Below are 125,000 nucleotides of genomic sequence, written 5' to 3'. Positions count from 1 at the left end.
AAGCTCCTTGGGTGCTACCATAGTGTTACATTAGAACTGCCCTTCCAAGAAGGCTTTTATCTGTGGTCATTGGCCACAGATAAAAATACATCAAATCATGTTATATCTACGGTAGCTTTGATTGGACTGATCATGTCAACATCATACTTTCAAAATCTTAGCTAGCAAACTATCAGTCATTATCATGAAAATATCAATCATTCCCGTATGAAGAGAAATTATGAAGAGAAATTATAGATAAAATTGATCTGTGCTCATGGGCCATTGGATATAAACATTACACAACAAGTTGGAAATCGCAAACTCAACAATGAGAGGTTTGGAAGGAATCAGTGGCTAACTGCAAGCCTTGCAAAGCTATCACTAGCCTGCTATTCAGTGGAGTGGGTGTGTGGTCCACGTCTGGGTTTATCAAAGGTCTCTGTTCCAAGCTTACAATAACAAACATTCAACATTGGCCATGCTGTCAATCCAGCATGACTTCTGCCGCGTTCAAAACACAACTGGAAACTCGGAACTGGAAAAAAACAAGCTCCGACTGGGAAGATACGTTTTAAACGGTCATCCATCTGGAAATTCCAAGTGGGGAACTCTGGCCTCATTCTAGAACTCCGACCTGAAGATCACTGATGTCATGATTCCAAGTGGGGAACTCTGGCCTCATTCTAGAACTCCGACCTGAAGATCACTGATGTCATGATTCCAAGTGGGGAACTCTGGCCTCTTTCTAGAACTCCGACCTGAAGATCACTGATGTCATGATTCCAAGTGGGGAACTCGGGCCTCTTTCTAGAACACTGATGTCATGATTCCAAGACCTGGCTTCTTTCTAAACTGTAATACTTAGATGTCATGATTCCAAGATCTGGCACTTTCTAGAACTGATGATCACTGATGTCATGATTCCAAGTGGGGAACTCTGGCTTCTTTCAACTCTGACCTGAAGATCACTGATGTCATGATTCCAAGTGGGGAACTTGGCCTCTTTCTAGAAAAAATTATGATTCCGACCTGAAGATCACTGATGTCATCCAAGTGGGGAACTCTGGGCCTCTTTCTATTCACTGATGTGATTCCAAGTGGAACTCCTCTTTCTAGTGAACTCCACCTGAAGATCACTGATGTCATTGGGGAACTCTGGCCTCTTTCTAGAACTCCGACCTGAAGATCACTGATGTCAATGATTCCAAGTGGGGAACTCTGGCCTCTTTCTAGAACTCCGAACTAAAGATCACTGATGTCATGATTCAACCTTATGTGACTGTACACTTAAAAATGGCTGAACAAATAGTTGACTATGTCCGTCCTAGCTCGCTCATTATTGCCTCAATCGAAATTACAGATTGTCTTTTTTTTTGCGCTCGTCCTCCTCTTATGCCATAGTTTACACATCTCAATTGTCATTAGAAACGACATTTGTTTAAAGCTTCTTTGGGTTGGTTGTCCCTACTACGGGATGGTTGAACTAATGTAGGCTAATGCGATTAGCATGAGGTTGTAAGTAACAAGAACATTTTCCAGGACACAGACATATCTGATATTGGCAGAAAGCTTAAATTCTTGTTAATCTACCTGCACTGTCCAATTTACAGTGTCACAGGCCGGCTCATAGCCTGAGGCAAAAATGAGGGGACGCGAACAACAGGTATCGGCCAATCTAAAAGGTTCTTTATTATAAACCAAACTATTAACTTTAAATTAAGAAAAAGGAATGAAGTGTGGAAGTATCATAATGTAAGGTGTATGTAAAGTGCAGGGATGCGTGAATTTGTGTGTAAATGACTGAGTGAAAACTACGCAAAACTACAAAGGAACAAACAAAACAGGATCATACCTGGAGGAGCAGAGAGAGAGAGAGACAAGAGTGATTAGTGAAACAGCAGTTTAAATACCCTGAGCCCAGGTGACTCCAATCACTAACGACCCCCCTCTGCCTGCAGGAGGAACCGTGACAACAGTAAAATAATGCCATGCTATTGTTTGAGGAGAGTGCATAATTTTGAACACGAAAGGTTATTCATAAACACACTAGGCACATTTGGGCAGTCTCGATACAACATTTTTTACCAGAAATGCAATGGTTCATTGGATCAGTCTGAAACTTTGCACATACATTGCTGTCATCTAGTGGCCAAAATCTAAATTACACCTGGGCTGGAATAATACATTATGGCCTTTCTCTTGCATTTGAAAGATGGTACAAAACAAAACAAAAGAACGGTTGTTTTTTTCTGTGTAAAGAACGGTTATTGTCATTTTAGGCTAAAATTTAAAACAAATACGCCCCTTTTTTTCAATTTTCACCTACAATAACATACCCAAATCTAACTGCCTGCAGCTCAGGACCTGAAGCAAGGATATACGCATATTCTTGGTACCATTTGAAAGGAAACACTTTGAAGTTTATGTAAATGTGAAGGGAATGTAGAAGAATATAACACAGTCGATCTGGTAAAAGATCATACAAAGAAAAAAACAACTGTTCGTTTGTATTTTATTGTACCATCCTTGAAATGCAAGAGAAATGAGTGATACTGTATGTGTGCAGATGAGGATGTGCAAGTAGAAATACTGGTGTGCAAGACAGCAGAAAAACAAAAACAAATCTGGGGATGAGGTAGTTGGTTGGATGGGCTATTGTCAGATGGGCTGTGTACAGCTGCAGCGATCGGTAAGCTGCTCTGACAGCTGATGCTTAAAGTTAGTGAAGGAGATATAAGTCTCCAACTTCAGTGATTTTTTAAATCCGTTCTAGTCATTGGCAGCAGAGAACTGGAAGGAAAGGCGGTCAAAGCAAGTGTTGGCTTTGGGGATGACCAGTGAAATATACCTGCTGGAGCGCGTGCTACGGATGGGTGTTGCTATAGTGACCAGTGAACTGAGATAAGGCGGAGCTTTACCTATCGAAGACTTATAGATGACCTGGAGCAGGTGGGTTTGGCGATGAATATGTAGCGAGGACCAGCCAACGAGAGCATACAGGTCGCAGTGGTGGGTAGCATATGGGGCATTGGTGACAAAACAGATGGCACTCTGATAGACTGCATCCAATATGCTGAGTAGAGTGTTGGAGGCTATTTTGTAAATTACATTGCCGAAGTCAATCGGTAGGACAGTGAGTTTTATGAGGGTATGTTTGGCAGCATGAGTGAAAGAGGCTTTGTTGCAAAATAGGAAGCCGATTCTAGATTTGGATCGGAGATGCTTAATGTGAGTCTGGAAGGAGAGTTTACAGTCTAACCAGACACCTAAGTATTTGTAGTTGTCCACGTATTCTAAGTCAGAACCGTCCAGAGTAGTGATGTTAGTCGGCGGGCAGGTGTGTGGACAGCGATCGTTTGAAGAGCATGCATTTAGTTTTACTAGCATTTAGGAGCAGTTGGAGGCCACGGAAGGAGTGTTGTATAGCGTTGAAGCTCATTTGGAGGTTTGTTAACACAGATATGTCTATGTCCTGGGAAATGTTCTTGTTACGTACAACCTTATGCTAATCTCATTAGCCTACATTAGTTCAACCTCATGCTAATCTCATTAGTCTACATTAGTTCAACCTCATGTTAATCTCATTAGCCTACATTAGTTCAACCTCATGTTAATCTCATTAGCCTACATTACTTCAACCTCATGCTAATCTCATTAGCCTACATTAGTTCAACCTCATGCTAATCTCATTAGCCTACATTAGATCAACCTCATGCTAATCTCATTAGCCTACATTAGTTCAACCTCATGCTAATCTCATTAGCCTACATTAGTTCAACCTCATGCTAATCTCATTAGCCTACATTAGTTCAACCTCATGCTAATCTCATTAGCCTACATTAGTTCAACCTCATGCTAATCTCATTAGCCTACATTAGTTCAACCTCATGCTAATCTCATTAGCCTACATTAGTTCAACCTCATGCTAATCTCATTAGCCTACATTAGTTCAACTCATGCCTCATTAGCCTACATTTGTTCAACCTGCCTACATTAGTTCAACCTCATGCTAATCTCATTACAATGAGGTCATTAGTTCAGATGGTGAATGAGGTCTACCTCATGGTGAATGAGGTCTCATAATCTCATTAGCCTACATTAGTTCAACCTCATGAGATGGTGAATCTCATTAGCACGTTGATGATGGTGAATGAGGTTCAACACTCATGAGATGGTGAATGAGGTCATTAGCACGTTACAGATGGTGAATTCAACCTCATGCTAATCTCATTAGCCTACAGATGGTGAATGAGGTTCAACCTCATGAGATGGTGAATGAGGTCATTAGCCTACATTGATGAGATTCAACCTCATGCTAAGATCTCATTAGCCTACATTAGTTCAACCTTGATGAGATGGTGAATCTCAGTTAGACACGTATGAGATGGTGAATTAGTTCAACCTCATGAGATAATGAGGTCATTAGACCTACCTGGTGAATTCAACCTCATGAGATAATGAGGTCATTAGCACTATGAGATGGTGAATGAGGTTCAACCTCATGAGATAGTCTCATTAGACACTACATTGAATTCAAGACACGTTGAGATGGTGAATGAGGTCAGTTAGACCGTGGAAGGGACAGGTCAGATCACGTTGAAGAGATGATTTATTAACACGTTGATGAGATGGTGAATGAGGAGTTTTTGAATGATGGACACGTGAATGAGGTTTAGACACGTTGAAGATGGTGAATGAGGTCTTCCTGGAGATGGTACCGTCACGTGTGAGGTTTGAGGTTAGTACAACCCTCTTCCTGGAGATCTGCTTCTACACCTGCATGAGATGGTGAATGAGGTCTGACACGTTGAGATGGTTTTAGGCTTAGTTAGACACGTTGATGAGTTTCTGTGAATGAGGTTAGCACTTTGAGATATCAGCTGATGTAGAAGGGCTATATAAATACATTTGATTTGATTTGATTTGAAATATGAAATGTATTTTACACGTTTTGGTGAATGAGGTTAACCGTTTATGAGATGGTGAATGAGGTAGGCAAGAGATGGTGAGTTAGTTAGAACAAGATGGTGAATGAGGTCAGTTAGATTTGAGAATGCCGGCCTACACGTTGATGAGATGGTGAATGAGGTCAGTTAGACACGTTGATGAGATGGTGAATGAGGTCGACACGTTGATGAGATGGTGAATGAGGTCAGTTAGACACAGAGATGGTGAATGAGGTCAGCCTTATGGGACTCCCAATGAGATGGTGAATGAGGTCAGTTAGACACGTTGTGATGAGATGCTAATGAAGAACGCCACTGAAGATGGTGAGGTCAATAAGATGGTGAATGAGGTTAAGACACGTTGATGAGATGGTGAATGAGGTCAGTTAGACACGTTGATGAGATGGTGAATGAGGTCAGTTAGACACGTTGATGAGATGGTGAATGAGGTCAGTTAGACACGTTGATGAGATGGTGAATGAGGTCAGTTAGACACGTTGATGAGATGGTGAATGAGGTCAGTTAGACACGTTGATGAGATGGTGAATGAGGTCAGTTAGACACGTTGATGAGATGGTGAATGAGGTCTGTTAGTTAGACACGTTGATGAGATGGTGAATGAGGTCAGTTAGACACGTTGATGAGATGGTGAATGAGGTTAGTTAGACACGTTGATGAGATGGTGAATGAGGTCAGTTAGACACGTTGATGAGATGGTGAATGAGGTCAGTTAGACACGTTGATGAGATGGTGAATGAGGTCAGTTAGACACGTTGATGAGATGGTGAATGAGGTCAGTTAGACACGTTGATGAGATGGTGAATGAGGTCAGTTAGACACGTTGATGAGATGGTGAATGAGGTTAGTTAGACACGTTGATGAGATGGTGAATGAGGTCAGTTAGACACGTTGATGAGATGGTGAATGAGGTTAGTTAGACACGTTGATGAGATGGTGAATGAGGTCAGTTAGACACGTTGATGAGATGGTGAATGAGGTCAGTTAGACACGTTGATGAGATGGTGAATGAGGTCAGTTAGACACGTTGATGAGATGGTGAATGAGGTCAGTTAGACACGTTGATGAGATGGTGAATGAGGTCAGTTAGACACGTTGATGAGATGGTGAATGAGGTTAGTTAGACACGTTGATGAGATGGTGAATGAGGTCAGTTAGACACGTTGATGAGATGGTGAATGAGGTCAGTTAGACACGTTGATGAGATGGTGAATGAGGTCAGTTAGACACGTTGATGAGATGGTGAATGAGGTCAGTTAGACACGTTGATGAGATGGTGAATGAGGTCAGTTAGACACGTTGATGAGATGGTGAATGAGGTTAATGAGATGGTGAATGAGGTTAATGAGATGGTGAATGAGGTCAGTTAGACACGTTGATGAGATGGTGAATGAGGTCAGTTAGACACGTTGATGAGATGGTGAATGAGGTTAGTTAGACACGTTGATGAGATGGTGAATGAGGTCAGTTAGACACGTTGATGAGATGGTGAATGAGGTCAGTTAGACACGTTGATGAGATGGTGAATGAGGTCAGTTAGACACGTTGATGAGATGGTGAATGAGGTCAGTTAGACACGTTGATGAGATGGTGAATGAGGTCAGTTAGACACGTTGATGAGATGGTGAATGAGGTCAGTTAGACACGTTGATGAGATGGTGAATGAGGTCAGTTAGACACGTTGATGAGATGGTGAATGAGGTTAATGAGATGGTGAATGAGGTCAGTTAGACACGTTGATGAGATGGTGAATGAGGTCAGTTAGACACGTTGATGAGATGGTGAATGAGGTCAGTTAGACACGTTGATGAGATGGTGAATGAGGTTAGTTAGACACGTTGATGAGATGGTGAATGAGGTCAGTTAGACACGTTGATGAGATGGTGAATGAGGTTAGTTAGACACGTTGATGAGATGGTGAATGAGGTCAGTTAGACACGTTGATGAGATGGTGAATGAGGTCAGTTAGACACGTTGATGAGATGGTGAATGAGGTCAGTTAGACACGTTGATGAGATGGTGAATGAGGTTAATGAGATGGTGAATGAGGTTAGTTAGACACGTTGATGAGATGGTGAATGAGGTCAGTTAGACACGTTGATGAGATGGTGAATGAGGTCAGTTAGACACGTTGATGAGATGGTGAATGAGGTCAGTTAGACACGTTGATGAGATGGTGAATGAGGTCAGTTAGACACGTTGATGAGATGGTGAATGAGGTTAGTTAGACACGTTGATGAGATGGTGAATGAGGTTAGTTAGACACGTTGATGAGATGGTGAATGAGGTTAGTTAGACACGTTGATGAGATGGTGAATGAGGTCAGTTAGACACGTTGATGAGATGGTGAATGAGGTTAGTTAGACACGTTGATGAGATGGTGAATGAGGTCAGTTAGACACGTTGATGAGATGGTGAATGAGGTCAGTTAGACACGTTGATGAGATGGTGAGATGGTGAATGAGAGATGGTGAATGAGGTTAGACACGTTGATGAGATGGTGAATGAGGTTGATGAGATGGTGAATGAGGTCAGATTAGACACGTTGAGATGAATGATGGTGAATTGAGAGATGGTGAATGAGGTAGACACGTTGATGAGATGGTGAATGAGGTTAGTTAGACACGTTGATGAGATGGTGAATGAGGTCAGTTAGACACGTTGATGAGATGGTGAATGAGGTCAGTTAGACACGTTGATGAGATGGTGAATGAGGTCAGTTAGACACGTTGATGAGATGGTGAATGAGGTTAGTTAGACACGTTGATGAGATGGAAATGAGGTGACAGGTGATAAAAATGATCTCTCCACGTCATGAGATGGTGAATGACGCCCTGGTGAATGAGGTAACGTTGATGAGATGGTGAGTGAGGTCAGTTAGACACGTTGATGAGATGGTGAATGCCCTTTAACCTCTCACCCTCTCCCCAGGGTCAGTTAGCCCACGTTGATGAGATGGTGAATGAGGTAGTTAACGCCACGTTGACCTGAGATGGTGAATGAGGTCCCCGTTGGAGATGCCCAATGAGGTCGTTACGCACGTTGATGAGAGGTGATCTTAACGCCCTTTAAGATGGTCTCAGGTCTCCCCAGGAGCCCACGTTGATGAGATGGTGAATGCCCTCACGTTGATGAATGAGGTCTGATTTAACATTTAAACAACAGCATGAGATGGTGAATGAGGTCAAGCCTCTGCAAACACCTCCAAACTCATGTACAAGCAGAGGCTCAGAGGCAAGGTTAGCAACCGTTGAACGCAGAGCAGAGGTGATGAGATGCCACAAGATGTTGTTAATTCATAATATATTTCATATAATATATTTATTATTCGTTATGGAGGCCTTGGGATCAGATAAAACACAAGGCATTAGTCACTGTTGATGAGATGGTGAATGAGGTCTCTGAAGCGTTGATGAGATGGTGAATGAGGTTCCTGTCCTGACACGTCAGATGAGATGGTGAAGAGGTATCCTCCACTGTTTGGTAATGAGGTTAGTCCTACTGATGAGATGGTGAATGATCTTAGACTTTTGAGATGGTGAATGAGGTCCAGTTAACTTGATGAGTACCTATTGAATGAGGTCCTGTGATGGTGAATGAGGTCCAGTTACACTCAGCCTGACAGTAAGATATCTCTCTGAGATGGTTCCCTCATGTGTTTGGTAACCCTTCCAGTCCTACCACTCAGCCTGACAGTAAGATATCTCTCTGAGAGAGGTTCCCTCATGTGTTTGGTAACCCTTCCAGTCCTACCACTCAGCCTGACAGTAAGATATCTCTCTGAATGAGGTCAGGTTCCCTCATGTGTTTGGATAACCCTTCCAGTCCTACCACTCAGCCTGACAGTAAGATATCTCTCTGAGAGATGGTTCCTCATGTGTTTGGTAACCCTTCCAGTCAGCCTGACAGTTCCCTCATGTGTTTGGTAACCCTTCCAGTCCTACCACTCAGCCTGACAGTAAGATATCTCTCTGAGACGAGCAGGTTCCCTCAGTCCTACCATGTGTTTGGTAACCCTTCCAGTCCTGACCACTCAGCCTGACAGTAAGATATCTCTCTGAGAGAGGAGGTTCCCTCATGTGTTTGGTAACCCTTCCAGTCCTACCACTCAGCCTGACAGTAAGATATCTCTCTGAGACGGGAGGTTCCCTCATGTGTTTGGTAACCCTTCAGTAAGATATCTCTCTGAGACGAGTGTGTTTGGTAATGACTTCCAGCCTGACAGTAAGATATCTCTCTGAGACGAGGAGGTTCCCTCATGTGTTTGGTAACCCTTCCTGTCCTGACACTCAGCCTGACAGTAAGATATCTTCCAGTCCTCTGAGACGAAGATATCTCTCTGAGTTCCCTCATGTGTTTGGTAACCCTTCCAGTCCTACCACTCAGCCTGACAGTAAGATATCTCTCTGAGAGGTTCCCTCATGTGTTTGGTAACCCTTCCAGTCCTACCACTCAGCCTGACAGTAAGATATCTCTCTGAGAGGAGGTTCCCTCATGTGTTTGGTAACCCTTCCAGTCCTACCACTCAGCCTGACAGTAAGATATCTCTCTGAGAGGAGGTTCCCTCATGTGTTTGGTAACCCTTCCAGTCCTACCACTCAGCCTGACAGTAAGATATCTCTCTGAGACGAGGAGGTTCCCTCATGTGTTTGGTAACCCTTCCAGTCCTACCACTCAGCCTGACAGTAAGATATCTCTGAGAGGGAGGTTCCCTCATGTGTTTGGTAACCCTTCCAGTCCTACCAGATGGAGGTCAGCCTGACAGTAAGATATCTCTCTGAGACGAGGAGGTTCCCTCATGTGTTTGGTAACCCTTCCAGTCCTACCACTCAGCCTGACAGTAAGATATCTCTCTGAGACGAGGAGGTTCCCTCATGTGTTTGGTAACCCTTCCAGTCCTACCACTCAGCCTGACAGTAAGATATCTCTCTGAGACCCTCAGTGTTTGAGGTTCCCTCATGTGTTTGGTAACCCTTCCTGTCCTGACACTCAGCCTGACAGTAAGATATCTCTCTGAGAGGTTCCCTCATGTGTTTGGTAACCCTTCCAGTCCTACCACTCAGCCTGACAGTAAGATATCTCTCTGAGACGAGGAGGTTCCCTCATGTGTTTGGTAACCCTTCCAGTGTCCTGACACTCAGCCTGACAGTAAGATATCTCTCTGAGAGGAGGTTCCCTCATGTGTTTGGTAACCCTTCCAGTCCTACCACTCAGCCTGACAGTAAGATATCTCTCTGAGAGGAGGTTCCCTCATGTGTTTGGTAACCCTTCCAGTCCTACCACTCAGCCTGACAGTAAGATATCTCTCTGAGACGAGAGGTTCCCTCATGTGTTTGGTAACCCTTCCAGTCCTACCACTCAGCCTGACAGTAAGATATCTCTCTGAGAGGAGGTTCCCTCATGTGTTTGGTAACCCTTCCAGTCCTACCACTCAGCCTGACAGTAAGATATCTCTCTGAGACGAGGTTCCCTCATGTGTTTGGTAACCCTTCCAGTCCTACCACTCAGCCTGACAGTAAGATATCTCTCTGAGACGAGGAGGTTCCCTCATGTGTTTGGTAACCCTTCCAGTCCTACCACTCAGCCTGACAGTAAGATATCTCTCTGAGAGGAGGTTCCCTCATGTGTTTGGTAACCCTTCCAGTCCTACCACTCAGCCTGACAGTAAGATATCTCTCTGAGACGAGGAGGTTCCCTCATGTGTTTGGTAACCCTTCCAGTCCTACCACTCAGCCTGACAGTAAGATATCTCTCTGAGACGAGGAGGTTCCCTCATGTGTTTGGTAACCCTTCCAGTCCTACCACTCAGCCTGACAGTAAGATATCTCTCTGAGACGAGGTTCCCTCATGTGTTTGGTAACCCTTCCAGTCCTACCACTCAGCCTGACAGTAAGATATCTCTCTGAGACGAGGAGGTTCCCTCATGTGTTTGGTAACCCTTCCAGTCCTACCACTCAGCCTGACAGTAAGATATCTCTCTGAGACGAGGAGGTTCCCTCATGTGTTTGGTAACCCTTCCAGCGGCTCCGCCGTTAGTCGTATGTGACCGGTGGTGACCGACAGGTCGACACAGGCACGCCACTTAACTAGTTTCGTGGGTCCGTGTGTGTTGCAGGAAGTCTTGAGGGGTTCCGTTGGGCACGAGGAGTAATGGGAGCTACTGTCAGGAGCACAGCAAGAGACAAAGGTGATTTCAGTTAATGTACATAACCTTTAACATTAAACAGTATCAATGTTTGTCTGGTTTTACTTCCTGGAGGGATGGGGCATGTTCTGAGGAACAATAAAACAGAAACAGGGAGGTTGCAGTAGTTTACAAATGAAAAGTGTCACCCTTTAATTCATAAAACACAATAAAAATAAATATTGCTTTAAAGCTAGAATCTGCAGTTGAAAAACGATAACAAAGTAGACAAAGCCACCATTGTTTTGGTAAAGAGCTGAGGGAAGAGAGCCTAGAGAAATGTAATGATATCAGAATTATAGTTTTAACAAGGCTCGAGACCATATATATGTATATATACAGTTGAAGTCGGAAGTTTACATACACCTGAGCCAAATACATTTAAACTCAGTTTTTCGCAATTCCTGACATTTAATTCTATTAAAAATTCCCTCTCTTAGGTCAGTTAGGATCACCACTTCATTTTAAGAATGTGAAATGTCAGAATAATAGTAGAGAGAATGATTTATTTCAGATTTGATTTCTTTCACCACATTCCCAGTGGGTCAGAAGTGTACATACACTCAATTAGTATTTGGTAGCATTGCCCTGAATTTTTAAAACTTGGGTCAAACATTTCAGGTAGCCTTACACAAGCTTCCCATAATAAGTTGGGTGAATTTTGGCCCATTCCTCCTGACAGAGCTGGTGTAACTGAGTCAGGTTTGTAGGCCTCCTTGTTGGCACTGCTTTTTCAGTTCTGCCACAAATGTTCTATAGGATTGAGGTCAAGGCTTTGTGATGGCCACTCCAATACCTGGACTTTGTTGTCCTTAAGCCATTTTGCCACAACTCTGGAATTATGCTTGGGGTCATTGTCGATTTGGAAGACCCATTTGCGACCAAGCTTTAACTTCCTGACTGATGTCTTGAGATGTTGCTCCAATATATCCACATCATTTTCCTACCTCATGATACCATCTATTTTGTGAAGTGCACCAGTCCCTCCTGCAGCAAAGCACCTCCCACAACATGATGCTGCCACCCCCGTGCTTCAAGGTTGGGATGGTGTTCTTCGGCTTGCAAGCCTCCCCTTTTCCCCCCAAACATAACGATGGTCATTATGGCTAACAGTTCTATTTTTGTTTCATCAGACCAGAGGACATTTCTCCAAAAAGTACGATATATTTCCCCATGTCTGGTTGAAAACCATAGCCTGGCTTTTTTATGGCGGTTTTGGAGCAGTGGCTTCTTCCTTGCTGAGCGGCTTATCAGGTTATGTCGATATAGGACTCGTTTTTACTGTGGATATAGATACTTTTGTACCTGTTTCCTCCAGCATCTTCACAAGGTCTTTTGGTGTTGTTCTGGGATTGATTTACACTTTTCGCACCAAAGTACGTTAATCTCTAGGAGACAGAACACGTCTCCTTCCTGAGTGGTATGACGGCTGCGTGGTCCCATGGTGTTTATACTTGCTTACTATTGTTTGTACAGATGAACGTGATACCTTCAGGTGTTTGGAAATTGCTCCCAAGGATGAACCAGTCTTGTGGAGGTCTACAATTTTTTTTCTGAGGTCTTGACTGATTTCTTTTGATTTTCCCATGAAGTCAATCCATTAATGTCAAGAAAAGAGACACTGAGTTTGAAGGTAGGCCTTGACATACATCCACAAGTACACCTCCAATTGACTCAAATTATTTGAATTAGCCTATCAAACGCTTCTAAAGTCATGACATCATTTTCTGGAATTTTCCAAGCTGTTTAAAGGCACAGTCAACTTAGTGTATGTAAATTTCTGACCCACTGGAATTGTGATACATTGAATTATAAGTGAAATAATCTGTCTGTAAACAATTGTTGGAAAAATGACTTGTGTCATGAACAAAGTAGATGTCCTAACCGACTTGCCAAAACTATAGTTTGTTAACAAGAAATGTGTGGAGTGGTAGAAAAACGAGTTTTAATGACTCCAACCTAAGTGTATGTAAACTTCCGACTTCCAACTGTATATATATATATCTTTCACATTTATGTTGTTTACAGACATTGGAGTAAACAAAGCATATATTTTGGCCTCTGATGGAGCATGACAGTTGAACTACAATCATGTAAAAGTGCTATTCTTTAAGCATCAATGAGTATATATCATACATTTATGTCCAAAAATGGACGTAGCAACTAAGAATTTAGCTTCAATATTCTGTTGTCTTTCAGCTGGCCATTTAACAGTTTATGACCTTTCAATATATATATATATATATAAATAAACTGTTTCCTCCTTGGTTGTGGGTTCACGTCAAATAAGAGGGGAATTCAAGGTGTACTTCGAAACACTCATTATATAGGTATGACCATGACAGGGTTAAGTGTTTGTATACAATAGTGAATTAGAACAAATTGGCACCGGAATGATTGAAGCCACTTTACACTTCGCGTTGGGAATATTTACTTTGTTCAATTTGTTGTCGGACAGAACCATATAATTCACAATCCATGTTAGCTATTGTATGGTTTTTAATTACTAGTGCTGAGCGATTAACCTACATTTAGGGTTTAAAATAGATATTTTTTTACTATAATCAACCAACGTCGGTTCAATTATTAGAATTCTATTTCCTTCCGTTTCTTCTTCTGTGAGCTCAATATGCACATTGCAGTTTCTGTAGAGATAAATCAGATCCAGCCCGAACTGTGTGATGTGGTAGGGAGTTGTAGTTTCCAACAGGCCAATACTCTACATAGTTTAACGCAGAAATCGCAGAATACAATGACCATAATCCATTGCGTGCCTACTTGTCCGCCTGTCACATAAGAGAATGCAGTTTCTTCGGGAGGAATCTCTACCTGAAAATACATTGATATAAGTGATTGATAGTTGATATTCAGGAGTCATAAAAGTGTGCCTTAATTACTTTGAAGATCTACTTAAATCGTGATTTTGTCAGAAAGCATGGGCAGCAGTGCTACAGAGATGAGATGACTTAGAATGAAATAAAGTAATTAAATAAAACATTTAATATACACAAAAACTGAAATATTTTATTAAAATAATGTGAATAAATTATGATTAATGGGTGATAAGCAGTAATGAGCAGTCCCCTACCATCATGGAATGATGGCAATTATTAACTGCTATATTATGTTACAGCATTCAACCCACATAATGCATAGTGCATTTAACATAAAATAAAAAAAACTTTTCCCGAAACCGAAAACGGATTATATTTTAATTATCGAACGTAAACAGGCCTAAAAAAAAAAAAAAAAAAAATAAATCACTAATCGTTCAGCCCTATGAATAATTAATAGAGACGTTAAGAGTTATTGGTTCTCTTTGCCTTGCTTCAAAACACTGAAACAACATTTTGTAACAGTTCAACAGAGCACCAATCCCACCAAGGCTGTAGAAAAGTCTGTCTCTGTGCATAACCTTATGCTCTGCATCTCTGTAGAACTCTGGTTACTGAAGGGGACTACGTTTTTTGAGTAAGGACAAGAAAGGTCTCCACGAGTATAGAGTTCCCATAGGGAAGAATGGAGAGCGGGGTCACCTGGCACGACATGGGTGGAACTTTACATGCAATATTGTGGACCAAAGCCTGAACCAAAGTAGGTGGACGTGCTGTAAGATGGGATCCAGTGAAGGACACATTCATAAAGGGGGAAAGGTCAGAGTTTAAGAAAGAGCAGGAAGAGAAACGGTCACCTTTCTGAGCTTCTCTTATTCTTTAATGATTCACTGAATCTAAAACACAGATAAAAAAATATTGAAAACCAAATACTCAAATGCTATATACAGCACAAGGCAATAAAATAAGCAATAACATGTTAATTTACTGCAAAGTTAGTCCATGATGATTTGTACATCAGCTGACGAGATTCCAGGAGTCTGACCTAGTGCTGTTCAGCAGACAAACCATTACATCTGTCTGGTTCCCTGTGGAGAAGCATGGCAATCAGTCAGACCAGGGTGTCAGTAGCAGTCAGACCAGGGTGTCAGTAGCAGTCAGACCAGGGTGTCAGTAGCAGTCAGACCAGGGTGTCAGTAGCAGTCAGACCAGGGTGTCAGTAGCAGTCAGACCAGTCAGACCAGGGTGTCAGTAGCAGTCAGACCAGGGTGTCAGTAGCAGTCAGACCAGGGTGTCAGTAGCAGTCAGACCAGTCAGACCAGGGTGTCAGTAGCAGTCAGACCAGGGTGTCAGTAGCAGTCAGACCAGGGTATCAGTAGCAGTCAGACGAGGGTGTCAGTAGCAGTCAGACCAGTCAGACCAGGGTGTCAGTAGCAGTCAGACCAGGGTGTCAGTAGCAGTCAGACCAGTCAGACCAGGGTGTCAGTAGCAGTCAGACCAGGGTGTCAGTAGCAGTCAGACCAGGGTGTCAGTAGCAGTCAGACCAGGGTGTCAGTAGCAGTCAGACCAGGGTGTCAGTAGCAGTCAGACCAGGGTGTCAGTAGCAGTCAGACCAGGGTGTCAGTAGCAGTCAGATGATCAGGAGAAAGTAGAGGGGACCGAAAGGGAACATGAAAAGTGCAATTGTCCAAAACATCCCCAAGGAAATCAAAATAATTCCACATCCATAAAATGATACTTGTCATGGTTGGTCTGCGTGAAGCCTGCATCCATCCCAAATGGCACCCTATATCCTACATAGTACACTACTTTGGACCATAGCCCTATGGGTCCTGGTCCAAAGTAGTGCACTATGTAGCGTACCATTTTTGACGCAGTCTATATCATCACCCTGCTCATTACGTCTTCATGAAGGGCTCTTCTGGGGCACACTTGATCTCCCAATATGAGTTGGAGGGTATTTCTCTTTTCCATTTTATTAGCAGCTAAGCTCTTTACACTTGTAGCATATTGCAGCAGGTTTCAAGCTTATGCTTTATTGTCTTACATTATTGAAAATCTAGGCCCTCAGAGCCATTTCCCCCAGGTCGAGCTTTGTGTGAGAACACATGGATTTCTCTTGCTAGTACACTGGGCTGTACTGGGGGAGGACAGGGGATATTGTAAGGGTAATACTCATTAATCCATCCTGGTTGACTTTCCTCAAAACTTTAGCCCTCCCCTATTGCATCTGTTGAGCCATGATGTTGATACCCTGACATCTATGCATATACTATACATCATGGCATTATGACTGCCAATGACTTCATATCATATGAGGTGGACTGGAAACTATCAGAAAGTTCTAGAAGGATAGGATACAGAGAGAACATGCTAACGTTCTAGAAGGATAGGATACGGAGCATGCTAACGTTCTAGAAGGATAGGATACAGAGAGCATGCTAACGTTCCAAAGGACAGGATACAGAGAGAGCATGATAACGTTCCAAAGGCCAGGATACAGAGAGAGCATGCTAACGTTCTAGAAGGATAGGATACAGAGAGCATGCTAACGTTCTAGAAGGATAGGATACAGAGAGAGCATGCTAACGTTCTAGAAGGATAGGATACTGAGCATGCTAACGTTCTAGAAGGATAGGATACAGAGAGAGCATGCTAACGTTCTAGAAGGATAGGATACTGAGCATGCTAACGTTCTAGAAGGATAGGATACAGAGAGAGCATGCTAACGTTCTAGAAGGATAGGATACCGAGCATGCTAACGTTCTAGGAGGATAGGATACAGAGAGCATGCTAACGTTCTAGAAGGATAGGATACAGAGAGCATGCTAACATTCTAGAAGGACAGGATACAGAGAGAGCATGCTAACGTTCTAGAAGGATAGCATACAGAGAGAGCATGCTAACGTTCTAGAAGGATAGGATACAGAGAGAGCATGCTAACGTTCTAGAAGGATAGGATACAGAGAGAGCATGCTAACGTTCTAGAAGGATAGGATACGGAGCATGCTAACGTTCTAGAAGGATAGGATACAGAGAGCATGCTAACGTTACAAAGGATAGGATACAGAGAGAGCATGCTAACGTTCCAAAGGACAGGATACAGAGAGAGCATGCTAACGTTCTAGAATGATAGGATACAGAGAGAGCATGCTAACGTTCTAGAAGGACAGGATACAGAGAGCATGCTAACGTTCTAGAAGGACAGGATACAGAGAGAGCATGCTAACGTTCCAAAGGACAGGATACAGAGAGAGCATGCTAACGTTACAAAGGATAGGATACAGAGAGAGCATGCTAACGTTCCAAAGGACAGGATACAGAGAGAGCATGCTAACGTTCTAGAAGGACAGGATACAGAGAGAGCATGCTAACGTTCCAAAGGACAGGATACAGAGAGAGCATGCTAACGTTCTAGAAGGACAGGATACAGAGAGAGCATGCTAACGTTCCAAAGGACAGGATACAGAGAGAGCATGCTAACGTTCCAAAGGACAGGATACAGAGAGAACATGCTAACGTTCTAGAAGGATAGGATACAGAGAGAGCATGCTAACGTTCTAGAAGGACAGGATACAGAGAGAGCATGCTAACGTTCCAAAGGACAGGATACGGAGAGAGCATGCTAACGTTCTAGAAGGATAGGATACAGAGAGAGCATGCTAACGTTCCAAAGGACAGGATACAGAGAGAGCATGCTAACGTTCCAAAGGACAGGATACAGAGAGAACATACTAACGTTCCAAAGGACAGGATACAGAGAGAGCATGCTAACATTCTAGAATGATAGGATACAGAGAGAACATGCTAACGTTCTAAAGGACAGGATACAGAGAGAGCATGCTAACATTCTAGAATGATAGGATACAGAGAGAACATGCTAACGTTCTAAAGGATAGGATACAGAGAGAGCATGCTAACGTTACAAAGGACAGGATATAGAGAGAGCATGCTAACGTTCCAAAGGACAGGATACAGAGAGAGCATGCTAACGTTACAAAGGACAGGATACAGAGAGCATGCTAACGTTCCAAAGGACAGGATACAGAGAGAACATGCTAACGTTCCAAAGGACAGGATACGGAGAGAGCATGCTAACGTTCCAAAGGACAGGATACAGAGAGAACATGCTAACGTTCCAAAGGACAGGATACGGAGAGAGCATGCTAACGTTCCAAAGGACAGGATACAGAGAGAGCATGCTAACGTTCCAAAGGATAGGATACAGAGCATGCTAACGTTCCAAAGGACAGGATACAGAGAGAGCATGCTAACGTTCCAAAGGACAGGATACAGAGAGAACATGCTAACGTTCTAGAAGGATAGGATACAGAGAGAGCATGCTAACGTTCCAAAAGACAGGATACAGAGAGAGCATGCTAACGTTCTAGAAGGATAGGATACAGAGAGCATGCTAACGTTCTAGAAGGATAGGATGCAGAGAGCATGCTAACGTTCTAGAAGGATAGGATACAGAAAGAGCATGCTAACGTTCCAAAGGACAGGATACAGAGAGAGCATGCTAACGTTCCAAAGGACAGGATACAGAGAGAGCATGCTAACGTTCTAGAAGGATAGGATACAGAGAGAGCATGCTAACGTTCCAAAGGACAGGATACAGAGAGAGCATGCTAACGTTCTAAAGGACCGGATACAGAGAGAGCATGCTAACGTTCCAAAGGACAGGATGCAGAGAGAGCATGCTAATGTTCCAAAGGACAGGATACAGAGAGAGCATGCTAACGTTCCAAAGGACAGGATACGGAGAGAGCATGCTAACGTTCTAGAAGGATAGGATACAGAGAGAGCATGCTAACGTTCTAGAAGGATAGGATACAGAGAGAGCATGCTAACGTTCCAAAGGACAGGATACAGAGAGAGCATGCTAACGTTCTAGAAGGATAGGATACAGAGAGAGCATGCTAACGTTCTAGAAGGATAGGATACAGAGAGAGCATGCTAACGTTCCAAAGGACAGGATACAGAGAGAGCATGCTAACGTTCCAAAGGACAGGATACAGACCTGAGAGCATGAGAGCATGCTAACGTTCCAAAGGACAGGATACAGAGAGAGCATGCTAACAGGATACAGAGAGCATGCTAACGTTCTAGAAGGATAGGATACAGAGAGAGCATGCTAACGTTCCAAAGGACAGGATACAGAGAGAGCATGCTAACGTTCTAGAAGGATAGGATACAGAGAGAGCATGCTAACGTTCTAGAAGGATAGGATACAGAGAGAGCATGCTAACGTTCCAAAGGACAGGATACAGAGAGAGCATGCTAACGTTCTAGAAGGATAGGATACAGAGAGCATGCTAACGTTCCAAAGGACAGGATGCAGAGAGAGCATGCTAACGTTCCAAAGGACAGGATACAGAGAGAGCATGCTAACGTTCCAAAGGACAGGATACAGAGAGAGCATGCTAACGTTCCAAAGGACAGGATACAGAGAGAGCATGCTAACGTTCCAAAGGACAGGATACAGAGAGAGCATGCTAACGTTCCAAAGGATAGGATACAGAGAGAGCATGCTAACGTTCCAAAGGACAGGATACAGAGAGAGCATGCTAACGTTCCAAAGGACAGGATACAGAGAGAGCATGCTAACGTTCCAAAGGACAGGATACAGAGAGAACATGCTAACGTTCTAGAAGGATAGGATACAGAGAGAGCATGCTAACGTTCCAAAGACAGGATACAGAGAGAGCATGCTAACGTTCTAGAAGGATAGGATACAGAGAGCATGCTAACGTTCTAGAAGGATAGGATGCAGAGAGCATGCTAACGTTCTAGAAGGATAGGATACAGAAAGAGCATGCTAACGTTCCAAAGGACAGGATACAGAGAGAGCATGCTAACGTTCCAAAGGACCGGATACAGAGAGAGCATGCTAACGTTCTAAAGGACCGGATACAGAGAGAGCATGCTAACGTTCCAAAGGACAGGATGCAGAGAGAGCATGCTAACGTTCCAAAGGACAGGATACAGAGAGAGCATGCTAACGTTCTAGAAGGATAGGATACAGAGAGAGCATGCTAACGTTCTAGAAGGATAGGATACAGAGAGAGCATGCTAACGTTCTAAAGGACAGGATACAGAGAGAGCATGCTAACGTTCCAAAGGACGTTCCAAAGGATACAGAGAGAGCATGCTAACGTTCCAAAGGATAGGATACAGAGAGAGCATGCTAACGTTCCAAAGGACAGGATACAGAGAGAGCATGCTAACGTTCCAAAGGATAGGATACAGAGAGAGCATGCTAACGTTCCAAAGGACAGGATACAGAGAGAGCATGCTAACGTTCCAAAGGACAGGATACAGAGAGAGCATGCTAACGTTCCAAAGGACAGGATACAGAGAGAACATGCTAACGTTCTAGAAGGATAGGATACAGAGAGAGCATGCTAACGTTCCAAAGGACAGGATACAGAGAGTTCCAAAGGACATGCTAACGTTCTAGAAGGATAGGATACAGAGAGCATGCTAACGTTCTAGAAGGATAGGATGCAGAGAGCATGCTAACGTTCTAGAAGGATAGGATACAGAAAGAGCATGCTAACGTTCCAAAGGACAGGATACAGAGAGAGCATGCTAACGTTCCAAAGGACAGGATACAGAGAGAGCATGCTAACGTTCCAAAGGACAGGATACAGAGATAGCATGCTAACGTTCCAAAGGACAGGATACAGAGAGAGCATGCTAACGTTCCAAAGGACAGGATACAGAGAGAGCATGCTAACGTTCCAAAGGACAGGATACGGAGAGAGCATGCTAACGTTCTAGAAGGATAGGATACAGAGAGAGCATGCTAACGTTCCAAAGGACAGGATACAGAGAGAGCATGCTAACGTTCTAGAAGGATAGGATACAGAGAGAGCATGCTAACGTTCTAGAAGGATAGGATACAGAGAGAGCATGCTAACGTTCCAAAGGACAGGATACAGAGAGAGCATGCTAACGTTCTAGAAGGATAGGATACAGAGAGCATGCTAACGTTCCAAAGGACAGGATGCAGAGAGAGCATGCTAACGTTCCAAAGGACAGGATACAGAGAGAGATACAGCTAACGTTCCCAGAGCATGCTAACGTTCCAAAGGACAGGATACAGAGAGAGCATGCTAACGTTCTAAAGGACAGGATACAGAGAGAGCATGCTAACGTTCCAAAGGACAGGATACAGAGAGAGCATGCTAACGTTCCAAAGGATAGGATACAGAGAGAGCATGCTAACGTTCCAAAGGACAGGATACAGAGAGAGCATGCTAACGTTCCAAAGGACAGGATACAGAGAGAGCATGCTAACGTTCCAAAGGACAGGATACAGAGAGAACATGCTAACGTTCTAGAAGGATAGGATACAGAGAGAGCATGCTAACGTTCCAAAAGACAGGATACAGAGAGAGCATGCTAACGTTCTAGAAGGATAGGATACAGAGAGCATGCTAACGTTCTAGAAGGATAGGATGCAGAGAGCATGCTAACGTTCTAGAAGGATAGGATACAGAAAGAGCATGCTAACGTTCCAAAGGACAGGATACAGAGAGAGCATGCTAACGTTCCAAAGGACCGGATACAGAGAGAGCATGCTAACGTTCTAAAGGACCGGATACAGAGAGAGCATGCTAACGTTCCAAAGGACAGGATGCAGAGAGAGCATGCTAACGTTCCAAAGGACAGGATACAGAGAGAGCATGCTAACGTTCTAGAAGGATAGGATACAGAGAGAGCATGCTAACGTTCTAGAAGGATAGGATACAGAGAGAGCATGCTAACGTTCTAAAGGACAGGATACAGAGAGAGCATGCTAACGTTCTAGAAGGATAGGATAGAGCATGCTAACGTTCTAGAAGGATAGGATACAGAGAGAGCATGCTAACGTTCCAAAGGACAGGATTCAGAGAGAGCATGCTAACGTTCCAAAGGACAGGATACAGAGAGAGCATGCTAACGTTCCAAAGGACAGGATGCAGAGAGAGCATGCTAACGTTCCAAAGGACAGGATACAGAGAGAGCATGCTAACGTTCCAAAGGACAGGATACAGAGAGAGCATGCTAACGTTCCAAAGGACAGGATACAGAGAGAGCATGCTAACGTTCTAGAAGGATAGGATACAGAGAGAGCATGCTAACGTTCCAAAGGACAGGATACAGAGAGAGCATGCTAACGTTCTAGAAGGATAGGATACAGAGAGAGCATGCTAACGTTCTAGAAGGATAGGATACAGAGAGAGCATGCTAACGTTCCAAAGGACAGGATACAGAGAGAGCATGCTAACGTTCTAGAAGGATAGGATACAGAGAGCATGCTAACGTTCCAAAGGACAGGATGCAGAGAGAGCATGCTAACGTTCCAAAGGACAGGATACAGAGAGAGCATGCTAACGTTCCAAAGGACAGGATACAGAGAGAGCATGCTAACGTTCTAAAGGACAGGATACAGAGAGAGCATGCTAACGTTCCAAAGGACAGGATACAGATGCTAACGTTCCAAAGGATAGGAGAGAGAGAGCATGCTAACGTTCCAAAGGACAGGATACAGAGAGAGCATGCTAACGTTCCAATACAGGACAGGATACAGAGAGAGCATGCTAACGTTCCAAAGGACAGGATACAGAGAGAGCATGCTAACGTTCTAGAAGGATAGGATACAGAGAGAGCATGCTAACGTTCTAAAGGACAGGATACAGAGAGAGCATGCTAACGTTCTAGAAGGATAGGATAGAGCATGCTAACGTTCTAGAAGGATAGGATACAGAGAGAGCATGCTAACGTTCCAAAGGACAGGATACAGAGAGAGCATGCTAACGTTCCAAAGGACAGGATACAGAGAGAGCATGCTAACGTTCCAAAGGACAGGATACAGAGAGAGCATGCTAACGTTCCAAAGGACAGGATACAGAGAGAGCATGCTAACGTTCCAAAGGACAGGATACAGAGAGAGCATGCTAACGTTCCAAAGGACAGGATACAGAGAGAACATGCTAACGTTCTAGAAGGATAGGATACAGAGAGAGCATGCTAACGTTCCAAAAGACAGGATACAGAGAGAGCATGCTAACGTTCTAGAAGGATAGGATACAGAGAGCATGCTAACGTTCTAGAAGGATAGGATGCAGAGAGCATGCTAACGTTCTAGAAGGATAGGATACAGAAAGAGCATGCTAACGTTCCAAAGGACAGGATACAGAGAGAGCATGCTAACGTTCCAAAGGACAGGATACAGAGAGAGCATGCTAACGTTCTAGAAGGATAGGATACAGAGAGAGCATGCTAACGTTCCAAAGGACAGGATACAGAGAGAGCATGCTAACGTTCTAAAGGACCGGATACAGAGAGAGCATGCTAACGTTCTAGAAGGATAGGATACAGAGAGAGCATGCTAACGTTCCAAAGGACAGGATACAGAGAGAGCATGCTAACGTTCTAAAGGACCGGATACAGAGAGAGCATGCTAACGTTCCAAAGGACAGGATGCAGAGAGAGCATGCTAACGTTCCAAAGGACAGGATACAGAGAGAGCATGCTAACGTTCCAAAGGACAGGATACAGAGAGAGCATGCTAACGTTCTAGAAGGATAGGATACAGAGAGAGCATGCTAACGTTCTAGAAGGATAGGATACAGAGAGAGCATGCTAACGTTCTAGAAGGATAGGATACAGAGAGAGCATGCTAACGTTCCAAAGGACAGGATACAGAGAGAGCATGCTAACGTTCTAGAAGGATAGGATACAGAGAGAGCATGCTAACGTTCTAGAAGGATAGGATACAGAGAGAGCATGCTAACGTTCCAAAGGACAGGATACAGAGAGAGCATGCTAACGTTCTAGAAGGATAGGATACAGAGAGAGCATGCTAACGTTCCAAAGGACAGGATACAGAGAGAGCATGCTAACGTTCTAGAAGGATAGGATACAGAGAGAGCATGCTAACGTTCTAGAAGGATAGGATACAGAGAGAGCATGCTAACGTTCTAGAAGGATAGGATACAGAGAGAGCATGCTAATGTTCTAGAAGGATAGGATAGAGAGAGCATGCTAACGTTCCAAAGGACAGGAGGATTCAGAGAGAGCATGCTAACGTTCTAGAAGGATAGGATACAGAGAGAGCATGCTAACGTTCCAAAGGACAGGATTCAGAGAGAGCATGCTAACGTTCCAAAGGACAGGATGCAGAGAGAGCATGCTAACGTTCCAAAGGACAGGATACAGAGAGAGCATGCTAACGTTCCAAAGGACAGGATACAGAGAGAGCATGCTAACGTTCCAAAGGACAGGATACAGAGAGAGCATGCTAACGTTCCAAAAGGACAGGATACAGAGAGAGCATGCTAACGTTCCAAAGGACAGGATACAGAGAGAGCATGCTAACGTTCCAAAGGACAGGATACAGAGAGAGCATGCTAACGTTCCAAAGGACAGGATGGATGCAGAGAGAGCATGCTAACGTTCTAGAAGGATAGGATACAGAGAGAGCATGCTAACGTTCCAAAGGACAGGATGCAGAGAGAGCATTCTAACGTTCCAAAGGACAGGATTCAGAGAGAGCATGCTAACGTTCCAAAGGACAGGATACAGAGAGAGCATGCTAACGTTCCAAAGGACAGGATACAGAGAGAGCATGCTAACGTTCCAAAGGACAGGATACAGAGAGAGCATGCTAACGTTCCAAAGGACAGGATACAGAGAGAACATGCTAACGTTCTAGAAGGATAGGATACAGAGAGAGCATGCTAACGTTCCAAAGGACAGGATACAGAGAGAGCATGCTAACGTTCCAAAGGACAGGATACAGAGAGAGCATGCTAACGTTCCAAAGGACAGGATGCAGAGAGAGCATGCTAACGTTCTAGAAGGATAGGATACAGAGAGAGCATGCTAACGTTCCAAAGGACAGGATACAGAGAGAGCATGCTAACGTTCTAGAAGGATAGGATACAGAGAGAGCATGCTAACGTTCCAAAGGACAGGATACAGAGAGAGCATGCTAACGTTCCAAAGGACAGGATACAGAGAGAGCATGCTAACGTTCCAAAGGACAGGATACAGAGAGAGCATGCTAACGTTCTAGAAGGATAGGATACAGAGAGAGCATGCTAACGTTCCAAAGGACAGGATACAGAGAGAGCATGCTAACGTTCTAGAAGGATAGGATACAGAGAGAGCATGCTAACGTTCTAGAAGGATAGGATACAGAGAGAGCATGCTAACGTTCCAAAGGACAGGATACAGAGAGAGCATGCTAACGTTCTAGAAGGATAGGATACAGAGAGAGCATGCTTACGTTCCAAAGGACAGGATACAGAGAGAGCATGCTAACGTTCTAGAAGGATAGGATACAGAGAGAGCATGCTAACGTTCTAGAAGGATAGGATACAGAGAGAGCATGCTAACGTTCTAGAAGGATAGGATACAGAGAGAGCATGCTAACGTTCTAGAAGGATAGGATACAGAGAGAGCATGCTAACGTTCTAGAAGGATAGGATACAGAGAGAGCATGCTAACGTTCCAAAGGACAGGATTCAGAGAGAGCATGCTAACGTTCTAGAAGGACAGGATACAGAGAGAGCATGCTAACGTTCCAAAGGACAGGATGCAGAGAGAGCATGCTAACGTTCCAAAGGACAGGATTCAGAGAGAGCATGCTAACGTTCCAAAGGACAGGATACAGAGAGAGCATGCTAACGTTCCAAAGGACAGGATACAGAGAGAGCATGCTAACGTTCCAAAGGACAGGATACAGAGAGAGCATGCTAACGTTCCAAAGGACAGGATTCAGAGAGAGCATGCTAACGTTCTAGAAGGACAGGATACAGAGAGAGCATGCTAACGTTCCAAAGGACAGGATGCAGAGAGAGCATGCTAACGTTCCAAAGGACAGGATACAGAGAGAGCATGCTAACGTTCCAAAGGACAGGATTCAGAGAGAGCATGCTAACGTTCCAAAGGACAGGATGCAGAGAGAGCATGCTAACGTTCCAAAGGACAGGATGCAGAGAGAGCATGCTAACGTTCCAAAGGACAGGATTCAGAGAGAGCATGCTAACGTTCCAAAGGACAGGATACAGAGAGAGCATGCTAACGTTCCAAAGGACAGGATACAGAGAGAGCATGCTAACGTTCCAAAGGACAGGATACAGAGAGAGCATGCTAACGTTCCAAAGGACAGGATTCAGAGAGAGCATGCTAACGTTCTAGAAGGATAGGATACAGAGAGAGCATGCTAACGTTCCAAAGGACAGGATGCAGAGAGAGCATTCTAACGTTCCAAAGGACAGGATTCAGAGAGAGCATGCTAACGTTCCAAAGGACAGGATACAGAGAGAGCATGCTAACGTTCCAAAGGACAGGATACAGAGAGAGCATGCTAACGTTCCAAAGGACAGGATACAGAGAGAGCATGCTAACGTTCCAAAGGACAGGATACAGAGAGAGCATGCTAACGTTCCAAAGGACAGGATACAGAGAGAACATGCTAACGTTCCAAAGGACAGGATACGGACTATTCTAACATTCTAGAAGGCAGGGGAGTTGAAAAATACTGGAATAGATTAGTGGCCTGAAAATGTGTGACAATGTGTGATCTAGTTAAACTCCATGGATAAGAATGGGGATGTTAGCTACAGTAGAAGCTACCTCCTGACATGAGAACCAAACACAGCTAGCAGTAATATGGAATAAAACAAACTCAAAGAGAGACTCAAATTAAGCTGAATAAATGCTGTTCACATATAATTCACTAGTAAACATACCAGACTGCCGAAGGGTAAAGATCCACAATGTACAGCAGGCAGCAGCAGCCCGTGAACAGATGACATCTGGAAATAAGCTTCATAGAAAACACCTTTTTGAATAACAAAAACACATCTAAATGTCCACACATTGTTCATCAAATCATACTTTATTGAAAGTTGTTTTTCCTTGTACTAAAAATAAACTATTACATTGAGTCATAACCTGAAATTTAACAGCATCAACTATAAAACTCACTGCTTGGCAAGGTGGAAACTGGCTTCAAATCATTCTAGGACGACACAAAACCAAATCTAGTGGGAAACAGACAAATCATTCTAGGACGACACAAAACCAAATCTAGTGGGAAACAGACAAATCATTCTAGGACGACACAAAACCAAATCTAGTGGGAAACAGACAAATCATTCTAGGACGACACAAAACCAAATCTAGTGGGAAACAGACAAATCATTCTAGGACGACACAAAACCAAATCTAGAGGGAAACAGACAAATCATTCTAGGACGACACAAAACCAAATCTAGTGGGAAACAGACAAATCATTGTCAAAACGGCTCTACGTTTCAAGTGTAGATCAAACTATTGAAAACTGGCTGAAAATATTCATTAGATTAAACACAATTTAGGACACTATCCAAAATGAAACGATGAGCACAAATATTGGTTACAAACTTCTTATTTTTATATTCAGCCAATTACATTTTAGAAAAATATATAAAATATTTATTTCACAAAAATATATTTGCAGACAGGATTAATCCATTTCAAAAAAGGTTAACAATTATATAACTTTTAAAAAGTTTTTACTTATCAATATTACTATTTACATGTATATTTTCTGGCAGCTTTAGAAAGCAGTCTTGATACTGGGACAATAAGTATTACATTTGATTTAATACATCCATTGACTTTAAAGGAGTATCCACATTACAGTGTAAAGGTACAGTATTACTTGTGGCTTGATGGCTCCTTCCTTATGGTTGTGTGTAGACTACACTGTAGTGGTTATCTTTCCATTCAAACAGAATGTTAGTAAGACGGTATGAAATCACCATGTCTACTGTCTGGTTAGTAGCCATTTCCCCCTTACCAGTGTTTGGTAGTGTAAACATGCGAGGCTATACATGAAGCAGTACAGTGCTTGTGGTTAATAACAGCTAGAAAAGGCAAGGCACACTGATAAAACGGTTCACAGCCACATACACGATGGCTTGATCAAGCACTCAATCAATCGATCATTCTCTTCATCCTCAAGGATCCTTCAGGTCTTCAAACGATCTCTGATCATGACGATAACCGATCAATACCCCATGATGTGGTTAATGTGGCCCTGAGAAGAGACTCATTATGTGACACAGGTAATCTTTATGGAATAAACAAATACACGATGGTAGCATTCCAAATGGCACCCTCTCCACTATATAGTGCACTATGTGGGGAATAGGGTAGTGCACTATATAGGGAATAGGGTGCCATCTGGGACTGAACCCATGTCATGTTCATTAATCAGCCCCTCCAGCATTTTTGCAGAGCAAACGGCTTGATTTTGCTGCGGCAACCCTGACATTTTGCATGGCAATATGCTATGATTTAGTCCAATTTGTCGTGAGACTGAGCCGACGAGGGGGGGGAATAAGATTTGTTGATGTGTGGCTTCATTTAAACATATTATGCAGTAAATGTACTCCGATTGGTTGAAATTGGAAGCACTATTTCTGTACTGCGGGCGATGGGCCTGGTTTTATGTGACAACATTGCGATGAGTTGACTGTTGCACGTGGAAAGAGTGCAGTGATTGGTCAAATGTACAAGCCCCCGCATAATACGCAAGGAATTATTGATTTAGCAATAAATAAATAAATACAAATAACTGCAGAAACCTGGAGGGACTGATTAACCCGTTTAACATGAGAAAGTCCAGGACATCGACTCGACCCAAGGTGAGCATGAAGAGTAAAGGGCTCCATGGTCAATATAGTAGGTTCTTTAGCCCGAGGGCCAACCCTTCTAAAATAGGCATCTTTTATTATGTTTGATTTTGCAGGTGCAACAATTGTCCCCAAAGTAAGAGACACAATATGCCATATTAGCATAAGGAATGTTTGACTATATGCGCTATAGCTGTTAAATCCACAATTGCCACTGATGAGACATTTGTTTTGGTGTTTCTGGATGGCTTGTCCAAAATGCTGGGTTATAGGCCTCGACACTGACATGTGATATCAGTCACTACTGGGATATGTTCAGGGAAAAAAATCAGGACACTACTTACGGGCTCCCCTGCCAGGCACCGATTACAACATTGGCTGCCTTGGACTGCATAGACCTGTACAAGAGACAACACGAGCCTGGAGGGTTACTACGGCAATAATTACACTCGATTAATTTAATGGATTGTCATATTGTAGTTCTGCAATAAAACATTTTTGAGGATAAACACTGCATAGAAGACACGACTATTCAATGTAAAAACTAATTATGACAGAAGGACAAATCCACAGTGGAGTGAAAAGTTATACAAATATAAAATGTCAACATTGTGGCACTAAGCCACATTCCTTGGGTAAGGATGAGATGCAATTTCCCAAACAGTTTTATTGCTTCCTTGACATCACCAGCATTGAGGGAAAAAAAACTGTCGTAAAGATAGCCAAGGCTAACTACACCTTATAGAGATACAGATATTGAGGAAGCATGTTGTCATGGATACGCCTAGTGTCCCTTACTGCTTGACCTATGAACCTTAATTACGACTCCAGCGTCATCATCATTGAAGAAGGAAAACATGGACCGTAAAAACACTCCTGCAATGCATGTGGGAGGCCAACTCCTTTCAAATATAGGCCTAGACTGTAGCAACAAAAGTATCCAAAAATAATTGAATATGCCCCCAAAAATATATATATATATATATTCCAAAATAATTGAATACGCATATCTACCATGTTAGAAGCTGGGTGGTTGATGCCGACACCGCTGTTTGGGACACCCTGCAGTTGCATGCTGGCGTCCATGGCACCGTCAGTCACCATCCCGCCATGTTCAACCTGGACGCAGACTCCCGCTCCGTTGCACAGTCGTTTCTGAGGATTCACACAATGCAGCATAGTTGTGTAACGTGACAGGTAATGATCGGTCCAGTTAGCTCAGTGCTTATAGACATGCGTGCACTTAGCTAATGTACTAAGAGAACGTTTCTTCACGAGAGACCGTGGAGCACGTATTCATAGTGACACGTGCTTCTACATTTTTGTAAACACGTTAGTTCCCTATGAGTTAGCTTAGCTTAGCATAGCTCCCATACAACCAAATATCCATGCAAAGGTTAGTAGCTAAAGGAGTAGCAATCACAAATACATGCACACGTGATAACCAATAAATCACTATTAACTGATTTAGCCTAAAAATAGCAACTAAGCCAACTGGACAGCTATTTCAATAGCCAGATAGCTAGACTAGTGTTAGGTAAACTACAAAAAATACACCAATAGCAACAATGTTTCCACTAAAGCGAAAGGTTACTGTTTAACATTGGAAACCCGACGTTGAATTGCATTGAATTCTTCTCCGGACAGAAATGAGCGCTTGAATCAGGGAAGTTTCCTCTCACCGCCTCTCTTACAATCCAACAATGTCGTTGAATAAGAATTGTAATTTCATCGTTAATCGTTCAATGCAATTCAACGTCGGGTTTCAAAGGCTTTATAAAGTAGTTTTTTAATAAGGACGGGTCCCGTCATACCGCTTGGCAATCTTTCCGGGTTTGAAGGTCTCCTTCGTGGCGTCTCTTCTTCTGGAGGGGTGTCATATATTCCATGGTTGTGGACGATTATTACACCTAGTTTTAGTATCTATCGACTGAATTTAATAACACAATGTCAAAGGTAACAGTGACGTTAGATATATGGCAAGCAAACATATACAACACGTCCAGTGTCGCGAACTAGTTAAATACTAACGAGGTCTTTTCAGAAACGTCCGGCGGCGATATCAAAAATCAATTCAATTGCAACTAGAGAAGAAGTGGCTACAAAACGGTTCAATCTCTGGCTACCTTTGTTAGCTGGTTCACTATTTCACTTTCAGTTCGCTTTTCTACCGCAAGGACACGAAAACCGTCCTCTTGATTTCTCTGCTTCTGACTCGTCAAAGTGTCGTCCCGGTTTCCAAGTAGCGGGGGGCCTTTCTGGACAGCACTTTGTGACAGTGACTGATGTAAAAAGCGCTTTATTAAATACGATTGATTTGATTTATTTGTAGAATATGAGGACACATTACCCCCCCCCGCTACCAAATGCATGCTCAACACATTTTCTCCATTATAATTATAACAATATTGTGCAATTAAACAATAACATTTTTGTATTTTACATGTTGGTTATTCATTTTAGTTCATAGATCAGTCATAGACCGACTCTGTGTAGCTGGTTATGTCTCGTTCCATCCATATAGTTGCTAGAATATACCGACTGTACCATTAGCTTGTTTACACTGAGCTGCACCGGGGTCGGAACAAAGTCATCGTTACATTCACTTTGGAGCCAGGTGAGACATGGTTCGGGAAAATGTACCTCCATGCATGAGATGTGATATGCCACTGTAGTCCGCATGTTGGAGTACAGGGACATATCCCATCCCCCTGCATGGAGGTACGTTTTCAGACTCATATCTAGCGCAGGGTTTCACTGTGTTTTTCATATTAACCGTGATATTGCGTTCCGATCCCCCCGGTTCAGTTCAGCGTTAACAAGCATAAACAGTAAGGTTTGTATCAGCTGGAAATCCACATAGAACAGAATCACTCGGTGAGCGATTACACACGTCTGAAAGAACAGTAAGGTTTGTGTCTTCTTGGAAATCCACATAGAACACAATCACTCGGTGAGCGATTACACACGTCTGAAGAACAGTAACAGTAAATCCACATAGAACACAATCACTCGTTTGTGAAGGAACAGTAAGGTTTGTAATCAGCTGGAAATCCACATAGAACACAATCACTCGGTGAGCGATTACACACGTCTGAAGGAACAGTCTGAAAGAACACAATCACTCGTAATTACACACGGAAAGAACAGTTTTGTGTCTTCTTGGAAATCCACATAGAACACAATCACTCGGTGAGAACGATTAACACAATCACACACAATCACTCAGTCTGAAGGAACAGTAAGGTTTGTGTCTTCTGGAAATCACATAGAACACAATCACTCAGTGAAATCTGAAAGAACAGTAAGGTTTGTGTCTTCTTGAAATCCACATAGAACACAATCACTCGGTGAGCGATTACACACGTCTGAAGGAACAGTAAGGTTTGTAATCAGCTGGAAATCCACAATAGAACACAATCAAGGAACAGTCGGTGAGCTGGAAATCCACATAGAACACAATCATTAGCATTACACATGTCTGAAAGAACAGTAAGGTTTGTGTCTTCTTGAAATCCACATAGAAACAATCATTCGGTGAGCATAGAACACAATCACATCACAATCACTCGGTGAGCGATTACACACGTCTGAAGGAACAGTAAGGTTTGTGTCTTCTTGGAAATCCACATAGAACACAATCACTCGGTGAGCGATTACACACGTCTGAAAGAACAGTAAGGTTTGTGTCTTCTGGAAATCCACATAGAACACAATCACTCGGTGAGCGATTACACACGTCTGAAAGAACAGTAAGGTTTGTGTCTTCTGGAAATCCACATAGAACACAATCACTCGGTGAGCGATTACACACGTCTGAAAACATGGCGACCTTTGTGGAGGTAACATCCTCGCAGCAGTTTGAGGACTTGCTATCAAAGGCTGGCAAGTATGTGTATCATTTCATAACATGACATTGAAGCCATTAGCCATTGAATGAGTATCATTCAAATAGGCCCCGTGTGATATTTAGCTTACTGCGACGGCTACTTTTCCTGTTATATCGAAATGTAGCGTTAGCTAGCGTGATGTAGCATCCCCATGTTAGAGGGAATGATAACTAGCTAATGTTGTCTAGTTGCTCCAAATGAAAGTGCAACTAACTAGCTAGCTATTTTTAAGCGGATATTTGCTTTTGCATGCTAGCTAATAACACACATGTTTATTGTACATGGTGTGAATGCAATTGATCATTGTAATACATGCTGATGTGTGTCACCTGATATAAACAGTCAGGCTCATGTGTCTTGAACTCATGTGGGTTTCTTGTCACGATATGGCAGGGCAAGGCGAGCTTTTCTATTAGGCAGACATTATATTATATGCCTGATAATGTAACGTTAGGTTTAGCCCTTATATGAAAGGGAGAGATTACCCTCCCTTTATCAGACATGACTACTGTTATCCTACATAACATCAGGTGTCTGCCCATTTCAGAATTAGGTCCATTCAGTTATTGTGCTTTTGAAATCCATCATTTCCAAGTAGGCTATAAAAATAATGTTTAATTCCAGAAGACATGTTGTGATCCAGTGTCCTAGTCATGTGATGTTCAGTTGGTCAGTGATCTTGGGCATGATCATCAGTTTATGGGAAGTAAGAATTAATGTATGTCAGTTAGCTCGGCCTATTGATGGTAGACAGTAGCTGGCACGTGTGCATGCATGTCCTACATCTTTATCATGTGAATCTGTGGGTCACTTATAAAGTTGTGCTATTTTAGACCTATTGCTATGCTGAGATCTGACCCCTGTCTCTTCCTTGAGCCTCACCGGTGCACTAAAGATGTAGGACATGCATGCACACGTGCCATCTACTCTCTACCATCAATAGGCCGAGCTAACTGACACCCGTTCATTCTTTACTTCCCATACAACGATGATCATACACGAGATCACTGACCAACTCAACATCACCGTTCCAATCTAATGGGACTTCTCTGTTCCAGCAGGTTCTTGACGGTGGTCCACTTCCAGGCAGCATGGGCCCCTCAGTGCAGTCAGATGAACGATGTGATGGGAGAGCTGGCAAAGGAGAACAAACACACCATGTTTATCAAGGTACGTACTTATACCTTGTGATGGAGGTTACGTGATGCCTGATACACATACTTATACCTTGTGATGGAGGTTACACGATGCCTGATACACATACTATACCTTGTGATGGAGGTTACATGATGCCTGATACACATACTATACCTTGTGATGGAGGTTACATGATGCCTGATACACATACTATACCTTGTGATGGAGGTTACACGATGCCTGATACACATACTATACCTTGTGATGGAGGTTACATGATGCCTGATACACATACTATACCTTGTGATGGAGGTTACATGATGCCTGATACACATACTATACCTTGTGATGGAGGTTACATGATGCCTGATACACATACTATACCTTGTGATGGAGGTTACATGATGCCTGATACACATACTATACCTTGTGATGGAGGTTACATGATGCCTGATACACATACTATACCTTGTGATGGAGGTTACATGATGCCTGATACACATACTATACCTTGTGATGGAGGTTACATGATGCCTGATACACATACTATACCTTGTGATGGAGGTTACATGATGCCTGATACACATACTATACCTTGTGATGGAGGTTACATGATGCCTGATACACATATTATACCTTGTGATGGAGGTTACATGACTATACTATACCTTGTGATGGAGGTTACAGCCTGACACATTCTATACCTTGTTGTGATACCTTGTGATGGAGGTTACATGATGCCTGATACACATACTATACCTTGTGATGGAGGTTACATGATGCCTGATACACATCACAAGGTATAGTATGTGTCACATGTAGTGATGTTGAATTGGATACAGGAGCTTCTGAGTCGAAATCGCATAGCAGCTAACTATGAAGCACAGTGTGTCGTATCTCTTTTTTCAGAAGTGCATCATCAATATCCGAAGCATCGTTTGATCACTTTTTTGATTTTATTTTACCTTTATTTAACCAGGCAAGTCAGTTATTTTCAATGACGGCCTGGGAACAGTGGGTTAACTGCCTGTTCAGGGGCAGAACGACAGATTTGTACCTTGTCAGCTCGGGGGTTTGAACTCGCAACCTTCCGGTTACTAGTCACACGCTCTAACCACTAGGCTACCCTGCCGCCCCAGGGTAGCTGAGGGCGATACGTTCTCTCCCAGAGTCATGGACAGAACATTTTGGAGTGTAGCATCAGGTAACCGGACCACCAGTATGCATCATAATACAACCTACACTCACAGGACATTACTTCAATTCTGTTGGAGTTTAGACGAGACCAATTATGTACCCAAGATATCTTAAATCAGGTTAAAAAAATACTGTTTTTCTGCCATTGTAATATGCAGTAGGCGATGGCACAATCATTATTTTAATTGTTATAATTTTTTTTTTTGGGGGGGGGGGCCTGGGCTCATAAGCCTATAGGCATAACATTTAATATACATGTGAGTGTTTTTGAATGATTCATCACCTTAGAAAGCTCTGTCAGTTTCGTTGTTGTTAGGCTTTGAAACAACATCCACAAAAATCAGGTTTTTACAGTGTTTCAACCTGCTGTTGAACTTCTTTCTTCAAATTGATCATCACAGTGAGGTGAGTTTTAACAGTAAGATAGGCCTTCTGTTTTAATGATAAGTGTTGGCTGTAATGTTAGATTTCATTTGCATTGATATCTGAGTGGTTAGAGGAACAATAGAGCCCTGAGTACCAGGCCCTTAGGACCTGATGGGGGGACAGTAGAGCCCTGAGTACCAGGCCATTAGGACCTGATGGGGAGGACAATAGAGCCCTGAGTACCAGGACATTAGGACCTGATGGGGGGACAGTAGAGCCCTGAGTACCAGGCCATTAGGACCCGATGGGGGGGACAATAGAGCCCTGAGTACCAGGACATTAGGACCTGATGGGGGGACAATAGAGCCCTGAGTACCAGGCCATTAGGACCTGATGGGGGGACAGTAGAGCCCTGAGTACCAGGCCATTAGGACCTGATGGAGGGACAGTAGAGCCCTGAGTACCAGGACATTAGGACCTGATGGGGGGACAGTAGAGCCCTGAGTACCAGGCCATTAGGACCTGATGGGGGGGACAATAGAGCCCTGAGTACCAGGCCATTAGGACCTGACGGAGGGACAGTAGAGCCCTGAGTACCAGGCCATTAGGACCTGATGGAGGGACAGTAGAGCCCTGAGTTCCAGGCCATTAGGACCTGATGGAGGGACAGTAGAGCCCTGAGTACCAGGCCATTAGGACCTGACGGAGGGACAGTAGAGCCCTGAGTACCAGGCCATTAGGACCTGACGGAGGGACAGTAGAGCCCTGAGTACCAGGCCATTAGGACCTGACGGAGGGACAGTAGAGCCCTGAGTACCAGGCCATTAGGACCTGACGGAGGGACAGTAGAGCCCTGAGTACCAGGCCATTAGGACCTGACGGAGGGACAGTAGAGCCCTGAGTACCAGGCCATTAGGACCTGACGGAGGAACAATAGAGCCCTGAGTACCAGGCCATTAGGACCTGACGGAGGGACAGCAGAGCCCTGAGTACCAGGCCATTAGGACCTGACGGAGGGACAATAGAGCCCTGAGTACCAGGCCATTAGGACCTGTCGGAGGGACAGTAGAGCCCTAAGTACCAGGCCATTAGGACCTGACGGAGGGACAGTAGAGCCCTGAGTATTAGGACCTGTCGGAGGGACAGTAGAGCCCTAAGTACCAGGCCATTAGGACCTGACGGAGGGACAGTAGAGCCCTGAGTACCAGGAAATTAGGTTCTGATGGTAGTTGGCAAGTTGGGTATAACCAAAGCATGTGCAGAGTTATTTAGAGATTTTAGAGTATTCTGAAGAGATGTAGAATTCCGTTCATAGTTCACTGCTTTTGACCAGAGCCCACAGGTGCAATGTTGTACACTAAAACTATATAAGGGAATATGGTGTCATTTTAAATCACATGCTATTTGTCAAATGTTATTTGTCACAATACACATGTTTAGCAGATGTTATTGCGGGTGTAGCGAAATGCTTGTGTTTCTTGCTCCCAACAGTGCAGTAATATCTGAACAATTTCACAACAAATACACACAACACACAGAAGTAAAGGAATGGAATTAAGAATATATAAATAGTTAGACGAGCAGTAGATTGATATTTGATCCTACATATTGTACACTGTAAAACAGCTTTTTTTCTTAATTTGTGTTTCAAGTTGTTTTTCTCTCTTCCAAATGATGAACAATATTCCTACATATTCCAAAAGGAGTCTGCAGTTCCTGTACCAGCCTAGCTTGTCTCTAACCAATCAATAGCACTGTTCTTACCCGGGTCACATGGAAACAAGCGTTTCACTATAAATATTCAGTGTCTATGTGTTTCCATTCTCATAGCAGTATTTCACTGCGTTGATGTAGGTTGTGTTCACATGGCCTATAAGTGTCTGTGTTTCCATTCTCATAGCAGTATTTCACTGCGTTGATGTAGGTTGTGTTCACATGGCCTATAAGTGTCTGTGTTTCCATTCTCATAGCAGTATTTCACTGCGTTGATGTAGGTTGTGTTCACATGGCCTATAAGTGTCTGTGTTTCCATTCTCATAGCAGTATTTCACTGCGTTGATGTAGGTTGTGTTCACATGGCCTATAAGTGTCTGTGTTTCCATTCTCATAGCAGTATTTCACTGCGTTGATGTAGGTTGTGTTCACATGGCCTATAAGTGTCTGTGTTTCCATTCTCATAGCAGTATTTCACTGCGTTGATGTAGGTTGTGTTCACATGGCCTATAAGTGTCTGTGTTTCCATTCTCATAGCAGTATTTCACTGCGTTGATGTAGGTTGTGTTCACATGGCCTATAAGTGTCTGTGTTTCCATTCTCATAGCAGTATTTCACTGCGTTGATGTAGGTTGTGTTCACATGGCCTATAAGTGTCTGTGTTTCCATTCTCATAGCAGTATTTCACTGCGTTGATGTAGGTTGTGTTCACCATGGCCTATAAGTGGCCTATGTGTTTCCATTCTCATAGCAGTATTTCACTGCGTTGATGTAGGTTGTGTTCACATGGCCTATAAGTGTCTGTGTTTCCATTCTCATAGCAGTATTTCACTGCGTTGATGTAGGTGTCTGTGTTCACATGGCCTATAAGTGTCTGTGTTTCCATTCTCATAGCAGTATTTCACTGCGTTGATGTAGGTTGTGTTCACATGGCCTATAAGTGTCTGTGTTTCCATTCTCATAGCAGTATTTCACTGCGTTAATTAGGTCCTGTGTTCACATGTAGGTTGTGTTCACATGGCCTATAAGTGTCTGTGTTTCCATTCTCATAGCAGTATTTCACTGCGTTGATGTAGGTTGTGTTCACATGGCCTATAAGTGTCTGTGTTTCCATTCTCATAGCAGTATTTCACTGCGTTGATGTAGGTTGTGTTCACATGGCCTATAAGTGTCTGTGTTTCCATTCTCATAGCAGTATTTCACTGCGTTGATGTAGGTTGTGTTCACATGGCCTATAAGTGTCTGTGTTTCCATTCTCATAGCAGTATTTCACTGCGTTGATGTAGGTTGTGTTCACATGGCCTATAAGTGTCTGTGTTTCCATTCTCATAGCAGTATTTCACTGCGTTGATGTAGGTTGTGTTCACATGGCCTATAAGTGTCTGTGTTTCCATTCTCATAGCAGTATTTCACTGCGTTGATGTAGGTTGTGTTCACATGGCCTATAAGTGTCTGTGTTTCCATTCTCATAGCAGTATTTCACTGCGTTGATGTAGGTTGTGTTCACATGGCCTATAAGTGTCTGTGTTTCCATTCTCATAGCAGTATTTCACTGCGTTGATGTAGGTTGTGTTCACATGGCCTATAAGTGTCTGTGTTTCCATTCTCATAGCAGTATTTCACTGCGTTGATGTAGGTTGTGTTCACATGGCCTATAAGTGTCTGTGTTTCCATTCTCATAGCAGTATTTCACTGCGTTGATGTAGGTTGTGTTCACATGGCCTATAAGTGTCTGTGTTTCCATTCTCATAGCAGTATTTCACTGCGTTGATGTAGGTTGTGTTCACATGGCCTATAAGTGTCTGTGTTTCCATTCTCATAGCAGTATTTCACTGCGTTGATGTAGGTTGTGTTCACATGGCCTATAAGTGTCTGTGTTTCCATTCTCATAGCAGTATTTCACTGCGTTGATGTAGGTTGTGTTCACATGGCCTATAAGTGTCTGTGTTTCCATTCTCATAGCAGTATTTCACTGCGTTGATGTAGGTTGTGTTCACATGGCCTATAAGTGTCTGTGTTTCCATTCTCATAGCAGTATTTCACTGCGTTGATGTAGGTTGTGTTCACATGGCCTATAAGTGTCTGTGTTTCCATTCTCATAGCAGTATTTCACTGCGTTGATGTAGGTTGTGTTCACATGGCCTATAAGTGTCTGTGTTTCCATTCTCATAGCAGTATTTCACTGCGTTGATGTAGGTTGTGTTCACATGGCCTATAAGTGTCTGTGTTTCCATTCTCATAGCAGTATTTCACTGCGTTGATGTAGGTTGTGTTCACATGGCCTATAAGTGTCTGTGTTTCCATTCTCATAGCAGTATTTCACTGCGTTGATGTAGGTTGTGTTCACATGGCCTATAAGTGTCTGTGTTTCCATTCTCATAGCAGTATTTCACTGCGTTGATGTAGGTTGTGTTCACATGGCCTATAAGTGTCTGTGTTTCCATTCTCATAGCAGTATTTCACTGCGTTGATGTAGGTTGTGTTCACATGGCCTATAAGTGTCTGTGTTTCCATTCTCATAGCAGTATTTCACTGCGTTGATGTAGGTTGTGTTCACATGGCCTATAAGTGTCTGTGTTTCCATTCTCATAGCAGTATTTCACTGCGTTGATGTAGGTTGTGTTCACATGGCCTATAAGTGTCTGTGTTTCCATTCTCATAGCAGTATTTCACTGCGTTGATGTAGGTTGTGTTCACATGGCCTATAAGTGTCTGTGTTTCCATTCTCATAGCAGTATTTCACTGCGTTGATGTAGGTTGTGTTCACATGGCCTATAAGTGTCTGTGTTTCCATTCTCATAGCAGTATTTCACTGCGTTGATGTAGGTTGTGTTCACATGGCCTATAAGTGTCTGTGTTTCCATTCTCATAGCAGTATTTCACTGCGTTGATGTAGGTTGTGTTCACATGGCCTATAAGTGTCTGTGTTTCCATTCTCATAGCAGTATTTCACTGCGTTGATGTAGGTTGTGTTCATGGCATGGCCTATGTTCAAGTGTCTGTGTTTCCATTCTCATAGCAGTATTTCACTGCGTTGATGTAGGTTGTGTTCACATGGCCTATAAGTGTCTGTGTTTCCATTCTCATAGCAGTATTTCACTGCGTTGATGTAGGTTGTGTTCACATGGCCTATAAGTGTCTGTGTTTCCATTCTCATAGCAGTATTTCACTGCGTTGATGTAGGTTGTGTTCACATGGCCTATAAGTGTCTGTGTTTCCATTCTCATAGCAGTATTTCACTGCGTTGATGTAGGTTGTGTTCACATGGCCTATAAGTGTCTGTGTTTCCATTCTCATAGCAGTATTTCACTGCGTTGATGTAGGTTGTGTTCACATGGCCTATAAGTGTCTGTGTTTCCATTCTCATAGCAGTATTTCACTGCGTTGATGTAGGTTGTGTTCACATGGCCTATAAGTGTCTGTGTTTCCATTCTCATAGCAGTATTTCACTGCGTTGATGTAGGTTGTGTTCACATGGCCTATAAGTGTCTGTGTTTCCATTCTCATAGCAGTATTTCACTGCGTTGATGTAGGTTGTGTTCACATGGCCTATAAGTGTCTGTGTTTCCATTCTCATAGCAGTATTTCACTGCGTTGATGTAGGTTGTGTTCACATGGCCTATAAGTGTCTGTGTTTCCATTCTCATAGCAGTATTTCACTGCGTTGATGTAGGTTGTGTTCACATGGCCTATAAGTGTCTGTGTTTCCATTCTCATAGCAGTATTTCACTGCGTTGATGTAGGTGTGTTCATGGCCTATAAGTGTGGCCTATAAGTATTTCACTGTCTGTGTAGTTTCCATTATAAGTGTCTCATTCTAGCAGTATTTCACTGCGTTGATGTAGGTTGTGTTCACATGGCCTATAAGTGTCTGTGTTTCCATTCTCATGGCAGTATTTCACTGCGTTGATGTAGGTTGTGTTCACATGGCCTATAAGTGTCTGTGTTTCCATTCTCATAGCAGTATTTCACTGCGTTGATGTAGGTTGTGTTCACATGGCCTATAAGTGTCTGTGTTTCCATTCTCATAGCAGTATTTCACTGCGTTGATGTAGGTTGTGTTCACATGGCCTATAAGTGTCTGTGTGTTTCCATTCTCATAGCAGTATTTCACTGCGTTGATGTAGGTTGTGTTCACATGGCCTATAAGTGTCTGTCAGCCATAATGGCTCATGGGATCAGAGCACCAGCAGCAGAGTTCAGGCAGGAAATAAGGGACGTCTGTAATGGCTGGCTGCGACAACCCCGGGGTCAGTGATTTATGGATTACAATATGTGCTCGCTAAATATGATTGAACAATCTCTCTGGGTCAGTTTGTGCATCAATGTTTGTTTTCTTTCCTCTGCCTGGGGGTTCTGGAAATTCATGGTGAAATTACAAGCCTTCAAAACCCCTGTTTGTGTGGTGCTCCAGTGTAGGACGGTAGCTAACTTAACCCCCTGTTTGTGTGGTGCTCCGGTGTAGGACGGTAGCTAACTTAACCCCCTGTTTGTGTGGTGCTCCGGTGTAGGACGGTAGCTAACTTAACCCCCTGTTTGTGTGGTGCTCCGGTGTAGGACGGTAGCTAACTTAACCCCCTGTTTGTGTGGTGCTCCGGTGTAGGACGGTAGCTAACTTAACCCCCTGTTTGTGTGGTGCTCCGGTGTAGGACGGTAGCTAACTTAACCCCCTGTTTGTGGTGCTCCGGTGTAGGACGGTAGCTAACTTAACCCCCTGTTTGTGTGGTGCTCCAGTGTAGGACGGTAGCTAACTTAACCCCCTGTTTGTGTAGTGCTCCAGTGTAGGACGGTAGCTAACTTAACCCCCTGTTTGTGTAGTGCTCCAGTGTAGGACGGTAGCTAACTTAACCCCCTGTTTGTGTGGTGCTCCAGTGTAGGACGGTAGCTAACTTAACCCCCTGTTTGTGTGGTGCTCCGGTGTAGGACGGTAGCTAACTTAACCCCCTGTTTGTGTGGTGCTCCAGTGTAGGACGGTAGCTAACTTAACCCCCTGTTTGTGTGGTGCTCCGGTGTAGGACGGTAGCTAACTTAACCCCTGTTTGTGTGGTGCCTCCGGTGTAGGACGGTTTGTGTGGTGCTCCGGTGTAGGACGGTAGCTAACTTAACCCCCTGTTTGTGTGGTGCTCCGGTGTAGGACGGTAGCTAACTTAACCCCCTGTTTGTGTGGTGCTCCGGTGTAGGACGGTAGCTAACTTAACCCCCTGTTTGTGTAGTGCTCCGGTGTAGGACGGTAGCTAACTTAACCCCCTGTTTGTGTGGTGCTCCGGTGTAGGACGGTAGCTAACTTAACCCCCTGTTTGTGTGGTGCTCCGGTGTAGGACGGTAGCTAACTTAACCCCCTGTTTGTGTGGTGCTCCGGTGTAGGACGGTAGCTAACTTAACCCCCTGTTTGTGTGGTGCTCCGGTGTAGGACGGTAGCTAACTTAACCCCTGTTTGTGTGGTGCTCCGGTGTAGGACGGTAGCTAACTTAACCCCCTGTTTGTGTGGTGCTCCGGTGTAGGACGGTAGCTAACTTAACCCCCTGTTTGTGTGGTGCTCCGGTGTAGGACGGTAGCTAACTTAACCCCCTGTTTGTGTGGTGCTCCGGTGTAGGACGGTAGCTAACTTAACCCCCTGTTTGTGTGGTGCTCCGGTGTAGGACGGTAGCTAACTTAACCCCCTGTTTGTGTGGTGCTCCGGTGTAGGACGGTAGCTAACTTAACCCCCTGTTTGTGTGGTGCTCCGGTGTAGGACGGTAGCTAACTTAACCCCCTGTTTGTGTGGTGCTCCGGTGTAGGACGGTAGCTAACTTAACCCCCTGTTTGTGTGGTGCTCCGGTGTAGCACGGTAGCTAACTTAACCCCCTGTTTGTGTGGTGCTCCGGTGTAGGACGGTAGCTAACTTAACCCCCTGTTTGTGTAGTGCTCCGGTGTAGGACGGTAGCTAACTTAACCCCCTGTTTGTGTGGTGCTCCGGTGTAGCACGGTAGCTAACTTAACCCCTGTTTGTGTGGTGCTCCGGTGTAGGACGGTAGCTAACTTAACCCCTGTTTGTGTGGTGCTCCGGTGTAGGACGGTAGCTAACTTAACCCCTGTTTGTGTGGTGCTCCGGTGTAGGACGGTAGCTAACTTAACCCCTGTTTGTGTAGTGCTCCGGTGTAGCACGGTAGCTAACTTAACCCCCTGTTTGTGTGGTGCTCCGGTGTAGCACGGTAGCTAACTTAACCCCTGTTTGTGTGGTGCTCCGGTGTAGCACGGTAGCTAACTTAACCCCTGTTTGTGTGGTGCTCCGGTGTAGGACGGTAGCTAACTTAACCCCCTGTTTGTGTGGTGCTCCGGTGTAGCACGGTAGCTAACTTAACCCCCTGTTTGTGTGGTGCTCCGGTGTAGGACGGTAGCTAACTTAACCCCCTGTTTGTGTGGTGCTCCGGTGTAGGACGGTAGCTAACTTAACCCCCTGTTTGTGTGGTGCTCCGGTGTAGCACGGTAGCTAACTTAACCCCCTGTTTGTGTGGTGCTCCGGTGTAGCACGGTAGCTAACTTAACCCCCTGTTTGTGTGGTGCTCCGGTGTAGCACGGTAGCTAACTTAACCCCCTGTTTGTGTGGTGCTCCGGTGTAGCACGGTAGCTAACTTAACCCCCTGTTTGTGTGGTGCTCCGGTGTAGCACGGTAGCTAACTTAACCCCCTGTTTGTGTGGTGCTCCGGTGTAGCACGGTAGCTAACTTAACCCCCTGTTGATATCAGAAACATCAGTGTGTTTCCTCACATGGAGCCTTATTGTTTTCTTTTTTACACATTGAATTGACCTGAACATGTGAGAAATATATATATATATATTTAATGATTTTAAAGTCAATGAAAACTTGGAACTATTTTGATTCCTCTGTTAGTTTGAGGTGTGTGTGGTCCACACTAGTTCCTTTAATTTGATCCTGGTGGATTACCACTGTCAAGAACAAAGCAACTATCCATCACCAATCATAGATCACAGCACCCCGAGCAGAGCAGGAGATGGTGCTGTTCTGCTCTCTCATTTGTCTTGCTTGTTAGACATATCAAAGTGGTGAATGTGTGCTTTATTTTCTCCCTGAAGGGTGATGCCTCCTGGCTAAATAAACCCAGTGTTGAGGGGAAACTCAGCAGGGTGCAGTGGGGTTCTTCATGTGTGGATGCAGACATTGTTTGATGGCTTGGAAAGGGAACAAAGAGGGGTATCAACATTTATGTGGATCATCCCTCATTCACTCCATCTCTCTCTCCCTTCCTCTTCCCTTCCTCCCTCATTCACTCCATCTCTCTCTCCTTTCCTCTTCCCTTCCTCCCTCATTCACTCCATCTCTCTCTCCCTTCCTCTTCCCTTCCTCCCTCATTCACTCCATCTCTCTCTCCTTTCCTCTTCCCTTCCTCCCTCATTCACTCCATCTCTCTCTCCCTTCCTCTTCCCTTCCTCCCTCATTCACTCCATCTCTCTCTCCTTTCCTCTTCCCTTCCTCCCTCATTCACTCCATCTCTCTCTCCTTTCCTCTTCCCTTCCTCCCTCATTCACTCCATCTCTCTCTCCTTCCTCTTCCCTTCCTCCCTCATTCACTCCATCTCTCTCTCCCTTCCTCCCTCATTCACTCCATCTCTCTCTCCCTTCCTCCCTCATTCACTCCATCTCTCTCTCCCTTCCTCCCTCATTCACTCCATCTCTCTCTCCCTTCCTCCCTCATTCACTCCATCTCTCTCTCCCTTCCTCTTCCCTTCCTCCCTCATTCACTCCATCTCTCTCTCCCTTCCTCTTCCCTTCCTCCCTCATTCACTCCATCTCTCTCTCCCTTCCTCTTCCCTTCCTCCCTCATTCACTCCATCTCTCTCTCCCTTCCTCTTCCCTTCCTCCCTCCTTCCCTCCTCTCTCTCCCTCCTCCCCTTCTTCCCTCCTTCCCTTCTCTCTGTCTTACAGCTGGAGGCAGAAGCAGTGCCAGAGGTATCAGAGAAATATGAGATTACCTCAGTCCCGACCTTCCTCTTCTTTAAGGTGAGTCTTATTACCTCAGTCCCGACCTTCCTCTTCTTTAAGGTGAGTCTTATTACCTCAGTCCCGACCTTCCTCTTCTTTAAGGTGAGTCTTATTACCTCAGTCCCGACCTTCCTCTTCTTTAAGGTGAGTCTTATTACCTCAGTCCCGACCTTCCTCTTCTTTAAGGTGAGTCTTATTACCTCAGTCCCGACCTTCCTCTTCTTTAAGGTGAGTCTTATTACCTCAGTCCCGACCTTCCTCTTCTTTAAGGTGAGTCTTATTACATCAGTCCCGACCTTCCTCTTCTTTAATAATACTTGGCCAAAAGTTGCTGACAGGTGTATAAAATCAAGCACACAGCCATGCAATCTCCATAGACAAACATGGCAGTAGAATGGCCTTACTGAAGAGCTCAGTGACTTTCAATGTGGCACCATCATAGAATGTCACCTTTCCAACAAGTCAGTTGGTCACATTTCTGCCCTGCTAGAGCTGCCCCCGGTCAACTGTAAGTGCTGTCATTGAGATGTGGAAACGTCTAGGAGCAACAACGGCTCAGCCGTGAAGTGGTAGACCACACAAGCTCACAGAACGGGACCGTCGAGTGCTGTAACGCGTAAAAATCGTCTGTCCTCAGTCGATTCCTGGCGGAATTGAAGCTTGACACCCCCTGAAATAGGAGTCGACATGCAAGGAGTCAAGGAATCAACTTATTTTGGGGTCGACTCTTCACCGCTACGTCATCGTCGTTAACAGTTGGACTAATAGCAGAGAAAGACCAGCATTATTTGTTTTCCTCGTCAATCTACACGTCAATCTACACGTCAATCTACACTGTATAATAAAGCAAAAACACGTTCAAACATTTTTACACATTTATATTAAAAAATGCAAAGAATTAATTAACTTATTTTCATAAGTATTCAGACCCTTTGTTATGAGACTCAATTGAGCTCAGGTGCATCCTGTTTTTTATTTTATACCTTTTTATTTAACGAGGCAAGTCAGTTAAAGAACAACTTCTTATTTTCAATGACGGCCTAGGAACAGTGGGTTAACTGGTCTAGGAACAGTGGGTTAACTGGTCTAGGAACAGTGGGTTAACTGGTCTAGGAACAGTGGGTTAACTGGTCTAGGAACAGTGGGTTAACTGGTCTAGGAACAGTGGGTTAACTGGTCTAGGAACAGTGGGTTAACTGGTCTAGGAACAGTGGGTTAACTGGTCTAGGAACAGTGGGTTAACTGGTCTAGGAACAGTGGGTTAACTGGTCTAGGAACAGTGGGTTAACTGGTCTAGGAACAGTGGGTTAACTGGTCTAGGAACAGTGGGTTAACTGGTCTAGGAACAGTGGGTTAACTGGTCTAGGAACAGTGGGTTAACTGGTCTAGGAACAGTGGGTTAACTGGTCTAGGTGGGTTAACTGGTCTAGGAACAGTGGGTTAACTGGTCTGGACTGGGTTAACTGGTCTAGGAACAGTGGGTTAACTGGTCTAGGAACAGTGGGTTAACTGGTCTAGGAACAGTGGGTTAACTGGTCTAGGAACAGTGGGTTAAACTGCCTTGTTCAGGGGCAGAACGACAGATTTGTACCTTGTCAGCTCGGGGATTAGAACTTGGATTGGAATTGAGGTTCAGTAATAGTAGAGCAGGTAGAGAAGGTAGAATGCTTCACCGTCTGAACGGGACTCACAGTGAGACCCAGGTCTGAAAGAGACTCACCGTGAGACCCAGGTCTGAAAGGGACTCACCGTGAGACCCAGGTCTGAAAGAGACTCACCGTGAGACCCAGGTCTGAAAGGGACTCACCGTGAGACCCAGGTCTGAAAGAGACTCACCGTGAGACCCAGGTCTGAAAGGGACTCGGCGTGAGACCCAGGTCTGAAAGGGACTCGGCGTGAGACCCAGGTCTGAAAGGGACTCGGCGTGAGACCCAGGTCTGAAAGGGACTCACCGTGAGACCCAGGTCTGAAAGGGACTCGGCGTGAGACCCAGGTCTGAAAGGGACTCGGCGTGAGACCCAGGTCTGAAAGGGACTCACCGTGAGACCCGGGTCTGAAAGAGACTCACCGTGAGACCCGGGTCTGAAAGAGACTCACCGTGAGACCCGGGTCTGAAAGAGACTCACCGTGAGACCCGGGTCTGAAAGAGACTCACCGTGAGACCCAAACCGCTGCCGGCAGCACAGCTGCATTTGTTGTGTCATTTTTTCATTAATTTTTCTCGTCGTTTTATAACGGAAAACTGTAAGAAAAAAAACAAGTGTTTGAAATAAACATTTACCGTGTCAAGGTCATTAGTTATTTTATTCATTTTTTTGTACAGTTTGGTAAGTAACATGCTGCCCTTAGGATGCCTCTATCAGCCTCTGAGGCTGCTGGTAAGTAACATGCTGCCCTTAGGATGCCTCTATCAGCCTCCGAGGCTGCTGGTAAGTAACATGCTGCCCTTAGGATGCCTCTATCAGCCTCCGAGGCTGCTGGTAAGTAACATGCTGCCCTTAGGATGCCTCTATCAGCCTCTGAGGCTGCTGGTAAGTAACATGCTGCCCTTAGGATGCCTCTATCAGCCTCCGAGGCTGCTGGTAAGTAACATGCTGCCCTTAGGATGCCTCTATCAGCCTCCGAGGCTGCTGGTAAGTAACATGCTGCCCTTAGGATGCCTCTATCAGCCTCTGAGGCTGCTGGTAAGTAACATGCTGCCCTTAGGATGCCTCTATCAGCCTCTGAGGCTGCTGGTAAGTAACATGCTGCCCTTGAGATGCCTCTATCAGCCTCCGAGGCTGCTGGTAAGTAACATGCTGCCCTTAGGATGCCTCTATCAGCCTCTGAGGCTGCTGGTAAGTAACATGCTGCCCTTAGGATGCCTCTATCAGCCTCCGAGGCTGCTGGTAAGTAACATGCTGCCCTTAGGATGCCTCTATCAGCCTCCGAGGCTGCTGGTAAGTAACATGCTGCCCTTAGGATGCCTCTATCAGCCTCTGAGGCTGCTGGTAAGTAACATGCTGCCCTTGAGATGCCTCTATCAGCCTCCGAGGCTGCTGGTAAGTAACATGCTGCCCTTGAGATGCCTCTATCAGCCTCCGAGGCTGCTGGTAAGTAACATGCTGCCCTTGAGATGCCTCTATCAGCCTCAGAGGCTGCTGGTAAGTGCCTGTCTGTTAGGAGAGGTAACACACACTGGGTATCAGGATTAGTAGGAGAATAAAACCCTAGTTTATAGCTTCTCCACAGTCAGTACCATAATAACCTAGTTTATAGCTTCTCCACAGTCAGTACCATAATAACCTAGTTTATAGCTTCTCCACAGTCAGTACCATAATAACCTAGTTTACAGCTTCTCCACAGTTAGTACCATAATAACCTAGTTTACAGCTTCTCCACAGTCAGTACCATAATAACCTAGTTTACAGCTTCTCCACAGTTAGTACCATAATAACCTAGTTTATAGCTTCTCCACAGTTAGTACCATAACCTAGTTTATAGCTTCTCCACAGTTAGTACCATAATAACCTAGTTTATAGCTTCTCCACAGTCAGTACCATAATAACCTAGTTTACAGCTTCTCCACAGTCAGTACCATAATAACCTAGTTTATAGCTTCTCCACAGTCAGTACCATAATAACCTAGTTTACAGCTTCTCCACAGTTAGTACCATAATAACCTAGTTTACAGCTTCTCCACAGTCAGTACCATAATAACCTAGTTTACAGCTTCTCCACAGTCAGTACCATAATAACCTAGTTTACAGCTTCTCCACAGTTAGTACCATAATAACCTAGTTTATAGCTTCTCCACAGTCAGTACCATAATAACCTAGTTTATAGCTTCTCCACAGTTAGTACCATAATAACCTAGTTTATAGCTTCTCCACAGTTAGTACCATAATAACCTAGTTTACAGCTTCTCCACAGTTAGTACCATAATAACCTAGTTTATAGCTTCTCCACAGTTAGTACCATAATAACCTAGTTTATAGCTTCTCCACAGTCAGTACCATAATAACCTAGTTTACAGCTTCTCCACAGTCAGTACCATAATAACCTAGTTTATAGCTTCTCCACAGTTAGTACCATAATAACCTAGTTTATAGCTTCTCCACAGTTAGTACCATAATAACCTAGTTTACAGCTTCTCCACAGTTAGTACCATAATAACCTAGTTTATAGCTTCTCCACAGTTAGTACCATAATAACCTAGTTTATAGCTTCTCCACAGTTAGTACCATAATAACCTAGTTTACAGCTTCTCCACAGTTAGTACCATAATAACCTAGTTTATAGCTTCTCCACAGTTAGTACCATAATAACCTAGTTTATAGCTTCTCCACAGTCAGTACCATAATAACCTAGTTTATAGCTTCTCCACAGTCAGTACCATAATAACCTAGTTTATAGCTTCTCCACAGTTAGTACCATAATAACCTAGTTTATAGCTTCTCCACAGTTAGTACCATAATAACCTAGTTTACAGCTTCTCCACAGTTAGTACCATAATAACCTAGTTTATAGCTTCTCCACAGTTAGTACCATAATAACCTAGTTTACAGCTTCTCCACAGTTAGTACCATAATAACCTAGTTTACAGCTTCTCCACAGTTAGTACCATAATAACCTAGTTTATAGCTTCTCCACAGTTAGTACCATAATAACCTAGTTTACAGCTTCTCCACAGTTAGTACCATAATAACCTAGTTTACAGCTTCTCCACAGTTAGTACCATAATAACCTAGTTTATAGCTTCTCCACAGTTTATAGCTTCTCCACAGTTAGTACCATAATAACCTAGTTTATAGCTTCTCCACAGTTAGTACCATAATAACCTAGTTTATAGCTTCTCCACAGTCAGTACCATGATAACCTAGTTTACAGCTTCTCCACAGTACCATAATAACCTAGTTTATAGCTTCTCCACAGTCAGTACCATAATAACCTAGTTTATAGCTTCTCCACAGTTAGTACCATAATAACCTAGTTTACAGCTTCTCCACAGTTAGTACCATAATAACCTAGTTTATAGCTTCTCCACAGTCAGTACCATAATAACCTAGTTTATAGCTTCTCCACAGTTAGTACCATAATAACCTAGTTTATAGCTTCTCCACAGTTAGTACCATAATAACCTAGTTTATAGCTTCTCCACAGTTAGTACCATAATAACCTAGTTTATAGCTTCTCCACAGTCAGTACCATAATAACCTAGTTTACAGCTTCTCCACAGTCAGTACCATAATAACCTAGTTTATAGCTTCTCCACAGTCAGTACCATAATAACCTAGTTTATAGTTTCTCCACAGTCAGTACCCTAATAACCTAGTTTACAGCTTCTCCACAGTACCATAATAACCTAGTTTATAGCTTCTCCACAGTTAGTACCATAATAACCTAGTTTATAGCTTCTCCACAGTTAGTACCATAATAACCTAGTTTATAGCTTCTCCACAGTTAGTACCATAATAACCTAGTTTATAGCTTCTCCACAGTTAGTACCATAACCTAGTTTATAGTTTCTCCACAGTCAGTACCATAATAACCTAGTTTATAGCTTCTCCACAGTTAGTACCATAATAACCTAGTTTATAGCTTCTCCACAGTTAGTACCATAATAACCTAGTTTATAGCTTCTCCACAGTTAGTACCATAATAACCTAGTTTATAGCTTCTCCACAGTTAGTACCATAATAACCTAGTTTATAGCTTCTCCACAGTACCATAATAACCTAGTTTACAGCTTCTCCACAGTACCATAATAACCTAGTTTATAGCTTCTCCACAGTTAGTACCATAATAACCTAGTTTATAGCTTCTCCACAGTTAGTACCATAATAACCTAGTTTATAGCTTCTCCACAGTTAGTACCATAATAACCTAGTTTATAGCTTCTCCACAGTTAGTACCATAATAACCTAGTTTATAGCTTCTCCACAGTTAGTACCATAATAACCTAGTTTATAGCTTCTCCACAGTTAGTACCATAATAACCTAGTTTACAGCTTCTCCACAGTACCATAATAACCTAGTTTATAGCTTCTCCACAGTTAGTACCATAATAACCTAGTTTACAGCTTCTCCACAGTTAGTACCATAATAACCTAGTTTATAGCTTCTCCACAGTTAGTACCATAATAACCTAGTTTACAGCTTCTCCACAGTTAGTACCATAATAACCTAGTTTATAGCTTCTCCACAGTTTGTACCATCAGGCCTTCTGTCAGGCCTTCACTGATGATTTAACATGCCAAACATTAAACTGGGAGAGGACGCCTGTCCTTGACTCTCTTTCTCGCTCTCTTTTTCTCAGCCTCTCTCTCTTTCTTGGATCTCTCTCTCAACCCTCCTCCTCTAGAATAATACAAACATGCAAACAAAAAGAAAAACCATTACGTTAAAATATTAATGTTATTTTCCTTTCTCCCCCATCCTCTGGTGGGTCTCAGGGTGGCCAGAAGATTGACAGGCTGGACGGAGCTCATGCCCCAGAGCTGACCAGTAAGGTCCAGAGGCTGTCGGTCAGCTCGGGGGGCTGGGCGGGCCAGGGGGGGAGCCCCCTAAAGAGGACCTTAATGAGCGTCTGAAGAGACTGATCAACGCAGCACCCTGCATGCTCTTCATGAAGGGATCCCCCCAGGAACCCCGCTGCGGTAAAGAGAGAGAGAGTGTGTGGGTGTGGTCTTCATGAACAGGCTCCCGCTGTGGAAAACACACAGGGGTCAGGCCTGGTAATTAGAGAGAGACAGGGGGATTGGTGGTGGTGGAGGAGAGGCAGGCTTGGTGGAGGAGGAGGAGGAGAGGCAGGCTTGGTGGAGGAGAGGCAGGCTTGGTGGAGGAGGAGGAGGAGAGGCAGGCTTGGTGGTGGAGGAGGAGGAGAGGCAGGCTTGGTGGTGGAGGAGGAGGAGAGGCAGGCTTGGTGGTGGAGGAGGAGGAGAGGCAGGCCTGGTGGTGGTGGAGGAGGAGAGGCAGGCCTGGTGGTGGAGGAGGAGAGGCAGGCCTGGTGGTGGAGGAGGAGGAGAGGCAGGCTTGGTGGAGGAGGAGGAGGAGAGGCAGGCCTGGTGGTAGAGGAGGAGGAGGAGAGGCAGGCCTGGTGGAGGAGGAGGAGGAGGAGAGGCAGGCCTGGTGGTAGAGGAGGAGGAGGAGAGGCAGGCTTGGTGGTAGAGGAGGAGGAGGAGAGGCAGGCTTGGTGGTGGAGGAGGAGGAGGAGAGGCAGGCCTGGTGGTGGAGGAGGAGAGGCAGGCCTGGTGGTGGAGGAGAGGCAGGCCTGGTGGTGGAGGAGAGGCAGGCCTGGTGGTGGAGGAGAGGCAGGCCTGGTGGTGGTGGAGGAGAGGCAGGCCTGGTGGTGGTGGTGGAGGAGAGGCAGGCCTGGTGTTGGTGGTGGAGGAGAGGCAGGCCTGGTGGTGGTGGTGGAGGAGGAGAGGCAGGCCTGGTGGAGGAGGAGGAGGAGGAGGAGAGGCAGGCTTGGTGGCGGAGGAGGAGGAGAGGCAGGCCTGGTGGAGGAGGAGGAGGAGAGGCAGGCCTGGTGGTGGTGGTGGAGAGGCAGGCCTGGTGGTGGTGGAGGAGAGGCAGGCCTGGTGGTGGAGGAGAGGCAGGCCTGGTGGTGGAGGAGAGGCAGGCCTGGTGGTGGAGGAGAGGCAGGCCTGGTGGTGGTGGTGGAGGAGAGGCAGGCCTGGTGTTGGTGGTGGAGGAGAGGCAGGCCTGGTGGTGGTGGTGGAGGAGGAGAGGCAGGCCTGGTGGTGGAGGAGGAGGAGGGTGGAGGAGGAGAGGGAGGCCTGGTGGTGGTGGTGGAGGAGAGGCAGGCCTGGTGGTGGTGGTGGAGGAGAGGCAGGCCTGGTGGTGGTGGTGGAGGAGGAGGAGAGGCAGGCCTGGTGGTGGAGGAGGGCAGGCCTGGTGGAGGAGGAGAGGCAGGCCTGGTGGAGGAGGAGAGGCAGGCCTGGTGGTGGAGGAGGAGGAGAGGCAGGCCTGGTGGTGGTGGTGGAGGAGAGGCAGGCCTGGTGGTGGTGGTGGAGGAGGAGAGGCAGGCCTGGTGGTGGTGGTGGAGGAGGAGAGGCAGGCCTGGTGGTGGAGGAGGAGAGGCAGGCCTGGTGGTGGAGGAGGAGAGGCAGGCCTGGTGGTGGTGGAGGAGGAGGAGAGGCAGGCCTGGTGGTGGTGGAGGAGGAGGAGAGGCAGGCCTGGTGGTGGTGGTGGAGGAGGAGGGAGAGGCAGGCCTGGTGGTGGAGGAGAGGCAGGCCTGGTGGAGGAGGAGAGGCAGGCCTGGTGGAGGAGGAGAGGGAGGCCTGGTGGTGGAGGAGAGGCAGGCCTGGTGGTGGTGGTGGAGGAGAGGCAGGCCTGGTGGTGGTGGAGGAGAGGCAGGGCCTGGTGGTGGAGGTGGACATTACACTGTAAGGGGTTGAGGTTCCCAACCACGCCGCTGATTATCAGTATCAGGTTCAGTATCAGGTTCAGTATCAGGTTCAGTATCAGTATCAGGTTCAGTATCAGGTTCAGTATCAGGTTCAGTATCAGGTTCAGTATCAGGTTCAGTATCAGGTTCAGTATCAGGTTCAGTATCAGGTTCATTATCAGTATCAGGTTCAGTATCGGGTTCAGTATCGGGTTCAGTATCAGTATCAGTATCAGGTTCAGTATCAGGATCAGGTTCAGTATCAGGTTCAGTATCAGGTTCAGTATCAGTATCAGGTTCAGTATCAGGTTCAGTATCGGGTTCAGTATCAGGTTCAGTATCGGGTTCAGTATCAGGTTCAGTATCAGTATCAGGTTCAGTATCAGCATTAGGTTCAAGGCAGTTTGCAAACATCTGAAACATTTTTGTTTAAAATCTAAACCCATAAGAGTTATTTTTCACCTCATCCTGAAATGTATCTCTAAATATTTTTTTCCATCTTTATAAAGAAGCCAAGTTGTAGTGTTTGTGAACTCTAGTTTAATCTAATCCCCACCAAGCCACGTGAGGCTGTGACTACGACCTCGCTAGTTCTTTAAAGAAGCCCTCGAAACCTGAATTTAAAGGTTACACACTCATATACCATGTTAAACACATGCTCCTAACACATTACACGCTCTCTGTGTGTGTGTGTGTGTGTGTGTGTGTGTGTGTGTGTGTGTGTGTGTCTGTGTGTGTGTGTGTGTGTGTGTCTGTGTGTGTGTGTGTGTCTGTGTGTGTGTGTGTGTGTGTGTGTGTGTGTGTGTGTGTGTGTGTGTGTGTGTGTGTGTGCATAATAACCTAACTTTCCTTGAAATAAGAAATCAGCTTTTTTATGTTCCTTTTTCCTGGAGCTGTATGGTCTGTCTGCGGTGCGCGACCCCCTGACCCTTTAGGAGAAGGAGAGAGGGGCAACAACCCCTCGCCAATCAATCGTGCGTGTCTGGGTCTAGGATAGAGAGCCTCTAGCCAGAGAAAGCAGCTGGGCCTGGTGTAGTAGAAACAAGTTAATATAGTGGCATGTAGCTGAATAACCATTAGTTAGGGGCCTCTAGCTGTTTTATAATGAATTCCCCCATGAATGAATCAAGTATCAGAATGAGAGTTTCACTGCAGGCTCTACATGCAGGCAACATATCACCCCTCCTCTACTCCTGTTCTCTCTTTCTGTTCTCTTCTCTTTTTCTCTGCCTCTCTCGCTTTCTTTCTTGATCGCTCGCTCGCTCTCTCTCTCCTCTCTCCCTCTCTTTCTCCTCTCCCTCTCTTTCTCCTCTCTCCCTCTTTCTCCTCTCTCCCTCTTTCTCCTCTCTCCCTCTTTCTCCTCTCTCCCTCTTTCTCCTCTCTCCCTCTTTCTCCTCTCTCTCCCTTTCTCCTCTCTCCCTCTTTCTCCTCTCTCCCTCTTTCTCCTCTCTCCCTCTTTCTCCTCTCTCCCTCTTTCTCCTCTCTCCCTCTTTCTACTCTCCCTCTTTCTACCTCCCTTTCTCCTCTCCCTCTTTCTCCTCTCTCTCTTTCTCTCTCTCTCTCTCTCCCTTCCTCTCTCTCTCTTCTCCTCTCTCTCTTTCTCTCTCTTCTCCTCTCTCTTTCTCCTCTCCCTCTTCCTCTCCTCTCTTTCTCCTCTCTCTTCTCTCCTCTCTCTTTCTCCTCTCTTCCCCTTCTCTCTTTCTCCTCTCTCTTCTCTCCTCTCTCCCTCTCTTTCTCCCTCTCCTCTTTCCCTCTCTCTCTCTCCTCTCTCTCTCTCTTTCTCCTCTCCCTCTTTCTCCTCCCTCTCTCTCTCTCCTCTCTCCCTCTTTCTCATCTCCCTCTCTCTCTCCTCTCTTTTCTCCTCTCTCTCTTTCTCTCTTCCCTCTTCTCCTCTCTCCCTCTTTCTCCTCTCTCCCTCTTTCTCCTCTCTCTCCCTCTTTCTCCTCTCTCTCCTCTTTCTCTTTCTCTCTCCCTCTTTCTCCTCTCTCCTCTCTCCCTCTCTCTTCTCCTCTCTCTCTCTCTCTTTCTCCTCTCTCCCTCTCTTTCTCCTCTCTCCCTCTTTCTCCTCTCTCCCTCTCTTTCTCCTCTCTCCCTCTTTCTCTCCCTCCCCCCTCGTTTCCATCTGTCTATTCCCCTCTGTCACAGTCTCACATAACACATACGTGCCTCATATTTAAACAGTGATCCTGTCCATGCCAATGTGGACCCATGTCAGTAGTAAGAGACACTGCATTTGGAAAGTATTCAGACCCCTTGACTTTTTCCACATTTTGTACGTTACAGCCTTATTCTAAAATGGACAACAAAAAGAATGTCTCATTTCCTATCAATCTACACACAATACCCCCAAATTTTTGCTAATTTATTAAACATAAAAAAACGGATCATATTTACATAAGTTTTCAGACCCTTTACTCAGTACTTTGTTGAAGCACTTTTGGCAGCGATTACAACCTCAAGTCTTCTTGGGTATGACCCTACAAGCTTGGCACACCTGTATTTGGGGAGTTTCTCCCGTTCTTCTCTGCAGATCCTCTCAAGCTCTGTCAGGTTGGATGGAGAGCGTCGCTGCACAGCTAATCTCAGGTCTCTCCAGAGATGTTCAATCGGGTTTGACTCCGGGCTCTGGCTGGGCCACTCAAGGACATTCAGAGACTTGTCCCGAAGCTACTTCTGTGTTGTCTTGTCCGTGTGCCTAGGGTCATTGTCCTGATGGAAGGTGAACCTTCGCCCCAGTCTGAGGTCCTGAGCGCTCTGGAGCAGGTTTTTATGAAGGATCTCTCTGTACTTTGCTCCTGTCATCTTTCCCTCGATCCTGACTAGTCTCCCAGTCTCTCCCTCTGAAAAACATCCCCACAGCATGATGCTGCCACCACCATGCTTCACCGTAGGGATGGTGCCAGGTTTCCTCCAGACGTGATGGTTGGCTTTCAGGCCAAAGAGTTCAATCTTAGTTCCATCAGACCAGAGATTCTTGTTTCTCATGGTGTGAGAGTCTTTAGGTGCCTTTTGGCAAACTAAGCGGGCTGTAATTTGCCTTTTACTGAGGAGTGGCTTACGTCTGGACAGTCTACCGTAAAGGCCTGATTGGTGGAGTACTGCAGAGATGGCTGTCCTTCTGGAAGGTTCTCCCATCTCCACAGAGGAGCTCTGTCAGAGTGACCACAGGGTTCTTGGTCACCTCCCTGACCAAGCCCCTTCTCCCCTGATTGTTCAGTTTGGCTGAGCGGCCAGCTCTAGGAAGAGTCCTTGTGGTTCCTAACTTCTTCCATTTAAGAATGATGGAGGGCACTGTGTTCTTGGGAAAATGACTTAAAAATCATACAATGTGATTTTCTGGATTTTTGTTTTAGATTCCGTCTCTCACAGTTAAAGTGTACCTATGATAAAAATTACAGACCTCTACATGCTTTGTAAGTAGGAAAACCTGCAAAATCGGCAGTGTATCAAATACTGGTTCTCCCCACTGTATGTATGTATATACACACTTTGTATTACTTAAAATGAATGTGATGATACCAGGCTAGAGTTTGGGACCATCTTTATTTTAGCTTTTAACTCCAGGTCTTCATTTGTTTCCAAATGTCCTTTATAATATGAGGGTAACAAACATGCTGCTGACCAAACTCATCTGCAATTATGTCCTGACTTAATATCCTGACTCTGTTGTTCATATGAACATACCATAACATTTAACTAACAACCTGATTTAATGTCCTGACTCTGTTCCTGTTAACATACAATAACATTTAACTAACAACCTGATTTAATATCCTGACTCTGTTCCTGTTAACATACAATAACATTTAACTAACAACCTGATTTAATATCCTGACTCTGTTCCTGTTAACATACAATAACATTTAACTAACAACCTGATTTAATATCCTGACTCTGTTCATATGAACATACCATAACATTTAACTAACAACCTGATTTAATATCCTGACTCTGTTGTTCATATGGGGTATTGTGATGTCATTATGAGGTATTGTGATGTCATTATGAGGTATTGTGATGTCATTATGGGGTATTAACATACAATAACATTGAACTTACAACCTGACTCTGTTGTTCATATGGGGTATTGTGATGTCATTATGAGGTATTGTGATGTATTGTGATGTCATTATGAGGTATTGTGATGTCATTATGGGGTATTAACATACAATAACATTTAACTAACAACCTGATTTAATATCCTGACTCTGTTCATATGAACATACCATAACATTTAACTAACAACCTGATTTAATATCCTGACTCTGTTGTTCATATGAACATACCATAACATTTAACTAACAACCTGATTTAATATCCTGACTCTGTTCATATGAACATACCATAACATTTAACTAACAACCTGATTTAATATCCTGACTCTGTTGTTCATATGAACATACCATAACATTTAACTAACAACCTGATTTAATATCCTGACTCTGTTGTTCATATGGGGTATTGTGATGTCATTATGAGGTATTGTGATGTCATTATGAGGTATTGTGATGTCATTATGGGGTATTAACATACAATAACATTGAACTAACAACCTGACTCTGTTCATATGGGGTATTGTGATGTCATTATGAGGTATTGTGATGTCATTATGGGGTATTAACATACAATAACATTGAACTAACAACCCATTTCTCCTCAGCCATCAGATTGTAGTTCTATTGAAGGACCATGCTGTCCAGTATAACAGCTAGGTTTACAAACACAGTGTGTTTCTCCCCATCACCCAGGCTTCAGCCATCAGATTGTAGTTCTATTGAAGGACCATGCTGTCCAGTATAACAGCTAGGTTTACAAACACAGTGTGTTTCTCCCCATCACCCAGGCTTCAGCCGTCAGATTGTAGTTCTATTGAAGGACCATGCTGTCCAGTATAACAGCCGTGTCTCATACTAGGTTTACAAACACAGTGTGTTTCTCCCCATCACCCAGGCTTCAGCCGTCAGATTGTAGTTCTATTGAAGGACCATGCTGTCCAGTATAACAGCCGTGTCTCATACTAGGTTTACAAACACAGTGTGTTTCTCCCCATCACCCAGGCTTCAGCCATCAGATTGTAGTTCTATTGAAGGACCATGCTGTCCAGTATAACAGCTAGGTTTACAAACACAGTGTGTTTCTCCCCATCACCCAGGCTTCAGCCATCAGATTGTAGTTCTATTGAAGGACCATGCTGTCCAGTATAACAGCCGTGTCTCATACTAGGTTTACAAACACAGTGTGTTTCTCCCCATCACCCAGGCTTCAGCCATCAGATTGTAGTTCTATTGAAGGACCATGCTGTCCAGTATAACAGCCGTGTCTCATACTAGGTTTACAAACACAGTGTGTTTCTCCCCATCACCCAGGCTTCAGCCATCAGATTGTAGTTCTATTGAAGGACCATGCTGTCCAGTATAACAGCCGTGTCTCATACTAGGTTTACAAACACAGTGTGTTTCTCCCCATCACCCAGGCTTCAGCCGTCAGATTGTAGTTCTATTGAAGGACCATGCTGTCCAGTATAACAGCCGTGTCTCATACTAGGTTTACAAACACAGTGTGTTTCTCCCCATCACCCAGGCTTCAGCCATCAGATTGTAGTTCTATTGAAGGACCATGCTGTCCAGTATAACAGCCGTGTCTCATACTAGGTTTACAAACACAGTGTGTTTCTCCCCATCACCCAGGCTTCAGCCATCAGATTGTAGTTCTATTGAAGGACCATGCTGTCCAGTATAACAGCTAGGTTTACAAACACAGTGTGTTTCTCCCCATCACCCAGGCTTCAGCCATCAGATTGTAGTTCTATTGAAGGACCATGCTGTCCAGTATAACAGCTAGGTTTACAAACACAGTGTGTTTCTCCCCATCACCCAGGCTTCAGCCGTCAGATTGTAGCGCTTTTCAAGGACCATGCCATCCAGTTCAGCAGTTTTGACATCCTGTCAGACGAGGAAGTGAGAGGGGGGCTGAAGACCTTCTCCAACTGGCCCACCTACCCTCAGGTTTATGTTAACGGAGAACTCGTAGGGGGACTGGACATTGTCAAGGTGAGTCGTGTTAAACGCGCATTTGTATTTTCCAGAGAACTGAGGCGAACGAAAAACATAAACATGGACAACAACAACAAAAATGATAAATGTAAAACCCTTGTAAAACAAAAAATACTAAATAACTTTGGTATAACTCCTAGAGACCTCACCAAGAGATTTGAGCCTTTTGGTGTAGTGGTTTTAGAATGACCGAGACCAGGGTTTGAGTCCTGGTCAGGACTCTAATGAACCACATTGGTTTCAGCAGTTGGATAGCACTATTGACAGCATGGGGCGGCAGAACAGGCAGTTAACCCACTGTTCCTAGACCAGTTAACCCACTGTTCCTAGACCAGTTAACCCACTGTTCCTAGACCAGTTAACCCACTGTTCCTAGACCAGTTAACCCACTGTTCCTAGACCAGTTAACCCACTGTTCCTAGACCAGTTAACCCACTGTTCCTAGACCAGTTAACCCACTGTTCCTAGACCAGTTAACCCACTGTTCCTAGACCAGTTAACCCACTGTTCCTAGACCAGTTAACCCACTGTTCCTAGACCAGTTAACCCACTGTTCCTAGACCAGTTAACCCACTGTTCCTAGACCAGTTAACCCACTGTTCCTAGACCAGTTAACCCACTGTTCCTAGACCAGTTAACCCACTGTTCCTAGACCAGTTAACCCCACTGTTCCTAGACCAGTTAACCCACTGTTCCTAGACCAGTTAACCCACTGTTCCTAGACCAGTTAACCCACTGTTCCTAGACCTGTTAACCCACTGTTCCTAGACCTGTTAACCCACTGTTCCTAGACTAGTTAACCCACTGTTCCTAGACTAGTTAACCCACTGTTCCTAGACCAGTTAACCCACTGTTCCTAGACCAGTAAAAAATGTCCCAGCCAAGATGGAGGGCATCGTTCTGTCATTCATCATAATGGATGTTCTATGTATAGCATTCTATTAAAGTCATCAGGCCCTGTCTTTACTGTGTTGATCTGCTTCAGCTTCTATTCCATTTTGAATTCTACATTTAACACAATCTAGCATGCACAATCTATTTAGACAGCTGACGCGAGCACACATCACATCATTGTCTTCAGGAAAATGTACTTCTCGAGTCATATTTTTCTTACATTTTTTTTTTAGATGTGTTCACTGCAGGCTTGACTAGCAGCTATTAAGTTGCAGAGTCTCATTTTAAATACATGCCCAGATCAACCTGAGGTTTTACAGCAACATGATCCGAAAAGGGAGGCTACTGAAATAGTTTTCCTGTTACTGTTCGACTCACAAAATATAATTTCAATTCACAACATTAACAATGTCTACAACTGTATTTCTGATCAATTTAATGGGCAAAAATGTAGCTTTTCTTTAAAAAACAAGGACATTTCTAAGTGACCACAAACTTTTGAACGGTAGTGTGTGTGGGTGTTAGTCTGATTCAGACTGTAGGTGTGTGTGTGTGTGTTTTAGTGTGATTCAGACTGTAGGTGTGTGTTAGTGTGATTCAGACTGTAGGTGTGTGTTAGTGTGATTCAGACTGTAGGTGTGTGTTTTAGTGTGATTCAGACTGTAGGTGTGTGTGTGTGTTAGTGTGATTCAGACTGTAGGTGTGTGTGTGTTAGTGTGATTCAGACTGTAGGTGTGTGTGTTAGTGTGATTCAGACTGTAGGTGTGTGTGTGTTTTAGTGTGATTCAGACTGTAGGTGTGTGTGTTAGCGTGATTCAGACTGTAGGTGTGTGTGTGTGTTAGTGTGATTCAGACTGTAGGTGTGTGTGTGTTAGTGTGATTCAGACTGTAGGTGTGTGTGTGTTAGTGTGATTCAGACTGTAGGTGTGTGTGTGTGTGTTAGGGTGATTCAGACTGTAGGTGTGTGTGTGTGTGTGTTAGCGTGATTCAGACTGTAGGTGTGTGTGTGTGTGTGTTAGCGTGATTCAGACTGTAGGTGTGTGTGTGTGTTAGTGTGATTCAGACTGTAGGTGTGTGTGTGTTAGCGTGATTCAGACTGTAGGTGTGTGTGTGTGTGTGTGTGTTAGTGTGATTCAGACTGTAGGTGTGTGTGTGTTAGTGTGATTCAGACTGTAGGTGTGTGTGTGTTAGCGTGATTCAGACTGTAGGTGTGTGTGTGTTTTAGTGTGATTCAGACTGTAGGTGTGTGTGTTAGCGTGATTCAGACTGTAGGTGTGTGTGTGTTAGTGTGATTCAGACTGTAGGTGTGTGTGTGTGTTAGTGTGATTCAGACTGTAGGTGTGTGTGATTCAGACTGTAGGTGTGTGTGTGTTAGTGTGATTCAGACTGTAGGTGTGTGTGTGTTAGTGTGATTCAGACTGTAGGTGTGTGTGTGTGTTTTAGTGTGATTCAGACTGTAGGTGTGTGTGTTAGCGTGATTCAGACTGTAGGTGTGTGTGTGTGTTAGTGTGATTCAGACTGTAGGTGTGTGTGTGTGTGTGTTAGCGTGATTCAGACTGTAGGTGTGTGTGTTAGCGTGATTCAGACTGTAGGTGTGTGTGTTAGTGTGATTCAGACTGTAGCTGTATGTGTTTTAGTGTGATTCAGACTGTATGTGTGTTTGTTAGTGTGATTCAGACTGTAGGTGTGTGTGTGTGTTAGCGTGATTCAGACTGACTGTGTTAGTGTGTAGGTACAGTAGAACAAAGGGCTTCTGCAGTGTGACCCAGTGACCCATCTCAGTGTTGATACCTGTTGTAGGAACTAGCTGAATCTGGAGAGCTGGGGAATACCTGTCCCAAGGCTGTCACACTGGAGCACAGGTAAAACACACCTTTATATATATACACACACACACACACACACACACACACACACACACACACACACACACACACACACACTCACACGTGGAAGATGGCACGTTGTATTGTGTGACTTATGGACTGTCCTTATAACCTCCAGGTTGAAGTCGACCATCAACAGGAGTCCAGTCATGCTGTTCATGAAGGGCAATAAAGAGGTACGTAGGTGTCACTGTGTAACAGGACAATAAAGAGGTACGTAGGTGTCACTATATAACAGGACATACATTACTTCAAGAGGTACCAGTTGGCCTATATACTACTATATAATACTATTCTAATATAACTCCAGTACATTACTTCAAGAGGTACCAGTTGGCCTATATACTACTATATAATACTATTCTAATATAACTCCAGTACATTACTTCAAGAGGTACCAGTTGGCCTATATACTACTATATAATACTATTCTAATATAACTCCAGTACATTACTTCAAGAGGTACCAGTTGGCCTATATAATACTATATAATACTATTCTAATATAACTCCAGTACATTACTTCAAGAGGTACCAGTTGGCCTATATACTACTATATAATACTATTCTAATATAACTCCAGTACATTACTTCAAGAGGTACCAGTTGGCCTATATAATACTATTCTAATATAACTCCAGTACATTACTTCAAGAGGTACCAGTTGGCCTATATAATACTATTCTAATTCAAGAGGTACCAGTTGGCCTATATAATACTATTCTAATATAACTCCAGAACATTACTTCAAGAGGTACCAGTTGGCCTATATACTACTATATAATACTATTCTAATATAATATATAGTATATAATATAGTACAGTTGGCCTGTATTCTCTGCCAATCTAGTAGATAAGGACAATTGGTATTGCATACATTTCAACAGAATTGAGGCTAATCTGAAATCAATAATATTCTGCACCTCACAGAGCAGTGGGACCCCCCCTCTCCCACTCACACACACACACACACACACACACACACACACACACACACACACACACACACACACACACACACACACACACACACACACACACACACACACAGACACACACAGACACTAATGGTTAAGGAGTACCCCCTCTCTCAGACACACAGACACTTATGGTTCAGGAGTACCCCCCCCAGACACACACACACAGACACTAATGGTTCAGGAGTACCCCCAGACACACACACACACACTCACACACACACACACAGAGACACTAATGGTTCAGGAGTACACCCCCTCCTACCTCTTCATATTGATTGCTGCTGCTCACAGATGAAGAGATATCTTCAGAGTAGTTTAAACCAGGTCCCCTGTGAATCCCGTCTCCCTTTGGTTCTATCTGTAGATACAGATCTTTATTTAGTTTCCCATTTCTCAAAAGACCGTTTCTAAGTGGGGTCCTGTGAAACCAACAGCAAGTTGAAACTTGCTCAATGAAAGCTTGAGTTTGGTTTCATTCCTGGAGGGAAGAGGTCCTAACTCCTCCTGCTTAACTCGGCAAGTCGGTTAAGAACAAATTCTTATTTACGTTGACGGCCTTGGAACAGTGCCTTGTTCAGAATGACATATTTTTTACCTCGTTAGCTCGGGGATTCAATCCGGCAACCTTTCGGGTTACTGGCCCAACGCTCTAACCACTAGGCTACCTGCTGGTTACTGGCCCAACGCTCTAACCACTAGGCTACCTGCTGGTTACTGGCCCAACGCTCTAACCACTAGGCTACCTGCTGGTTACTGGCCCAACGCTCTAACCACTAGGCTACCTGCTGGTTACTGGCCCAACGCTCTAACCACTAGGCTACCTGCTGGTTACTGACCCAACGCTCTAACCACTAGGCTACCTGCTGGTTACTGGCCCAACGCTCTAACCACTAGGCTACCTGCTGGTTACTGGCCCAACGCTCTAACCACTAGGCTACCTGCTGGTTACTGGCCCAACGCTCTAACCACTAGGCTACCTGCTGGTTACTGGCCCAACGCTCTAACCACTAGGCTACCTGCTGGTTACTGGCCCAACGCTCTAACCACTAGGCTACCTGCTGGTTACTGGCCCAACGCTCTAACCACTAGGCTACCTGCTGGTTACTGGCCCAACGCTCTAACCACTAGGCTACCTGCTGGTTACTGGCCCAACGCTCTAACCACTAGGCTACCTGCTGGTTACTGGCCCAACGCTCTAACCACTAGGCTACCTGCTGGTTACTGGCCCAACGCTCTAACCACTAGGCTACCTGCTGGTTACTGGCCCAACGCTCTAACCACTAGGCTACCTGCTCGTTACTGGCCCAACGCTCTAACCACTAGGCTACCTGCTCGTTACTGGCCCAACGCTCTAACCACTAGGCTACCTGCTGGTTACTGGCCCAACACTCTAACCACTAGGTCGCCACTTAAAACCATGTGTTATCTTGAAAGCATTTCTCCTACTCACTCAGAAAGCACAATTTTTACATTAGCTATTTGAAAAGATCTTTGTCTTAAAAAGAAACATTGCTTCCTGTGATTTTGTTCTGCAATAAAATGGTTTTGTGTGGACTCGCCCGTTGAAGGATCTGAATTGAGTTAATATGTTGATTATAAAGTGTATGTTCTTTGTTAACTTAATCATACCCATGTCAGTATCTTATCTGTTCGGTTTCTAAAGTCTGTTTTTCTTCCTGTATCTGTAGCAAGCCAAGTGTGGATTCAGTCTTCAGATACTGGAGATAATGAACAGCTCAGGGTGAGATAACACCACTATATCACGATACTGGAGAACCACTATATCACGATACTGGAGAACCACTATATCACGATACTGGAGATAATGAACAGGGTGAGGTAACACCACTATATCACGATACTGGAGATAATGAACAGGGTGAGGTAACACCACTATATCACGATACTGGAGATAATGAACAGGGTGAGGTAACACCACTATATCACGATACTGGAGATAATGAACAGGGTGAGGTAACACCACTATATCACGATACTGGAGATAATGAACAGGGTGAGGTAACACCACTATATCACGATACTGGAGATAATGAACAGGGTGAGGTAACACCACTATATCACGATACTGGAGATAATGAACAGGGTGAGGTAACACCACTATATCACGATACTGGAGATAATGAACAGGGTGAGGTAACACCACTATATCACGATACTGGAGATAATGAACAGCTCAGGGTGAGAACACCACTATATCACGATACTGGAGATAATGAACAGCTCAGGGTGAGAACACCACTATATCACGATACTGGAGATAATGAACAGCTCAGGGTGAGAACACAACTATATCACGATACTGGAGATAATGAACAGGGTGAGGTAACACCACTATATCACAATACTGGAGATAATGAACAGCTCAGGGTGAGGTAACACCACTATATCACGATACTGGAGATAATGAACAGCCCAGGGTGTCACGATACTGGAGATAATGAACAGCTCAGGGTGAGGACACCACTATATCACGATACTGGAGATAATGAACAGCTCAGGGTGAGGTAACACCACTATATCACGATACTGGAGATAATGAACAGCTCAGGGTGAGAACACCACTATATCACGATACTGGAGATAATGAACAGCTCAGGGTGAGGTAACACCACTATATCACGATACTGGAGATAATGAACAGCTCAGGGTGAGAGAACACCACTATATCACGATACTGGAGATAATGAACAGCTCAGGGTGAGGTAACACCACTATATCACGATACTGGAGATAATGAACAGCTCAGGGTGAGAACACCACTATATCACGATACTGGAGATAATGAACAGCTCAGGGTGAGAACACCACCATATCACGATACTGGAGATAATGAACAGCTCAGGGTGAGGTAACACCACTATATCACAATACTGGAGATAATGAACAGTTCAGGGTGAGGTAACACCACTATATCATGAACAGCTCAGGGTGAGGTAACACCACTATATCATGATCATGAACAGCGCAGGGTGAGGTAACACCACTATATCATGATCATGAACAGCTCAGGGTGAGGTAACACCACTATATCATGATCATGAACAGCGCAGGGTGAGGTAACACCACTATATCATGATCATGAACAGCGCAGGGTGAGGTAACACCACTATATCATGATCATGAACAGCTCAGGGTGAGGTAACACCACTATATCATGATCATGAACAGCGCAGGGTGAGGTAACACCACTATATCATGATCATGAACAGCGCAGGGTGAGGTAACACCACTATATCATGATCATGAACAGCTCAGGGTGAGGTTTACACCACTATCATGATCATGAACAGCGCAGGGTGAGGTAACACCCACTATATCATGATAATGAACAGCTCAGGGTGAGGTTTACACCACTATATCATGATCATGAACAGCTCAGGGTGAGGTAACACCACTATATCATGATAATGAACAGCTCAGGGTGAGGTAACACCACTATATCATGATAATGGTCCTTCTGTAGCACAGTTGGTAGAGCATGGCGCTTGTAACGCCAGGGTAGTGGGTTCGATTCCCGGGACCACCCATACGTAGAATGTATGCACACATGACTGTAAGTCGCTTTGGATAAAAGCGTCTGCTAAATGGCATATTTTTTTTTAAATATTTTTTTTTTATAATGAACAGCTCAGGGTGAGGTAACACCACTATATCAAAGCTCAGTTCATTATATCTTGTCTGTGTTTATAATATGATGTTTAATATCTTGTCTGTGTTTATAATATAATGGTTAATATCTTGTCTGTGTTTATAATATAATGGTTAATATCTTCCCTGTGTTTCCTGTTTGCAGGGTGGAATACAGCACCTTTGATATCCTGGAAGATGACGAGGTAAAAGAGGCTGTATCTGTCTATGACATTTGCAAAACCATGTTGGTGAAACCTAAAGATGTTTTTCTACATGTTAACGTGGTTTTCTTCATGCGTCTTCCAATCACCGATGTCCAGGTTAGACAGGGTCTAAAGACATACTCAAACTGGCCAACGTACCCTCAGCTATATGTCAATGGGGAGCTCATTGGCGGGCTGGACATTGTGAAGGTGAGAAGAGATTTTTAGTTTTTTTTTACACCTCAGACCATAATTGCACTTATTACCTCCACTTAGTTCTGGACTAGTCTGAATATGTCTATAAACCATTCACAATGGAGATCGTCCGTTTAAAATAGCTTTTTAGTCCTAAACTAGGCTGAATCTGTGTCTGGGGGAAACCAACCCTTATAGGATCAGCCACGCATGTCACAGTGTCACAGACAGAGGCAACAGCAGTACCACAGACTCTCCACCAGGTGTCTCTAAAGCACCGTGTTCTGTTTTCTTAGCCTGCTTAATGTCGTCATGCCATGTGCAGACAGGCAGCATGGAGGGGTTATTTTCTCATGTATCAGCTGGTATGAAGATCAGACCTGTATTGACATGTGTTCTGTGTTTTTACAGGAGCTTAAAGACAGTGGAGACCTTTCTTCTGTCCTGAGGGGTGAATGCTAGATTCCTGTAGTACTGTTACTGTGATGGGAATGAGCTATGGACTACTGTACTCTTTCTTCCTCTCTCTACCCTCTTCTTCCTCTCTCTACCTTCTTCTTCCTCTCTCTACCCTATTCTTCCTCTCTACCCTCTTCTTCCCCTCTCTACCCTCCTCTTTCTCTCTACCCTCCTCTTCCTCTCTACCCTCCTCTTCCTCTCTCTACCCTCCTCTTCCTCTCTCTACCCTCCTCTTCTTCTCTCTACCCTCCTCTTCCCCTCTCTACCCTCCTCTTCCCCTCTCTACCCTCCTCTTCCCCTCTCTACCCTCCTCTTCCCCTCTCTACCCTCCTCTTCCCCTCTCTACCCTCCTCTTCCCCTCTCTACCCTCCTCTTCCTCTCTCTACCCTCCTCTTCCTCTCTCTACCCTCCTCTTCCTCTCTCTACCCTCCTCTTCCCCTCTCTACCCTCCTCTTCCCCTCTACCCTCCTCTTCCTCTCTCTACCCTCCTCTTCCCCTTCTCTTCTATCCTCTTCTCTTCTCTACCCTCTACCCTCTTCTCTCCCCCTCTCTGAAATACATTATATTATCCATCCATAGGTTTTTCTGAACATAGCACAGGTGTCCAAATTAACCTGATTGATCAAACTGCATTCTGCCACCAGCTGCAAATATAATAAAGTCATCCATGATGCTACCTGACTGGTTTCCTTATTTGTCTTTTGAACCTTAAAGAACACAGCAGTCAGAGCAAAGAACTGGAACCTTAGAGAACACAGCAGTCAGAGCAAAGAACTAGAACCTTAGAGAACACAGCAGTCAGAGCAAAGAACTGGAACATTAGAGAACACAGCAGTCAGAGCAAAGAACTGGAACATTAGAGAACACAGCAGTCAGAGCAAAGAACTGGAACCTTAGAGAACACAGCAGTCAGAGCAAAGAAATGGAACCTTAGAGAACACAGCAGTCAGAGCAAAGAACTGGAACCTTAGAGAACACAGCAGTCAGAGCAAAGAACTGGAACCTTAGAGAACACAGCAGTCAGAGCAAAGAACTGGAACCTTAGAGAACACAGCAGTCAGAGCAAAGAACTGGAACATTAGAGAACACAGCAGTCAGAGCAAAGAACTGGAACCTTAGAACACAGCAGTCAGAGCAAAGAACTGGAACCTTAGAACACAGCAGTCAGAGCAAAGAACTGGAACATTAGAGAACACAGCAGTCAGAGCAAAGAACTGGAACATTAGAGAACACAGCAGTCAGAGCAAAGAACTGGAACCTTAGAACACAGCAGTCAGAGCAAAGAACTAGAACCTTAGAGAACACAGCAGTCAGAGCAAAGAACTGGAACATTAGAGAACACAGCAGTCAGAGCAAAGAACTGGAACATTAGAGAACACAGCAGTCAGAGCAAAGAACTGGAACCTTAGAACACAGCAGTCAGAGCAAAGAACTGGAACCTTAGAGAACACAGCAGTCAGAGCAAAGAACTGGAACATTAGAGAACACAGCAGTCAGAGCAAAGAACTGAGCAAGAACATTAGAAACACAGCAGTCAGAGCAAAGAACTGGAACCTTAGAGAACACAGCAGTCAGAGCAAAGAACTGGAACCTTAGAGAACACAGCAGTCAGAGCAAAGAACTAGAACCTTAGAGAACACAGCAGTCAGAGCAAAGAACTGGAACCTTAGAGACACAGCAGTCAGAGCAAAGAACTGGAACCTTAGAGAACACAGCAGTCAGAGCAAAGAACTAGAACCTTAGAGAACACAGCAGTCAGAGCAAAGAACTGGAACCTTAGAACACAGCAGTCAGAGCAAAGATGGACTGGAACATTAGAGAACACGGCACTCAGAGCAAAGAACTGGAACCTCCCCTAGAGAACACAGGTCAGTCAGAGATGGACAAAGAACTGGAACCTTAGAGAACACAGCAGTCAGAGCAAATCAAATCAAATCAAAGATGTATTTATATAGCCCTTCCATCAGATGGACGTGGTGCTGATATCTCAAAGATGCTGGTGCACAGAAACAGGACCCCTCCCTCCCTCCCATAGAGATGGACGTGGTGCACCTAAAACCCCAAACAGCAAACAATGCAGGTGTAAAAGCAAAGAACTGGAACCCTCCATAGAGAACACAGCAGTCACAGCAAAGAACTGGAACCCCTCCCTCCCTCCAGAGAACACAGCAGTCAGAGCAAAGAACTGGAACCTTAGAGAACACAGCAGTCAGAGCAAAGAACTAGAACCTTAGAGAACACAGCACTCTCCCCTCCCCTCCCAGAGCAAAGAACTGGAACCTTCCAGAACACAGCAGTCAGAGCAAAGAACTGGAACCTTAGAGAACCCAGCACTCAGAGCAAAGAACTGGAACAGGTCATTAGAACACAGCAGTCAGAGCAAATAACTGGAACCTTAGAGAACACAGCAGTCAGAGCAAAGAACTAGAACCTTAGAACACAGCAGTCAGAGCAAAGGACTAGAACCTTAGAACACAGCAATCAGAGCAAGAGATGAACTGGAACATTAGAGAACACAGCAGTCAGAGCAAATACATGGTGCACAGGTCATTGGACCCCTCCCTCCATTCAAGTCAATGATGACATCCCTCCATGAGTGGACTGGCCCCTCCATAGAGATGGACTTCCACAGGTCATTGGACCCCTCCCCTCCCTCCATAGAGATGGACGTGGTGCACATTGGACCTCCCCTCATTGGACCCCTCATTGGACCCCTCCCTCCATAGAGATGGAGGTGGTCCACAGGTCATTGGACCCCCTCCCTCCATAGAGATGGACGTGGTGCACAGGTCATTGGACCCCTCCCCTCCCTCCATAGAGATGGACGTGGTGCACAGGTCATTGGACCCCTCCCCCCTCCATAGAGATGGACGTGGTGCACAGGTCATTGGACCCCTCCCCTCCCTCCATAGAGATGGAGGTGGTGCACAGGTCATTGGACCCCTCCCCTCCCTCCATAGAGATGGACGTGGTGCACAGGTCATTGGACATCTCCCTCCCTCCATAGAGATGGACGTGGTGCACAGGTCATTGGACCCCTCCCCTCCCTCCATAGAGATGGACGTGGTGCACAGGTCATTGGACCCCTCCCCTCCCTCCATAGAGATGGACTCCCAGGTCATCCCTCCGTAGAGATGGACGTGGTGCACAGGTCATTGGACCCCTCCCCTCCCTCCATAGAGATGGACGTGGTGCACAGGTCATTGGACCCCTCCCCTCCCTCCATAGAGATGGACGTGGTGCACAGGTCATTGGACCCCCCCCTCCATAGAGATGGACGTGGTGCACAGGTCATTGGACCCCTCCATAGAGATGGACGTGGTGCACAGGTCATTGGACATCTCCCCTCCCTCCATAGAGATGGACGTGGTGCACAGGTCATTGGACCCCTCCCCTCCCTCCATAGAGATGGACGTGGTGCACAGGTCATAGAGATGGACCCCATCCCCTCCCTCCATAGAGATGGACGTGGTGCACAGGTCATTGGACCCCTCCCCTCCCTCCATAGAGATGGACGTGGTGCACAGGTCATTGGACCCCTCCCCTCCCTCCATAGAGATGGAGGTGGTGCACAGGTCATTGGACCCCTCCCCTCCCTCCATAGAGATGGACGTGGTGCACAGGTCATTGGACCCCTCCCCTCCCTCCATAGAGATGGAGGTGGTGCACAGGTCATTGGACCCCTCCCCCCTCCATAGAGATGGAGGTGGTGCACAGGTCATTGGACCCCTCCCTCCCTCCATAGAGATGGACGTGGTGCACAGGTCATTGGACCCCTCCCCCCTCCATAGAGATGGAGGTGGTGCACAGGTCATTGAGATGGACCCCATTGGACCCTCCCCTCCATCCATAGAGATGGACGTGGTGCACAGGTCATTGGACCCCTCCCTCCCTCCATAGAGATGGACGTGGTGCACAGGTCATTGGACCCCTCCCGTGGTGCACAGGTCATCCCTCCCTCCATAGAGATGGACGTGGTGCACAGGTCATTGGACCCTCTCCTCCCTCCATAGAGATGGACGTGGTGCACAGGTCATTGGACCCCTCCCTCCATAGAGATGGACGTGGTGCACAGGTCATTGGACCCCTCCCCTCCTCCATAGAGATGGACGTGGTGCACAGGTCATTGGATGCCCTCCCAGGTCATCCCTCCATAGAGATGGAGGTGGTGCACAGGTCATTGGACCTCTCCCTCCCTCCATAGAGATGGACGTGGTGCACAGGTCATTGGACCCCCTCCTCCATCCCATCCATAGAGATGGACCCTCTCCTCCCTCCATAGTGGTCGTGCACAGGTCATTGGACCCCCACCTCCCTCCTCCACAGGTCATTGGACCCCTCCCCTCCCTCCATAGAGATGGAGGTGGTGCACAGGTCATTGGACCCCTCCCCTCCCTCCATAGAGATGGACGTGGTGCACAGGTCATTGGACCCCTCCCCTCCCTCCATAGAGATGGAGGTGGTGCACAGGTCATTGGACCCCTCCCCTCCCTCCATAGAGATGGACGTGGTGCACAGGTCATTGGACCCCTCCCCTCCCTCCATAGAGATGGACGTGGTGCACAGGTCATTGGACCCCTCCTCCCTCCATAGAGATGGACCCCATCCCCTCCCTCCCTCCATAGAGATGGACGTGGTGCACAGGTCATTGGGACCCCATCCCCTCCCCTCCATAGAGATGGACGTGGTGCACAGGTCATTGGACCCCTCCCCTCCCTCCATAGAGATGGACGTGGTGCACAGGTCATTGGACCCCTCCCCTCCCTCCATAGAGATGGACGTGGTGCACAGGTCATTGGACCCCTCCCTCCATAGAGATGGACGTGGTGCACAGGTCATTGGACCCCTCCCCTCCCTCCATAGAGATAAGATGGACGTGGTGCACAGGTCATTGGACCCCTCCCCTCCCTCCATAGAGATGGATGTGGTCCACAGGTCATTGGACCCCCCCTCCTCCATAGAGATGGATGTGGTCCACAGGTCATTGGACCCCTCCATAGAGATGGAGGTGGTGCACAGGTCATTGGACCCCTCCCCTCCCTCCATAGAGATGGACCTGGTGCACGCAGAATGTTCCCCAGTACTGGAAGGTGGGGCCTGAGTGACAACGTTTGTGAACCCCTGCTATAGATTGTGTTGTTTATCGTTTTCTTACATTTACATGGTTACAGTGCATTCAGAAAGTATTCAGACCATCGCAGCGCCAGCTGTGCCACCAGAGACTCTGGGTTCGAGCCCAGGCTCTGTCGCAGCCAGCCGCGACCGGGAGGTCCATGGGGCGATGCACAATTGGCCCAGTGTTGTCCGGGTTAGGGAGGGTTTGGCCGGTAGGGATATCCTTGTCTCATCGCGCACCAGCGACTCCTGTGGCGGGCCGGGCGCAGTGTGCACCAACCAGGTCACTAGGGGCACAGGTCCTCCGCACACATTGATGCGGGCTGGCTTCCGGGTTGGATGTGCGCTGTGTTAAGAAGTTGTGAGGCTTGGTTGGGTTGTTTCTGGACGCATGACTTTCGACCTTCGTCATCCCGAGTTTCTACAAGTTGATTGAGACAACACAGTAGCTACTAAACAATTGATTGGACATGATTTGGGGAGAAAAGGGAGGTAAAAAAAAAAAATGTCATTTTAAAAAGCATTCCCACTATTTCCACATGTTGTTATGTTACAGCCTTATTCTAAAATAGTTGTTTTATTTTTTAATTCTCATCAATATACACACAATACCTCCGAATGACAAAGTAAAAACAGTTTTAGAAATGTTTGCATTTAAGTATTCAGACCCTTTATGAGACTTGAAACTGAGCTCAGGTACATCCTGTTTCCATTAATCATCCCTAAATGTTTCTAGAACTTTTGGAGTCCATCTGTGGTAAATTCAATTGATTGGACATGATTTGGAAAGGCGCACACCTGTCTATAAGGGTCCTTGACAGTGCATGTCAGAGCAAAAACCAAGCCATGAGGTCACTCTGGAAATGTCTGTAGAGCTCTGTGGAGATGGGAGGCACAGATCTGGGGAAGGGTACCAAAACATGTCTGCAGCATTGAAGGTCCCCAAGAACACAGTGACCTTTTTTTAAATGGAAGCATTTTGAACAGAAGACTCTTCCTAAAGCTGGCTGGCTGGTCCACTGAGGAGAAATGAGTGGGCCTGTGGTCACCAGGTGACAACCCAATGTTCTGACAGACCTCTGTGGAGATGGGAGAAGGTAGTCAGATGAAAGAGAGCACTGGACCAATCAGTGCCTTTATGATAGTGGCCAGACAAGGGCCACCGTCAGGGCCAAAAAATGTCTAGGGCCTGAAGGGCAGCATAGGCTGAGATGAACTCTGTGTTCTTCACTGCAGAACGGCAGTTAAACGCTGCCAGAGACCTAGACTTCCTCCACCGCTTACAGCTGCTGCTGAGAAACCAGGGGAGACCGAAGAACGAATGACCTAACAGAGGTGAAGACCACACCTCCCTGCACTAACTGCTGATTGCCTAGGAGAGGTGAAACCACTCCCCTCCAATACACCCACTAATTACCAACACGTGTCACAAATTGCCCCGCCCCTTGATCCTGGTTGATGTGTCAACAACTGTCTGCAAGTTATGATCAGTCAGCTGTTCACACACCAAGTAGACCACTGGGAAGACAGGCAGCACTTAAAGTAGATGGACCAAGCTATCAAAAGACAGTACTAAAGACCACTTCTGGATATGATTCATAGAATGATTCAGTGTGGATCAATAAGAAATTCAGCAGGTACATCCCCCGGATCAGTCTTCCCTGTTATCTCACAGAAGCATTTATTTAACCTTTATTTATTCAACCTTTATTTAACCTTTATTTATTCAACCTTTATTTATTCAACCTTTATTTATTCAACCTTTATTTATTCAACCTTTATTTATTCAACCTTTATTTATTCAACTTTTATTTATTTAACCTTTATTTATTCAACCTTTATTTATTCAACCTTTATTTATTCAACCTTTATTTATTTAACCTTTATTTATTCAACCTTTATTTATTTAACCTTTATTTATTCAACCTTTATTTATTCAACCTTTATTTATTTAACCTTTTCAGCCTTTATTTATTCAACCTCTATTTAACCTTTATTTATTTAACCTTTATTCAGCCTTTATTTATTCAACCTTTATTTATTCAACCTTTATTTATTCAACCTTTCTTTATTTAACCTTTATTTATTCTTTATTTAACCTTTCTTTATTCAACCTTTTTATTCAACTTTATTCAACCTTTATTTATTCAACCTTTATTTATTCAACCTTTCTTTATTCAACCTTTATTTATTCAACCTTTATTTATTCAACCTTTATTTATTCAACCTTTATTTATTTAACCTTTATTTATTCAACCTTTATTTATTTAACCTTTATTTATTCAACCTTTATTTATTTAACCTTTATTTATTCAACCTTTATTTATTCAACCTTTATTTAACCTTTTTATTAAACCTTTCTTGAACCTTTTCATTCAACCTTTTAATAATTTAACCTTTATTTATTTAAGCATGCACAATCACTTAATACAGAAGAGATGGTGTTACATGTATACATATGCTGGAAAGGCAGGGCCCTCATTTATCCAGAGTGAGACCCACAGCCACAGTCTCTGGGTAATGAAGTGTGGGTCGGTCGGTGGGTCGGTGCTCTGCACACCGGAGTCAATGAAAGTAAACAAAGCATTCATATTAATTGCCGGTGGTGAGCCGGGTGTCCGTGTGCTAACCTATATATATATGCCATTTATTTAGACGCTTTTATTTAAACCTTTCATGTGTGCATACATTTATGTATTCAACCTTTAATTATTTAACCTTTATTTATTTAAGCATGCACAACCTTTATTTAAGAATGGTGTTACATTATTCAACAGGGCTTTATTTATTTAACCTTTATTTATTCATCGATTCAACCGGAGTCATTTAAACAAAGCATTTATTAAACCTTTGGTGAACCGGGTTTCATTCACCCTTTAACCGTTACACGCCATGGCTCTAAGCCATTTATTTAACCTGCTCTACCAACTGAGCATAGTGGAACCTGACCTGCCATTGAGGGCACAACAGCCACCCTCATCTTCCCACACATCCTCCCTACTCACACACTCATTTTCCTCTCCTGACTTGGACACACATCTGTGTGTCTCCTGACACACACACACACACTCCACAAACACACCTGGCTCTGAGCCAGGCCCATAGTGGTGGTGCCATTAGGGCTCAGCCACCCTCATCCTCCTCATCCTCCCTACTCCTCCTCATCCTTCCCCTCTCCTGACTTGGAGTACATCTGTGTCTCTCCCTCCCCTTCCTCTGGTTCTCCACTAAATCCACTGTGTTACTGACTCCCCTCCTGTTACCCTCCTCCTCTCTTCCTTCCCCCCTCCTTCTCTCCCCCCCTCCTCCTTTCCCTCCCCTCCTCCTCCTCCCCCTCCTCCTCTCTCCCTCCTTCTCTCCTCTCCTCCTCCTCTCCTCCTCTCCCCCTCCCCTCCTCCTCCTCCCTCTCCTCCTCTCTCCCTCCCCTCCCCCCTCCCTTCTTCCCCCCCTCCTTCTCTCCCCCCTCCCCCTCCTTCTCTCTCCCCTCCTCCTTCTCTTCCTCCTCCCCTCCTCCTCCTTCTCCTCCTTCTCCCCTCCTCCTTCTCTTCCTCCCCTCCTCCTTCTCCCCCCTTCCCCCTTCTCTTCCTCCCCTCCTCAATTTCCTCTTCCACCTCTACTCATCCCAGCCTCCTCACATACCATGGCATTTACTCAACACACCGCTCTCTCTTTCTCCCTCTCTCTCTTAAACACTAACACACACACACACATATCCTCTCTCCACACGACTGTGCTCAGGAGGACTGTCTCCTCTCCACCAAATCACTCAGATTGCCATGTTGTTATTCCAGTCTGTTAGTGACTGCTGACAGAGAGATGCTGCCTGTTAGTGACTGCTGACAAAGAGAGATGCTGTCTGTTAGTGACTGCTGACACAGAGAGATACTGTCTGTTAGTGACTGCTGACAAAGAGAGATGCTGTCTGTTAGTGACTGCTGACACAGAGAGATGCTGTCTGTTAGTGACTGCTGACAGAGAGATGCTGTCTGTTAGTGACTGCTGACAGAGAGATGCTGTCTGTTAGTGACTGCTGACAGAGAGATGCTGTCTGTTAGTGACTGCTGACAGAGAGATGCTGTCTGTTAGTGACTGCTGACAGAGAGCGATGCTGTCTGTTAGTGACTGCTGAGAGAGAGATGCTGTCTGTTAGTGAGTGCTGACAGAGAGAGATGCTGTCTGTTAGTGAGTGCTGACAGAGAGAGATGCTGTCTGTTAGTGACTGCTGACAGAGAGAGATGCTGTCTGTTAGTGACTGCTGACAGAGCGATGCTGCCTGTTAGTGAATGCTGACAGAGAGAGATGCTGTCTGTTAGTGAGTGCTGACAGAGAGATGCTGTCTGTTAGTGACTGCTGACAGAGAGAGATGCTGTCTGTTAGTGACTGCTGACAGACAGAGATGCTGCCTGTTAGTGACTGCTGACAGACAGAGATGCTGCCTGTTAGTTACTGCTGACAGACAGAGATGCTGTCTGTTAGTGACTGCTGACACAGAGTGATGCTGTCTGTTAGTGACTGCTGACAGAGAGAGATGCTGTCTGTTAGTGACTGCTGACAGAGAGAGATGCTGTTAGATGTTAATATGTGTTTATAATGTGTTTAGACACCAATGTGTAATTCCCTAGATCAACCACCAGGTGGAGCACTCATTTAGTCTGTCCAATAACCCAACAACATGTTGTGACTGGGCCTGTATATACACTGCTCAAAAAAATAAAGGGAACACTAAAATAACACATCCTAGATCTGAATTAATTAAATATTGTTATTAAATACTTTTTTCTTTACATAGTTGAATGTGCTGACAACAAAATCACACAAGAATTATCAATGGAAATCAAATTTATCAACCCATGGAGGTCTGGATTTGGAGTCACACTCAAAATTAAAGTGGAAAACCACACTACAGGCTGATCCAACTTTGATGTAATGTCCTTAAAACAAGTAAAAATGAGGCTCAGTAGTGTGTGTGGCCTCCACATGCCTGTATGACCTCCCTACAACGCCTGGGCATGCTCCTGATGAGGTGGCGGATGTTCTCCTGAGGGATCTCCTCCCAGACCTGGACTAAGGCATCATGGATGGAGCGAGACATGATGCCCCAGATGTGCTCAATTGGATTCAGGTCTAGGGAATGGGCGGGCCTTCAATGCCTTCCTCTTGCAGGAACTGCTGACACACCAGCCACATGAGGTCTAGCATCGTCTTGCATTAGGAGGAACCCAGGGCCAACCGCACCAGCATATGGTCTCACAAGGGGTCTGAGGATCTCATCTCGGTACCTAATGGCAGTCAGGCTACCTCTGGCGAGCACATAGAGGGCTATGCAGCCCCCCAAAGAAATGCCACCCCACACCATGACTGACCCACCGCCAAACCGGTCATGCTGGAGGATGTTGCAGGCAGCTGAACGTTCTCCACGGCGCCTCTAGACTGTCACGTCTGTCACATGTGCTCAGTGTGAACCTGCTTTCATCTGTGAAGAGCACAGGGGCCAGTGGCGAATTTGCCAATCTTGGTGTTCTCTGGCAAATGCCAAACGTCCTGCACGGTGTTGGGCTGTAAGCACAACGCCCACCTGTGGACGTCGGGCCCTCATTCCACCCTCATGGAGTCTGTTTCTGACCGTTTGAGCAGACACATGCACATTTGTGGCCTGCTGGAGGTCATTTTGCAGGGCTCTGGCAGTGCTCCTCTTTCTCCTCCTTGCATAAAGGCGGAGGTATCGGTCCTGCTGCTGGGTTGTTGCCCTCCTACGGCCTCCTCCAGGTCTCCTGATGTACTGTCCTGTCTCCTGGTAGCGCCTCCATGCTCTGGACACTACGCTGACAGACACAGCAAACCTTCTTGCCACAGCTCGCATTGATGTGCCATCCTGGATGAGCTGCACTACCTGAGCCACTTGTGTGGGTTGTAGACTCCGTCTCATGCTACCACTAGAGTGAAAGCACCGCCAGCATTCAAAAGTGACCAAAACATCAGCCAGGAAGCATAGGAACTGAGAAGTGCTCTGTGGTTGCCACCTGCAGAACCACTCCTTTATCGGGGGTGTCTTGCTAATTGCCTATAATTTCCACCTGTTCCAGCTGTCTATTCCATTTGCACAACAGCATGTGACATTTATTGTCAATCCGTGTTGCTTCCTAAGTGGACAGTTTGATTTGACATTGTGTTGTTTGACTTCCCTTTATTTTTTTGAGCAGTGTATATTGTAATGCAGATCTGTTCCACTATATACCCCATCTTTGCATGCATTTTTCATTGTTTGTTTAGATTGGGTTTTAGGACGGAATCTTGTACGGAATGGTGGAATTTCTACTGTTGTTAAATCCTAAATTGCAGTGCAGACCCATGATTAAAATATATCAATTCATAAAGATGTCATGCGCTCAAATAGCTTTCTAGACAGGAAGTAACATTTGGTTGATCAGAGACGTTTTGTGTCTGTGTGTGTGTAGCTTCCAGAAATACATCCTTTAGGCTACTGTTGGATAAGTGCTCTCATTACCAGTTGTGATTCAGCTATTCAGGTTTATGCTCATTACATTGAGCCATTTTTCCATGCAGAATATGTTCTGAGAGTCCAGACATGATTGGTCTTTAGAATAGAACGCTCTCCCCTCCAGAGAAGCTCTATCACCCCGTCTGTCTGCAGCCGGTGCTATAAATATGCATCTGTCTGTTTCCTCAGAGCTGGCGGTGATGATGCCGTGATGTCAATATATTCAGACTCCCTCCAGAGTTTTTATATCATCCCAAATCGTGAGGATGAGCTCTGGAGACCACCGTAAAGAAACAACTGTTCCACCCCTTCTTTGACTTGTGGGATATTGGTTTATTAAGATGCATTGCGAATGAAGTTTTATCGGACTATTTAGCAATAGAAATATCATGACATAGGCCCAGCCATAGAAATAGCATGACATAGGCTCAGCCATAGAAATATCATGACATAGGCCCAGCCATAGAAATATCATGACATAGGCCCAGCCATAGAAATATCATGACATAGGCTCAGCCATAGAAATATCATTCATAGGCCCAGCCATAGAAATATTTTATCAGACATAGGCCAAGCCATAGAAATGAGTCAAGACATAGGCCCAGCCAATAGAAATATCAATGACATAGGCCCAGCCATGAAATATAAAGACATAGGCCTCGATCAGCTTTAGAAATATCACCACATAGGCCCAGCCATCAATATCAGTGACATAGGCCCAGCATCTTTCTGAAATATCACCACATAGGCCCAGAACATAGAAATTAATCAGACATAGGCCTCGATTATCTTTCTGAATTCACCAAGAGGCCTAGCCAGAACATCACATTCATCAGTAATAAGGACATCATTCATTAATTAATTAATTAATTCATTCATTCATTAATTCATTTTTCTGAATTCAAAGGACCTCGATCATCTTTCTGAATTTTTAAACATCACATTCATCAGAACATAAGGACCTCGATCATCTTTCTGAATTCACCAAGAGGCAGCAGAACATCACATTCATCAGTAATAAGGACCTCGATCATCTTTCTGAATTCACCAAGAGGCGCCAGAACATCACATTCATCAGTAATAAGGACCTCGATCATCTTTCTGAATTCACCAAGAGGTGGCAGAACATCACATTCATCAGTAATAAGGACCTCGATCATCTTTCTGAATTCACCAAGAGGCGCCAGAACATCACATTCATCAGTAATAAGGACCTCGATCATCTTTCTGAATTCACCAAGAGGCGCCAGAACATCACATTCATCAGTAATAAGGACCTCGATCATCTTTCTGAATTCACCAAGAGGCACCAGAACATCACATTCCAGAACCTTTTAAAGATAGTTCTACAAATAAGGTGAAAGAAAATTTAAATCTGATTTATCGAACTCAGTAGAGGCATTTCCAGAGTGTGATGACTCGTATGTCTGAAGTGTAGTAATGATGTTAGGTACACAGTGGGACTTTTTGTAAAAAGAGCTTTATACATTAAAACATAGCAATGTATCAACCTACGTGACAAAGACGTCTAACCAACGTTCTGGTAGAGAACGCAGGGAACGCAGTACTAAACCTGTCACCCGTAATAAAGCACAGTGCACTATGAGCTCAGGACCTCCACATCCAGCTTCTTCACCTGCGGGATCGTCTGAGACCAGCCACCCGGACAACTGCTGAAACTGACAAGTATTTATGTCTGAAATGAGGCCCTTTTTGTCCGGGAAAAACTCCTTTTGATTGGCCATAGTCTAGGACCGACAGGAACGTTGACTGGATCATATACGTTCTACTATGTAGTGAGAGGCAGGACATATTTCTGTTAAAAGAAGCCCATTTTTATTCTCAGCGTCTTCACGAAGCCTCTCATCGTTCCAGATGCCCAGACATTTGTTAGCAGGGACATGATCATTATGGACACCATCCGAAGGACATATGCTGAAATCAGAGTTAATTTTATGCACTCTAGAGAACAACATATACTTAGTTTTACCTGCATTCAAAAACTAATTTTAGGTCAATAAAGTTTTTCTGTAATACAACGAAGGCAGACTGTAGTTCAGATAGAGCCTGGTCAACCGTGGGCACAATAGTATCATCGGCATACAAGTACAGGTTACATTGTTTTTAAAAAGACAAGTCGATATTGTTAATGTAAACACTCAAATGTACAGGACCCAGACCTGACCCCTGCGGGATACCTTTAGTAATGTCCAGGAAACCTGATTTAACACCAATGTACAGGACCCAGAATTGACCTCTGCGGGACACCTTTAGTAATATCCAGGAAACCTGATTTAACACCAGTAGTTACACGTTGAGTTCTATCTGTCAAGTAATTTCTAAACCAGTTACATGCAGCCTGGTCTAGGCCAATTGAGAAAAGTCTCTAACTAGTGCAGCAGAGATATCATCAGTGTTGAAAGCTATTTGACCTGGTCTAAAACCTGACTGATTTACATTTACAATACATTTTTCAGAGATAAGAAAGACTTAGCAGAATCTATGAAGATTTATAATATTTTAGGATGCAAAGAAAGATAGGGAGATTTTTGAAAAAGAGTTCACCACCTTGTCTTCCAAACCTGTACTGATATCTGGATTTACAATAGTACCAGATTTCTGAGATAGAAAGATCTGGTAGTAGAATCTATATCTGAACCAGATAGTACCAGATATCTGGATAGTACCAGATAGGATATCTGAAAGATATAGAGTTAGATTAATTACCAGATCTAGATAGTACCAGATATCACTGGATTACCAGTACCAGATATCTGGATAGTACCAGATAGTACCAGATATCTGGATAGTACCAGATAGTACCAGATAGTACCCGATATCTGATAGTATCAGATAGTACCAGATATCTGGATAGTACCAGATAGTACCAGATATCTGGATAGTACCAGATAGTACCAGATATCTGGATAGTACCAGATAGTACCAGATATCTGGATAGTACCAGATATCTGGATAGTACCAGATAGTACCAGATATCTGGATAGTACCAGATAGTACCAGATATCTGGATAGTACCAGATAGTACCAGATATCTGGATAGTACCAGATAGTACCAGATATCTGGATAGTACCAGATAGTACCAGATATCTGGATAGTACCAGATAGTACCAGATATCTGGATAGTACCAGATAGTACCAGATATCTGGATAGTACCAGATAGTACCAGATATCTGGATAGTACCAGATAGTACCAGATATCTGGATAGTACCAGATAGTACCAGATATCTGGATAGTACCAGATATCTGGATAGTACCAGATAGTACCAGATATCTGGATAGTACCAGATATCTGGATAGTACCAGATAGTACCAGATATCTGGATAGTACCAGATAGTACCAGATATCTGGATAGTACCAGATAGTACCAGATATCTGGATAGTACCAGATATCTGGATAGTACCAGATAGTACCAGATATCTGGATAGTACCAGATAGTACCAGATATCTGGATAGTACCAGATATCTGGATAGTACCAGATATCTGGATAGTACCAGATAGTACCAGATAGTACCAGATATCTGGATAGTACCAGATAGTACCAGATATCTGGATAGTACCAGATAGTACCAGATATCTGGATAGTACCAGATAGTACCAGATATCTGGATAGTACCAGATAGTACCAGATAGTATATCTGGATAGTACCAGATATCTGGATAGTACCAGATATCTATCTGGATAGTACCAGATAGTACCAGATATCTGGATAGTACCAGATAGTACCAGATATCTGGATAGTACCAGATAGTACCAGATATCTGGATAGTACCAGATATCTGGATAGTACCAGATAGTACCAGATATCTGGATAGTACCAGATAGTACCAGATATCTGGATAGTACCAGATAGTACCAGATATCTGGATAGTACCAGATATCTGGATAGTACCAGATATCTGGATAGTACCAGATAGTACCAGATATCTGGATAGTACCAGATAGTACCAGATATCTGGATAGTACCAGATAGTACCAGATATCTGGATAGTACCAGATAGTACCAGGTATCTGGATAGTACCAGATAGTACCAGATATCTGGATAGTACCAGATAGTACCAGATATCTGGATAGTACCAGATAGTACCAGATATCTGGATAGTACCAGATAGTACCAGGTATCTGGATAGTACCAGATAGTACCATATATCTGGATAGTACCAGATAGTACCAGGTATCTGGATAGTACCAGATAGTACCAGGTATCTGGATAGTACCAGATAGTACCAGATATCTGGATAGTACCAGATATCTGGATAGTACCAGATTAGTACCAGGTCTCATCATTAATGATTCAGAAATCGGGGCTGAGGCAAAACGGATCAAGCATATCCTCCCCAGTGGATTCTCTTTTAAACATCAATCTTAATCAAGGTATGTAGCACATCACAGATAGTAAATTGTTGAAATGAAAACAAAGATTCACTAGAAGTTGATGGGTTAACTAACCGTGGAGTCAGCTGAGAGGCCGGCAGTGGGAAGACCAGTAGATGGACTGACCAGGATCAATTAAACCACCGTTTCTCTCAAACAAAACACCTGCCACGATACAATTATCATTAAAAGCATCACTTATTTAATTCTTCTCAGTTGTGGTGCCAGAGACAGAACTTGCTCAGGAAGGGAAGAAGAGGAATTTATACGTTTCAGTGCATTTACTGTTTTTCCAACATTTAGAAGGATCAGAGATGGAGCTTAAAAAATGTAAAATATCTTGATTTAGATTTTCCTAATCAAGATAGCACATCTGTTTCTCAATTGTTAGAAAGATTGCCAGTCCCATTACAGAGTCAGTTTTCCTTGCTTTGGCCCAGGCCTGGTTCCTCATCTGAATGAGCTCAGATTGCCAGTCCCATTACAGAGTCAGTTTTCCTTGCTTTAATGAACGTAACCCAATACTGTCTGATGACTGAGGTTACAGAGGGCCAGATAATAGTTAAAGTGTGATGAGGTCCAGGTGTGTGTGATGACTGATGACTACAGAGGGCCAGATAGAGGGAAGGGAATCGAGGTGATGAGATCCAGGTGTGTGTGATGACTGAGGTTACAGAGGGCCAGATAGAGGGAAGGGAATCGGGGTGATGAGGTCCAGGTGTGTGTGATGACTGATGACTACAGAGGGCCAGATAGAGGGAAGGGAATCGAGGTGATGAGATCCAGGTGTGTGTGATGACTGATGTCTACAGAGGGCCAGATAGAGGGAAGAGAATCGAGGTGATGAGATCCAGGTGTGTGTGATGACTGATGACTACAGAGGGCCAGATAGAGGGAAGGGAATCGAGGTGATGAGATCCAGGTGTGTGTGATGACTGATGTCTACAGAGGGCTAGATAGAGGGAAGGGAATCGAGGTGATGAGATCCAGGTGTGTGTGATGACTGATGACTGATGACTACAGAGGGCCAGATAGAGGGAAGGGAATCGAGGTGATGAGATCCAGTTGTGTGTGATGACTGATGACTACAGAGGGCTAGATAGAGGGAAGGGAATCGAGGTGATGAGATCCAGGTGTGTGTGATGACTGATGACTACAGAGGGCTAGATAGAGGGAAGGGAATCGAGGTGATGAGATCCAGGTGTGTGTGATGACTGATGACTACAGAGGGCCAGATAGAGGGAAGGGAATCGAGGTGATGAGGTCCAGGTGTGTATGATGACTGATGACTACAGAGGGCCAGATAGAGGGAAGGGAATCGAGGTGATGAGGTCCAGGTGTGTGTGATGACTTATGACTGATGTCTACAGAGGGCCAGATAGAGGGAAGGGAATCGGGATGATGAGGTCCAGGTGTGTATGATGACTGATGACTACAGAGGGCCAGATAGAGGGAAGGGAATCGAGGTGATGAGGTCCAGGTGTGTATGATGACTGATGACTACAGAGGGCCAGATAGAGGGAAGGGAATCGAGGTGATGAGGTCCAGGTGTGTGTGATGACTGATGACTACAGAGGGCCAGATAGAGGGAAGGGAATCGAGGTGATGAGATCCAGGTGTGTGTGATGACTTATGACTGATGTCTACAGAGGGCCAGATAGAGGGAAGGGAATCGAGGTGATGAGATCCAGGTGTGTGTGATGACTTATGACTGATGTCTACAGAGGGCCAGATAGAGGGAAGAGAATCGAGGTGATGAGATCCAGGTGTGTGTGATGACTTATGACTGATGTCTACAGAGGGCCAGATAGAGGGAAGGGAATCGAGGTGATGAGATCCAGGTGTGTGTGATGACTAATGACTACAGAGGGCCAGATAGAGGAAGGGAATCGAGGTGATGAGATCCAGGTGTGTAATGACTGATGACTACAGAGGGCCAGATAGAGGGAAGGGAATCGAGGTGATGAGATCCAGGTGTGTGTGATGACTGATGACTACAGAGGGCCAGATAGAGGGAAGGGAATCGAGGTGATGAGATCCAGGTGTGTAATGACTGATGACTACAGAGGGCCAGATAGAGGGAAGGGAATCGAGGTGATGAGATCCAGGTGTGTGTGATGACTGAGGTTACAGAGGGCCAGATAGAGGGAAGGGAATCGAGGTGATGAGATCCAGGTGTGTGTGATGACTGATGACTACAGAGGGCTAGATAGAGGGAAGGGAATCGAGGTGATGAGATCCAGGTGTGTGTGATGACTGATGACTATTATATTATTATTATTATGACTACAGAGGGCCAGATAGAGGGAAGAGAATCGAGGTGATGAGATCCAGGTGTGTGTGATGACTGATGACTGATGTCTACAGAGGGCCAGATAGAGGGAAGGGAATCGAGGTGATGAGATCCTGGTGTGTGTGATGACTGAGGTTACAGAGGGCCAGATAGAGGGAAGAGAATCGAGGTGATGAGATCCAGGTGTGTGTGATGACTTATGACTACAGAGGGCCAGATAGAGGGAAGGGAATCGAGGTGATGAGATCCAGGTGTGTGTGATGACTTATGACTACAGAGGGCCAGATAGAGGGAAGGGAATCGAGGTGATGAGATCCAGGTGTGTGTGATGACTGAGGTTACAGAGGGCCAGATAGAGGGAAGGGAATCAAGGTAATGAGATCCAGGTGTGTGTGATGACTGATGACTACAGAGGGCCAGATAGAGGGAAGAGAATCGAGGTGATGAGATCCAGGTGTGTGTGATGACTTATGACTGATGTCTACAGAGGGCCAGATAGAGGGAAGAGAATCGAGGTGATGAGATCCAGGTGTGTGTGATGACTGATGACTACAGAGGGCCAGATAGAGGGAAGGGAATCGAGGTGATGAGATCCAGGTGTGTGTGATGACTGAGGTTACAGAGGGCCAGATAGAGGGAAGGGAATCAAGGTAATGAGATCCAGGTGTGTGTGATGACTGATGACTACAGAGGGCCAGATAGAGGGAAGGGAATCGAGGTGATGAGGTCCAGGTGTGTGTGATGACTGATGACTACAGAGGGCCAGATAGAGGGAAGGGAATCGAGGTGATGAGATCCAGGTGTGTGTGAGGACTGATGACTACAGAGGGCCAGATAGAGGGAAGGGAATCGAGGTGATGAGATCCAGGTGTGTGTGATGACTGAGGTTACAGAGGGCCAGATAGAGGGAAGGGAATCGAGGTGATGAGATCCAGGTGTGTGTGATGACTGAGGTTACAGAGGGCCAGATAGAGGGAAGGGAATCAAGGTAATGAGATCCAGGTGTGTGTGATGACTGATGACTACAGAGGGCCAGATAGAGGGAAGGGAATCGTGATGAGGTCCAGGTGTATGTGATGACTGATGTCTACAGAGGGCCAGATAGAGGGAAGGGAATCGAGGTGATGAGATCCAGGTGTGTGTGATGACTGATGTCTACAGAGGGCCAGATAGAGGGAAGAGAATCGAGGTGATGAGATCCAGGTGTGTGTGATGACTGATGACTACAGAGGGCCAGATAGAGGGAAGGGAATCGAGGTGATGAGATCCAGGTGTGTGTGATGACTGAGGACTACAGAGGGCCAGATAGAGGGAAGAGAATCGAGGTGATGAGATCCAGGTGTGTGTGATGACTGATGTCTACAGAGGGCTAGATAGAGGGAAGGGAATCGAGGTGATGAGATCCAGGTGTGTGTGATGACTGATGACTGATGACTACAGAGGGCCAGATAGAGGAAGGGAATCGAGGTGATGAGATCCAGTTGTGTGTGATGACTGATGACTACAGAGGGCTAGATAGAGGGAAGGGAATCGAGGTGATGAGATCCAGGTGTGTGTGATGACTGATGACTACAGAGGGCTAGATAGAGGAAGGGAATCGAGGTGATGAGATCCAGGTGTGTGTGATGACTGATGACTACAGAGGGCCAGATAGAGGGAAGGGAATCGAGGTGATGAGGTCCAGGTGTGTATGATGACTGATGACTACAGAGGGCCAGATAGAGGGAAGGGAATCGAGGTGATGAGGTCCAGGTGTGTGTGATGACTTATGACTGATGTCTACAGAGGGCCAGATAGAGGGAAGGGAATCGGGATGATGAGGTCCAGGTGTGTATGATGACTGATGACTACAGAGGGCCAGATAGAGGGAAGGAATCGAGGTGATGAGGTCCAGGTGTGTATGATGACTGATGACTACAGAGGGCCAGATAGAGGGAAGGGAATCGAGGTGATGAGGTCCAGGTGTGTGTGATGACTGATGACTACAGAGGGCCAGATAGAGGGAAGGGAATCGAGGTGATGAGATCCAGGTGTGTGTGATGACTTATGACTGATGTCTACAGAGGGCCAGATAGAGGGAAGGGAATCGAGGTGATGAGATCCAGGTGTGTGTGATGACTTATGACTGATGTCTACAGAGGGCCAGATAGAGGGAAGAGAATCGAGGTGATGAGATCCAGGTGTGTGTGATGACTTATGACTGATGTCTACAGAGGGCCAGATAGAGGGAAGGGAATCGAGGTGATGAGATCCAGGTGTGTGTGATGACTAATGACTACAGAGGGCCAGATAGAGGGAAGGGAATCGAGGTGATGAGATCCAGGTGTGTAATGACTGATGACTACAGAGGGCCAGATAGAGGGAAGGGAATCGAGGTGATGAGATCCAGGTGTGTGTGATGACTGATGACTACAGAGGGCCAGATAGAGGGAAGGGAATCGAGGTGATGAGATCCAGGTGTGTAATGACTGATGACTACAGAGGGCCAGATAGAGGGAAGGGAATCGAGGTGATGAGATCCAGGTGTGTGTGATGACTGAGGTTACAGAGGGCCAGATAGAGGGAAGGGAATCGAGGTGATGAGATCCAGGTGTGTGTGATGACTGATGACTACAGAGGGCTAGATAGAGGGAAGGGAATCGAGGTGATGAGATCCAGGTGTGTGTGATGACTGATGACTATTATATTATTATTATGACTACAGAGGGCCAGATAGAGGGAAGAGAATCGAGGTGATGAGATCCAGGTGTGTGTGATGACTGATGACTGATGTCTACAGAGGGCCAGATAGAGGGAAGGGAATCGAGGTGATGAGATCCTGGTGTGTGTGATGACTGAGGTTACAGAGGGCCAGATAGAGGGAAGAGAATCGAGGTGATGAGATCCAGGTGTGTGTGATGACTTATGACTACAGAGGGCCAGATAGAGGGAAGGGAATCTGATGAGATCCAGGTGTGTGTGATGACTTATGACTACAGAGGGCCAGATAGAGGGAAGGGAATCGAGGTGATGAGATCCAGGTGTGTGTGATGACTGAGGTTACAGAGGGCCAGATAGAGGGAAGGGAATCAAGGTAATGAGATCCAGGTGTGTGTGATGACTGATGACTACAGAGGGCCAGATAGAGGGAAGAGAATCGAGGTGATGAGATCCAGGTGTGTGTGATGACTTATGACTGATGTCTACAGAGGGCCAGATAGAGGGAAGAGAATCGAGGTGATGAGATCCAGGTGTGTGTGATGACTGATGACTACAGAGGGCCAGATAGAGGGAAGGAATCGAGGTGATGAGATCCAGGTGTGTGATGACTGAGGTTACAGAGGGCCAGATAGACCAGGTGTGTGTGATGACTGATGACTACAGAGGGCCAGATAGAGGGAAGGGAATCGAGGTGATGAGGTCCAGGTGTGTGTAATGACTGATGACTACAGAGGGCCAGATAGAGGGAAGGGAATCGAGGTGATGAGATCCAGGTGTGTGTGAGGACTGATGACTACAGAGGGCCAGATAGAGGGAAGGGAATCGAGGTGATGAGATCCAGGTGTGTGTGATGACTGAGGTTACAGAGGGCCAGATAGAGGGAAGGGAATCGAGGTGATGAGATCCAGGTGTGTGTGATGACTGAGGTTACAGAGGGCCAGATAGAGGGAAGGGAATCAAGGTAATGAGATCCAGGTGTGTGTGATGACTGATGACTACAGAGGGCCAGATAGAGGGAAGGGAATCGAGGTGATGAGGTCCAGGTGTATGTGATGACTGATGTCTACAGAGGGCCAGATAGAGGGAAGGGAATCGAGGTGATGAGATCCAGGTGTGTGTGATGACTGATGTCTACAGAGGGCCAGATAGAGGGAAGAGAATCGAGGTGATGAGATCCAGGTGTGTGTGATGACTGATGACTACAGAGGGCCAGATAGAGGGAAGGGAATCGAGGTGATGAGATCCAGGTGTGTGTGATGACTGAGGTTACAGAGGGCCAGATAGAGGGAAGAGAATCGAGGTGATGAGATCCAGGTGTGTGATGACTGATGTCTACAGAGGGCTAGATAGAGGGAAGGAATCGAGGTGATGAGATCCAGGTGTGTGTGATGACTGATGACTGATGACTACAGAGGGCCAGATAGAGGGAAGGGAATCGAGGTGATGAGATCCAGTTGTGTGTGATGACTGATGACTACAGAGGGCTAGATAGAGGGAAGGGAATCGAGGTGATGAGATCCAGGTGTGTGTGATGACTGATGACTACAGAGGGCTAGATAGAGGGAAGGGAATCGAGGTGATGAGATCCAGGTGTGTGTGATGACTGATGACTACAGAGGGCCAGATAGAGGGAAGGGAATCGAGGTGATGAGGTCCAGGTGTGTATGATGACTGATGACTACAGAGGGCCAGATAGAGGGAAGGGAATCGAGGTGATGAGGTCCAGGTGTGTGTGATGACTTATGACTGATGTCTACAGAGGGCCAGATAGAGGGAAGGGAATCGGGATGATGAGGTCCAGGTGTGTATGATGACTGATGACTACAGAGGGCCAGATAGAGGGAAGGGAATCGAGGTGATGAGGTCCAGGTGTGTATGATGACTGATGACTACAGAGGGCCAGATAGAGGGAAGGGAATCGAGGTGATGAGGTCCAGGTGTGTGTGATGACTGATGACTACAGAGGGCCAGATAGAGGGAAGGGAATCGAGGTGATGAGATCCAGGTGTGTGTGATGACTTATGACTGATGTCTACAGAGGGCCAGATAGAGGGAAGGGAATCGAGGTGATGAGATCCAGGTGTGTGTGATGACTTATGACTGATGTCTACAGAGGGCCAGATAGAGGGAAGAGAATCGAGGTGATGAGATCCAGGTGTGTGTGATGACTTATGACTGATGTCTACAGAGGGCCAGATAGAGGGAAGGGAATCGAGGTGATGAGATCCAGGTGTGTGTGATGACTAATGACTACAGAGGGCCAGATAGAGGGAAGGGAATCGAGGTGATGAGATCCAGGTGTGTAATGACTGATGACTACAGAGGGCCAGATAGAGGGAAGGGAATCGAGGTGATGAGATCCAGGTGTGTGTGATGACTGATGACTACAGAGGGCCAGATAGAGGGAAGGGAATCGAGGTGATGAGATCCAGGTGTGTAATGACTGATGACTACAGAGGGCCAGATAGAGGGAAGGGAATCGAGGTGATGAGATCCAGGTGTGTGTGATGACTGATGACTACAGAGGGCCAGATAGAGGGAAGGGAATCGAGGTGATGAGATCCAGGTGTGTGTGATGACTGAGGTTACAGAGGGCCAGATAGAGGGAAGGGAATCGAGGTGATGAGATCCAGGTGTGTGTGATGACTGATGACTACAGAGGGCTAGATAGAGGGAAGGGAATCGAGGTGATGAGATCCAGGTGTGTGTGATGACTGATGACTATTATATTATTATTATTATGACTACAGAGGGCCAGATAGAGGGAAGAGAATCGAGGTGATGAGATCCAGGTGTGTGTGATGACTGATGACTGATGTCTACAGAGGGCCAGATAGAGGGAAGGGAATCGAGGTGATGAGATCCTGGTGTGTGTGATGACTGAGGTTACAGAGGGCCAGATAGAGGGAAGGGAATCGAGGTGATGAGATCCAGGTGTGTGTGATGACTTATGACTACAGAGGGCCAGATAGAGGGAAGGGAATCGAGGTGATGAGATCCAGGTGTGTGTGATGACTGAGGTTACAGAGGGCCAGATAGAGGGAAGGGAATCAAGGTAATGAGATCCAGGTGTGTGTGATGACTGATGACTACAGAGGGCCAGATAGAGGGAAGAGAATCGAGGTGATGAGATCCAGGTGTGTGTGATGACTTATGACTGATGTCTACAGAGGGCCAGATAGAGGGAAGAGAATCGAGGTGATGAGATCCAGGTGTGTGTGATGACTGATGACTACAGAGGGCCAGATAGAGGGAAGGGAATCGAGGTGATGAGGTCCAGGTGTATGTGATGACTGATGTCTACAGAGGGCCAGATAGAGGGAAGGGAATCGAGGTGATGAGATCCAGGTGTGTGTGATGACTGATGTCTACAGAGGGCCAGATAGAGGGAAGAGAATCGAGGTGATGAGATCCAGGTGTGTGTGATGACTGATGACTACAGAGGGCCAGATAGAGGGAAGGGAATCGAGGTGATGAGATCCAGGTGTGTGTGATGACTGAGGTTACAGAGGGCCAGATAGAGGGAAGAGAATCGAGGTGATGAGATCCAGGTGTGTGTGATGACTGATGTCTACAGAGGGCTAGATAGAGGGAAGGGAATCGAGGTGATGAGATCCAGGTGTGTGTGATGACTGATGACTGATGACTACAGAGGGCCAGATAGAGGGAAGGGAATCGAGGTGATGAGATCCAGTTGTGTGTGATGACTGAGGTTACAGAGGGCCAGATAGAGGGAAGGGAATCGAGGTGATGAGATCCAGGTGTGTGTGATGACTGATGACTACAGAGGGCTAGATAGAGGGAAGGGAATCGAGGTGATGAGATCCAGGTGTGTGTGATGACTGATGACTACAGAGGGCTAGATAGAGGGAAGGGAATCGAGGTGATGAGATCCAGGTGTGTGTGATGACTGATGACTACAGAGGGCCAGATAGAGGGAAGGGAATCGAGGTGATGAGATCCAGGTGTGTGTGATGACTACAGAGGGCCAGATAGAGGGAAGGGAATCGAGGTGATGAGGTCCAGGTGTGTGTGATGATGGTTGCAGGACCTGTGGTTAGTAGACCAGTGACGTGGAGACCTGGAGAGGGAGAGCAGCAGGAGAGGGAGATCAGCAGGAGATTGAGAGCAGCAGGAGAGGGAGAGCAGCAGGAGAGGGAGAGCAGCAGGAGAGGGAGAGCAGCAGGAGAGGGAGAGCAGCAGGAGAGGGAGAGCAGCAGGAGAGGGAGAGCATCAGGAGAGGGAGAGCAGCAGGAGAGGGAGAGCAGCAGGAGAGGGAGAGCAGCAGGAGAGGGAGAGCAGCAGGAGAGGGAGAGCAGCAGGAGAGGGAGAGCAGCAGTAGAGCGAGAGCAGCAGGAGGCGTGACAGTAGTAACAATGATCCTTCAGTTTAGATCTTCAAAGGGAGCCCCCAGTGTAGAGGATGACGATGGTCTCTCCTGTCGTGGAAATTCAGCACTGAGAGAGAAACTTGGTCATTTCTTTAAAACAATAATCTTTATTTAATAGCGATTCATTATTGCGATAATGAGACCGTAGGCCCACCAGTCTTGACTGAATGTTAGTCTGAGAGTCTAGCCTTTACAGACGATGCACAGTTTTTATATAGCTGATACCTAAGATTGCTTAGTCAGTCACTGCTAAACTTCCCATAAGCCACATTGGTTATCTACACAGGATGGTCTTTTACCTAGTTTCCCAGATGCCAGGAAGATGAGACAATGAGGCATTGTTCTTAACTCTTCCAGGCTCTCTCTATCTCGAGTCACACACACCCCACATCTTGTCTATAGAATGCTAGCTTTTAGGTTTTTATCACCAACACAAATCAATTGTCAGCTTCAAGCTCTCTCTAGGAGAACCCATGTCCACAATACACAGACTAGCTGCAGGGTGCCAGAGTGGAGACCATAAAACACAGTATTAGCAGGACAGAAATATCTTAATATCGTTAAGTAAAAGGTCCCTTTCATCTCCCTGTTGTAATGGTATGGTAACTCTCTCTCTCTCTCTCTCTCTCTAGCCTCTCTCTCTCTAGTCTCTCGCTCTCTAGTCTCTCTAGTCTCTCTCTAGTCTCTCTAGTCTCTCTCTAGTCTCTCTCTCTAGTCTCTCTAGTCTCTCTCTAGTCTCTCTCTCTCTAGTCTCTCTCTCTCTAGTCTCTGACCTCTCTAGTCTCTCTAGTCTCTCTCTCTAGTCTCTCTCTCTAGTCTCGCTCTCTAGTCTCGCTCTCTAGTCTCTCTCTCTCTCTCTCTGTCTCTCTCTGTCTCTCTCTGTCTCTCTCTGTCTCTCTCTGTCTCTCTCTCTCTGTCTCTCTCTGTCTCTCTCTGTCTCTCTCTGTCTATCTCTCTCTGTCTGTCTCTCTCTGTCTCTCTCTGTCTCTCTCTGTCTCTCTCTGTCTCTCTCTGTCTCTCTCTGTCTCTCTCTGTCTCTCTCTGTTTCTCTCTCTCTGTCTCTGTCTCTCTCTGTCTCTGTCTCTGTCTCTCTCTGTCTCTCTCTCTGTCTCTCTCTCTCTCTCTCTCTGTCTCTGTTTCTCTATGTCTCTGTCTCTCTCTCTCTCTGTCTCTCTCTCTCTCTCTGTCTCTCTCTGTCTCTCTCTGTCTCTCTCTGTCTCTGTTTCTCTATGTCTCTGTCTCTGTCTCTCTCTGTGGTCCCTTTCATCTCTCTGCTGTAATGGTATGGTCCTTAACTGTAAGTTTACAGGGAAACAACATTATGTGGAGTACCAGTAGTTTCTATTCATCCATTTTTTTCCATTATTCAGTGAAGGAGGAGAGAGAGTTGGAGAGCGAGGGAGAGAGAATTGTGAGTCTAGTGTTATGATGAAGTGTAACCAGACAGGAACCAACCAGGACTCTTCATTTCCTAGTACAGTACAAGGACATACAGGCTCCGCCTTGGCTCGAAGAATAGATGACTTAATATTGAAATATTTACAAAGAAATGAACAGTCAACTGCCCTCGATTTTAACAAGACCATATTTCTGACGTCTATGGGTTTTCCACCGGCTTGGAATTCAAATTCCTTTCAGTTGTAAGAGGAATGCTGAGACGATACACTCTTTATAAATCCCCCTTGTTGCCTTATTGTGTAGAACTAATGGAAGGGATTTACTGTCATCAAGAGAAAAAAAAAACGACTCCATTTTTTTTTCTCCCTCCAGCCAAAGATGTCTCTCTCGAATGCAAGAACTGTTTTAAAGCCTGTGTCTCCCTTTCGCACAATTTCAATCTCCAAGTCTCTCCGGAGGCCCGTAGTGAATTCAGTGCCTAAAAACCATTAAAATACTTTCGATTCCAAGTGGAAGGGACTTTTTCCAGCTGGATAGCTCTGGATTGATTGTATTTCTGAGGGTATTAGTATTGCTCTGATGCCCTGGCCAAGGTGGGCATGCCACACGCTGGCTGTCCCTGAAAACACTTCCATAATCACACAATGCAAATATATAGTGGTGATTAAAGCAGGCAAACCCACTCTATAGAGACAGGGGGGTGGAGGGGGAGAGATGGAGAGAGGGGAGACTGAGACACACACAAGAAACAGAGAGAAAAACAAAGAGAGACTAAGAGAGAGTGACTAGAGAGAGAGAGAGAGACAGACAGACAGAGAGAGAGAGAGAGAGAGAGAGAGACAGAGAGAGACGGAGAGGGAGAGAGAGAGAGAGAGAGAGAGAGAGAGAGAGAGAGAGAGGAGAGAGAGAGAGAGAGAGAGAGAGAGAGAGAGAGAGAGAGAGAGAGAGAGAGAGAGAGAGAGAGAGAGAGAGAGAGAGAGAGATGGCTTGGGATCCTTTAATTTCTCCTGGAATCTCTCTGTTCTTGTTCATTCATCACACCCTACTGATTGGGCTTCATCCAGTCAAAAGGGAGTCCCAAATGGCTAACTATTCCTTATATAATGCAGTGCACTACTTTTGACCAGGCCCTAAAGTAGTGCACTACACAGGGCATAGATACATTTCTTGTTACTTTTTATATATATATATATATATATATATTTTTACTTTAGTTTATTTACTAAATATTTTCTTAACTATTTCTTAAACTGCATTGTTAGTTAAGGGCTTGATAGTAAGCATTTCACATTAAAGTCTATTACACCTGTTGTATTGAGTGCATGTGACAAATAAAATTAGATTTGAATAGGGTTCCATTTGGAATGGGGACAGGAACACTTCAACCACCAGGTGGCGCCAAAGACCAGGCAACCATAGATGCTAAAGGATTCTTCTATTGGTCGTTGTATGAACAGGAAGGGGGGCGCACTTGGCCTGTCAGATGTATGGTAATGGATAATGGGTAACTGATATGAAGGTTGTTTTTAGAATGAGCCAGAGAACATACACGTGATGGACAGTTAAAGATTGTGTTTCTCTCGACAACCAACACAAAAGGTTCAAGGATGCAAACTACAATGTTCACCTAAAAAGGTATGAGACATTTAGAATGTGTAGCCGTTTCACTTAACTTGATTGAATATATGCTGGCGTTTCACTATTCAAGATGTACTGTAAACCTACAGGACGGTAGATCTCCAGGAAGAGGGTTGGACTGTAAACCTACAGGACGGTAGATCTCCAGGAAGAGGGTTGGACTGTAAACCTACAGGACGGTAGATCTCCAGGAAGAGGGTTGGACTGTAAACCTACAGGATGGTAGATCTCCAGGAAGAGGGTTGACTGTAAACCTACAGGACGGTAGATCTCCAGGAAGAGGGTTGGACTGTAAACCTACAGGACAGTAGATCTCCAGGAAGAGGGTTGGACTGTAAACCTACAGGACGGTAGATCTCCAGGAAGAGGGTTGGACTGTAAACCTACAGGACAGTAGATCTCCAGGAAGAGGGTTGGACTGTAAACCTACAGGACGGTAGATCTTCAGGAAGAGGTTGGACTGTAAACCTACAGGACGGTAGATCTCCAGGAAGAGGGTTGGACTGTAAACCTACAGGACGGTAGATCTCCAGGAAGAGGGTTAGACTGTAAACCGACAGGACAGGTTGTATTTATATAGACTGTAAACCAGCAAGCAGTACAGGACAGTAGATCTCCAGGAAGAGGGTTGGACTGTAAACCTACAGGACGGAAGAGGGTTGGACTGTAAACCTACAGGAAGATCTCCAGGAAGAGGGTTGGACTGTAAACCTACAGGACAGTAGATCTCCAGGAAGAGGGTTGGACTGTAAACCTACAGGACAGTAGATCTCCAGGAAGAGGGTTGGACTGTAAACCTACAGGACAGTAGATCTCCAGGAAGAGGGTTGGACTGTAAACCTACAGGACAGTAGATCTCCAGGAAGAGGGCTTGGACTGTAAACCTACAGACAGTAGATCTCCAGGAGGAGGGTTGGACTCCAGGAAGAGGAAGAGGGTTGGACTGTAAACCTACAGGACAGTAGATCTCCAGGAAGAGGGTTGGACTGTAAACCTACAGGACAGTAGATCTCCAGGAAGAGGGTTGGACTGTAAACCTACAGGACGGTAGATCTTCAGGAAGAGGGTTGGACTGTAAACCTACAGGACGGTAGATCTCCAGGAGGGTTGGACTGTAAACCTACAGGACGGTAGATCTCCAAACCAAACTAAATCAAATAAAATCAAATGTATTTATATAGCCCTTCGTACATCAGCTGATATCTCAAAGATCTCCCCAGGAAGAGGATTGGAAGAGGGTTGTACTGTAAACCTACAGGACGGTAGATCTTCAGGAAGAGGGTTGTACTGTAAACCTACAGGACGGTAGATCTCCAGGAAGAGGGTTGGACTGTAAACCTACAGGATGGTAGATCTCCAGGAAGAGGGTTGTACTGTAAACCTACAGGACAGTAGATCTCCAGGAAGAATGTTGGACTGTAAACCTACAGGACGGTAGATCTCCAGGAAGAGGGTTGGACTGTAAACCGACAGGATGGTAGATCTCAGGAAGAGGGTAAACCTACAGGACGGTAGATCTCCAGGAAGAGGGTTGGACTGTAAACCGACAGGACGGTAGATCTCCAGGAAGAGGGTTGGACTGAAAACCTACAGGATGGTAAGATCTCCAGGAAGAGGGTTGGACTGTAAACCTACAGGACGGTAGATCTCCAGGAAGAGGGTTGGACTGAAAACCTACAGGATGGTAAGATCTCCAGGAAGAGGGTTGGACTGTAAACCTACAGGACGGTAGATCTCCAGGAAGAGGGTTGGGCAACCCTGCTCTAGCATAAACACATGGGAAGCTATTCAATATTCAAAATGAAGTCACCGTGTGAGGCATGGGTGCATCAGTGGACTCTAGGGGGTTTTAATGAAAAAGTTATCGTTACTCATTGTGTTTTTATTCCTTGAGTTATTACTGTTCTATATTTGTCTCTCTGCATTGATGGGAAAGGACCCGTCAGGGAGCATTTCACTGTTACTGTTACTGTTGATTACACAGCATGTGACAAATACAATTTGATTTGAATCTGTCGTATAAATAAACAAAATATCTAAAAATAGTTTTTATCTCTATTGGAATTTGGTTGTGCTTTTAGAATGTTGAGAGAACTGTGATAAAACATTGGTAAATTCAACTAACTCTTGGCTGTCTTTTAACGTGGCCGGAATACAGGTTGTGATCTCATTCGACAGCGTCTCATGAGCCAGTTATCCACGTTGAAACGATGTGGTGGATCCCGGTGGGTAGAGAGGCCTTTTCTATGCTGTTGTACTGTTCAGCAGAGTTGGTGTCAACTCAGGAAGTACACGGACATTTCAAATGATCTTCAATGCTTTTTTCAACGAGGAAAATGTTGCATTGAAATTTGAGTCTGAACAGGTCTGAAATGACTGGATTCGAAAAGGAACTGACCCCAAACCTGCTCCTTTTATTTAACAAGTCAAGTCAGTTAAGAACAAATTCTTATTTTCAATGAGGGCCTAGGAACAGTGGGTTTACTGCCTGTTCAGGGGCAGAACGACAGATTTGTACCTTGTCAGCTCGGGGATTTGAACTTGCAACCTTTCGGTTGCTAGTCCAACGCTCTAACCGCTAGGCTACCCTGCCGCCCCCCACTCATAATCGACCTCGAGGCCTACCCAGTAACATGGACTCATAAATTATGTTGCAAGGTTAAAAACAAAGTACTGAACATTCTTCATCAGTACAGTGACCTCGTTTTCATATAATGGATCTAAAGTTAGAAAAGCAAAAAAAAATAAAGTGCCTCCACTTTGCACGTTGTCAGATAAGATCCTTTGAAATATTTCAATGTTATTTTGTCTTGATCAAATAGTCAGTTCTCAATAATATTGTGCTTGGTGCCTTCCAGCATATTTCTAATGTTGTGGTCCGTTATCTTTCCCCCTCGCTGTCACATTGGGAGCACAGTCCTCTGAAAGTGTATGTATGCCTGCGTCCCAAATGACATCCTATTCCCACAGAGGAACCCTATTCCCTATGTAGTACACTACTTTTGACCAGAGCCCTATGGGGAATAGGGTGCCTATGGAGAATAGGGTACCATTTGGAACTCGCTCTATGTAAATGTGTCTTTGAGCTATTTGACGAAGCATATTAATAGCAGGCGCTTCCTGTGACATAAAAATTCCACGATGGCGTACAACCAGTGTGTAATGTCAACCGCTGTGATAATTACACAACCAGTGTGTCATGTCAACCGCTGTGACGGATTACCTATTTACCATTTTAGCAACAAACAAAAATACATAGGCATTTAAACAATATATACAGGAACCACCCTGCGCCAGCTCAAAGCAACCAACCACATGAGCAGCCAGAGACGATGGGCCAAACAACGGATCTAAGTCCTCTGAAACGCAGCCCGTGTGAAAAATAAAAGGCATTATTAATTTTGAAAGTTAATACAGCTAGTAAACTCTGTGACATTGTTTTTTCTATTGACTTTGAAGCTGTGTAAACTAATGATTACCCATTATAATGATTATCATCATGGGTGACTTCAATGGATTTTTAGCAGAGGGGGTTCCTTATGGGTAAATGATGTCAGCTAGGATCTACAGCATTGTCTGTGTACCATAAAGAATATAGAATATATACAGTTTACAAGGGACACCAGCCCGTTCACGAAATCTGATTGGCTCCTGCAGACAGAGTCACATGACCGTGGCCACATACTGTATATGAAGCAGGCAGGCAGGCATCAAGGCATTCAGTTACTGTTGGATTGAATGGGCAAAAGGAGTGACCTACTGTGCATTCGGAAAGTATTCAGACCCCTTGACATTTTCCACATTTTGTTACGTTACAGCCTTATTCTGAAATGGATTAAATTGTGGATTCCCCCCATCAATCTACGCACAATACCCCATAATGATTAAGCAAAAACAGTTTACATTTTTTTTTCTAAACAGAAATATCACATTTACATACGTATTCAGACCCTTTACTCAGTACTTTGTGAAGCACTTTTGGCAGTGATTACAGGTTTGAGTCTTCCTGGGTATGACGCTACAAGCTTGGCACACCTGTATTTGGGGAGTTTCTCCCATTCTTCTCTGCAGATCCTCTCAAACTCTGTCAGGTTGGATGGGGAGCGTTGTGGCACAGCTATTTCCGGGTCTCTCCAGACATGTTCAATCGGGTTAAAGTCTGGTCTCTGGCTGGGCCACTCAAGGACATTCAGAGACTTGTCCCAAAGCCACTCCTGCATTGTCTTGGCTGTGTGCTTAGGGTCATTGTCTTGGCTGTGTGCCTAGGGTCATTGTCTTGGCTGTGTGCTTAGGGTCATTGTCTTGGCTGTGTGCTTAGTCTTGGTCATCATGTCTTGGCTGGGTCATTGTCTTGGCTGTGTGCTTAGCTTGTCTTGGCTGTGTGCTTAGGTCATTGTCTTGGCTGTGTGCCTAGGGTCATTGTCCTGTTGGAAGATTAACCTTCACCCTAGTCTGAGGTCAGTAAATCACAGATTCTGGAGCAGGATTTCATCAAGGATCCCTCTGTACATTTCTCCGTTCATCTTTTCCTTGATCCTGACTAGTTTCCCAGTCCCTGTCGCTGAAAAACCATCTCAACAGCATGATGCTGCCACCACCATGCTTCACTGACGAAATGGTGTCAGGTTTCCTCCAGACGTGATGCTTGGCATTCAGGCCAAATACTTACATCTTGGAATCTTGGATTCTTGTTTCTCCATGGTCTGAGAGTCCTTTTGGCAAACTCCAAACGGGCTGTCATGTGCCTTTACTGAGGAGTGGCTTCCAATTGGCCACTCTACCATAAAGGCCTGATTGGTGGAGGGCACCAGAGATGGTTGTCCTTCTGGAAGGTTCTCCCATCTCATCAGTGGAACTCTAGAGCTCTGTCAGAGTAACCATTTTGTTCTTGGTCTGCTCCCTGAACAAGGCCCTTCTCCCCCGATTGCTCAATTTGTCAGGCCGGCCAGCTCTAGGAAGAGTCTTGGTGGTTCCAAACTGCCAGAACGATGGAGGCGACTGTGTTCTTGGGGACCTTCAATGCTGCAGACATTTTTGGTACCCTTCCCTAGGTCTGTGCCTGGATACAATCCTGTCACCAGCCCCAGTCCATCCTCTCACCAGCCCCAGTCCATCCTCTAACCAGCCCCAGTCCATCCTCTTAAAGCCCCAGTCCATCCTCTCATCCCCACAGACCATCCTCTAACCAGCCCCAGTCCATCCTCTCTCCAGCCCCAGTCCATCCTCTCATCCCCCCAGACCATCCTCTCACCAGCCCCAGTCCATCCTCTCATCCCCCAGACCATCCAGTCCCAGTCCATCCCTCTCTCCAGCCCCAGTCCATCCTCTCACCAGCCCCAGTCCATCCTCTCTCCAGCCCCAGTCCATCCTCTCACCAGCCCCAGTCCATCCTCTCACCAGCCCCAGTCCATCCTCTCATCCCCCCAGCCATCCAGCCCCAGTCCATCCTCTCTCCAGCCCCAGTCCATCCTCTCACCAGCCCCAGTCCATCCTCTCATCCCCCCCAGACCATCCTCTCTCCAGCCCCAGTCCATTCTCTCACCAGCCCCAGTCCATCCTCTCATCCCCAGTCCATCCTCTAACCAGCCCCAGACCATCCTCTCACCAGCCCCAGACCATCCTCTAACCAGCCCCAGTCCATCCTCTCAACAGCCCCAGTCCATCCTCTCACCAGCCCCAGACCATCCTCTCAGACCATCCTCTAACCAGCCCCAGTCCATCCTCTCACCAGCCCCAGTCCATCCTCTCACCAGCCCCAGTCCATCCTCTCCCCCCAGACCAGCCCCAGCCCATCCTCTCTCACCAGCCCCAGTCCATCCTCTCATCCCCCCCCCCAGTCCATCCTCTAACCAGCCCCAGACCATCCTCTCACCAGCCCCAGACCATCCTCTAACCAGCCCCCAGTCCATCCTCTCAACAGCCCCAGTCCATCCTCTCACCAGCACCAGACCATCCTCTCAGTCCATCCTCTAACCAGCCCCAGTCCATCCTCTCTCCAGCCCCAGTCCATCCTCTCACCCCCCAGACCATCCTCTCACCAGCCCCAGTCCATCCTCTCACCCCCCCAGTCCATCCAGACCATCCTCTCTCCAGCCCCAGTCCATCCTCTCACCAGCCCCAGTCCATCCTCTAACCAGCCCCAGTCCATCCTCTCAACCAGCCCCAGTCCATCCTCTCTCCAGCCCCAGTCCATCCTCTCACCAGCCCCAGTCCATCCTCTCATCCAGCCCCCCAGACCATCCTCTCTCCAGGCCCAGTCCATCCTCTCACCAGCCCCAGTCCATCCTCTCATCCCCCCAGACCATCCTCTCACCAGCCCCAGTCCATCCTCTCACCAGCCCCAGTCCATCCTCTCACCACCCCCAGACCATCCTCTCATCCAGCCCCAGACCATCCTCTAACCAGCCCCAGTCCATCCTCTCTCCAGCCCCAGTCCATCCTCTCATCCAGCCCCAGACCATCCTCTCACCAGCCCCAGTCCATCCTCTCACCAGCCCCAGTCCATCCTCTCACCACCCCCAGTCCATCCTCTCACCAGCCCCAGTCCATCCTCTCATCCCCCAGACCATCCTCTAACCAGTCCATCCTCACCAGCCCCAGTCCATCCTCTCACCAGCCCCAGACCATCCTCTCCTCTAACCAGCCCCAGTCCATCCTCTCCCAGCCCCAGTCCATCCTCTCATCCCCCCCAGACCATCCTCTCACCAGCCCCAGTCCATCCTCTCACCAGCCCCAGACCATCCTCTCACCAGCCCCAGTCCATCCTCTCACCAGCCCCAGACCATCCTCTCACCAGCCCCAGACCATCCTCTCACCAGCCCCAGTCCATCCTCTCACCAGCCCCAGTCCATCCTCTCACCCCCCCCAGACCCCTCTAACCAGCACCAGTCCATCCTCTCACCAGCCCCAGTCCATCCTCTCACCAGCCCCAGACCATCCTCTCATCCCCCCAGACCATCCTCTAACCAGCCCCAGTCCATCCTCTCACCAGCCCCAGTCCATCCTCTCACCCCCCCCAGACCATCCTCTCACCAGCCCCAGTCCATCCTCTCACCAGCCCCAGACCATCCTCTCACCAGCCCCAGACCATCCTCTCACCAGCCCCAGTCCATCCTCTCATCCCCCCCAGACCATCCTCTAACCAGCCCCAGACCATCCTCTCACCAGCCCCAGTCCATCCTCTCACCAGCCCCAGTCCATCCTCTCATCCCCCCCAGTCCATCCTCTAACCAGCCCCAGTCCATCCTCTCACCAGCCCCAGTCCATCCTCTCACCAGCCCCAGACCATCCTCTCACCAGCCCCAGTCCATCCTCTCACCAGCCCCAGTCCATCCTCTCTCCAGCCCCAGTCCATCCTCTCACCAGCCCCAGACCATCCTCTCACCAGCCCCAGTCCATCCTCTCACCAGCCCCAGTCCATCCTCTCACCAGCCCCAGTCCATCCTCTCACCAGCCCCAGACCATCCTCTCACCAGCCCCAGTCCATCCTCTCACCAGCCCCAGTCCATCCTCTCACCAGCCCCAGACCATCCTCTCACCAGCCCCAGTCCATCCTCTCACCAGCCCCAGTCCATCCTCTCACCAGCCCCAGACCATCCTCTCTCCAGCCCCAGTCCATCCTCTCACCAGCCCCAGTCCATCCTCTCACCAGCCCCAGTCCATCCTCTCACCAGCCCCAGTCCATCCTCTAACCAGCCCCAGTCCATCCTCTAACCAGCCCCAGACCATCCTCTCACCAGCCCCAGTCCCTCTTATCCCATCCTCAACCAGCCCCAGACCATCCTCTAACCAGCCCCAGACCATCCTCTCAGCCCCAGTCCATCCTCTAACCAGCCCCAGTCCATCCTCTCTCACCAGCCCCAGACCATCCTCTAACCAGCCCCAGTCCATCCTCTCTCCAGCCCCAGTCCATCCTCTAACCAGCCCCAGACCATCCTCTCACCAGCCCCAGACCATCCTCTCCACCAGCCCCAGACCATCCTCTCAAGCCCCAGTCCATCCAGCCCCAGTCCATCCTCTCACCAGCCCCAGTCCATCCTCTCTCCCAGCCCCAGTCCATCCTCTCCAGCCCCAGTCCATCCTCTCACCCCCCCAGGCCATCCTCTCCCAGCCCCAGTCCATCCTCTCACCAGCCCAAAGACCATCCTCTAACCAGCCCCAGTCCATCCTCTAACCAGCCCCAGTCCATCCTCTCACCAGCCCCAGGCCATCCAACCAGCCCCAGTCCATCCTCTCTCCAGCCCCAGTCCATCCTCTTCAGCCCCAGTCCATCCTCTCACCAGCCCCAGTCCATCCTCTCACCAGCCCCAGTCCATCCTCTAACCAGCCCCAGACCATCCTCTAACCAGCCCCAGTCCATCCTCTAACCAGCCCCAGACCATCCTCTAACCAGCCCCAGACCATCCTCTAACCAGCCCCAGACCATCCTCCAACCAGCCCCAGTCCATCCTCTAACCAGCCCCAGACCATCCTCTCCATCCAGCCCCAGTCCATCCTCTCTCCAGCCCCAGTCCATCCTCTCACCAGCCCCAGACCATCCTCTAACCAGCCCCTGTCCATCCTCTACTCCAGCCCCAGTCCATCCTCTCTCCAGACCCAGACCATCCTCTCTCCAGCCCCAGTCCATCCTCTCCAGCCCCAGTCCATCCTCTCACCAGCCCCAGACCATCCTCTAACCAGCCCCAGTCCATCCTCTAACCAGCCCCAGTCCATCCTCTAACCAGCCCCAGTCCATCCTCTCACCAGCCCCAGTCCATCCTCTAACCAGCCCCAGTCCATCCTCTCACCAGCCCCAGTCCATCCTCTAACCAGCCCCAGACCATCCTCTAACCAGCCCCAGACCATCCTCTAACCAGCCCCAGACCATCCTCTAACCAGCCCCAGACCATCCTCTCACCAGCCCCAGTCCATCCTCTAACCAGCCCCAGTCCATCCTCTAACCAGCCCCAGTCCATCCTCTCTCCAGCCCCAGTCCATCCTCTAACCAGCCCCAGACCATCCTCTCTCCAGCCCCAGTCCATCCTCTACCAGCCCCAGTCCATCCTCTCTCCAGCCCCAGTCCATCCTCTCTAACCAGCCCCAGTCCATCCTCTCTCCAGCCCCAGTCCATCCTCTCACCTATCCCAGTCCATCCTCTCACCAGCCCCAGTCCATCCTCTCACCAGTCCCAGTCCATCCTCTCACCAGCCCCAGTCCATCCTCTCACCAGCCCCAGTCCATCCTCTAACCAGCCCCAGTCCATCCTCTCACCAGCCCCAGTCCATCCTCTAACCAGCCCCAGTCCATCCTCTAACCAGCCCCAGACCATCCTCTAACCAGCCCCAGTCCATCCTCTCATCCATCCTCTCACCAGCCCCAGACCATCCTCTCACCAGCCCCAGACCATCCTCTACCAGCCCCAGACCATCCTCTCAGCCCCAGACCATCCTCTCCCATCCTCTCATCAGCCCCAGACCATCCTCTCTCCAGCCCCAGTCCATCCTCTCACCAGCCCCAGACCATCCTCTAACCAGCCCCAGTCCATCCTCTAACCAGCCCCAGACCATCCTCTAACCAGCCCCAGACCATCCTCTAACCAGCCCCAGACCATCCTCTCACCAGCCCCAGCCCTAACAGCCCAGTCCATCCTCTCACCAGCCCCAGACCATCCTCTAACCAGCCCCAGTCCATCCTCTCCAGCCCCCAGACCATCCTCTAACCAGCCCCAGTCCATCCTCTAACCAGCCCCAGTCCATCCTCTCACCAGCCCCAGTCCATCCTCTCTCCAGCCCCAGTCCATCCTCTCACCAGCCCCAGTCCATCCTCTCAACCAGCCCCAGTCCATCCTCTCACCAGCCCCAGTCCATCCTCTCACCAGCCCCAGTCCATCCTCTCATCAGCCCCAGACCATCCTCTAACCAGCCCCAGTCCATCCTCCATCCATCCTCTCTCCTCTACCAGCCCCAGTCCATCCTCTCACCAGCCCCAGTCCATCCATCCATCCTCTCTCCAGCCCCAGTCCATCCTCTCAACCAGCCCCAGCCATCCTCTCTAACAGCCCATCCATCCTCTCCATCCTCTCCCAGCCCCAGTCCATCCTCTCTCCAGCCCCAGTCCATCCTCTCACCAGCCCCAGTCCATCCTCTCACCAGCCCCAGTCCATCCTCTCACCAGCCCCAGTCCATCCTCTCACCAGCCCCAGTCCATCCTCTCACCGCCCCAGTCCATCCTCTCACCAGCCCCAGGCCATCCTCTCACCAGCCCCAGTCCATCCTCTACCAGCCCCAGTCCATCCTCTCACCAGCCCCAGTCCATCCTCTCTCCAGCCCCAGACCATCCTCTCACCAGCCCCAGTCCATCCTCTAACCAGCCCCAGTCCATCCTCTAACCAGCCCCAGTCCATCCTCTCATCCCCCAGATCCATCCAGCCCCAGTCCATCCTCCAGCCCCAGTCCATCCTCTCACCAGCCCCAGTCCATCCTCTCACCAGCCCCAGACCATCCTCTAACCAGCCCCAGTCCATCCTCTAACCAGCCCCAGACCATCCTCTAACCAGCCCCAGACCATCCTCCTCTAACCAGCCCCAGTCCATCCTCTAACCAGCCCCAGACCATCCTCTAACCAGCCCCAGTCCATCCTCTCACCAGCCCCAGTCCATCCCCAGCCCCAGACCATCCTCTCACCAGCCCCAGTCCATCCTCTATCCCAGTCTCCTCTCACCAGCCCCAGTCCATCCTCTCTCCAGCCCCAGTCCATCCTCTCAGCCAGCCCCAGTCCATCCTCTCTCCAGCCCCAGACCATCCTCTAACCAGCCCCACCATCCTCTCTCCAGCCCAGTCCATCCTCTCACCAGCCCCAGTCCATCCTCTCACCAGCCCCAGTCCATCCTCTAACCAGCCCCAGACCATCCTCTAACCAGCCCCAGACCATCCTCTCACCAGCCCCAGACCATCCTCTAACCAGCCCCAGACCATCCTCTTACCAGCCCCAGTCCATCCTCTAGTCCCCAGACCATCCTCTAACCAGCCCCAGTCCATCCTCTAACCAGCCCCAGACCATCCTCTAACCAGCCCCAGTCCATCCTCTCTCCAGCCCCAGTCCATCCTCTCTCCAGCCCCAGACCATCCTCTCACCAGCCCCAGACCATCCTCTCACCAGCCCCAGGCCATCCTCTACCATCCTCTCTCCAGCCCCAGTCCATCCTCTCTCCCAGCCCCAGTCCATCCTCTAACCAGCCCCAGTCCATCCTCTCTAACCAGCCCCAGTCCATCCTCTCCCCAGCCCCAGTCCATCTTCTAACCAGTCCATCCATCTCTCTCCAGCCCCAGTCCATCCTCTCTCCAGCCCCAGACCATCCTCTCACCAGCCATCTTCTAGCCCATCCATCCTCTCTCCAGCCCCAGACCATCCTCTCACCAGCCCCAGTCCATCCTCTAACCAGCCCCAGACCATCCTCTTACCAGCCCCAGTCCATCCTCTCCACCAGCCCCAGTCCATCCTCTCTCCAGCCCCAGACCATCCTCTCACCAGCCCCAGACCATCCTCTCACCAGCCCCAGTCCATCCTCTCAGCCCCAGACCATCCATCACCAGCCCCAGTCCATCCTCTAACCAGCCCCAGACCATCCTCTCTACCAGCCCCAGTCCATCCTCTACCAGCCCCAGTCCATCCTCTCACCAGCCCCAGTCCATCCTCTCTCTCCAGCCCCAGTCCATCCTCTCACCAGCCCCAGTCCATCCTCTCTCCAGCACCATGTCCATCCTCCTCTCCAGCCCCAGTCCATCCTCTCACCTGCCCCAGGCCATCCTCTCTCCAGCCCCAGTCCATCCTCTCACCAGCCCCAGGCCATCCTCTAACCAGCCCCAGTCCATCCTCTCCAGCCCCAGTCCATCCTCTCACCAGCCCCAGGCCATCCTCTAACCAGCCCCTGTCCATCCATCCTCTCTCCAGCCCCAGTCCATCCTCTCACCAGCCCCAGTCCATCCTCTCTCCAGCCCCAGACCATCCTCTCACCAGCCCCAGGCCATCCTCTAACCAGCCCCAGTCCATCCTCTCTCCAGACCAGTCCATCCTCTCTCCAGACCCAGTCCATCCTTTCTCCAGCCCCAGTCCATCCTCTCACCAGCCCCAGTCCATCCTCTAACCAGCCCCAGACCATCCTCTAACCAGCCCCAGACCATCCTCTCACCAGCCCCAGTCCATCCTCTCACCAGCCCCAGTCCATCCTCTAACCAGCCCCAGTCCATCCTCTCACCAGCCCCAGTCCATCCTCTAACCAGCACCATGTCCATCCTCTCTCCAGCCCCAGTCCATCCTCTCACCAGCCCCAGGCCATCCTCTCTCCCAGCCCCAGTCCATCCTCTCACCAGCCCAGGCCATCCTCTAACCAGCCCCAGTCCATCCTCACTCCAGACCCAGTCCATCCTCTAACCAGCCCCAGGCCATCCTCTAACCAGCCCCTGTCCATCCTCACTCCAGCCCCAGTCCATCCTCTCGCCAGCCCCAGTCCATCCTCTCACCAGGCCCAGGCCATCCTCTAACCAGCCCCAGTCCATCCTCTAACCAGCCCCAGACCATCCTCTAACCAGCCCAGACCATCCTCTAACCAGCCCCAGACCATCCTCTAACCAGCCCCAGTCCATCTCTCTAACCAGCCTCAGACCATCCTCTAACCAGTTCCAGACCATCCTCTAACCAGCCCCCAGTCCATCCTCTCTCCAGCCCCAGTCCATCCTCTCTCCAGCCCCAGACCATCCTCTCACCAGCCCCAGGCCATCCTCTAACCAGCCCCAGTCCATCCTCTCCCAGACCCAGTCCATCCAGACCCAGTCCATCCTCTCTCAAGCCCCAGTCCATCCTCTCACCAGCCCCAGGCCATCCTCTCACCAGCCCCAGGCCATCCTCTAACCAGCCCCAGTCCATCCTCTAACCAGCCCCAGACCATCCTCTAACCAGCCCCAGACCATCCTCTAACCAGCCCCTCCATCCCTCAAGTCCATCCTCTCACCAGCCCCAGTCCATCCTCTAACCAGCCCCAGGCCATCCTCTAACCAGCCCCAGTCCATCCTCTAACCAGCCCCAGACCATCCTCTAACCAGCCCCAGACCATCCTCTAACCAGCCCCAGACCATCCTCTAACCAGCCCCAGTCCATCCTCTAACCAGCCCCAGACCATCCTCTAACCAGCCCCAGTCCATCCTCTAACCAGCCCCAGTCCATCCTCTAACCAGCCCCAGTCCATCCTCTCTCCCAGCCCCAGTCCATCCTCTCTCCAGCCCCAGTCCATCCTCTAACCAGCCCCAGTCCATCCTCTCTCCAGCCCCAGTCCATCCTCTCCCCAGCCCCAGTCCATCCTCTAACCAGCCCCAGTCCATCCTCTCCAGCCCCAGTCCATCCTCTCTCCAGCCCCAGCCCATCCTCTCACCAGCCCCAGTCCATCTTCTAACCAGCCCCAGCCCCATCCATCCTCTAACCAGCCCCAGACCATCCTCTAACCAGCCCCAGTCCATCCTTTAACCAGCCCCAGTCCATCCTTCTACCAGCCCCAGTCCATCCTCTCACCAGCCCCAGACCATCCTCTCACCAGCCCCAGTCCATCCTCTCTCCAGCCCCAGTCCATCCTCTCTGTCCATCCTCCCACCCAGCCCCAGTCCATCCTCTCCCAGCCCCAGTCCATCTCTCTCCAGCCCCAGACCATCCTCTCACCAGCCCCAGTCCATCCTCTCAACCAGCCCCAGACCATCCTCTCCATCTCCAGCCCCAGTCCATCCTCTAACCAGCCCCCAGTCCATCCTCTAACCAGCCCCAGACCATCCTCTAACCAGCCCCAGTCCATCCTCTTACCAGCCCCAGACCATCCTCTCTAACCAGCCCCAGACCATCCTCTCACCAGCCCCAGAACATCCTCTCACCAGCCCCAGTCCATCCATCTCCTAACCAGCCAGCCCCTCCAGTCCATCCTCTCCAGCCCCAGTCCATCCTCTCCAGCCAGCCAGACCATCCTCTAACCAGCCCCAGTCCATCCTCTTACCAGCCCCCATCCTCTAACCAGCCCCAGACCATCCTCTAACCAGCCCCAGACCATCCTCTCACCAGCCCCAGTCCATCCTCTAACCAGCCCCAGTCCATCCCCTAACCAGCCCCAGACCATCCTCTAACCAGCCCCAGTCCATCCTCTACTCCAGCCCCAGTCCATCCTCTAACCAGCCCCAGACCATCCTCTAACCAGCCCCAGACCATCCTCTAACCAGCCCCAGACCATCCTCTAACCAGCCCCAGTCCATCCTCTAACCAGCCCCAGTCCATCCTCTAACCAGCCCCAGACCATCCTCTAACCAGCCCCAGTCCATCCTCTCCTCTAACCAGCCCCAGTCCATCCTCTAACCAGCCCCAGACCATCCTCTCACCAGCCCCAGTCCATCCTCTTAACCAGCCCCAGACCATCCTCTAACCAGCCCCAGACCATCCTCTAACCAGCCCCAGACCATCCTCTCTCACCAGCCCCAGTCCATCCTCTAACCAGCCCCAGTCCATCCTCTAACCAGCCCCAGTCCATCCTCTAACCAGCCCCCAGTCCCAGCCCCCTCCCAGCCCCAGTCCATCCTCTCTAACCAGCCCCAGACCATCCTCTAACCAGCCCCAGACCATCCTCATTCCAGCCCCAGTCCATCCTCTCACCAGCCCCAGTCCATCCTCTAACCAGCCCCAGTCCATCCTCTCTCCAGCCCCAGACCATCCTCTAACCAGCCCCAGTCCATCCTCTAACCAGCTCCAGTCCATCCTCTCACCCCCAGACCATCCTCTCCCCAGCCCCAGTCCATCTAACCAGCCCCAGTCCATCCTCTCCAGCCCCAGTCCATCCTCTCACCAGCCCCTGTCCATCCTCTCACCAGCCCATCCTCCAGCTCCCACAGCCCCAGTCCATCCTAACGAGCCCCAGTCCATCCTCTTCCAGCCCCAGACCATCCTCAACCAGCCCCAGTCCATCCTCTAACCAGCCCCAGTCCATCCTTTCTCACCAGCCCCAGTCCATCCTCTCCAGCCCCAGTCCATCCTCCTCACCAGCCCCAGTCCATCCTCTTACCAGCCCCAGTCCATCCTCTTACCAGCCCCAGTCCATCCTCTCACCAGCCCCAGACCATCCTCTCCCAGCCCCAGTCCATCCTCTCCCAGCCCCAGTCCATCCCTCCCAGCCCCAGTCCATCCTCTCACCAGGCCCAGACCATCCTCTACCAGCCCCAGTCCATCCTCTAACCAGCCCCAGTCCATCCTCTAACCAGCCCAGACCATCCTCTAACCAGCCCCAGTCCATCCTCTACCAGCCCCAGTCCATCCTCTAACCAGCCCCAGACCATCCTCTCACCAGCCCCAGACCATCCTCCCAGCCCCAGTCCATCCTCTCACCAGCCCCAGACCATCCACTCACCAGCCCCGTCCATCCTCTAACCAGCCCCAGTCCATCCTCTAACCAGCCCCAGACCATCCTCTATCCATCCTCTTGCTCCATCCTCTCACCAGCCCCAGACCATCCACTAACCAGCCCCAGACCATCCTCTAACCAGCCCCAGTCCATCCTCTCCAGCCCAGTCCATCCTCTCTCAACCAGCCCCAGTCCATCCTCTAACCAGCCCCAGACCATCCTCTAACCAGCCCCAGTCCATCCTCTACCCAGCCCCAGACCATCCTCTAAGCCCCAGCCCCACCAGACCATCCCACTAACCAGCCCCAGACCATCCTCTACCAGCCCCAGTCCATCCTCTCACCAGCCCCAGTCCATCCTCTAACCAGCCCCAGTCCATCCTCTCACCAGCCCCAGACCATCCTCTCACCAGCCCCAGCCCATCCTCTCACCAGCCCCAGTCCATCCTCTCACCAGCCCCAGTCCATCCTCTCTCCAGCCCCAGTCCATCCTCTCACCAGCCCCAGTCCATCCTCTCACCAGCCCCAGTCCATCCTCTCACCAGCCCCAGTCCATCCTCTCACCAGCCCCAGTCCATCCTCTAACCAGCCCCAGACCATCCTCTCTCCAGCCCCAGACCATCCTCTCACCAGCCCCAGACCATCCTCTCACCAGCCCCAGTCCATCCTCTCACCAGCCCCAGTCCATCCTCTCTCCAGCCCCAGACCATCCTCTCCAGCCCCTGTCCATCCTCACTCCAGCCCCAGTCCATCCTCTCACCAGCCCCAGACCATCCTCTAACCAGCCCCAGTCCATCCTCTCCTCTAACCAGCCCCAGACCATCCTCTCTAACCAGCCCCAGACCCATCCTCTCACCAGCCCCAGTCCATCCTCTCTTACCAGCCCCAGTCCATCCTTCACCAACCCCAGGCCATCCTCTAACCAGCCCCTGTCCATCCTCACTCCAGCCCCAGTCCATCCTCTCACCAGCCCCAGTCCATCCTCTAACCAGCCCCAGGCCATCCTCTAACCAGCCCCAGTCCATCCTCTAACCAGCCCCAGACCATCCTCTAACCAGCCCCAGACCATCCTCTCACCAGCCCCAGTCCATCCTCTAACCAGCCCCAGTCCATCCTCCTCCAGCCCCAGTCCATCCTCTCTCCAGCCCCAGTCCATCCTCTCACCAGCCCCAGACCATCCTCTAACCAGCCCCAGTCCATCCTCTCTCCAGCCCCAGTCCATCCTCTAACCAGCCCCAGTCCATCCTCTCACCAGCCCCAGTCCATCCTCTCACAGCCCCAGTCCATCCTCTCCCCAGCCCCAGTCCATCCTCTCTCCAGCCCCAGCCCATCCTCTCACCAGCCCCAGTCCATCCTCTCTCCAGCCCCAGTCCATCTCTAACCAGCCCCAGTCCATCCTCTCTCCAGCCCCAGTCCATCCTCTAACCAGCCCCAGTCCATCCTCTCCAGCCCCAGTCCATCCTCTAACCAGCCCCAGTCCATCCTCTCTCAGCCCCAGTCCATCCTCTAACCAGCCCCAGTCCATCCTCTCTCCAGCCCCAGTCCATCCTCTAACCAGCCCCAGTCCATCCTCTCTCCAGCCCCAGTCCATCCTCTAACCAGCCCCAGTCCATCCTCTCTCCAGCCCCAGTCCATCCTCTAACCAGCCCCAGTCCATCCTCTAACCAGCCCCAGTCCATCCTCTAACCAGCCCCAGTCCATCCTCTCTCCAGCCCCAGTCCATCCTCTCTCCAGCCCCAGTCCATCCTCTCACCAGCCCCAGTCCATCCTCTCTCCAGCCCCAGTCCATCCTCTAACCAGCCCCAGTCCATCCTCTCTCCAGCCCCAGTCCATCCTCTAACCAGCCCCAGTCCATCCTCTCTCCAGCCCCAGTCCATCCTCTAACCAGCCCCAGACCATCCTCTAACCAGCCCCAGTCCATCCTCTAACCAGCCCCAGTCCATCCTCTCTCAGCCCCAGTCCATCCTCTCTCCAGCCCCAGTCCATCCTCTCTCCAGCCCCAGACCATCCTCTAACCAGCCCCAGTCCATACATGTGATCTTAAATCTGTGTCTTCACATGTACTCCATCTTCCCTCCATATTGGCTCGGTTGGTTCCATTGGAGAGAACAAATCAGGGACTTATATGATGTGACCATGCAAGGTGTGTGCTTCTACTTCCTGTGTGTGTGTGTGTGTGCGTGTGTGTGTGTGTGTGTGTGTGTGTGTGTGTGTGTGTGTGTGTGTGTGTGTGTGTGTGTGTGTGTGTGTGTGCGTGTGCGTGTGTGTGTGTGCATGCATAAATAAACAGGAACATGTTCTGATTCAAAAGCAGTGAAGCCAGGTCCTTGTCATTGCTCTGTTCCCCAGCCAGGTTCTTGTCATTGCTCCACAGTTCACTATATATCATTTCCAGGTCATTTATGAATCTGTGCCTGGGAGATTGGCCCCACTTTATCTCAGCCTGACTGCTCTGCATTCCCCAGTGTGAAAAAGTAGGGGTTGCGTCTCCAATGGCATCCTATTCCCTACGTTTGACCAGCGCCGAGAGCACTATGTAGGTGAATAGTGTGCCATTTTAGATACTGACTAGGTTTCAGTTCAGGCGAAGAGCTCTTTCCACCGCGTCCCTCTCCCTTAAGGGTGTTTACCTACTAGGTTGGGTTTGCTCCTAGCAGAACTCAGTCAGGCCAAGTGAATGTCTGTGCCTCGCTTACGCCCTTAAAAGCAGCAATGGTACTGTTTGTCCCTCTTGAGACGCCATAGCCAGTATACACTTCCTCAAAATAGTTACATCAAACTAAAATGTTTGTCAGTATTTCTCAAGTTAATTTTTTTTCTCATGAAAATGATTCTTCCATTGTTGAATGACAATAAAACACTTGATTGAAGAATCCCTACGGTTGACCAATCACTGATGAAGGGGCGTAGACTGTTTCAGATGGAAACTTGCAAACGGCTTTACCCTCCTCCCCCTGTTCATTACCCTCCTCCCCCTGTTCCTTACCCTCCTCCCCCTGTTCATTACCCTCCTCCTCCCCCCTGTTCATTACCCTCCTCCCCCTGTTCATTACCCTCCTCCCCCTGTTCATTACCCTCCTCCCCCTGTTCATTACCCTCCTCCCCTGTTCATTACCCTCCTCCCCTGTTCATTACCCTCCTCCTCCTGTTCATTACCCTCCTCCCCTGTTCCTTACCCTCCTCCCCTGTTCATTACCCTCCTCCCCCTGTTCCTTACCCTCCTCCTCCTGTTCATTACCCTCCTCCCCCTGTTCATTACCCTCCTCCCCTGTTCCTTACCCTCCTCCTCCTGTTCATTCCTCCCCCTGTTCCCCCTCCTCCCCCTGTTCATTACCCTCCTCCACCTGTTCCTTACCCTCCTCCCCCTGTTCATTACCCTCCTCCCCCTGTTCATTACCCTCCTCCCCTGTTCATTACCCTCCTCCCCTGTTCATTACCCTCCTCCCCTGTTCCTTTACCCTCCTCCCCCTGTTCCTTACCCTCCTCCCCCTGTTCATTACCCTCCTCCCCTGTTCCTTACCCTCCTCCCCCTGTTCCTTACCCTCCTCCCCCTGTTCATTACCCTCCTCCCCCTGTTCATTACCCTCCTCCCCCTGTTCCTTACCCTCCTCCCCCTGTTCATTACCCTCCTCCCCCTGTTCATTACCCTCCTCCCCTGTTCATTACCCTCCTCCCCCTGTTCATTACCCTCCTCCCCCTGTTCATTACCCTCCTCCCCCTGTTCATTACCCTCCTCCACCTGTTCCTTACCCTCCTCCCCCTGTTCATTACCCTCCTCCCCCTGTTCCTTACCCTCCTCCCCTGTTCATTCCCCTGTTCCCTTACCCTCCTCCCCCTGTTCATTACCCTCCTCCCCTGTTCCTTACCCTCCTCCCCTGTTCCTTACCCTCCTCCCCCTGTTCATTACCCTCCTCCCCCTGTTCACCCCTTCCACCTGTTCACCCTCCTCCACCTGTTCCTTACCCTCCTCCCCCTGTTCCTTACCCTCCCCCTGTTCATTACCCCCTCCTCCCCCTGTTCCTTACCCTCCTCCCCCTGTTCATTACCCTCCTCCCCTGTTCATTACCCTCCTCCCCTGTTCATTACCCTCCTCCACCTGTTCCTTACCCTCCTCCCCCTGTTCCTTACCCTCCTCCTGTTCATTACCCTCCTCCCCTGTTCATTACCCTCCTCCCCCTGTTCATTACCCTCCTCCCCCTGTTCATTACCCTCCTCCCCTGTTCCTTACCCTCCTCCCCCTGTTCATTACCCTCCTCCCCCTGTTCCTTACCCTCCTCCCCTGTTCATTACCCTCCTCCCCCTGTTCCTTACCCTCCTCCCCTGTTCATTACCCTCCTCCCCTGTTCATTACCCTCCTCCCCTGTTCCTTACCCTCCTCCTCCTCCTTTTCATTACCCTCCTCCCCCCTGTTCATTCCCCTGTTCATTACCCTCCTCCCCTGTTCATTACCCTCCTCTCCCCTGTTCATTACCCCTCCCCTGTCCCTCCTCCCCTGTCATTACCCTCCCCCTGTTCATTACCCTCTCCCCCTGTTCATTACCCTCCTCCCCCTGTTCCTTACCCTCCTCCTCCTGTTCATTACCCTCCTCCCCTGTTCATTACCCCTCCCCCTGTTCATTGCCCTCCTCCCCTGTTCATTACCCTCTCCCCCTGTTCATTACCCTCTCCCCCTCCTCCCCTGTTCATTACCCTGCCCCCTCTCTCCCCCTCTCTGTTCCCCTCCTGTCCATTACCCTCCTCCTCCCTTTCACCCTCCTTTCCCTACTTCAAACAATGTTTTCTCAGTGTGGAGGACAGGAGGACAGGAGGACAGGAGCTCCTCCCCCTGACAGGTTCATAAGAGGAGAGAGAAGCCCAGGCTTTATGTCAGAGAGGAGTTCATTAACCTCCAGGCTTTATGTCAGAGAGACCCTCCTCCCCTGTTCAGAAGCCCAGGCTTTATGTCAGAAGAGAGAAGCCCAGGCTTTATGTCACCCTCCCTTAGAGAACCCCAGGCTTTATGTCACAGAGGGAGAGAACCCAGGCTTTATGTCAGAGGACCTGTTCATTACCTCCTCCAGGTTTTATGTCCCTGAGAGAGAAGCCCAGGCTTTATGTCAGAGTTCAGAGAAGCCCAGGCTTTATGTCAGAGAGGAGAGAAGCCCAGGCTTTATGTCAGAGAGGGAGAGAAGCCCAGGCTTTATGTCAGAGAGGAGAGAAGCCCAGGCTTTATGTCACAGAGGAGAGAAGCCCAGGCTTTATGTCAGAGAGGAGAGAAGCCCAGGCTTTATGTCAGAGAGGAGAGAAGCCCAGGCTTTATGTCAGAGAGGAGATATTAGCCCAGGCTTTATGTCATTACCAGCGTCCCTCCTTTTCCTAGTGGTTTTTCTCAGAGCGTTGGACTAGTAACCCAGGTTTATGTCAGAGTTCAAACCCCTCCTGACAAGGTACAAATCTGTCGTTCTGTCCCTGAACAGGAGTTAACCCAGGCTTTCCCATGCCGTCAGGAAAATAAGAATATGTTTTATGTCAGAGAAGAGAAGCCCAGGCTTTATGTCAGAGGAGAGAAGCCCAGGCTTTATGTCAGAGAGGAGAGAAGCCCAGGCTTTATGTCAGAGAGGAGAGAAGCCCAGGCTTTATGTCAGAGAGGAGAGAAGCCCAGGCTTTATGTCAGAGGGAGAAAGCCCAGGCTTTATGTCAGAGAGGAGAGAAGCCCAGGCTTTATGTCAGAGAGGGAGAAGCCCAGGCTTTATGTCAGAGAGGAGAGAATCCCAGGCTTTATGTCAGAGAGGAGAGAAGCCCAGGCTTTATGTCAGAGAGGAGAGAAGCCCAGGCTTTATGTCAGAGAGGAGAGAAGCCCAGGCTTTATGTCAGAGAGGAGAGAAGCCCAGGCTTTATGTCAGAGAGGAGAGAAGCCCAGGCTTTATGTCACAACGAGGAGAAGCCCAGAGTCAGAGAGGAGAGAAGCCCAGGCTTTATGTCAGAGAGGAGAGAAGCCCAGGCTTTATGTCAGAGAGGAGAGAAGCCCAGGCTTTATGTCAGAGAGGAGAGAAGCCCAGGCTTTATGTCAGAGAGGAGAGAAGCCCAGGCTTTATGTCAGAGAGGAGAGAAGCCCAGGCTTTATGTCAGAGAGGAGAGAAGCCCAGGCTTTATGTCAGAGAGGAGAGAAGCCCAGGCTTTATGTCAGAGAGGAGAGAAGCCCAGGCTTTATGTCACAGAGGGGAGAAGCCCAGGCTTTATGTCAGAGAGGAGAGAATCCCAGGCTTTATGTCAGAGAGGAGAGAAGCCCAGGTCACAGAGGGGAGAAGCTTTATGTCAGAGAGGAGAGATGTCAGAGCCCAGGCTTTATGTCACAGAGGCTTTATGTCAGAGAGGAGAGAATCCCAGGCTTTATGTCAGAGAGGAGAGAAGCCCAGGCTTTATGTCAGAGAGGAGAGAAGCCCAGGCTTTATGTCAGAGAGGAGAGAAGCCCAGGCTTTATGTCAGAGAGGAGAGAAGCCCAGGCTTTATGTCAGAGAGGAGAGAAGCCCAGGCTTTATGTCAGAGAGGAGAGAAGCCCAGGCTTTATGTCACAGAGGAGAGAAGCCCAGGCTTTATGTCAGAGAGGAGAGAAGCCCAGGCTTTATGTCAGAGAGGAGAGAAGCCCAGGCTTTATGTCACAGAGGAGAGAAGCCCAGGCTTTATGTCACAGAGGAGAGAAGCCCAGGCTTTATGTCAGAGAGGAGAGAAGCCCAGGCTTTATGTCACAGAGGAGAGAAGCCCAGGCTTTATGTCAGAGAGGAGAGAAGCCCAGGCTTTATGTCAGAGAGGAGAGAAGCCAGGCTTTATGTCAGAGAGGAGAGAAGCCCAGGCTTTATGTCAGAGAGGAGAGAAGCCCAGGCTTTATGTCAGAGAGAGAGAGCCCAGGCTTTATATCAGTGTGAACCTGAGCCACACAGTGTTTGATTGATCTCTAGCCTCCAGTAGCAACAACGACGTGGGTGGAGTAGTGGACTGAGTGCCACAACATAATAAAACAACCTGGAGGAATGTGGAAAATATTGAAATTGCCAAGTTCAGCAGCAGCTCTCTGGAAGGTGTCACGTTGTCGTGGGAAAGTGTTCATTAGTTGGACTGACTGACTCTGGCCGATACGCTTCTCACCCTCACAGTGAAACAAGGGTTGTGTTCATTAGGGCGTGCAACAGAAAAACTGTTTGAATCCCATTTTACAACAGAAAACAGAAATGTGCCTTTCTTTAAAATGGACAAGCTCAAGTCGTCGCTCCCTGTTTCAGTCCATTTTCTTTCTGTTCGGGGTCCTAATGAACACGACCCAGGTCTCTCACTCTGCTCTCTCCTCTCTGTATGTTTCAACAGCTAAATGTCAGCACTTTGCATGTATGTGATGTGAGAGAGAACAGACGTGTGATTTCACATCAGGCTGGTAGTTAAACGTCCCGTTGGATCACACACTGTCAGCTAAGAGCTGTGCTGGTATGACAGGAGGCTGCTGAGAGGAGGACGGCTCATAGGAATGACCGGAACGGAGCAGACGAAATGGCTGGTAGTTAAACATCCTGTCAGCTAAGAGCTGTGCTGGTATGACAGGAGGCTGCTGAGAGGAGGACGGCTCATAGGAACGACCGGAACGGAGCAGACGAAATGGCTGGTAGTTAAACATCCTGTCAGCTAAGAGCTGTGTCGGTACGACAGGAGGCTGCTGAGAGGAGGACGGCTCATAGGAATGACCGGAACGGAGCAGACGGAATGGCTGGTAGTTAAACATCCTGTCAGATAAGAGCTGTGCTGGTATGACAGGAGGCTGCTGAGAGGAGGACGGCTCATAGGAACGACCGGAACGGAGCAGACGGAATGGCTGGTAGTTAAACATCCTGTCAGATAAGAGCTGTGCTGGTATGACAGGAGGCTGCTGAGAGGAGGACGGCTCATAGGAACGACCGGAACGGAGCAGACGGAATGGCTGGTAGTTAAACATCCTGTCAGATAAGAGCTGTGCTGGTATGACAGGAGGCTGCTGATGGAAGGGAAGACGGCTCATGGAAACCATGGAAACCAGGCGTTGGTTGTATTCCATACCATTCCACTGAAACCATGGAAACCAGGCGTTGGATGTATTCCATACCATTCCACTGAAACCATGGAGAGGCGTTGCTGGTATGATTCCACTGAAACCATGCTGAAATCAGGCATTGGATGTATTCCATACCATTCCACTGAAACCATGGAAACCAGGCGTTGGATGTATTCCATACCATTCCACTGAAACCATGGAAATCAGGCATTGGATGTATTCCATACCATTCCACTGAAACCATGGAAACCAGGCGTTGGATGTATTCCATACCATTCCACTGAAACCATGGAAACCAGGCGTTGGATGTATTCCATACCATTCCACTGAAACCATGGAAACCAGGTTGGATGTATTCCATACCATTGGATGGCCATTCCGTTGGATGTATTCCACCATTCCACTGAAACCATGGAAACCATTCCACTGGCGTTGGATGTATTCCATACCATTCCACTGAAACCATGGAAACCAGGCGTTGGATGTATTTCCATACCATTCCACTGAAACCATGGAATTCCATGGAAACCAGGAAACCAGGATGTATTCCATACCATTCCACTGATTCCATGGAAACCAGTCAAATCAACTGATTGTATTGGTCAGATAAACCATGGTTAGCGTTGGATGTTATTGGTCATTCCATACCATGGAAAGCAGGCGTTATGTATTCCATACCATGGTTAGCAGATGTTATTGGTCCAAACTGAAACATGGAAATGTTTTCCATACCATTCCACTGAAACCATGGTTAGCAGATGTTATTGGTCCACTGATACCATGGAAATGTTGGATTATTCCATACCATTCCACTGAAACCATGGAAACCAGGCGTTGGATGTATTCCATACCATTCCACTGAAACCATGGAAACCAGGCGTTGGATGTATTCCATACCATTCCACTGATTCCGGTCCAGTCAAATCAAATTGTATTGGTCAGATACACATGGTTAGCAGATGTTATTGGTCAGATACACATGGTTAGCAGATGTTATTGGTCAGATACACATGGTTAGCAGATGTTATTGGTCAGATACACATGGTTAGCAGATGTTATTGGTCAGATACACATGGTTAGCAGATGTTATTGGTCAGATACACATGGTTAGCAGATGTTATTGGTCAGATACACATGGTTAGCAGATGTTATTGGTCAGATACACATGGTTAGCAGATGTTATTGGTCTGATACACATGTCAGATACACATGGTTAGCAGATGTTATTGGTCAGATACACATGGTTAGCAGATGTTATTGGTCAGATACACATGGTTAGCAGATGTTATTGGTCAGATACACATGGTTAGCAGATGTTATTGGTCAGATACACATGGTTAGCAGATGTTATTGGTCCAATACACATGGTTAGCAGATGTTATTGGTCAGATACACATGGTTAGCAGATGTTATTGGTCATTGGTTAGCAGATGTTATTGGTCTGATACACATGGTTAGCAGATGTTATTGGTCAGATACACATGGTTAGCAGATGTTATTGGTCAGATACACATGGTTATGTTATTGGTCAGATACACATGGTTAGCAGATGTTATTGGTCAGATACACATGGTTAGCAGATGTTATTGGTCTGATACACATGGTTAGCAGATGTTATTGGTCAGATACACATGGTTAGCAGATGTTATTGGTCAGATACACATGGTTAGCAGATGTTAATGGTCAGATACACATGGTCAGATATTGGTCAGATACATGGTTAGCAGATGTTATTGGTCACATACACATGGTTAGCAGATGTTATTGGTCACATACACATGGTTAGCAGATGTTATTGGTCCAATACACATGGTTAGCAGATGTTATTGGTCAGATACACATGGTTAGCAGATGTTATTGGTCACATATACATGGTTAGCAGATGTTATTGGTCAGATACACATGGTTAGCAGATGTTATTGGTCAGATACACATGGTTAGCAGATGTTATTGGTCAGATACACATGGTTAGCAGATGTTATTGGTCACATACACATGGTTAGCAGATGTTAATGGTCACATACACATGGTTAGCAGATGTTAATGGTCACATACACATGGTTAGCAGATGTTATTGCGGGTGTAGTGAAATGCTTGTGCTTCTAAATCTGAGAGTGCAGTAATATCTGAACAGGTAATGTCTAACAAATTCCACAACAATGGTCAATATCTAACAAATTCCACACCAAAACATAATATCTAACAAATTCCTCAACAAAACCTAATATCTAAAAATTCCACAACAAAACCTAATATCTAACAAATTCCACAACAAAACCTAATATCTAACAAATTCCACAACAAAACCTAATATCTAACAAATTCCACAACAAAACCTAATATCTAACAAATTCCACAACAATGTGGATTATCTAACAAATTCCACAACAAAACCTAATATCTAACAAATTCCACACCAAAACCTAATATCTAAGAAATTCCACACCAAAACCTAATATCTAACAAATTCCACAACCAAACCTAATACAGACAATCTAGTAAAGGGATGGGATAAGATGAAATATATATAGATGAGCAGTGACAGAGCGGTTAAGATGCAATAGATAGTAAAGACCAGACAGTGAAGGATGCAGTATCTATATATATATGAGATGAGTAATGCAAGATATGTAAGCATTCTTAAAGTGGCATTATTAAAGTGACGAGTGATACATTTATTAACGTGAGCAATGATATCTAGTCTGTAGGTAGGCAGCCTCCTCTCTGTGTTAGTGGTGTCTGTTTAACAATCAGTCATTACAATGACTCCTTTCTCCCCAATCAGGATGCCACCGACTGACTTCCTGTGGTTGGTACAGCAGACCACTTCCTGTGGTTGGTACAGCAGACCACTTCCTGTGGTTGGTACAGCAGACCACTTCCTGTGGGTATTCCTGTGGTTGGTACAGCAGACCACTTCCTGTGGTACAGCAGACCACTTCCTGGTTGGTACAGCAGACCACTTCCTGTGGTTGGTACAGCAGACCACTTCCTGTGGTTGGTACAGCAGACCACTTCCTGTGGTTGGTACAGCAGACCACTTCCTGTGGTTGTGTACAGCAGACCACTTCCTGTGGTTGGTACAGCAGACCACTTCCTGTGGTTGGTACAGCAGACCAGACCAGACTTCCTGTGGTTGTTCCTGTGGAGCCAGTACAGCAGACCACTTCCTGTGGTTGGTACAGCAGACCACTTCCTGTGGTTGGTACAGCAGACCACTTCCTGTGGTTGTTCCTGTGGTTGGTACAGCAGACCACTTCCTGTGGTTGGTACAGCAGACCACTTCCTGTGGTTGGTACAGCAGACCACTTCCTGTGGTTGGTACAGCAGACCACTTCCTGTGGTTGGTACAGCAGACCACTTCCTGTGGTTGGTACAGCAGACCACTTCCTGTGGTTGGTACAGCAGACTGTTATTATGCCGTATGCAAAACAAGGTGATTGACATTGTTTAAATTGCACTGTTAACAGATGTGCTGCACATCAGAGTCAATGGCAAAATACAAGGAATAATGTGTTCTGTGTGTTCTTGATTCTCCCGTACCTGTGGGTCTGTCATCCCAAATAGCACCATATTCCATGTTTAGTGCACTATATGGTGAATAAGGTGTCATTTGGTACGCAGACATTACTCACTGTTCTGCTGTTCGCGATTCATCTGATCCATGCAGTTTCTACATATCACAACCCGTGCTGTTGTCAACAACGTAATCAGACATCATTGGGGCAGCAGGTAGCCTAGTGGTTAGAGCCAGGTATCCTAGTGGTTAGAGCAGGTAGCCTAGTGGTTAGAGCCAGGTATCCTAGTGGTTAGAGCAGGTAGCCTAGTGGTTAGAGCAGGTAGCCTAGTGGTTAGAGCAGGTAGCCTAGTGGTTAGAGCCAGGTATCCTAGTGGTTAGAGCAGGTAGCCTAGTGGTTAGAGTTAGGTAGCCTAGTGGTTAGAGCAGGTAGCCTAGTGGTTAGAGCAGGTAGCCTAGTGGTTAGAGACAGGTAGCCTAGTGGTTAGAGCAGGTAGCCTAGTGGTTAGAGCAGGTAGCCTGGTGGTTAGAGCAGGTAGCCTAGTGGTTAGAGCCAGGTATCCTAGTGGTTAGAGCAGGTAGCCTAGTGGTTAGAGCCAGGTATCCTAGTGGTTAGAGAAGGTAGCCTAGTGGTTAGAGAAGGTAGCCTAGTAGTTAGAGAAGGTAGCCTAGTGGTTATAACCAGGTAGCCTAGTGGTTAGAGCAGGTAGCCTAGTGGTTAGAGAGGTAGCCTAGTGGTTAGAGCCAGGTAGCCTAGTGGTTAGAGCAGGTAGCCTAGTGGTTAGAGCAGGTAGCCTGGTGGTTAGAGCAGGTAGCCTGGTGGTTAGAGCCCAGGTAGGTGGTTGGTAGGAGCAGCCTGGTGGTTGGAGCCAGGTAGCCTGAGTGGTTAGAGCACGTAGCCTGGTGGTTAGAGCCAGGTAGCCTAGTGGTTAGAGCCAGGTTAGCCTAGTGGTTAGAGCCAGGTAGCCTAGTGGTTTATAACCAGGTAGCCTAGTGGTTAGAGAAGGTAGCCTGGTGGTTAGAGCCAGGTAGCCTAGTGGTTAGAGCAGGTAGCCTAGTGGTTAGAGCCAGGTAGCCTAGTGGTTAGAGCAGGTAGCCTAGTGGTTAGAGCCAGGTAGCCTAGTGGTTAGAGCGGGTAGTCTAGTGGTTTAGAGAAGGTAGCCTAGTGGTTAGAGAGGTAGCCTAGTGGTTAGAGCAGGTAGTCTAGTGGTTAGAGCAGGTAGCCTAGTGGTTAGAGAGGTAGCCTAGTGGTTAGAGGTAGCAGTGGTTAGAGCCTAGTGGTTAGAGCAGGTAGCCTAGTGGTTAGCGTGTTGGACTAGTAACCCAAAAGGTTGCATGATCGAATCCCGAGCTGATAAGGTTAAAAAAAATCTGTCGTTCTGCCCCTGAACAGGCAAAAAAAACTGTTCCTAGACCCTCATTGAATATAAGAATGTGTCCTTAACTGACTTTCCTAGTTACATTTTTTTTTAAAGCAAACAAGCTGGTTTCAATGGCCTCTTCCGTAGGTTGGATAAAGAACTCACACACCCTCCTAAAGTCAATCACTTCTCATAAAGATGAATACCTTGTTGCTGATGAAAATCAACAGTATTGTTTGGCATTGTTCATGCAATCAAGACAGCCACATATTGCAGGTTTGCAGTCATAAACACTTACCCCAAAGCTCCTGGTCATCGACGGACAAAGAAAGCTGGGATTATTGGCCACTTCTGGTAAAACCCTAAAGAAATACACGTCACTTATCATCAACAATTTGTATTTATTTGACTTTTATTTAAGGAAAAGCCCATACTGTGAGACCCAGAGTCTCTTTTTCAAGAAGACAGCAACAATCAATACATTACAGAATTAAAACACACGACAAGACAACAACATGATCCAGCCTAAATAAAGCATTTACACTCCTCTGTCACAGAGTCTCCCATCAATATTTTAAATTCATTCAGTGGCACTAACACAACTAGATGAAGCAGGGA

The 125,000-nt window shown here is 47.0% G+C and overlaps 2 protein-coding genes and 1 long non-coding RNA gene across 3 annotated transcripts; 2 read left to right on the top strand and 1 right to left on the bottom strand.

The window, feature by feature from the left end:
• Positions 1 to 26,844: 26,844 nt before the first annotated feature.
• Positions 26,845 to 30,925, bottom strand: si:ch211-221j21.3 (uncharacterized). The gene is made up of 4 exons (XM_052502256.1): positions 30,463 to 30,925; positions 29,663 to 29,803; positions 28,993 to 29,046; positions 26,845 to 28,050 (listed from the first exon to the last, which is right to left on the bottom strand). Exons 1-4 carry the CDS (start codon positions 30,535 to 30,537, stop codon positions 28,021 to 28,023), a joined length of 300 nt encoding a protein of 99 aa, XP_052358216.1. The 5' UTR covers positions 30,538 to 30,925; the 3' UTR covers positions 26,845 to 28,020.
• A 1,445-nt stretch (positions 30,926 to 32,370) lies between these two features.
• On the top strand, positions 32,371 to 68,298 carry LOC127918957 (glutaredoxin 3-like). Its single transcript, XM_052502255.1, is given in 12 exon segments — positions 32,371 to 32,537; positions 33,600 to 33,708; positions 44,875 to 44,949; positions 51,366 to 51,450; positions 51,453 to 51,569; positions 59,180 to 59,352; positions 62,050 to 62,111; positions 62,254 to 62,311; positions 64,803 to 64,855; positions 66,929 to 66,968; positions 67,086 to 67,178; positions 67,575 to 68,298. Coding segments are annotated over 12 exon segments (981 nt in total). The 5' UTR covers positions 32,371 to 32,472; the 3' UTR covers positions 67,626 to 68,298.
• Positions 57,901 to 59,172, top strand: LOC127918959 (uncharacterized). The gene is made up of 3 exons (XR_008101495.1): positions 57,901 to 58,109; positions 58,324 to 58,739; positions 58,847 to 59,172. It is a non-coding gene; the product is annotated as an uncharacterized LOC127918959 (long non-coding RNA).
• Positions 68,299 to 125,000: the final 56,702 nt, after the last annotated feature.

This window comes from Oncorhynchus keta, unplaced genomic scaffold (genome assembly GCF_023373465.1).
Source record: "Oncorhynchus keta strain PuntledgeMale-10-30-2019 unplaced genomic scaffold, Oket_V2 Un_contig_1536_pilon_pilon, whole genome shotgun sequence".
NCBI classification, from domain to species: Eukaryota; Metazoa; Chordata; class Actinopteri; order Salmoniformes; family Salmonidae; genus Oncorhynchus; species Oncorhynchus keta.
The sequence above is the reverse complement of the archived record's forward strand: the minus strand, read 5'-3'. Positions and strand labels throughout refer to the sequence as shown.

Bases quoted from the DNA above. Each gene is read 5' to 3' on its own strand.
- si:ch211-221j21.3 (XM_052502256.1), bottom strand. From the start codon at position 30,537: ATGGAATATATGACACCCCTCCAGAAGAAGAGACGCCACGAAGGAGAC. The intron at 29,804-30,462 runs GTATGACGGGAC...GTGAATCCTCAG, and splicing joins CCCGGAAAGATTGCCAAGCG to AAACGACTGTGCAACGGAGC. The intron at 29,047-29,662 runs GTAGATATGCGT...TCTCTTGTACAG, and splicing joins ACCACCCAGCTTCTAACATG to GTCTATGCAGTCCAAGGCAG.